At 36.1% G+C, this 144179-nt stretch overlaps 1 protein-coding gene across 3 annotated transcripts; it reads left to right on the top strand.

Moving 5' to 3' along the window:
* Nucleotides 1-45498: 45498 nt before the first annotated feature.
* PCDH10 (protocadherin 10) lies at nucleotides 45499-107902 on the top strand. 3 transcript variants are annotated; one of them, XM_027066110.2, is made up of 5 exons: nucleotides 45499-49055; nucleotides 50628-50686; nucleotides 51237-51343; nucleotides 59272-59577; nucleotides 107297-107902. In XM_027066110.2, the coding sequence occupies exons 1-5, from the start codon at nucleotides 46425-46427 to the stop codon at nucleotides 107362-107364; spliced, it is 3171 nt and encodes a 1056-aa protein (XP_026921911.2). In that variant the 5' UTR covers nucleotides 45499-46424; the 3' UTR covers nucleotides 107365-107902. The 3 variants fall into 3 exon arrangements, with proteins under 3 accessions (XP_026921911.2, XP_026921927.2, XP_026921919.2); XM_027066126.2 differs by lacking the exon at nucleotides 107297-107902 and adding an exon at nucleotides 85238-86768; XM_027066118.2 differs by lacking the exon at nucleotides 107297-107902 and adding an exon at nucleotides 65189-67518.
* Nucleotides 107903-144179: the final 36277 nt, after the last annotated feature.

Below are 144179 nucleotides of genomic sequence, written 5' to 3'. Positions count from 1 at the left end.
GTTTGTCAATTTTCACCATTTTTAGGTTACAACTCTTAGTTTGGTTAAGCTTTTGTTTTTCTGTTCTCTATTTCATTTATTTGTGCTCTAATATTTATCATTTCCTTCATCCTGATAACTTTCATGTCACATTGTTTTTAATTTTTCTAGTTCCTTAAGGTGTATGGTTAGACTGTTTATTTGGGACTGCTTTGCCTCTTTTTTATATTTTTTTTATTTTTTTTTTAAATTTACTTTAAGTTTCAAGGTTGTATTTAACTTCCACTTAGTTAACGTAGAGTGTAATATTAGTTTCAGTGTAGAATTTAGTGATTCATCACTTACATACAACACATAGTGCTCATATGGGTTCCTGCCTTAATACCCATCACCCATTTTCACCCTGCCCACCTCCCCTCCAACAACCCGGTTTGTTCTGTTTGGTTAAGAGACTGTTTTGTGGTTTGCCTTTCTCTTTTTTCCCCCCTGTTCATGTGTTTTATTTCTACATATGAGTGAAAATTCCACATATGAGTGAAATCACATGGTATTTGTCTTTCTGTGACTGACTTATTTCTCTTAGCAAATACTCTCTAGCTTCATCCACCTCATTAAAAACGCAACATTTCATTTGTTTGATGGCTGAGTAATATTCCATCATTTTGTGTACCACATTTTCTTTATCCATTAATCAGTCAATGGACATTTGGTCTCTTTCCATAGTTTGGCTATGGTTGATAATGCTACTAAAAACATCAGGGGGCATGTATCCTTTTAAATCATATTTGTATCCTTTGTGTAAATACCTACTAGTGCAATTGCTGGTTCTGTTTTTAACTTTCTGAGGAAATTCCATACTGTTTTACACAGTGTCTGCACCATTTTGGATTCCCACCAGCAGTATAAAAGTTTTTCCCTTTCTCCACATCCTCATCTATTGTTTCCTGCATTGTTAATTTTAGTCATTCTGACAGGTATGACATAGTTTCTTATCGTGGTTTTGATCTGTATTTCCCTGATGATGAGTGATGTTGAGCATCTTTTCCTATGTCTGTTGGCCATCTGTACATCTTCTTTGGAAAAATGTCTATTCATGTCTTCTGCCCATTTTTTAGTTGCATTATTTTCTTCTTGAGTGTTGAGTTTTATAAGTTTTTTATAGATTTTGAATGCAAACCGTTTATCAGATATGTCATTTGCAATTATCTTCTCCCATTCCATAGGCTGCCTTTTAGTTTTGTTGATTGTTTCCTTTGCTGTGCTAAGATTTTTTATCATGATGAAGTCCCAATAATTTATTTTGCTTTTGTTTCCTTTGCCTCAGGAGACATATCTAGTAAGAAGTTGCTATGGCCAATGTCAAAGGATTTTGATGGTTTCCTGTCTCAAATTAGGGCTTTCATCCATTTGGAATTTACTTTTGTGTATGGTGTAAGAAAATGGTCCAGTTTCATTATTCTGCATGTTGCTGTCCAGTTTTCCCAATGTCATTTCTTCAAGAGACTGTCTTTTTTCCATTCGAAATTCTTTCCTCCTTTGTTGAAGATTAGTTGACTATGGAGTTGTGGTTACATTTATGGGTTTTCTATTCTGTTCCATTGATCTATGTATCTGTTTCTGTGCCAGTACCATATTGTCTTGATGATTACAGCTTTGTAACACAGCTTAAAGTCTGGAATTATGATACTTCTAGCTTTGTTTTCTTGTTCAAGATTGTTTTGGGTATTTGGGGCTTTTGTTTTTTCCATTTATTTGTGTTATCTTCAATTTCTTTCATAAGTGTTTTATACTTTTCAGAGTATAGAACTTTTACTTCTTTGGTTAGGTTTATTTCTAGGTATCTTATGTTTTTTGTTGCAACATTGATTTTGTATCCTGAAACTTTGCTGAATTCATATATCAATTCTAGCCATTTTTTAAAATTTTTCTTTACATTTTATTTTTGATATATAGACAAGAGACAGGGCACAAGTGGGGGAAGGGCAGAGAGGGAGACACAGAATCCAAAGCAGGCTCCAGGCTCTGAGCTGTCAGCACAGAGCCCAATGCAGGGCTTCAACTCACAAACCGTGAGATCATGACCTGAGCTGAAGTCAGACGCTTAACTGAGTGAACCACCCAGGTGCCCCTATTCTAGCCATTTTTTGTTGACTCTTTGGGGTTTTCTACATAAAGTATCATGTCCTCTGCAATTAGTGAAAGTTTAATTTCTTCCTTTCCAATTTGGAAACATTTTATTTCTTTTTGATGTCTGCTGAGACTAGAGCTTCCAGTACTATGTTAAATAACAGTGGTGAGAGTGGACATCCCTGTCATGTTCTTTACTGTAGATAAAAAGCTCTTGGTTTGTCCATTGAGGATGATATTAGCTGTGGGTTTTTCATATACAGCCTTTGTGATGTTGAGGTATGTTCCCTCTTTCCTATCTTCCTGAGGGATTTTATCAAGAATGGATGCTGTACCTGTGGGGGGCCGGACCCCGGTGCCAGGCTGAGACCAGGTCGAGCAACGTTCCCTGTTGACTTAGCCAACCCGGTGGTTCCCCCTCCCATTCCCCCACTTTCAAGGGCATACGAAAGCCTTGTCAAGGCTGAGAAAGTTAATTCCTGAAGCCTGTGGTCTGCAGGTGTTGGCAGTAATGCTACCTCCCTTTTTCTACCCCGAGTCAGATAGAAACAAACATGGGAATTGTGTTTTGCTAGCAATCTTATCAACAAGGTTTTGTTTTGACCTGTCTAGAAAATGCACAAGAAACACAGAACTAAATGTTTTGGTTGGCAGCGATTATGTGAAACCTGTTTATTCTTAGAATGGCCTGACCCATAAGAGTCTGGATATAAAAGATTGTGTACAGCAACAATAAAGCCATCACTTGGGCCATCAGCCCAGGGGACCCTCCTGTTCCCAAACTTTCTTCTCTCTCTTTTTTCTTGCATTCCCCTACCCTCAAGACCCTGATCTCAGTGTTTGTTGTGCCAGTCGCAACACGTACCAAATAGAAATGCTTTTTTTTTTTTCATCTTTTCAGAGGATTATATGGTTCTCTTTTATTAATGTTGTGTATCATGTTGATTGATTTGTGAATATTGAACCACAATAGTGGTGAATGATTCTTTTAATGCACTGTTGGTTTTGATTTGCTAGTACTTTGTTGGGAATTTTTGCATCCATGTTCATCAGGGATATTGGCCTATAGTTCCCTTTTTGGTGGAGTCTTTGTCTGGTTTTGGAATCAGGATAATGCTGGCCTAGCAGAGTGAGTTTGGAAGTTTTCCTTCCATTCCTGTTCTTTTTCAAATAATTTGAGAAGAATAGGTATTAACATTTCTTTAAATGTCTGGTAGACTATGACCCAGCAATAGCACTGCTAGGAATTTACCCAAGGGATACAGGAGTACTGATGCATAGGGGCACTTGTACCCCAATGTTTATAGCAGCACTTTCAACAATAGCCAAATTATGGAAAGAGCCTAAATGTCCATTAACTGATGAATGGATAAAGAAGATGTGGTTTATGTATACAATGGAATACTACTTGGCAATGAGAAAGAATAAAATCTGGCCATTTGTAGCAACGTGGATGGAACTGGAGTGTGTTATGCTAAGTGAAATAAGTCAGGCGGAGAAAGACAGATACCATATGTTTTCACTCATATGTGGATCCTGAGAAACTTAACAGAAGACTGGGGGGAGGGGAAGGGGGGAAAAAGTTACAGAGAGGGAAGGAGGCAAACCATAAGAGAGTCTTAAATACTGTGAACAAACATTGGGTTGATGGGGGTGGGAGAGAGGGAAAAGTGGGTGATGGGCATTGAGAAGGGCACCTGTTGGGATGAGCACTGGGCATCATATGGAAACCAATTTGACAATAAATTATATTTTTTTAAAAAATGTCTGGTAGAATTCTCCTGTGAAGCCATCTGGCCCTGGTCTTTTGTTGGGAGATTTTTGATTACTGATTCAATTCCTTTGTGGACTGTTGGTCTGTTCAAGTTTTCTATTTTTTCTTGTTTTGGTTTTGGTAGTTTATATACCTCTAGGAATTTATCTATTTCTTCCAGATTGCCCATTTTGTTGTCATATAATATTTCCTAATATTCTCTTATAATTGTTTGTATTTCTGTGAGGTGGTTGTGATTTCTCTCACTAGTGATATTATTTATTTGGGTCCTTTCTCTTTCCTTTTTGATAAGCTTGGCTAGAGGTTTATCAATTTTATTAAGTTGTTCAAAGAGCTGGTTCTTTGGTTTCATACATCTATTTTACTTCTTTTTGTTTTTGTTTTTGTTTTTTGTCTATCATTTATTTCTACTCTCATCTTTATTATTTCCCTATTTCTGCTGACTTTCAGCTTTTTTTGCTGTTCTTTTTCTAGCTCCTTTAGGTGTAAGATTAGTTTGAAAATTTGAGTTTTCCTTGCTTCTTAAGGTAATCCTGTTTTGCTATATTCTTCCCTCTTATGACCACTTTTACTACACTCCAAAAGTTTTTGACCATCGTGATTTCACTGTCATTTATTTCCATGTATTTTTACATTTCTTCTTTAATTTCCTGGTCACCCATCAATTCATTAGTAGGATGTTCTTTAACCTCCATGTATTTGTGTTCTTTTCCAAATTTTTCCTGTGGTTGGCCTCAAGTTTCATAATGTTGTGGTCTGAAAATATGCATGGTATGATCTCAATATTTTTATACATGTTGAAGTCTGATATGTGGCCTAGTATGTCATCTATTCTTGAGAATGTCCCATGTGCAATAGAAAAGAATGTATATTCTGTTGCTATAGGATGAAATCTTCTGAATATATCTCGAGTCCATCTGGTCCAGTGTGTCATTCAAAGACATTGTTTCCCTATTGATTTTCTGCTTAGATGATGTGTCCATTGTTGTAACTGGCATGTTAAAGTCCCCTACTATTATTGTATTATTATCAATCAGTACCTTTATGTGTTTTTTTTTAATTAATTAATTTATTCTTGACAGACAGTGAGCACATGAGCAGGGGAAGGGAAGAGGAAGAGAGGAAGAGAAAGAATCCCAAGCAGACTTCTCACTGTTGGCGCAAAGCCTGATTCAGGGCTCGAACCTACGAACCGTGAGATCACGACCTGAGCCAAAATCGAGTCGGGTATTTAACCAACTAAGCCACCCAGGCGCCCCATGTTTTTTATTAATTGTTTTATATGTTTGAGTGTTTTCAAGTTGGGGGCATAAATATTTATAATTGATAGATCTTGATAGACTCCTTTATTATGATATAGTGCCTTACTTCATCTCTTGTTACTGTCTTTGGTTTACAATCTAGTTTATCTGATATCAGTATTGCTACTCCTTTTCATGTCCTTTTTCATGTTATTTTCTTTTCATATCCATTTTCCTGGTAATTGTTGTTCTATTCCCTCACTTCCAATCTGCAGCATATTCTAAAATGAGTCTCTCAGAGATTCAGCATATGAATAGGTCTTGTTTTTTTTATCCATGCTGACACTCTATGTCTTGATTGGAGCATTTAGTCCATTTATAGTCAGAGTAATTAGTAATAGATGTGAAGTTAGTGCTGTGTTATTACTTGTTTTATCATTGTTTCTAGAGATTTTCTCTATTTCTTTCTAGTATTTGTAACTTTTGGTCTTTATTTCCCACACAATGAGTCCCCTTTAATATTTCTTGCAGGGCTGGTTTAGTGGTCATGAACTCCTTTAGTTTTTGTTTGTCTGGGAAACTCTTTATCTCTCCTTCTATCCTGAATGGCAGTCTTGCTGGATAGAATATTCTTGGCTACAGATTTTTCCCATTCAGCATGGTGAATATATCATGCCACTCCCTTCTGCCCTGCCAAGTTTTGTGGAGAGATTTGCTGCTAATCTTATTTGTCTTCCCTTAGGGACTTCTTTTGTCTTGTTGCTTTTAAGATTTTTTCTTTATCTCTATATTTTGCAAATTTAACTGTTATACGTCTTGGTGTGGACCTGCTTTTGTTGATTTTGAGGGGAGTTCTCTGTGATTCTTGGATTTGGAAGTCTGTTTCCTTCCCCAGATTAAGAAAGTTTTCAGCTATAATTTCCTCAAATAAACCTCTGCCCCCCTCTCTCCCTCTTCTTCTGGGACTCTTATGGTATGAATGTTATTAAGCTTAACTGACAGAGCAACCCAGGCACCCCAAGCAACCGACTCTTGATTTTGGCTCAGGTTGTGATCTCACAGTCATGAGATCAATCCCTGCTTGGGATTCTCTCTCTCCCCTTCTCTCTTTGCCCCTCCCTCACTTGCACTCTTTCTCTCTCAAAATAAATAAATAAACTTAAAAAATCATGCATATTTCTTATGTCTGTTGTGGTTAGATCCCTGTTCATGACCTTTTCTTACTCTTTCTTTTGAGATGAATTCCTCTGTCTCTGCTTTTTGTCTAGGTGTCTCTCTTCTTCTCTGTGTTAGGAAAACCTGTTATGTTTCCTGCCCCGGAGAGTATGGCTTTATGAAAAACAGACCATATATTGTCCAGGGCCTGGAGCTTCAGGAAGTGTCTCTGTTGTATGCTGCATGCACTCTGCTGCTATGTTATGGCTGCTCTGTCCCTCAGGTCAATCCTCTGCAGAGTTTCTCCTTGCCTGCAGTGGGGAATGTTTAAACTTTGGCCAGAGGATGTAGGTTTTAACGAGGTGTGCTCTTGTCTGCTTTTTAAAAGAGACCCGATGCGGGGTGCCTGGGTGGCTCAGTCAGTTAAGCGTCCGACTTCGGCTCAGGTCAGGATCTCACCGTTTGTGAGTTCGAGCTCCACATCAGGCTCTGTGCTTTCAGTTCAGAGCCTGCAACTTGCTTCGTATTCTGTTTCTCCCTCTCTCTCTGCCCCTCCCCTACTCTTGCTCTGTCTTTCTCTGTCTCTCAAAAAATGAATAAACGTTAAAAAAAGTAAAAGAGACCTGATGCTATTTCCACTAGAGCTGAAGCTTTGTAGAACTCTATGGTCAGTATGGTCAGTAGCCATGGTGCATGGGAGGGGGGAGGGTGTGTGTGCTGCTCTTCCGGGAGAGGGGCCTGGGGTAGTGGTTCTCAGGCACACTTGCCTGAGAAAAGTAGTACCAGCAGAGCACTGTGGGGTGGGGCTTGGTGTAAGCAGATTAGGCAGCCAGTGTTGGCACAGTGCTGTTTACTGAAGTTAGTTTATGCCGAGGGATGGGGTAGGGAAATGGCACCAGCCAGCCCCTTTGTGCCTGGAGACGGGGATTTGTGCTTGCTGCTGTCAGGAAAGCCCTCCTGGAAGAGCAAACAAATACCCTTCGTGTGTCCTAGGTGTTCTTCAGATTGCTGTTTTCATAATGTCTGTGTCTGTGTCCAGGTTGCTTGCCTGCCTGGAACAGCACAGTGCGCTTTGGGCTCTCTCCCACCCAAGCCTGCTATCTTTTGTAACTTCAAACTTTAGGGACCTGGTGTGACAGGACCTGTGCTGGTCTTCTCGGGGAGTGACTCACCATGCTGGGATTGATGCAGGTTTGACCTAGAAGGGCAGTCACACTAGATAGCAGGAACGTGGGGGTTGGAGCAAAGCACACTAAAGAGCCAGTGTCCAGTTTAGCTGTCCTCAGCAGGTGTCTCTGTGCCTGTGATGAGGGGTGGGAGAGAGAAATGGTTCCTGTAGGCTCCTTTGTCCCCAGAGAGGCAATACTACCTCTGTCAGATGTGTTCCAGAAAGGGGGAACTGTCTCTCCCACTGCATCCGAAGTGATCCTGAGACAATGCCGCCTGTGCCCCACCCCCTGGGGTTACCTGTTTGCCTTCTCTACAGGAACATTGCAGTGCCCTCAGAGCTCTATACCAGCCATGCATCAGACCTCTAAAACTTTGAGCTCCACTGGTTGTAAAAACTCACAAAAATCAGCCTCTCCCCTTTACCCGGCCAATGGCTTCAGGAAAGTGTTTTCCTTGTGCAATTTCCTGTGTCCTTCTCTCTCTTCTCTTTCTCTCACTCTTTCTCATTGCCTCTCTCCCTGACCAGGGCTTGCTCTTCTCCATGGCACCCAAGATCCATTTTTCCCCATCTCTCTGCCTCTTACCTTCCATGACATGACCTTCTCTCTCCCTCTAGTTGTGCAGTTTGTTCTGTCAGTCCTCAGATCAATTTTTTGGGTATTCGGAATGATTTGATACTTACATAGGGATAAATATCCCTCAGGGGAAGGGCAAGCCGAAGGTCCTCCTACTACTCTGCCATCTTAGCTGCTCTTGACTCTTGATGTAGGCATTTATTCCTATAAACTTCCCTCTTAGAATTGTTTTTGCTTCTTTCCATAAGTTCTGCTATGTGGGGCTTCCATTTTCATTGGTCTCAAGAAACTATTTCACTTTTATTCTTTGATCCATCGGTTGTGCAGAGAGTGTTAATTTCAATGTGTTCATGAATTTTCCAGTTCTTCTCTCGCCATTCATTTCTAGATTTATGCCACTGTGTTCAGAGAAGATACTTGGGGTATAATTTCAATCTTATTGAATTTTATAAAAATTGTTGTGTGGCCTAATATGTGGTCTGTCTTGGAAAATGTTTCATGTGCACTTGAGAATGATGTGCATTTTGCTGTTGTTGGACAAAATGTTCTGTATGTGTCTGTGAGGTCCATTTGGTCTATAGTGTTCAAGTCTACTGTTTCCTTATTGATTCTGTCTGAATGATCTAGCCATTGTTGAGAATGGGTATCAAGGTCCCTCATTATTATTCCATTACTCTTTATTTCTCCTTTTACTTCTGTTAGTTTTTGTTTTACATATTTAAGTGCTCTAATTTTGGGTGCATAAATATTACAACTGTTAGATCATCTTGATGTACTGAACCTTTTATTATATAATGACCTTCTTTGCCTCTTTTTACCATTTTGTTTGAAATCTGTTTTGTCTGATATAAGTATAGTTTATAGTTTTATTATATAAATATACTTACATAAGTACAGGTATATTGCCTTTTTTTTGGTTACCATTTGGTTGAAATGTCTTTTTCCATCCCTTTACTCTCAGTCTATGAGTGTTTTAACATTAAAGTGAGTCTCTTATAGACAGCATATTATTGGACTTTGATATATTTTTTTTAGCCTATTTAACCATTCTATGTCTTTTGATTGGAGAATTTAATTGATTTAAGTTTAAAGTGATTATTGACAGGTAAGGACTTACCTATTGGTATGTTGTTGTTTTCTGGTTGTTATGTAGACCCATTGTTCCCTATTTCTGGTCCTGTGTTCTTCTTTGTGTTTTGATGTCTCTTAGTATCAGTACACTTTGACTATTTCCTTGTGTTCTGTTGTGTAATTACTACCAAAGTTTTAACCATTATTGTTTTAAATATACTTTCTGTTCCTTACTTTCTCTTCTTCTGGAATTCCCATAGTGTAAATATTATTTATTTTCATGGTGCCCTCAAGTCCTGTAGGCTGTCTTCCCTCTTTTTCCTTCTTGTTTTCTTTGTGTTTCTTTGACTAGTTAATTTCCAATATCCTATTTTCCAGGTTGCTGATTCTTTCTTCTGTATGACAGAAGTCTACTTTGAAAACTCACTATTGAATTCTACAGTTCAATTATCAGATTTTTCAAATCTAGGATTTCTTTTTTGTTTTTGTTTTTGATGGTTGCTATTTCCTTGTCAAACTTCTTATTTTGTTCAGGCATTGTTTTCTAAATTTCTTAATTTATATATTCTTTGACAGTTCATAGATCTCCATTTCTTGAGGTTCAGTTAGTGAAGCTTTATTCATTTAGTTTGGTGGTATATTTACTTGATTTTGTGTGATCCCTGATCCCCTCCATTGGTATTTGTGCCTTTAAGTAATGGGACTCCTCTTCCAGACTTTACGGGTTTGCTTTGGCAGAGGCCATTCTTCACCAGTCAGTTCAATTTAGGTTTCTGAGTATGTCTGCTGATAATGCCCTTGGGCATCTGAGGCCTGCTGTCATGGGCTGTTTTGAAGCTAGGCAACTATTTGAGTTCTGAAGACAGGAATGGGGGGGGGGGACGGTCTCACTGACAGAATAGTTAGATTAACACTACTCACTACCCAAGTGAGGCTGTAGGATAGTCTCTACATTTGTGAATACTCTCATCAGACTTACTATATATTTGGGACTGAGTATTATATTTAGTAGTAGATAGGGTTATGGATTAGCTTCCTTGCTAAGATAGCAAACCAGGGCCTACAGCCTGTACAGCTTGCTTTGGGATGGGCCCAAATCAGGGCTGAATGTGCACTGAGTTCTTTGGTCAGATGAGGCCACAAGTTTTGTTCTGCAGAGAGGAGAAGACAGGCAACACTCTCTGTTCAAGGACCCCTGTACAGAGTCCCACTGTTGAATTAGCAATGCAGCTTCCTGTGTGCTCTTATTAAGTGCTCTCTTTGGACAGGCTGAAGGCTATATTTAACAATAAGCAGGGCTATGAACTAGATTCCCTAACAAGGTGCAGGCAAAATAGCTCTAAAACTGGTGAAACTCTTTGTTGTCTAAAGTTAAGCTGACCTGCACCCCAATGTCCCTGGTTATAAAAGGCCACTGGCTTTGCTCTACAAACTACTGGCTCAGTCTGCATTTCTCTTGGCTTGAACACCGAACTGCATATCTTTCAGGTGTTTTTGCCTGTTCTTCTGGCCAGAAGGGGCTGAAGACATTCTCCACAGCAGGTGGGACTATATATCAGTCTCCTTGTCTAGATGGGAGGGGAAGGAGCCATTCCAAGCTGCTCACCCAAACAGGCTTTCTGTTTGGTTGGGGCCAGGAGCAACGCTCAGCCTTCTATGCATTAATTCTCCTGCCTATTAATAGCACAGGAAGCTGCAACATTGGGTACAAGTTTTGCTCTAGGAAAAAACAATTCTTCTTGTCTGCCTGTCAGCTCAAGTGCCACTGGGCTGAACAGCTTCATGAGTTGTCATCAAGCCTACTGGTCGTATGGGCCTAGAAGGCATTCTCTGTAGTGGGTTGAGCTACAGCTCATCATCACCTTGCTTGACTGTAAGCATCTTGGGCTCTAGGCTAGCAAATGCCTCCTTTGATGACCTGAATCAGGCAGATCTGCACCCCCCCAAGGTCTCTGGTCAGAGGGCACCCCTGACTAGGTTCTGCAAATGAACAGATGTGTTATCTGGGATTACTACTTGGACACTACAGGTATAAGCTCAGTCTGCCAAGATCTATGTGCTGGTTGTTGTAAGCCCCTCCCCACCTTCTCTATAGCAATAGAGAAGATTCTCAGAGATGGCCCTGCAGATTCCCTTGCAATCTCCATGATGCAAGAGCAGAATGAGGGCTCCCACAAAGCAACCTACAATGCTGCGGAAGGCTGGTTGACCTCCTTGTTGTCTTTTCCTACTGGAATAAACAGAGGTTCAAGGGAAAGCTATTTGTATGGTGTTCTGGTATCCTGGGGAAGGGGCAAATGTGGTCAACGTGTGGCTGTTTCCATTACCCTTCTAATGTAGTTTGCCTTGGTCTCTAAAGTGCAAGGATACGCTTCGGCCTCACTGCCATGTTCTAGAATTCTCTCAATGATATCTTGTTCTTGAATAGCTGTCAATTGTTCTTCTTGTGATGGGGGATCAAAATCAAGAATGACCTGTGTTGGTATATTGGTGATGGCATTCTCTTAAGCACGTAACTCAATACACATTCTCAGTAGCTGTAGTTTCAGTGCTGAAATATACTGTTTTCAAAATAATTAAATGAAGAGGCACCTTATGAGCTTACTATTAATTGACAATATAGTGAGTATAATAAAATTACACTACTAAACTATCAACCTTGAATAATGTGCCAGGAACTTGCATTCTGCAAGAAGAGGAGACTTAGCCCTTACCTACCAAAGATGAGTTTAAGGTTTCTAATTCCTTAAAAATGTTCTAGAAAATTAAGTACTAGCCCACCCTCTATGTGAATTCTCAGAGCAATTCCTCAGGATTTCATTTGGAAAATAAGGCCTTAAATCAATTCAAATTATGCTAGTTGGGACCACACTAAAGGAGGTTTCTGTTTTTTTATGTAACACTGTGTGAACACAAAAATATCACATATAATTGATGGCAAAGAGATGTATACATATACATCTACCTTGTACAGAAACACATACATATGTGTATGTGTCATGTTTACAATGCTAAAAAATATTTTACAGCAGTGGTAAGCTAAAGTTTAAAAGACAACTAAACGTAGAAATAATTACAAATATGTGTCTGAACAATTAAATATGCAGTGTAAAAAGAAAAACAAATGGTTCATTTGAAACATCAATATCAACAAAATTCTGAAGGAAGCCAAAATAATATAAATATTTAAAGAAAAAGATTCTTAAAAGGTTCAAGAGGTCTTCCTCATTTTGATCTCATTATTTAGAAAACTCAGTCCTAAATAAGACAACAGTAGAGGCCAGGAGACTAGGTTCTAATCAACATTTTACCATTATTTCTCTTTGCCACTTAAAACAAATCAATTAGGCCTATCTGAATCTTAGCTACCTCCCCCTTAAGATTAGGAAATAGATTAGATGATTTCTTTTCTTTTCTTTTTTATTTTTTCAATATATGAAGTTTATTGTCAAATTGGTCTCCATACAACACCCAGTGCTCATCCAAAAAGGTGCCCTCCTCAATACCCATCACCCACCCTTCCCTCCCTCCCATCCCCCATCAACCCTCAGTTTGTTCTCAGTTTTTAAGAGTCTCTTATGCTTTGGCTCTCTCCCACTCTAACCTCCTTTTTTTTTTTTTTCCTTCCCCTCCCCCATGGGTTTCTGTTAAGTTTCTCAGGATCCACCTAAGAGTGAAAACATATGGTATCTGTCTTTCTCTGTATGGCTTATTTCACTTAGCATAACACTCTCCAGTTCCATCCATGTTGCTACAAAGGGCCATATTTCATGATTTCTATAGTTGCCTCTTGTTTTAGCAGTCTATGATCCCAATTACATCCTGACTTGAGACCAAAAATCTTTAGAGCAAGATAAAGGCTACCAGTTAATGATGATGTGTCCTTTATAAATGATATTCCCACAAACATAAGAGGGGCAAAATCTTGAAGGTAATAGAATGAAAGACTTATACTTTCCCAGAGAGCTACATGATTCATTTCCTCACTTCATTCAGGGTTGGCTGAAATACCCTTCAACAAAAAGACCTTACCTGAACACCCCATGTAAACACTCACCTATTGTTCACTGAACACTACCATTTTTATTTTTCTTCCTCGTGCCCCTTATCATGGCATATTTTACATTTTTAATATTTTGGATGTTTATAATTTCCCCACTAATATAAACTCCATGAGAGAAGTCTTTTTTTGTCTTGTTTTAATTCATAGTAGTGCTGCCAATATAATGATGGCTAGTATACCAAAGGACCTCAATGAAAGTTTGTAGATTGGATGGTTGATGCTTTCAACAATAAGTAGACCCATATGACTGGATCATTGAGGTGTGCTGACACTGTAGAAGAAAATAAGGCTGAAAGGTAAGCTAGAACATGTTATGGAAGGGTTTGTACAACATTCTAAGACAGAGTTGTTCAATAACAATTTCTGTGAGGACAGAAATATTCTAAATCAAGTAGATAACTCTAAATATTAGAATAGAATATTCTAAATATTCTAAATGCTAACCAATTCAGTAGTCAGTAGCCACAGTGGCTTTTGCGTACATGAAATGAAGTTGTGATTGATGAACTTAATTTCTTTTACTTACATTTAATTAAGTTTACATTTAAATGTGAAGGCCTGCACGTGGCTGTGGCTACTGTCTTGAGCTGAGAAGTTTCTAAGGCATTTGAAACTTATTCCAAAATCAAAGATCTATGGAAGATTTGTAGCAGGGAAAATAATGGGATAAAAGCTATATTTTTGAAAAATAATAGTGAAAGTAATGTTTAGAATGAATTGGATAGAGAGAAATGGAAAAGTAAAATAGACAGAAACTGCAAAAAACTGAATGTTAGCAACTGAGGACCCAAATGAGAGTGGTGAGAGGATGAATGGAGGGGGAATAAATGATTGGGAAACATTGAAGAGACAAAATAAACAGGATTTTGAGGTTTGTTTTGTTTTGTTTTGTTTTATGTCTGCATCTCAAAAAAGGTTGAGAGAGAGAATATCCATCATGATTTATGTTCAGGATGGAGATTTCTAGGAAGCCCTCTCAAGCTCACTCCTGCCATTCATGGGCAGTAGGGATGTTAGGATCTCCTAAGTGTTCTCTTCTTGTCTTCCCAAAGTGAGTGTGTAAAACAATTCACATCTTTCAACATCTCAAACCCCTCTTCACCAACATTTTGGTGTCCTTCCTCTATCAATGGAAAAAATAGCTTCCCCATTCCTTTTCTGTTGGGTTTTGAGACTTTAGAGGTCTCTTCCAGTAAAAGTACCATAACTCCTACAGCACAGGGAAAGGATGAAATAATAGCAACAAACAGCCTCAGAAAACAAAGGGGAGGGGAGTGTGGAGAAGCAGGAAGACTGGCCTTTTATCAAACTATGCTGAAGCATGTGCATTTCAGCTCATCCATAGTCTGCTTCTGTAATGGCTCAGGGATCAGGATTGTCATGATTCTCCCCAGGATTCGACTTTCATACTTTGGAGCAAATGATGGATGTCCTTCCTATCATTCTTCTAGACCTCACCCATGAGCTATCTTCTGCCACTGCAGCACCATTCTAGCACCATTGGGACTTCCCTTTTCAGTCATGCCTGCTGAGTCTTGGCTTCGCCAACTCCCAGCGTCTTGGGCAGGGAAGCTGTGAGCCAGGATTTTGATGTTTTTAACTGTGACCCCATGTTTGCTGCTATAGGTGATTAGAATAACAACACGACTAACAAAAGAACACAGGTAGTAAAGAAAAAACATACTAATGTCAAGAAACATTCACTGATAAAAATTCAGATCACTTTGAATAGTTTTTAAATCCACATGCCAAAGTATCAGTCACAGTCCAAAAAACAAATCCATAAATTATAAAAAAAAAAAATCGCTTGCTTGCCTAGTTGGTCAAAAAACAAGTCCAAATAAATTCTGTATCCAATTTAAAGTTGACATTAAATTAAGACTGTTTCTAACATTAGATATATATCTACATGTGTGTATACACACATACGCACACACACGTATATATACATATGTTCATTTAAAATATGTTTGTAAGCACATACACATATAAGTTGAAAAGTAATTTAAGATTTAAGTTGTTATCAAATAAATCTTTGTTCCTAATTCCTGTAGAAAGCCATCTGGGACAAGCAGGCACATGCTTTTTTTTTTTTTAAACGGAGGGATACATTTTTCTTTTAAGCTCACATCTAAACAGTGAAACCCTTTCTATCACAACACAAGGAAGACTTCTCCCATATTGGCAACTGTTTTTATACGGTTGGCAGGTTTCAATGGGTCTGAACTCATATGAATAAATTCCAGCTACTCCACTGGGTGAAAGGCTCTCACACTTCCTCTTTTAAAGATGAAGTAGAAAATAACTGTCAGATGTAAGAAGACCAAAGAGTGATTTAATATTTCATCAACAAAGAAGGCTTGACCCTTATTTGCATTATTAAAATCTTAATCTAACAAAGTCATATAATGGGACAGTGAGACTTTAGGAGCAAATAAAATTCCTTGGCAGACCAAGAATTCTTGCCACCTGTATCTGAAAGCGGAAGAGAGCATACTCTGCGTTCAGGCTCTATAATAAGTACATTAAAGTCAAAGGTGCATCTATATATCCCAAGCTAAGTAAAAATGAAAAGAAATGCCTGAGGGCTCATGTTCTCAATAAAGCTGTCTATATTTTGAGAAATTTCACTTTCTATGGACTTCTAATGATTACAACAGCAGGAGATTGAACCAAAGAGACTCAAAGGAAATTGAAAAGCATGATTTTAAGGGGAAACCCTAACACCCAGTAGAATGATAATATAGATTACTCAGATTTCAATCTATATCAACTAGTAATACAATGTATTTGTATTTAGACAACAGCAGCATGATAGAATATAATCCATCTGAGAGACTAGCATATAATAGCCAACTTTTCTATTGTTCTTTTTCTGAAAGAGATGTAATTATAATTACAAAGTACAAGTAATTTTTGAAAGAAGTATATATATTCTAAGATTTCAAACCTAGGAACTACAAAAGATTTTTCAAAATGAGAAATCATACTAAAAAGCAACCATAGGTAGGAGCATGGGCAGAAGACAGCTTACCATTTAGTGGCTAATACTGGTCTAGGTTCAGTCTTATTTTAAATAACTAAATTATCATTAGAATTCAGCATTGTATGAATAATATGATGATTTCTAAGAATTAATTACACAATAAATTATGCATAGCCTTATTGCTAGAAGACAAATGGGGATTAGAAAATCTCACAAATTGAGCACATTTATCTGAAGATACTCCATTAAACTAGATACTACACTTTAAATTTTTTCTCAACATTTATCAGTTAATTATTATATTTTCATCTCTTTGTGTTAATAGATTCAAAAGAGAGATATTCCCACTTCATTTTACCACTTCCCTTGTCTATCCCATAACTTCAGACATGTAGCCTTCACCATTGGTTTGGAATTAGTAGAAGCATTTAGAATTACTGAATCTGTTTTTGAAGAATAATTCCTGAGATATAAGAATGGAACTCATCCCCTTACAAATCTATAAATATGATTTTCAAGGTTTTAAAGCAAATAAAACTTATGTATTCTAAAACTGTAATAACTTAACTGTAAATAAATATCTTCTTAGGAATAAACTTTCCAAACAGCAACCGTAGTCAAAAATCTACTGCAGACAAATGGTAAGTGAACTTCTCTAACTGGATCTTTTTTCTGGCCTTGACCATCTTGCCTTTTTTTCTCTTATCTAAAATACTTGCTAAAAAGTATTGAACAAGGGAGAAAGTTTATTTGCTAAGCAAATTGTCCTCGAAAGACTCCCTATGACTCACCCCAAAATTCCTCAAAGAAAAAGAAAATACATTACATTAACTAACATGAAAAACAACAGGAATAACATTCAAAAGGATTATAAATGTAAATAATTTTATTTGAATATGGATAAGGCAAGAATGCTCATAGGGAGAAATTTGGAAGTAGTTTAAATTAGAGCAGGGTTCTTTCACTTATTTTTAAATTGGCTATGTCATTTAAAATACGTGAATCTGTAACTTTAAAGTTTGAAATTGCATTTAAAGAGAGACATCGAAGGAGTCTGAAAAAAATGAAGCTTGAGTACATATTTTTAATTTGTAACTTCCTCATTTGTGCTTGAGTATATTAGTTAATGTCGTCACTCAATCTCGTAATCTCCATCAATAATATGCTAATTATTATATATATTAATAACTTTTATGATATATAATTGAAATATCACATGTCAAATATTTGGTAAAGGTAAATTTTCCATGAAGTCAGATACCTAATATGAAGTATGACCGACACTGAAATCAGTTGGGGAGATTCTTTATACAAAAAGCAGAGTAAAACCAATTTTAAAGCCAACCCACTTTTATCCATACTTACTGGATAGCTAAGGCCCACTGTAAACAAATTCCCCAAGAAGAGTAAAATGAGCAAATTAAGACTGGCCTCTAAGTTAGCCTAGAAAAATCAACAAACTAAATGTACAACACACCTGAAAATGAAAGAATTGCTTCTGATAAGCAAGGCTTGTTTAAAGTCGAAATATACCATGTCTAAAAAAGAATATGTCAGTCAGAAAAGGATTTGGTTGTTTAAAGAAACAAACAAACAAACAAACAAAAAAGGATTGCAAACAGAAACATTGGTAGAAAATAATAGAAAAAAAAAGTGTAAAGCCCTAATCATAAAGAAAAAGATGGATTCAAATGACTACATTAAAAAAGAACTTCTGTTCATCAAAACATACACTAAAAGAGAACAAAAACAACTATTATATGGTAGAAAAATATTTACATCACATGTAATAAAAATGGGCTCCTATCCAGAATTATAAGAAAAAAGAAATAATAAGGAAAGACAAATTGGAAATGGGAAAAAGAAATGACTGTCAGTTCACAAAAGTACAAATCCAGTAAATTTATGATACTCATTGGTAACTAGGGATGTTTATGTGAAAACTGTCATGGAATTTGGCTGCACACTTATGAAATTATCAGATAACTAAAATTTCAGCTGATGCCATGGGTTATTATGAGCAATAGGAACTCACATAAACTGCTGATAGGTAAATTGCTACAACTGCTTTGAAAATATGTTCTCAGGGGTGCCTGGGTGGCTCAGTTGGTTCAGTTTCTGACTCTTGATTTCAGCTCAAGTCATGATCCCAAAGTGGTCGTATGGAGCCCTGCGTTGGGTTCTGTGCTGAGTATGGAGCCTGCTTAAGATTCTCTTTCTCCCTCTGCCCCTCCCCCAGCACACTCTCTCTCTATAAAAATAAAAATAAATAAAAAAGAAAATATGTTATCATCTACTAAGCATATATCTCACATAAAATTGTGCAACTATATGAGGATAAATATAATAAAAATGTTCATAACAATAGTGTTTGTGATAGCCCAAAAAAGAGAATTTAACATATGCAACAAAAATAAAATGTATAAGTTGTAAAGAAAGTAAATTAACTATAGCCACCCTCAATGATATATATGATTCCTATAAATGCAGTATTATTTTAAAAGAGCAGAACACTTGGGGCGCCTGGGTGGCTCAGTTGGTTAAGTGTCCGACTTCGGCTCACGTCATGATCTCGAGGTTTGTGAGTTTGAGCCCAGCGTCGGGCTCTGTGCTAACAGCTCAGAGCCTGGATCCTGCTTCGGATTCTGTGTCTCCCTCTCTCTCTGCCCCTCCCCAGCTCATGCTCTGGCTCTCTCTGTCTCTCAATAATAAATAAACATTTTAAAAAATTTTTGAAGAGCAGAACACAAAATAAAATATGTAGTCATGTTTCATTCATATAAAATTCAAACATGTATAAAACTATTATTTTGCTACATGAATAGCAAACATTTTTTTTTAAAAAGTAAGGAAATTATTGCCATAAAATCAAAACAGTTCTAATGAACACAGATGGGGAGATAATCATTAAAGGAAACAGTATATTTTCAGATTGCTGGGAAAGTTCTATGTCTTATTGTGGGTGGTGGCTACTCAGGTGATCACTTTATTATTATTAATTATATTGTATATGATGCATTATATTTTTTCTGTCCTTTTGCTATGTTTTACAATGTTTAAATTTTTTTTAATGTTTTATTTATTTTTTGAGAGCGAGAGACAGAGTGTGAGTGGGGGAGGGACAGAGAGAGAGGGAGACACAGAATTCGAAGCAGGCTCCAGGCTCTGAGCTGTCAGCACAGAGCCCAATGCAGGGCTCGAACCCACGAACTGTGCGAACATGACCTGAGCTGAAGTCTGACGCTTCACTGACGAGCCACCCAGGCACCCCATCTTACAATTTTTAAATGTTTTCAAAATTGTGGCCATGTCCATTGTACTGGGTTGAAAAGTGATCTCCTAAAAAGGTAGGTCTACCTGGAACTTCAGAATGTGACCATATTTGGAATAAGGGTTTTTGCAAATGGAGTTAAGATCAGAATCCCTAGAGATCATCCTGGATTAAGGTGGGTCCTAAATCCAATAACAAATTTCCTTGCAAGACACAGAAAAGAGGAGACACAGAGATACAAGGAAGGCAGCCATGAAAAAATGGAGGAGGAAACTGGAGTTACATGGGTGTAGGCCAAAGAAAACCGTGAGCCCACAGAAGCTGGAAAAGGCAAAGTAGAATTCATCCCTAGAGTCCTTGTGGGAAGCCAACACCTTGATTTTGGACTTCTCGCCTCCACACCTTTGAGAGAACAAATTTCTGTCATTTTAAGCCACTAAGTGGGTGACAATTTGTTACAGCGTTCTGAAGAATCTGATAAACGCATGCTATAGGAATATTGTACACCGAGTCCTTTCCATTTCGTGTTATGGAATTGGCCTTGGTGACAATTCTGAGTCAATCATTTACAACCCTTGAACGATTCATAATGTTTCTTTAACCTCAGTTTTATCATCTGTCAAATGAGAATAACATTATCCATCTGAAAAGGTTGCAATAAAGGGAAAACAAAAGGATTAAAAAGACCTCAGTACACTGGTACATGTTAAGGGCCCGGATAATTATACACATTTATATCCTCTCTTCACAATGCACCACAAATAATGGACTTTTCTTCAGAAAACGCCATCATATGAGAGATGAATGAATTGACTAGTTTTAATAATACTGTAAAATTAAATTAGCTTGCCTTAGTCTCATTTCAGAAACACCTAGCAACTGGTCCCAGCAGAGGCTTAACCACATGAAGTAAAGGAGCTTTTCTAGTAACACAGCTCTGCTCTCTATTAAATTACTTATAATTGGGTTTAAATACATCTCCTAGTGTACATCCATCTTTCACTGTTAGTCAATAAGAAATGATACCAGAGAAACAGACATAATATATTCAAAGAATCACATTCTTCAGCAACTTTGAAAAGTCCACCTAAATGAAAACTTTTTAGGAAATAAACTATCGGCCCTTCTCCAACGAGAAAGCACACCCTTTTCCTATTCTGTGCACTTATTTGAACCTCTAGTGTAAAGCATGGTTCTAAAGAATAAAATCATCTGAAAATGTTGTCACCGACTACATAGACATCCATGGTATCATTTTCACATAAACAAAATTAACTGTAATTATAACATTATCATAGTTATTAAGTTGTGCTGGAGTGAAAATTTTAAATGATGAGAGATCAAACAAAAATAAAAAAATAATGAAATGTAAAACACAAATACTAATTCACTCTTTTAAGGCAGTATTTATAGTTCAAAGAGGATTGAGCATTAATTTAATTTAACATGTGATGATCAGTTTCTGCTTTGGAAACACAACTAGAACATGTACCTTTGGCACCTAATCTAGGTTCCTGGTAAAATTGTTTCGAAATTTGTCATCATTAGGAAGGCTTTTTCCACCAAAAGCTTGCTCATGCATTGTCCTTTCTGACTAAGATTGTCCATTCACCTGAGCTCTTTAACTTCCTAACTAAAAACAAAGGTAATTAAGTTGGATGGTCGTTAAGAGGAGAGATCCTGTTCAAGTAAGAAGAAATAGGTAGATTGTAATTATGAATGGACAAAGGGTCCCTTAGGTGTAAAAATTCTTAGCGCTAGTATTTAGCAACTCTGGGTCTCAATTTAAGTCATTTAATCTTTCGGGCCTAAGCTTATTTGCTTATAAAATGGGGATGATAGATGCAAGGAGTTGGTGCATATAAAAGCATTCAATACAGCACCAATACATAGCATCACTTAATACATATTAATTGGTCATCAGCCTTACCACACCCTGCATTCTTGATTCACCACATTCTGAGTTCACTTCATTCTCCACAAATCCTAAATGTTTGGACTACTGTCCTCTCTCCCCCGTCTTTCATCCAAGCCTTTTGAAGGATTTGTCTGTTTCTCTTTAGTTCCTCATCTGCCATTCGCTGCTCAATCCACAGAAATCTGACTTCAAAATAAGGTTTTTAATATACACGCTGTGATTCATACATATCCACATTTCAAAATGCAATCTATATGCCAGTGACTTAATACAGGACTGCGACATGCATACTCCATTTACCATTCCCTTATTTCTATTTAAATATAAAACACCAATTTTTTTTAGCCTTCCATGTTACCATACAGAATAAAATATAATATTCAGGGCTTCCTGGTAGTTTGGTGAGATATGACTAAATTCTCATAAAAGAGATATAAGCAGAATGGGGTGAAAGTCTGGCTAAGTCTCTTTAAAGGGAGGAGCTCTGCCTTCTTACATTTTGCTACTGGAGACACCACTGTGATGAAGCATTTACACCAGAGACTTTGGAGTAGAAGGAGTGCCACACTTTCAAATGGCAGAATAGAGATCTGAAATAAGTCTCGATGAATTTTTAGTGCTCACCTCAGCCCTAGTTGCCTTCCACTATGCTTCTTCCACAAGAGTGGAATAATTCTCTGTCTTGTTTACGCACCTGTGATGTGGGCATATTCCTGTTCGCTGTAGCTTAGCTAACTGGATCAATTCTATATATTTACACCAGACCTTTCTGATGAGTTCCCATCCTACATTACAGATTATTTAACATTTCAAAAGATCCTCAAGGCTAATCCATCTGAAACCAAAACATCTGTCTCCCACAAACTTCTTTCCTGTATACATCATGCCTCAATTAATCGTACCAGTATCTGCCTCCTTATTCAAAACCTACATTTCCTAGGAAGCTTCCTCTTATTTGTAATACAGAATAGTCAATGACACCACCTTGAATTGACTTGACGTCATCTCATTTTTGAGTTTGCCCCTATTTCAATAGTATGTTCTTATCTCTACCTCAATTACAGAAATTTAATGTGACATGTCAGTATGCTTACTGAATTCTATACATTTGAGTAGGACATTTTATGATATCGGCCAATAATATTTTTATAAGCATTAGCAAGGCCTAAAATGCAACAACATTGCATTTTACAACAACAGTGGCAATTATTCTATCAACAGGCTAAACACAGATACCAATACTACGATAGGACATCTCATCCATACATTTTTAACATTTGAAACCGAGTACTATAGAAAATCAAATGAACGCTCTGGTATGATCAGTGATGCACTTTTACTGATGAAGGGATTCAATCAGTATATAAATATATGTATTTTTTTTCAACGTTTATCTATTTTTGGGACAGAGAGAGACAGAGCATGAACGGGGGAGGGGCAGAGAGAGAGGGAGACACAGAATCAGAAACAGGCTCCAGGCTCTGAGCCGAGCAAGGCCTAAAATGCAACAACATTGCATTTTACAACAACAGTGGCAATTATTCTATCAACAGGCTAAACACAGATACCAATACTACCATAGGACATCTCATCCATACATTTTTAACATTTGAAACCGAGTACTATAGAAAATCAAATGAACGCTCTGGTATGATCAGTGATGCACTTTTACTGATGAAGGGATTCAATCAGTATATAAATATATGTATTTTTTTTTCAACGTTTATCTATTTTTGGGACAGAGAGAGACAGAGCATGAACGGGGGAGGGGCAGAGAGAGAGGGAGACACAGAATCAGAAACAGGCTCCAGGCTCTGAGCCATCAGCCCAGAGCCTGACGCGGGGCTCGAACTCCCAGACCGCGAGATCGTGACCTGGCTGAAGTCGGACGCTTAACCGACTGCGCCACCCAGGCGCCCCTAAATATATGTATTTTTAAATCATCTTTATTCTAGCAGAGAAAAGATCAGATGTGAATACTGTAGTCAGCGGGTAATAATTTTTCACGAGAACATTTTGCCACTCATCTAATGTAACCGGTCATTAGTGTGAATTCACTAAAATAAAATAATAAAAATTCTGAACTGCCAGTTTTACAAATTGAAGTTATATTATGTGACTTCCGGCTGAACATGGTTTTTCCTCTGTTGCCTCTTAAAACTATTAAAGTGACAAGTAAAAAGGGACGCTTAGGTAGCTCAGTGGGTTAAGAGTCTGACTCTCGATTTCGGCTCAGGTCGTGATCTCACAGTTGTTGGAATTGAGCTCCGTGTTGGCTCTGTGCTGACAGTGTGGGGCCGGCTTGAGATTCTCTCTCTCCCTTCCTCCCTCTCAAAATAAATAAATAAACATTTAAAAATAAATAAAAAATAAAGTGACAAGTAAATGAATAAAAAAAATGCATATACATAAGAGAAAGAGAAGAAACAGCAGATGAGAAACGTCAGGAAATTCTTTTGGCAAAGGTGAAGAAGGTGGATACATGATAACTGACATAGGACAGCAAAGAAAGCCAATGCTGAAGTGCCCTCACAGGAAGAAAGTCATGTCCCACTTCAAAAGGCCACTGAATTTTTCAGGAATTGAATTTACCAGTAGTAAAGCATATAGGATAAAACTGAAAACAGAGAGATTTGTCAAAAGATGGACTAGATCACTTCTCAGATCTTTCTAACCTTCCCACCAGTCCTAAAAGTATCCCTACCTCTTCTTAACACGCATTAACTTTATGGAGATGGTAAACACAAAATACTTTATTGGGGTGCTTGGGTGGCTCAGTTGGTGTCTGGTTCTTGATCTGGGCTCAGGTGATGATCTCACGGTTCGCTGAGTTTGAGCCCTGCGTCTGGCTCTGCATTGACAGTGCAGAGCCTGCTTGGGATTCTGTCTCTCCCTCTCTCTGCCCCTTCCCTGCTTGTACTCTCTCTCTCTCTCTTTTTCTCAAAATAAATAAACCTAAAAAGAAAAAGGCTTTTGTCTCTGGGTCACCAAAGGTGACAGAGGTGAAGGTGAGGTACCCCCCAAAAACCAAAAGGTTTAACATGAAAGTCCGCATAGTCAAAAGTTGCATTCCCCAGCCCATTTCATATTTATCTGGAAGAGATTAGAAGATTCTGTTTTATGCAGATTAGTTGAGGATAAATGATCCCTCAACATTGATATTTAAAAATCCCTGATTAAATGGCTCTCCCTACTGCAAGGGACAGGTACCATTCTCAAACTGACCCTTGTACGCTGAGCATATAATGAACTCTTTTATTCTGATCATTTAAAGCAACATTTTAGTTCTGTTTTTAAAACTGAATGGATGGTCAATGGCCATCACACGAAAAAGAATACTGTAAATGAAAAACAGTGAACAAATTCAATAAACAGAAAATAGGATCAGAGAAGAAAGAGAATAAATAAAGGTGAAGGATAATAATTCAAAAGAGGGGTGCCTGGGTGGCTCAGTCAGTCGAGCGTCCGACTTCAGCTCAGGTCGTGAACTCGGTTTGTGAGTTGCAGCCCCAAATCAGGTCCTGTGCTCTCAGTGCAGAGCCCACTTCAGATCCCCGTCCCCTCCTCCTCTGCATGTCCCCTGCTCATTCTCAAACAAATAAAACATTGAAAAAAATTCAAAAGAAAATATTTTTTCAGATACTAAAAAGGTACATTCAGAGTAAAACACGTCTTATAAATTAAATATATGATAACAGAAATGAAAATACCCAGGTGACGACTTGGAAGACCAAATTGAAAAAAAAGTTTAGACAGCAGGAAAAAAATCACAAAGACATGGATAATAGGAAAATGTAATAAAATTAAGGCACCGATTTAATTAAGTTTCAAGAAAAAGGAGTGTGGGACCCAAGGAATTTAACAAAAATCCCCTACCCCTGGACAAGCAGAATAAGACTAACTCCATTTTGTGCTACCCCCACCATCTCATGTATAACCCCCACATGACCTGCTTATTGCTTAAGACACTCCCCCACCCTAGTCAAGCCTCGGAGCACACCCTTACTGGAAACCGGCTCATATAGGAATGCGGAACCCCTAACCGCCAAAGAATGTAAACCCCGCCTTTTGCCCGCCAAACTTGTGCGCTAGTTCTTAAACCCCGCCTTTTGCCTGCCAAACTTGCGCGCCAATTCTGACCAGAGTGATAGGCTAGTTCAAACAGTTACTATAGGGTAAATTGTAATTCAATTGGCCACCTGTGTGTGGACTGACATGACTGTGCAACTTTCTGTGTGTGTTACAATCTCATTGGCCACTGGCCCCTATAAAACTGCTAGGACTCTTAACCTAGGGGTCCAAGTCCCTGCTCCGCTGTGTCGGGTATACTTGGGCCTAAGCTTGAGCTTGCAAATAAACCCTCGTGCGTTTGCATCCGTATCGGCTCCTTGGTGGTCTCTCGGATTCGAAATCGGGGGCATTACAGGAGAACGACAAAATAGAAGAAAATAAATTTAAGAAATACTATCAAAATATTTCCCCAAACTGAAAGATTGTATGTGTGTGTATAAATATATATATATATGTATGAATATATATAAATATATGTATTTTTAAGCACACACACACACATTTTACAATGCAAAATGGTCTAGTGAGTCCTGAGCCCAATGAAATGTCGTATTTTGTGTGGAGCAACACACAGGTTGTATCATCTTAAAATGTCAGAATACCAAAGATAAAGAGAAAATCCCAAAATCTTCTGGAGACATAAATAAGCACAATAGGTCCCATCACAAAGAGCTAGATTTAGAATCAGAATGTCAGTAAGATTTTTCAAGAGCAACTCTGGAAGGGGGAAGAAATGGAATCTTCAACATTTGGAAAAATATACATTTTTAAACTAGAATTATATTTTCAGTCAAATACAGTGTTCCATAATGCTTTTTAGAATTGTAGGCTCTCAAAAATGTTAACTCCCAAGATCCCTTTCTCATATGTTTCTGGAGGACATATTCACCTAAAATTAAGGGATAACCCGGAAGGAGAATAAAAATAAACCGAACACAAGAGCTACACACAGGAAATATTGGGATGATGGTGAAGGAAGTCCTGGATTGATAGCGGTATCACTGACCTACAGCTCAGAAGCTGCAGAATAAAATAAGAAGCTGGCAGTGAAAAAAAAAAAAAATCTAGAAGATTATCTGATGTGTATGTACTGAGAGAATTTCATAGTGTATCTGGAGAATTTGGAATGATAGGTACATACAAATTAAAGACATAATTTATCATCAACTCCAGAAAAAAAAAAAAACAGTTGCAGAAGAAAGCAATTATTTTCCTAGTGTATGGCATTTAACTCAGATATAAAAACATTTACATACTTGTAATAATGTAAACACCAAGTAATGTTTTAACCAAAAATTATAATAAGACTCTAGTGGGATAATGGAAGCCATAGGAGCGTGTTTTTATATGTATACCCAGATTGTTAAAAGAGCTTCTACTCTGGGACATTAATAGCTAGAAGCAGCCTAAAATTGAGAGGTCAATAAATCTAAATATCAATGAGATGTTTAGATATGTAACTAAAACTATCAAAAAAAAAAAAAAAGCTTTTAACGTGCAAATACTTGCCTTCAGTGACTGGGTACTTTGGATGGGGAGATGGGGAGGGTGGGAGCAGAAGATCTCTGTATTTTATACACTGAACTATTTAGTTAAAATGTATACAAATCTTGATTTTGACTCAGGTCATGATCTCATGGTTCCTGGGATCGAGCCCCACTTCGGGTTCTGTGCTGACAGCACAGAGGCTGCTTGGAATTCTCAGTCTCCCTCTCTTCCCCTCCCCTGCTCACCTCTCTCTCTCTCTCTCTCTCTCTCTCTCTCTCTCTCTCTCTCTCAAAATAAATAAAGAAAAAAAGAAACATTAAAAAACTTAAATTAAAAATTAGTTATTTTTAAGAAACTGTAACTTGAAATATGTTAAAACCTAAAACAAGGCAATGTTTCTTAGGAACATCAATACTATAATTAATAAGCAAGTTGAAACTGTCATGTCAAAATGATTGAAAAATAATGCTTTGAAAATTTTCAGCTATATTTAAAACTTTGAAAACTGCTTGATCTCCAAGTATATATACTTTTCCTATGTAATTTTTTACGCTATTTATTTGTTTAGCGTAGTCTTTTCCACTGTATCAAAAAAGTCCAATACTACACTGAAATTTTCAGAAATTCTACAGTAATCGAGTGTGAATTAACATATGATAGATGCTAGACAGCAAAATCCCAAATGCTGGCATAAATTCTGCCTTTGAATCAACCTCAACTAAAAAGTAGCAAAACTGAAAACCATCTCCATAAAAATCCAATATGGTGCAACATAAAAAAAATCACTCCTAAGAAAAAAGGAAGCAGTCTTCATCATCTGCCTGAGGTTGAGGTAGGAAACACGCAAACAAAATGCTACTCATTCTATTACTCCTGCCTTCAATTCTGCAATTTACACCCCCCCCCCACCCCGTCTTATGTTCATTTTAAGAAAAGTTATTCTTTGCTTTTTTATTAAAGCGAGAGGGAAATGAAAACATTAATGAGATTGGCCTGGTATAATGCATTTGCAAAAGTGAAACCTTAAAGTGAAATCGAGTGGGGCACAGGAAATCAAATGAGCTTAAGGACTTCACCATAACCAGGGAATAAAAGGTTATTCACTTTTGCAAAATCAAAGCGGTTTCTGACAAGTCTAATTAATGCATAAAATTATTGTTTTTTACAATAGACCTTTAAACTATTTCTACTCAGCAGTCTCCAAGTGGTTTCACTCGGAGCTACTGGAGTTACCGAGCTGAAGTGGCAGCTGCTGTTTTCCTTAGTTTCCTTCATTCCGTAAAAGGAGTGGTAACTTCTATTTGGCTTCAAAACACTTTTCCACTGACAACTCCCTGTGCTTTGTTTCTCCCCGAAAAGTTTAATCTAATTTAGGGTATTCAAAGGGGAAGGAATCAGGTTCTTTTTAAAAAGTAATTAAAAGCATGATGCCTTTAGATTCACTTGCTTCTAAATTAGGACTGCCCTTTCAAAGAAATATTAAGCTGAAACAGATAAAGTTCATCTCCGTAAATACTACAATTATCTGGGGATAGAAGGATCTATATGTAAGCCAAGTTCTCCACACCTGTGGTTTAGCAATATCCACTCGAAAGAAAGATTAAGCAGCAATCAAAGTGCATTTTGAACTATTCATTAGATGTCAAAACATTAAATCCCTTACTCTTAAAGATCGATGAACTCTATTTTCATATTTGAATACTTCTTTATCATAAAAACATATTCATGCCTTTTTGGTCACAAAATATGATTGAGATTGACCCTAGATTTGACCATAGAGAAGCTTCAACAAAATATTACTGAGACAAAAGTATACAGTCTGGAATTTTTCAGTGAGTCATTTAGAGTGAATAAAACTAAATAAAATGAATGGGGGGAAATGTAAAAAGGTAAAACATCCCCTGATTCAATTAACTAAAGGCAAGTTCCCTCTGACTTTTTACAACTAAACATTCTTCTGTGGATACAAGTTGGCTAATTAAATAGGAAGCTTCATGCTTCTTAATTAGTCACATTTCTCACAGAAAGATATTATGTGAAATTTAACAGTCATTCTATAGAAACTAAAGTGCACATTTCCAATTTCACATGATGAAATTGTTTGAAACAAGATGTCCACAAGTTAGTATGTACAAGATATGGTATACTGGACTGAGCTCCTTGTATGTAAATGAAAGAATGATTTAAACATGATTCTTTTAACATTTAGGGTTATAAATACATTCACTAATTGCACTGTAAATCCATAAAATATAGGAGAGTCTTTATAGAAATAATAGGCTTGCAGCAAAACAGGTATGGCAAATCAGTAAGCTAAATATTTATGGAGCATCTCTTTCAAAAAATAGATTAAATGCAATCTATAATGGCGTAATTTATTCATCAAATTATAAAAATAAAATAATCCACACAAAATAATTTTCTTTACAAAAGAACTGGAAAAATAGCTAATCAAAGGGGCTCCTGGTGGCTCAGTTAAGTGCCTGACTTTTCAGTTCAGGTCATGATCTCATGGTTCATGAGTTTGAGCCCTGTGTCGGGCTCTGCACTGGCAGCATGGAGCCTGCTTGGTATTGTCTCTCTCCTCTCTCTCCCTCTCTTTCTCTCTCTCTATCAAAATAAATAATTAAACATTTTTAAAAAAAATAGCTAATCAAGGACTTTATAAACTTCTTAAATATATAAAGGATCATTATCATTAATGTAATTTGTTATTAACTTTCTATAAATGTGGGCCACTGTATTGAAATCATTTTGAAATGTATTAAAAATGTCTCATTCTTATTAAACAACATTTAACTTTTTCTCTTTGTCTTCATTGTGTACACCATCACATATGTAGCACTTACTTGAATTCACCCAGATTTCTGGTTCTCTGCTTCCAAATCTAGTGATACTTCTGTGCACATCTTCCCTGCCATCAAATGGTTGACTCACAGCTGTATGTCATACAGCTGTAAACTAGAAAGTACTAACCAATGGCTCTTAAATCAGGCACTCAGACTAGGCATATCACCTTACCACCTTTCACAGGAATTTCTTTAACCAGAAAAAGGTTTTGTATGCACTTGTAGCACAATGTCCCAAACATAGAAGACTTCATTGCACATTTTTAAACAAGTGAGTAAATAAATATATGACATTAGCAGAAAATAAATAAGCTTGGGAGATACGCATTCTTCTAAAATAAAACTAGGAAAATTAGGCAGGAGAAAATCTTTCAGAGGATAAAACAAGAGTGAGCATTTTGTAATCACTGATTTTGCATTCACAGAAGACATTACTTGTTCTAAGACCACTGCTTGTGTAAGAATGGTATTTTTGCAAAGGGCAATGAAGGTGGACTCTTAGAGCAGTCAACTTTGACAAAGCTTTTTGTCATCAGTGTTCATGTGAAACTTACTTGCTCAAGTGACAATAACTACATTTTCTTTTTTGCCTGTATTTTTATTATTGTTTAGCTCTTCCCCATGGAAGATAAGGGTTTTGTTAATGTAACCAAGAAATTCTTCAAATGTCTCCTGCTGGGGACTCAACATCTTAAACCACAGTTTTGCCTCCACTGACATGTTCTTAAATCCTACCTTATGTTTCTGCCAAGAGAAAAAAAAAGAAAAAAGAAAAAGGGAACCTACTCTATATCCAGACTTCCCTTTACACCTTTACTTTAAAAGCCTTATTGCCATTAGAATGACAAAGTTATTTTAGTGGGTCTCCACTAATTTAGTGTTTGGGGCAAATTGCCTAGTGGGAAAACATTCAATTTAATGGCTAATGAGAAATCTACTTTAAAGCAACTCCTGAAGGAAATCTTTAAAAAGAACAGCTTAAGTTGTGTTTGTTTTCTCTTCCCATGGCAAAACAACCATAGTCATTTACTAATAACCCTCTGTATTTCATCTCTGAATTCCATAACCCTCACAAATTTCAGAGGTACTCAATTTAAATTAAAAGATCCTCTTAACCTATTCAAGGTTGCCTATTCTCCATAGCACTTTTCACCTTCTGAAAAGCTAGATGACTTATTTATTTAATACGTTCATTTGTTGTTGTCTGTACTTACACACACTTAAATGAAGACAAGAACATTTGTCTGTTTTGTTCGCTATTGTATCCTAAACACCTTGCTTGGCACAGATGTTGAATATGTATTTCCTGAATAAATAAATGAATTAGTCAACCAAAATTTCTTCCCATTTTTTTAATTTCAAGTTGAAGTTACATGAAGCATTACAAGTTATTAACTACTGGGGGGGGCTATATTTAATAAACTTGAGTTCATAAACTTGAAATCCAGATTATCACATAGGACCATGCAAGCACAACCTAAATAAATGATTTTTTCCTAGGCTCTAACCACACATGCAAAATAAGTCAGCTGCACTCATACTGCAATATCCATTGATGTTTGTTTACCTTTTTATTAAACATATGCATCAGTAGTGGGAAAGATTAAGATCTCAACTAATATAACAATGGAAAAATTCTTAGACATACTCCATAGGAATACGGTAGCTCCAAGCATATTTCTTTCAGGTGAAAAGATGCCCATTCTTAACATGCTATTTGATTCAAAAGCTATTCAAGAGTAAATTATTTAAAAATAAAGAGGCTACAACCTGGGGCCCATTGTATTTCTCTGACCCAAACAGGAGATTTGGGGTTGGTCTCCCAACATTTTCATGGCTTCAATTTATTTTTCAAATGAACTTAGCTCAATACATTTAGCTGATGTCTTCTTGTGTTTCTACAGGTTTATGCCTATTTTAAACTCCAAATGCTTAAGGATATTCATACTTCCAAATGATAGAGAACTACATCTTATCAAAAAACAATAAAATCCGTTGGCAAGTACTTAAGAAACATTCAAGTTTTGAGAACTTATCTTACTGACCTTGAAAGAGAAAAAAAAATGAACAGTTTCTCTCTGAATTTCTCTAAGTCTACTTATTTCTTATTAGAATTAATAATGCTTAAATATCAGCTTGAGAGAACCAAATGATCCTAAAACAATTGCCCAGCATTAACATGAACATTTGCAAGCAAGCATATCTATTTGAAAGTTACAAGCTACTATATAGGCCAAAATTTGCAAAGTAATTGGCTGCATTAAAATGAATAAACAAGTTATGGTGGGGAAAGTGACAAACAAAGCAAGTCAGCAAACAGACATAAAAAGCCACACTGGAGGGGCGTGTGGGTGGCTCAGTCGCTTAAGCATTGGACTCAGGTCATGTTGCAATTCCTGGGATCCAGACCTGCTTGGGATTCTCTCTCCCTCTTTCTCTCTCTCTCTCTCTCAAAATAAATAAATGAACGTAAAAAAAAAAAAAAGACTCTGGAGAAAACACATATACAAAGTAAATACCGCTTACTTGGTTAGCAGTACAGTGGTTAGTATTCATAATGTCAGCCCTACACTGCTAATTATTGACTTGACCCTTAGCAAGTGTCTGAATCTACTCCATTCTCAATTACCTGCTCTAAACATGAGTATTTTGAATTAGATAAGATGATTTTAGTTTAGAAGGGAAAGAGGTTAGTTTACAAAGTTCAATAGGTAAAACAAAACAACAGGAAAATTGCAGGGCACCAGAGTTTGACCTGCTTGCCTCTTTGGCTCTCACCTCCACTCTCTCTGCCCCATCTTCCAACCCCACGTGTCTCTCAGTAACCTTCCTAAAACCTCTGGATTCACTTGTGAAAAGTGCTGGAAGGCATGGTGTCAATAGACCACTTTACTGCCTAAGGTTCTTATTCTCCATGAGACGACACACTCTGGCTATTGATCATCAATTTAAAGTTTTCTCTTTCTCTATATCATGTATAATTTTATTATACTCATGGATATAATGCTTTTGGAGTGGATATGAGGCATAAAGAATAGCAATTTTGTACTTATTCTCAAAGATAGATATCACACCTCAAGATAGTAAATCAAGAAAGTATTGAATTTTTACAACTTAGCAGTCAAAACACATTTGCTTGTAACTTTTAAAACAGAAGAGGTAGAGACAGAATAAAAAATTCTCTTGTCACTGGCTTGATATGTAATTCTAAGAAGGCTTTAAGCTTTAAAATTCTGATGTTAATATTAAGTCAACTGGTCAGTGACTATTACACTCTGTAACGTATCTTTAATAACATTACAAAAAATACTTTGTATCTGTCAGAATAAACCTGAGATTTACAATACTTTCCAAGAGCATTCTCTTATTTGTGAGAGTTTATTTGATGTTCTTATATTAATAACAAAGAGGAAGGGGGACTTTAGAATGGGAGTTAAAATTGCAATAAGCTTAAATATGAAATTGCTAACCAACTGAGATATCTTCTATCTACCTGCAATAAAACATGGAATTTAGCTGTGTATACTGCCACCTATAATTCACTGAAATATAACACATTCTTCTCAGATAAAAAAAAAAAAAAAAGAAAATTTGCAAATGTTGCTGAACACAATATAAATCAGCAGGGACTCTGTGATCATCAGCAATTTAAGAGAACAGCACCATATTAAAAAGATATTCTTAAATGCTGTGACCTTTACTTTTTAATCCATTTTACCCACAATTATTAAAGTTGGAATAAAACTATAAAGTCAGTAACATTGCTGCCTTTACACCTAAAATTCTTCATATGTAAAATTTAAGTGCACAGAAATAAATTGTTCTTGTTAGACTCTCCAATCTATGAATCAGATCTCATGCTCTCGTGCATGTCCTTATTTTAAACATAAAAATGTTACATAAATTATGAGAAAACCAGCTAAATCCAAACTACTAATTTTAAGGGTGAGGAAGAAGGGAACTTTTTAAACAGGCATTTATTTTAAAATTGTAAATGAATTTTCCCATCCCAGATTAATTTGGGTGTGCTATTAAAAAGAATTATGACAAAGATCAATAGATTTTTAAGATAAATAAATCACATGCTCTTGGTTGATATTTACTCATTTTTTTTGCCTTTCAGAGATAAATATTATTTTATACATTTAATTCTAGAAAAATAGTTACTCAAATAAGGAATGCTATACTAAAACATAAATAACTGAAAAGCCAAAAACCTTTTAGACAAATATTAATATGAATTTCAGTAAGAACCATAAAACAACTAGTAACTTAGTTTTCCAATCAGAAGGCATTGTCAAAGCTCTTTATGCAGGTTAGAAATACTCTCCACTCGGAATGTGAAAAACGGGTTATTATCTCAGGACTTTCTAACTGAAACAAGCCTCTTAGAGTTTCTGGGATATCAACACTAAACATTGGGAAGTTTTAAAGTCCTGTTAATGAGGAAATTATTGAAAGGGTAACAATCTTAATTCCCATCTTCCCACATCAATGTCAAAAGGAACTCACCATGTAGGGGCACTTGGTTCAGTCAGTTAAAGGCAGACTGTTGATCTCTGCTCAGGTCGTAATCCCAGGGTTCATGAGTTGAGGTCCCATGTTGGGCTCTGTGCTGACAGAGACTCTCCCTCCTCTCTCTGGGTGTGCACATGCTAGCTCTCTTTCTAAATAGATAAATAAACAAACAAACAAACTTAAAAAAAAAAAAAAAAAAAAAAAACACCTCATACTGCAATTAAGAGAGGTCCATATAATTACAACCTTGATTTCCCCTTCCAGAACCTCCATCTGTTGCCACCATCAGTGGTTTCAGTCAACAGGGGCTCCTAGGAGTGAATGAGCAGGTCTCAGGAGAGGGCTCCTGCTCACCATTTGAGTGCCTCACTTCGTGGGAAGAGCAAAGTTTCTGCTGTCTCTCACATTTTTGTTTGGGAAATTCTCTTACTTGCCTTCAGGAGTGGACCTGAACAGCACAATGGTAAGCCCTGTAACAAGAACCTGGAGTGATGTAAATGTTCCACGTGTGAAAGGATTCCAGTTGAAAGCACCAATGGAGCCTCTGAAACAGAGCATCTGAAACGGAGCATCTCACCCATGCACTCTAAGGGACACACAACTGAAGAACTAGAAGCCTGCCCCCATAAATTCCCTATTTACAGAAGACCGAAACTTCTCTTCCAGCCAAGGAACATCTGCAAAGAAGCTATCCCCCCCCGCCCCTCCTCTCCGCCTTAAGCCAATAAACTCACTGCTTGGACTCTGGCTGGACTCCCTGCTCTCTGGGCTCCTCCCAGATAAATGCAGCCTCCCCAGGCGCTCAGACTTTGCAAAAGGTTCCTACCTTTTGCCTTCCCTGTGCAATTCTTCTGCTATTCCTGAATAAACTAAATTTCTGGTATTTGCACTTTCCTCCATTTACCTCCTTTTTTTTTTTCCACAGATGCTATCATAGATCTAGTTAGCCCATGGTTTTATATTTTTTTAATTAATGCTCAAATCCAGTGGGAATTCATCTTTGTATATCACGAAAGATGAAAAACTAAACCTTTCTTTTCACAACAGACACAAAATTTCTCCGTTTTAAACCAAGCAAATTTCTACATCACCTGAAGTTGTGTCATCTGCCCTGTTTCACTGATATGTTTTTATTTTCTTATACCAAAAAACATAGTTTTAACTACTATACCTTTTTTTTTTTTTTCCTACCGTGTGTACTTTACCTTTATACTTAAATCCTTTCACTCTGGTCAACTAATCCTGACTTTATTAGCCTGTGAAAAACCTCACAGGATTACTCTTAATCTTGCATGTGCAAAATAGTTGTGAGCCTAATTACAGAATTATATCCAAACTCCATAATATCTAAACCATAATATAAGTGTCAAATATGGAATGAAGAAGCTGGGGAATATGGAAATGCATATATATATATATATATATATATATATATATATGCAACTAATAGCCTTTTTTTTTTTTTTTGAAGTGACATAATTCCATTTCAGGAGATTGAAGAAATGAGAAGCTAGGAGCAAGACAGTGTCCCCTCTGGCTTGAAATTCAGTATATTGCTTTGAGTCCACAAAGTTAATCAACATTTCTTTTTAAATTAACCCTGAAATACTCTTCTAAATTATAGTATCTCCCGATTCTACCTAAGGCAGCAAATGTTCTCCCATCTCCCTCTCTGTTTACCCTTAACATCTAACATTCTAATCACGGAGGACTCCTTCTTACCTTATCATCATGACCTTATAAAAGAAATAAAACAATCCAGAATATTGGCTTTTTTGCTTACTCTATTCATATTCATACAGTCAATGCAGTAAATAGAAAATAAGATTAACATTAGACAACAAAGAAAATCATAATGATAGCAATTGGAGAGAGAAGACATGCATTTCATTAGCGGAAAGTAAGAGATAAAGTGTTTTTAACACACTCGTACCATGGGCTTTCTGTATTAGGTTTCTTAGCAATAATCTACTTGAAAAGACCTTTTTCAAATACAGATTATTAAAAACATATATTGTGGAATTGAGTGAAGTATCTTAGAAATATCTTTTAAAATGAATAATAGCAGAAAGTGAAAAGGTCAAGCATTCATGTGTTTAGCCAGCACATCTTTATTAAGTACTGGTTATGCAGCCAACAATTTCATCAAAAATGTGACCATTCAGCTGAACGTTTGTTAGGTTCCTTGGGCTTAAACAGTACTCTCTCTTATCCTGTTCAGCCAAATGACAATATGTTCTTGGTAAATTCGATACTTAGGTAGTCTGACTAGGCAAGGTTAAAAAATGGTTGGCGAAAATCAGCAATCAGCACTTCATCATTAGATTAGCAACAGCGGCCAAGATCCTCAAATATATATGCTAATGAACAAGCAATAATATTAGGTTTTATCATAATTCTAAGGCTAAAGTTGGCTATTGGCCCAAATCTTACCCAAAGCATTACTCAGGTATGAATGCTGAATGAAGATCTCACCCTTCTCTGCTGACCTTAAATTTGGTCAAGTTCTTGCACGTGGTGATGGGGAGGGGAAAATCTAATGAAATAAAATTAAGGCCTCCTGACATTGGAGATTTAAGTGAATCTCCAATGAGATTGAGTCCAAAGCCAGGATAAACTGAGTCCAAAGCCAGGATGTTGCCCCGTAATTGAAAAGATTAATTTGCTGTTTGATGATCTCTGTAAGAAAAGCTTTATGCTGTCACTGCCTTCACTTTCTCACTGTGCAAGTCCTTCTCACTTCAGATAGGTTTTTCTACTAACCAATATCACTGTTGTCTTTAAAGCAGTAACAAAACTGCCCTTTTCTAGAAATTTTTGCTTACCTAATTGGTGTTATTCTAGTCTTTTCTTTATTCTCCGTGCACTCAACATTTATAGTCATTATATGTTTTAACAGGTTTATTTTCATACTGTTCAATGTTCAGACCTGTTAATGTATATTCTTTATTTATCACATTGAGCGTGAATCCTTAAAAAAATATACCCATGATTTAAATTTTTTGCTTTTTTAATTGTTTTTAATGTTTATTTTTGAGAGAGAGACAGAGATAGAACGTGAGCAGGGGAGGGGCAGAGAGAGAGAGGGAGACACAGAACCTGAAGCAGGCTCCAGGCTCTGACCTGTCAGCACACACAGCTCAATGCGGGGCTCAAACCCACCAACCGCGAGATCATGACCTGAGCCCAAGCCAGATGTTTAACCGACTGAGCCACCCAGGCTCCCCCTACATTTTTTTTTCCTATTATTTCAGTATTCCTATGGCTGTGCTCCTATCATAACAGCACCAGTGCATGCTTTTGCTTCTAAACTTATAAGAAGCTACTGAAGAGAATACTAACAGCAAAACTAGGCAGAGAAATTGCAAGGAGGAGAATGCTAAAGAGAAAGTCAAATACAATTGAGGTTTGACACTCAGAATTGGTCATTCTAATAAACTCATTCTATTTTCAGTCACTGATTTTCACTAATTTGTTTTTAATTTTGAGAATTTTAGTACTCAATGGCATGGATAGAGTAGAAGGTATTAAGGCTTTACATCAAGGAACTGGAAGAAAGATAAGCGAATCTATCAAATAAGAGTACTTTAATACTAAAATTGCGACACATATAGAAGAAAAATATTTTTGCAACGAAAGAGCCATGTTCTTATCAAGATGATTTTAAAAATCTATCTACATATAGTATTATCATATAAATTAAAGCTTATAGAAAATGTAAACTTATCTGGAAAAAAGTAAATAAAAGTTTCAATATAAAACATGATTATGAAATAAAGGTCATTATTGATTTTTATGTCTTGGTGCCTAATTAAAATTTTGTTAGTTTAGTCTTCTTCATTCATTATTTGCATCCAATTTTTCAAAATTATATTATAATTTCCGTAAAATAGGAACAATGTTAAACTGTTTTTGCACCTCAAAGTAAATTCTTTAGTTTGTGTTTCATGAAGGAAATAAAACCACTAGGAAAATCAATGCCAATTATTCTCCATAATGATCTTATTTCAGGATACCTCATTGAAAACATCTGGCTATCAAAATATTTAACACTGACTGAGAGTCTACTACAGGCCAAGAATTTTACATATAACATTTCAGGTAAGCCTCACAATGACTCAACAAGGTCAATATATCATCATATTTTAACAGATGTTCAGCATGTTTGACACACTTTGACAGAGTTTCTAAGAAGTTAAGTAGTGTGCCCAAGTTCACATATTTTTGAGAGGCAGGGATTTGAGCCCAATTTGGCTTAATTCTCAAGTTTATGTTCTTCATAATTTACTGTATCATTGTCTGCCATAGTTGGGTGCCTTTAGAAATGAGTCCCATATAGAACCTACCCTGTAGGGCATCCAATACACATACCCTGAATTACCAAGTACCCTTCTAAAAGAAACGCAATATTGTTCCTCTGTCAGTACTTATTATCAAAATAATAATACATATTTTACTTGCAGTAGGTATATAAGATTCCAAATCATCTTCCTTTGATTATTTCTTTCTGCGTTTAAGAGCATTTTAAAGTTGTTTCTTTCCATTTTCTGCCGGCACAAGATGGTCAAATAAATTTGTTTAACTTTGAAATTTCAAATTAAAACAATCTTTTCTGAGCAACATTGAAGAAGTTAGTATCAAATGACAGTTGAAACAGAATTTCCCTTTTAAAGACCAGAAATATATACAAAATAAACACAGATATTTGCACTGTATAAAGTGATTACACTCCCCCCCCCCCCCCCCCCCAGCTTTTAACAAACTCTGAGAAATCAAGGCAATGCTTCTGGGACCGCTGATCAACATCCTATCTTTCAGGACTGAAGGAACTGGAGATGCATTTCTCTTGGGCACGTGCGTTCTATCAATTTCCATTTTCAATCATTAAAACCTACAATTTCCATTTCAGGCTGGACTGCATGAGAAAGAGATGGCTGCTTATAGTCTATTCACTCTAGTAAAAAAAAAAAAAAAAAAAACGAAACATATTCAAGTTTCGGTGTCCTGACAATGCCCTGTGCCCCCGCCCCACATGCACACACACAAAACACCTCTTTAAATACATTCCCATGGCTCAACTCAATGATGTACTAGCCATTTGACTATGATGAAAGCTGTATTCTTGTCAGTACAAAATCTGAATGAACCCCACTTCTAAATTAGTTCTTTTTTTTTTTTTTTTTTACTTTTTAAGTAAATCTAACTCGAACTAGAGAAACATCGTGTTGTAGAAAGATGAGCTTCAACATTAGCATCAAGAGGTCTGGATTTGAGTTTTGTATTGATTTGGTGAGTTACTTAAATTCTGAACATCCTTACTATCTTTACCTATGATATTGAAATGATAATACCTTTAGATATGGGAGGTTATGCTAACTTATGTAAGAATGCTTGGAATACATTGGCTCTTTAAAGTTAATTATCCAGTTTCACTTAAAAAAAATCAAAACTGTAATAAAATAAAGAATATTACAGTATAGTGTTCCCAGGCCCATTTAAATGAGGCATCATGAAAATCAAGTTTCTAACACAAAAAATTACACTAACTAGCCAGTCAAACTGAGATAGATAATTTTTTCATTGAAGTATCTATTTGTTCTGTTTACTATTATAATTCCAATTACTAATTACTAACATAATTCTCAAGTTATGTTTGATATTCTTTGCATGGTGACTGTCTCCAATAACATTTTCAAACTCTTCAGAAAATAATGCTGTGGTTTGTGGATTATCAATGTGGATGCTTGTGGATTATCAAAATTTGGATAATCTCATTCTGTATTTATAAACTCAAGGGGCTTCCCCTTAAGAAAACAATTTATACTTGCCAAATAAACACTAGTATTATGCTGACTGTATCACTGCCAGATAAGAAGCAAACACACTGGTGAAGAAAAAACACAGAATTCTAGATACCTTTTTTCTTACTCAGACAAATTTAATCAGGGCTTGCAATTAATTTTTGAAATTGTTCTGAACCGATCTAAATGTTCAAACCTTCATTTCTACCTCTGGACCCCATCAGTAAAACCCACACGGCATTCATGTTAGCAAAACAGCTTGCTTTTTAAATGTGATGTCTTGTAGTTCTTACTCACAACCCTAATAATATCATTGATTTCAGTAAACTTTCAGTAAGAGTGATATGAATGCTATCAAAAGCAGAAGCTGTGAATCATTTTTTTCTTCTTCTTTTTCTTTTTCTACCTGGACAATTAAGATTAGTCCTAACAATGTGACTGTAGAGGCCTCTGGGTAATTAGAAGTTTCCTGAGGTTAAATGTGTAATACAGCAAAGATACTATCTTCTCTTAAAATTCTACCCACACGCTAAAATACTTACATAAGACACAAATGGTTAAATACAAGTGCTGGGAGCAGTCACCCATCATAACATAGAGGTAACTAGATTTTTTTTTTTCCAGATTCAAAAAACAAGCATCACATAAAATTTTATCTGATTGATTTTTTTTTTCTTGTAATTTAAGATGGCCAAAAGAACTATTCTGTCTACTAAGGCCAAAATAAAACTAAGGCATATGACCTTTTTACTAATTCAGGTGTGTCTTTAACACACTAAGGAAGTAAACAATGTTCTGGAAAAATAGGATGAAACAAAGATGAAGAAGATAAGAGACATTTTTGAGAAATCAGATTTTTCAATATCCAAAGCAATGACAGAAAAAGGTAAGATGAGATTACACACTTTGATTTTCAGAGAAAGAGGTCATGACATAATAAGGATTGTCATTCTAAATTAGATCTATTTATTTGCATTCTGAAAGAATGTGTGGAACAAAACATTAGTTTCCCAAAGACTATTTATCACTCAGTGATACAGTATGTGAAGGAACTGACCAGAATGTTAGTATGTTAAATGTTCACCACCCACACTCGGGGAAAAAATATATATCTGGAACCCATATCGGACACCATTGCCTAATTTAAAAATATTCCTGGACCTCTTATTGATCAATATCTCTTATAGAAAGGATGAGAGTGTAGCATCTGAACTGAAACAGTATTATTAGAAAATGATATCGTGAGCATTAGGATGTATAATTCATGTTGCTTTCATTTGCTCAGACCATTGTAAAAATCCATAAATCATTTTCTTCTTCATGTATTGCTTAAGTGCAATTTGTCATTTTGCATTAGAGGGCTGCTTCAGCTCATCAGTGCTTTTAATTCACTGTTTAGAGTTTAACAAAATGCTGGCCCTGACTGATAACTGAAAAGACACTGAAATGTGAAGCCGTACCAATATTAACGAGGTTAAACAAAATGGAGAAGAACATTTCTACTTTGAATATCAAGTAATGCTTTAATGGAATATCTAGTATTCCCAGTCCCCAAAATATGTATTAGTTTGTTCTCTGTTGAGTTGAGAGCATTACAACACAGTAACTAAGGAGTTACCTAAATGCGTACAATATGCTATCAATCTTTTCTAGAAACTTAGTCAACATTGTCTCTATAACTAGATGAACAAAAATATCAGCGTCCCTGGCTTTGGCTCCAAAACTTTCCACCTCTAAAGTTAGGTTGCACTTCCACAAATAAACCTATTTCATAGCCATAAGAGATGCAACGCAGTCCAGGTCCTTTGTGATTGCTCTCTGCACTCTCCTTGCTGCGAATGGCAAATGCCAGGAACCATCTACCTCAATCCTGGCCAGGTCTGGTGTTTCAAAGACTTCTTATTGACAATTTAAATTTTTTTTCTTTCATTTCTTTAAAAAAAAAATCTTCTCTCAAAGCTCTGGGCACACTGCAATAATAAGAGGATTTAGAAACAAATTGCTTTCAAGTCAAGTTAAATCACTGCAAACACTCATTTATCCAACCGCTGGTTAACAAACTTGTTTCCCTCCCGCTTTTTTCACAAAGGGTAAGAAAGAAAGCAACCCTGTTACCTAGTTTCAAAGTTTCTAACTATGTATATAAAAAGCATTTGTGGGATCCTTTGCACCCCCCAATTTCTGCTGCACTTAGAGGCCAATGAAACACACGAATGTGCATTATCACTCTCATACACCAACCAGGACTTTTATGAAAATTGATTTTTATACACCTCTCGAAATAATAATTACTGCTTTCCCACTCTGATTTAGGATGCAATTTGTTTTAGCCCAGACGGTTGGCTCCCCTGGAGAAGGTGTTGGAGATAGGGGTAGGGAGGTGCTCCATAGGTATCACTGCTCCCTTCCGGGTCCAGTAATGGGGGAAGGGGGATAGAGGGATGCGGTTTATTACACGATGTTCCGCACTTCAAAGAGGTCGTGAACCCCACCACCGAGGCTCTTATTTACTTACTCATGGCTTCACTAAATTCTGGGGTCCACCGAAGGACACGTAAAAGAAAAATGAATTAAGAGGCATTTTTAAAAGGCTGTTGTTTTGTGGGTGACGGGGTGGGGCTGTTTTATGGTTCCAGGATAAAGAAGCTGAAAAGGCTATTAATGCCAGTATCTGAATCTTGTTCGGAACAAAATGCTCTGGCAGTTGTCTTTGGCTGGAGCTACCTAGAAGGAAGACAAGGCCGGGCTCGGGTCTGTTCCCCCTAGCAGAAGACCCCGCTGTCACCCTGAGTGTCCAGGGGAGCCTTAGAGACTAGAAGTTCGAGAGGCGAGACCTCTAGAGGGCCCGGGCCGGCGTCGCCTGCGCGGACACAGGCCTCTGTGACCCAAGAAATCCTGCAGAGCCCCCAACAGGCGAACCCTGCGGAATGGGAGCTCCAAAGCAAAATTCTCTGGCTTGCCCTATGCTGCTTTCGCCGCTAGGAGACGCCTGTAACCCACGTTTGCGAGAGAGTTCCCGGCTCAAACACAACAGCTCCAAAAAAAAAAAAAAAAAGAAAGAAAGAAAGAAAAAAAAAGCAGCTCAAGTGTTACAGTGGATGTAGTGATTATTTACAGGCAAATCTGGCCATCTCTCCACGTTCTCATCTCCACCTCTGGAAGCTCTTTGGCTCTCAGAAAACGCCTCAAGTCCGCCCCAAACTTCATCTACGTTTTGAAAACACAAACCCTCTTCCCCAAACAGTTTCAGATCTGCATTGTCATTCAGCCACATGTCTCTCACACGCAAACACGCGTGCACACGCGCGCGCACACACAAGTGTTTCCATATGTATAAATGAAAACATTAGAAAATTACCGTCATTTTAAAAAATGCTCCAGGATTCTGATGAGTCAGCTAGAAGAGCTCAAAATATTTCATTTCAGTCCTGCAGATCTAAAGAAAAAGGGGGGAAGGGTGGAAAGTACAGATGCAATGCCGTTATTAATATTCAGATATACTATAATCTCCTTTTCATTGATCCACAGGTCGTTTTTATAAACTGCCATTCCATTCTCAGCAGTAGACGTGATGCTAAAATCATTTTAACTGCAGCGGTTTTCTCTTGGCTATGGCCAGTAGTCAATTTACTGCAGCTGAAAAAGGATTAGCCATTTTTGCTGGCATCCTTTCCTCCCAACCGCTCAAAGGCACGACCCATCTCCATGAAGAGCCCGGGGCGGAGGGGGAGTGGTGGCGGATGGGGGGGGCAGGGTAGTAGACACGCACTCTCGGGACTCACAGAGGCATGCCTCCGTCTGCAATCACGCCCGTGGACACTTGCTCTGCTTAATTCCCTATCACGAAGGGATGAAAACGTACCTCGGGCTTGGGGAAATGGTCCGCCTTTTCTCGAAGGTTGTGTTGGTATTACCCTCGGGTCATTCATTACCAGGAAGCCGCGAGGGATCGTCCCATATTGTGGCATAAGAAGACTAAACTGGGGCAGCTTTAGTGAATAAACAACCCCCGTACAGCCCATTAATTAGTATAAAAACATGCTTTAAAAAATCTTTTTTTCTCGGAGAATGGACATTCATTCCACTCTCTAACAAGAGTTCGCGCTGTATTTTAACTTCACAAGAAGTGGATGCATGCATGCTCTGCTTTGCCCCCGCGCCACGGCAGTGGGCCCTCAGAGTTCGTCAAGCGCATCCTTCGAGATCCGGGTGGGGGGTTCGGGACTCCGCTGGGCTTTCACAGACCTGTGCTCCGGCATGGGGGAGGATGGATGCGAGCGCCGTCAGTGTGCGAGCGCCTTCGCTGATAACCGCAGAGGCACAGACTCGGGCCCCGCATGTGCTCAGCCCCTGCCCGCCTACCCACCCCCACCCCTGCGCATGTTCTCAGCAGCCCCGCCGTTTTCACCTAGCGGTCTTGCCCCAAACTGGGCAAGAATCGCTGCCCGGGTCTATAATGGGGGCGGGGAAGGGGATCTCCAAATGTCACAAAAAGCAGAAAATAGCCCGTGCGCGCCGCCGCAGCGAAGCACTTGGCAGGGCGAGGCGCAGGGATATCCGAGGTGCCTTTCAGCGCCCAGAGGCGATCGGTTGCCAGCGAGTCGGGCGTTAGGCTGGCGTGCTTGCAGGTAGTGCTCAAATGGAATTCCTCAGTCATTGATCAAAGCGCTCGTAGACCTAACTAGGTCCCCAGGGGAGATAATCTGTTTGGTAAGAATGTTACGGATATACACTGAAGAAGGGCAGAGGCACGTCTAACGCGTCTGCACATCTACAGTAGCTGCCAGCCCACATCTCCCGGCGTGAATTCCTCGGCTTTTCAGGACCCACCTCCGCCCTACGCCCCAACTGCCTCACTCCGCTGCATCCAGCCCCGATAGACCCTCCCGCTTAGTTTGACACAACCCATGTTATATCCTTTTTTTAAAATCGTACAGGCAGTCTCGGCCAGAGCCCCTTCGTTAGGTAACCCCTGTCAGTTAGCGGCCCCTCTGCAACTTTTCCCCTTCTCGGTGATTTATTTCCACGATCGGTAGTAAAGGAAAACACCTTAAAGGAAAAAGAATGTTAGCGTCATTGGAAACCCCGCTCCTGGGAGAGGATACCGCTGCTGTTGCTATTATGTTTTCGCATTTGCTGATGCAAACAGGGGAACCTCTCTATTCCCTCTCCATTACCTGCGGCTGGGGACTGGGAACTTTCCGCGGCAGAGTCCCCAGCCAGCGCCTCGGGACCTGCCGGGCTGTTCTCACTCTCACACTCACACTCACCCCGGCAGCCCGCCCGAACGCGGGTTCCATCCCGCCCCTCCCGGCTGCCGAGTGACGCTCATGATTGACAGCCAGATCTGCCAGTTAGCGGTGGCTCGGTGGGTGGTGCTCCTCAGCGATTGGTTGGCAGAATGAGGGCGCTGCGCAAAAACAGAAAAGCGGAGCGCTCGGAGCTCAGAAACTGCCAGCCGAGATCACAGTCTCTAGGACTGAAGCAGGAGGAGGGAAAGACTGGAAGGAAGAGAGACAGGTTAGAGGGAAAGAGGCTTGGGAAGAAAACAGCAGGAAAGAAGCCGCTCATCACACTTCTAGAGAGGCAAATGATGCTGGAGATGAGGACAGAGAAAGACAAAACTATGAGAGCCAAAAAATACAAATAAAACGAAAGAGGAGAAAATGCCAAGAAGAACATCCATCCGGAGAAATGAAGAGAATGAAAGTTTTATGCTGCAGAGCCGTTCTATGTTTTTCCGGCAAAAAATTCTCTTGCTGTTTTTAAGCCCTTTTGCATTTGCCAGCCGTTGACATTGAGGCATGTTCAGCGGTGCCAGCAGCGTCTCATCTTCCTTCTCCTCTTCCTCTTCATCTTCCTCCTCCTCATCTTCCTCCACCATCACCATCACCACCACCGCCACCACCACCACCTCCTCCTCCTCCTCCTCCCCCTCCTTCTTTTCCTCCTCCTCCTTCTCCTCCCATCAGCAAGAAGACAAACCGAGGACAGTCTTGAAATATCGAAATTTCCTCCTTGGGATTTGCCAGCGCCGCGTTGCGCCAAGACTGTCGGAATAAAGGACGCTGACTATTGTATTATTATTTTATTAATTGGTCAGTGGGAAGATTACCGATGAGGAAAGGGGACGCCTGTCACCCTTCCTGCGCTAAGATTGAAAAATGAGGCTGAGTTGGGGGAAGCCCTAAAATGAAGCAAGAGGAATAAGATTTTTCAGGACAGAAAGCCACAGGAGCCCCCCACACAGCGCACTTTTATTTGTTTTTTTTTTTTTTTTTAAGATTTTTTTTTTTTTTCTGTGGTGGTGGGGGAGGTGATTGGGTGGCTGACTGGCTGCGGGAAGCTGCTTCCTTTCCCTTTGGAGATGATTGTGCTATTATTCTTTGCCTTGCTCTGGATGGTGGAAGGAGTCTTTTCCCAGCTTCACTACACAGTGCAGGAGGAGCAGGAACATGGCACTTTCGTGGGGAATATCGCTGAAGATCTGGGCTTGGACATTACAAAACTTTCAGCTCGCAGGTTTCAAACGGTGCCCAACTCGCGGACCCCTTACTTGGACCTCAACCTGGAGACCGGGGTGCTGTACGTGAACGAGAAGATCGACCGCGAGCAAATCTGCAAGCAGAGCCCGTCCTGCGTCCTGCACCTGGAGGTCTTCCTGGAGAACCCCCTCGAGCTCTTCCGTGTGGAGATCGAAGTGCTGGACATCAATGACAACCCCCCCTCCTTCCCGGAGCCGGACCTGACTGTGGAGATCTCTGAGAGCGCCACGCCGGGCACCCGCTTCCCGCTGGAGAGCGCATTCGACCCAGACGTGGGCACCAACTCCTTGCGCGACTACGAGATCACCCCCAACAGCTACTTCTCCCTGGACGTGCAGACCCAGGGGGATGGCAACCGATTCGCCGAGCTGGTGCTGGAGAAGCCGCTGGACCGAGAGCAGCAAGCGGTGCACCGCTACGTGCTGACCGCGGTGGACGGGGGAGGAGGGGGAGGAGGAGGAGAAGGAGGGGGAGGCGGCGGGGGAGGCGGCCTGCCCCCCCAACAGCAGCGCACCGGCACTGCCCTACTCACCATCCGAGTGCTGGACTCCAACGACAACGTCCCCGCCTTCGACCAACCCGTCTACACTGTGTCTCTACCAGAGAACTCGCCGCCGGGCACGCTCGTAATCCAGCTCAACGCCACAGACCCAGATGAGGGCCAGAATGGCGAAGTCGTGTATTCCTTCAGCAGCCACATTTCGCCCCGGGCGCGGGAGCTCTTTGGACTCTCCCCGCGCACTGGCCGGCTGGAGGTGAGCGGAGAGCTAGACTATGAAGAGAGCCCGGTGTACCAAGTGTACGTACAAGCCAAGGACCTGGGCCCCAACGCGGTGCCCGCGCACTGCAAGGTGCTTGTGCGAGTACTGGATGCTAACGACAACGCTCCGGAGATCAGCTTCAGCACGGTGAAGGAGGCGGTGAGCGAGGGCGCGGCGCCCGGGACCGTGGTGGCCCTGTTCAGCGTGACCGACCGCGACTCCGAGGAGAATGGGCAGGTGCAGTGCGAGCTGCTGGGGGATGTGCCGTTCCGCCTCAAGTCTTCCTTCAAGAACTACTATACGATCGTGACCGAAGCCCCCCTGGACCGAGAGGCCGGGGACTCCTACACCCTGACCGTTGTGGCTCGGGACCGGGGCGAGCCGGCGCTCTCCACCAGTAAGTCGATCCAGGTGCAAGTGTCAGATGTGAACGACAACGCACCGCGGTTTAGCCAGCCGGTCTACGACGTGTATGTGACCGAGAACAACGTGCCCGGCGCCTATATCTACGCGGTAAGCGCCACAGACCGCGACGAGGGCGCCAACGCCCAGCTAGCCTACTCTATCCTCGAGTGCCAGATCCAGGGCATGAGCGTCTTCACTTACGTGTCCATCAACTCTGAGAACGGCTACTTGTACGCCCTGCGCTCCTTCGATTACGAGCAGCTCAAGGACTTCAGCTTCCAGGTGGAAGCTCGGGACGCCGGCAGCCCCCAGGCTCTGGCCGGTAACGCCACCGTCAACATCCTCATCGTGGACCAGAACGACAACGCCCCTGCCATCGTGGCGCCCCTGCCTGGGCGCAACGGGACTCCAGCGCGGGAGGTGCTGCCCCGGTCGGCGGAGCCAGGCTACCTGCTGACCCGCGTGGCCGCAGTGGACGCAGACGACGGCGAGAACGCCCGGCTCACCTACAGCATTGTGCGGGGCAACGAAATGAACCTCTTCCGCATGGACTGGCGCACCGGGGAACTCCGCACCGCGCGCCGGGTGCCGGCCAAGCGCGACCCCCAGCGGCCTTACGAGCTGGTGATCGAGGTGCGCGACCACGGGCAGCCGCCCCTGTCCTCCACTGCCACACTGGTGGTGCAGCTGGTGGATGGAGCCGTGGAGCCCCAGGGAGGGGGCGGGGGCGGTAGCGGGGGGTCAGGGGAGCATCAGCGCCCCAGCCGCTCCGGCGGCGCGGAGACCTCGCTGGACCTCACCCTCATCCTCATCATTGCGCTGGGCTCGGTGTCTTTCATATTCCTGCTAGCCATGATCGTGCTTGCCGTGCGTTGCCAAAAAGAGAAGAAGCTGAACATCTACACCTGTCTGGCCAGTGACTGCTGCCTCTGCTGCTGCTGCTGTGGCGGTGGGGGCTCGACCTGCTGCGGCCGCCAAGCCCGGGCGCGCAAGAAAAAACTCAGCAAGTCGGACATCATGCTTGTGCAAAGCTCCAACGTACCCAGTAACCCGGCCCAAGTGCCGGTGGAGGAGTCCGGGGGCTTTGGCTCCCACCACCACAACCAGAATTACTGCTACCAGGTCTGCCTGACCCCTGAGTCCGCCAAGACCGACCTGATGTTCCTTAAGCCCTGCAGCCCATCGCGGAGTACGGACACTGAGCACAACCCCTGCGGGGCCATCGTCACCGGCTACACAGACCAGCAGCCCGACATCATCTCCAACGGAAGCATTTTGTCCAACGAGGTAAGGCTGAAGCGAAAGGACCACCATCTCTCATCTCCTCCATCTGAAAGCCTCCTCTAGCCCGGCCCTTGTATCTCTGGTGCACTCTGTATTTATATTTAGGATATTAACTTCTTTGTATCTTTGTGGGGGCAGGAATTGGGCGGGGGAGGCTATCCCACCCCTTCGTATGTAACCTAAACTTCGTGTTGTCCCTAATTTTCTGCGCTCCACCCCTCCACATTTACTTTCATTTCCTCCCCTTGGTGCTTTGCCACCTTGAACCTTCCTTCTTCCCTCGGGCATCGTTCCTTTAAAATCCTAACCCCTTCTCAGTCCTTTCCCTTCTCAGTTTTCTGAGGGTAAAGGGAAAAGTAGGAGGGGGACCGAGGGAAATGTGATGGAGGGACTTTCTGGCACCGGCAAAGGTCTTTTTCTCTTTGCGTTTGTCCCAGGCGTTAATAAAGTTAATGCTGTTTGCTTTGTTTATCGATGCTTTCAGTCGCGTGTAAAAGTAAGCTATAGATTGTTTAACTTTGCACAGTCGTCTAAACTCGAATGCATGTTTTAGCGAATAACTTATCAGATCCTTGTCCCCTGAACTCGGGTTGCAGAAAAGCCTTCAGTTCTGCTCTGGACAGCATTTACAGACGCTCTTGAAACCCAAGGCCCACACAGTGTGAATTTGAATGAAGTTATTTTGGCACAAACCCCTGTAAGCGTAAACTAAAGAAAGGCTTAAACAATTGTTACCTTAAATATATCTCTTAACTAATAATCACCTCTTGCCACTGTTCTTGATAAATCACCACTGTTGGCTTTCTTCCTCAAAGAATTTGGCTTGTCAATTCCGATTTCTATTTAAAAGATGGAGAAGTGGCAAAGTTGGAAGGTGGGAGGGAGGGGGAGAACAGGGTTGATTTATGTACTAGAAAGTTTGGACCGGAAAAGGTGTGTGGATGCCGGAGGTGGGGGGAGGAGAATGCAGAGGGCGTTTGGAGGGGGAAAAGAATGGGGGGGGGGCTTTATGAATTCCTTTCTTGGCAGGTTATTTTATTTGAGTCTTAGATATTATTAATTGACTTTCATGAATATTTGTACAGTTCATTTGTATCTTAAGCACATTTTGAAAATAAACAACAAAATAATTCCATAAAATATCCAAACTTTTTGCTTATTGAGCGTGCTGTTTTTCTTGTGTCAACCAGTATGCACCTAAACACTGTTTTAGGCCACTGAAAGAAAGACTGTAGAGTTTACCTAGGTTGACTCTATTAGGGACAATAGTTTATGAGCCCTAGCTATGAGGTCATTTGCATTCTCTCCTTAAAAACACACATACACACGTTTAAAATTGGCTTTTTATTTTTGGAATTTTTTTTTTAACCTTTACTGAAAGTCTAGATTGAGTGTCTCTGCATATCCCCCCACCCCTTACCCAGCAGTCACTAGGGTGAGGTCTTAGAATAGCTTGAAAATTCATAAAAATGCACACAATTACTTAAACTAGACTCAGTTCCTTACCTCAAAAAAAGGACTGTTAGTTAAACCCTTAGCATTCAAATGCTCTTGATTTATTTATTTTTTTTCTAGACTAAACACCAGCGAGCAGAGCTCAGCTATCTAGTTGACAGACCTCGCCGAGTTAACAGGTATGGACTCTTTTTTTTTTTTTTCCTACCTTGGTGTGTGGACAATTTACAACCTACTAAAATTAGGAATTAGGGGTATTATTCAATATTAAAATATAAAATGTATAAAGCATTTCCAGTTAAGGCAGAACATACATGCTGATTATGTTGGGGTTCCTAGACAATACATTAAAATCTGGGCATATTTCATTTATATACAACTTACTGAATATATTTGAATATCTTATCAATTTACACGCCTACGCTGCTTCTGATAGTCTCCCTAACTGTTCCAGGTGGATACTCTCTTTTATGAAAATCATATAAACATATACATAACTCTAATCATAGAAAATGGCTAAACTAGATACACCTTAAGGGCTCAACCACCTGCTGTGCTCAGTTTTAAAGAGCTAAGTTTAAGGTGATGAAAACCAGCTTTATGCAGAAATAAAGGCAACTAAGAGGTCTATGAATCTGCAGCACCATTGTTGACCATGTGGTGGCAGAAGAATGTTTTCTGTGTTTCTTCACCTTTTTTATTCTAATATTCACGTTTTTGTACTTCTAGTTCTGCATTCCAGGAAGCCGACATAGTAAGCTCTAAGGACAGTGGTCATGGAGACAGTGAACAAGGAGATAGTGATCACGATGCCACCAACCGCGGCCAGTCAGCTGGTAAGTGTGTTCAAAGAGCAATGCTGACTTTTATGGTTTTTGTTGTTGTTGTTGTTGTTGTTGTTTTAAATAAATCTAGAAAGAATGATGTCCTAGGTAATTTTCTGTAAGTTTAATGTTGGTAAATCCACAGAAAAAATGGTGTCATGTTATGTTGATAAGCGTATATTCAAAAAGGATTATAAAAATTTGATGTTCCTTCAGAGAGGTAAAGCTAGAGATGTATTGTGAAATATGTTAGAATATGAGCTATTTCTTCCTTATGTAATGTTCTTTAGTGCAATTGTATTGCATACAAAGAGCTATAGATTTCTCACCTGGTCCAGTCCTCAGTGTTTAGTCAATTAAGGTATTATTAGACTTGTTTATGGATGAGGTAGCTGAAGATGAATGAAATTGATTGAACTGTACAAAGTCACAAGAGAATAATTGGATGATTGGGAACTAGAATCCAAATTTCTTGCTTTTGAGAGCAGTGCATCTTGTAAGCCACTGAGTATTGAATGGTAGAAGGAATGGTGATGAAAAGTCATGAATAGCCTGAAAGCAGGGTTTCCAATGCTGGGTTCTTAGGCTTCAGGACATTAGGAAACATTTGATAATGTGTATTTTCTCGAGCATCCTAGATTTCCTCATATTTTCAATAAGGCCCATGACCTGTCAAAAGTTGAACCCTGTGTGTATTTGTATACGAGTTTAATGATAGTCACTGATGGGGTTGCAATGTGACACAGATGTTTTACATTGTTTATTTGCTTTACTTTTGTCTATATAAATTTAACTGTTAAGTTTTATAGGATGCCGATAACTCTGCTTACTAATACTTAAAGAAGACACTTTAAAGATAAAATATGTCCCTTACAATGATGAAAATGATTTCATATTTGAGTTTGGATTAAATGAGGTTGGATTTTCCACCTCGTTGGCCTTTCAACCAAGAAGGGTAGGGTGATTGTTTTTTTTTTTTTTTTTAAATTTTTCTTTTTTGAGGTTTGTGGTTTTCTGACATGTGAAAAGAAATGGAAAGGCGAATGAATTAACTTTTGTGACTTGTAAAAATGTCCATCATTGGGCCATCTCTGGATTCAACTCTGGTCACATGCTTTTGAGCTCCATTTTGGTTAACAATGTAACCCTAGAGTGAGAGAGTCCTGATTCTCAAGGTAATATTGGTCCTAGAGAGCACACATTCCTTAACACACTCAGTGGACCTCTAAACCGTGCTGAGGCAGTGTGTCAAAGGGCAGCCCACACCCCACGGTCTCCTGGCAGCAGTGGTTACTGCAAGCCTCCCACTTGGCCAATGTGTGCTGTGTCTGAGGCTGACTTAGCCTTGGGAAACACAGGCAGGAGGAGGGGGGGAAAAGCTGCTCAAGGGTCTCTTTATATTGCTGCAAGTCATTAATATGCAGACCTAATGAGACTTGAGAACTGCCAAGAATCCCCGGAGGTCCCTGCCCCTTGCGGGCCTTCACGCTAAGTGAACAGAGCATCTATTTAGTGTCTGGGAACCTGACAACAAACCAGATCTTGCCAGAAGTTTATATTTGAGTACAAAGTCCCTTTCATTTTTGGCCTATATATGGCATATGATTTATTGTTATCTTTAAAAAGCTGTACATGTAGAATTGCTCATTCCTGTTCTTTTTCCAGGGTTTCTAATTTAAGTTAGCCTTTTTTAAACTTTTAAAACAAAATGTTTAATATTAAAACAGAGTATCTGGTGCATGTTTCCTTGGGTGCATTTTATTCTTTTCCCACTCCCCCACCCTCTGCTTTGTTTTGTTGTTGTTGTTGTTGTTGTTGTTGTTTTTCTGTAGCACTCCAATCTCAATGAACATTTCAATTAGTTTAGTCCCTCAGACATAATGAGCCATAATAACCTAACCAAAGAAAGAGAAATGAATAAACATCTGCAAAAAGTGCTAAATTTGGAAGATGGATGGGAATATATTCTTATCAATGCGTCTTCCCAGTAGCTGTTTTATTTCACAGGCACTCACTGTTACCATTTCGGTAATGTTTCTTTCAAATTATTTGAGATGTCAAAGCATTACAAGGAAAATTAAAATGCTACATTGTGTACTGGAAAAATTTCCAAAAAGCAAGGCAGTTTGTATTTTTCTTTATCAGTGGTAAAATTTGCCTGTGTCTTTACATTCTTAAACACGAAAAGTATCACAGAATTAACAATTTACTTTTGTATTTCCTTGGCAGTTACAAGGCAGGCACAACATACTGAGTGCGATAATTGCTCTTTTAGAATTGTAATGACACGCTTGTATTAAGAAGTAATCTCACCTTTGTGTGCTGAATTGCAATCAGATTTAATATGTCTAATTTTATGGTAAGAATGATTTTGAAGTGTTTTCTTTTTTTAAGTATGAAACCCTAAGTGCAGAGAATTGAAATCCATTTACTTAATGACTTTTTCCAGTCCCTACTGATGTTGTGTCCTATAAACTTCACACCAAGTGGCTACAATATTTCCTAAAAGTTAAGCCCATTTCAGGGAAATAAATACATCTGTTTTATTTTCTTGTAATGCCAGGTACTAATGATCTTCTAGTTGTGTAATATTTAGGAAATATTATTCATAGCACATCTATATCCAGGTTTAGGATATGAAAAAAAAAATTCATACACATCAGCAAATCTCACTGAGCTAGTTTTTAGGGGAAGAACACCAGATTGCCATGGAAAAATAACATTAGAAAGATACAGACTCTGAAATCTCTACTTCAGTGTGTACCTTCTTCCATATTTCATTATATACACTATTTAGCTCAGTGCTTCACCTGTTTAAACTTGCTAACTTTTTATTTATCCCTGATTTCTTTTTCTGTTAGCATTATTTTGTATTTATTTATTTCGATATGCCTTCTATTTATTCTACTATGAATAGTTTTCTTTTTTGTTCTTTCTCCACCCCCCCCCCCCCTTGCTTTTCTCCTTTCTAAGCCATTTGGAGTCACCAATCTTGTTCATAGAAGGGCTTTAAACACGGAGGCAGCTGCACAGAGAATCACATAAGCTTTTTCAGTTTTCTACTGCACCTGGCTCCATGTGTGAAATTCTTCGGCTTGACCACTGCTCTGTGGCATTTTCTTTCTATAGCCTTGTCAAGGTGCTTTCCGTTTTTTTCAGTGTGCTATTGATGTATTGGTTAGATATGGCAGAAGTCCAGGGAGATGTGGTAAATGTATGCATAAACCATCACAAGAGGAAAATCTGATTAATCACAGCTTAAATAGCCACAAATAAGTCAAAGTGTACTTAAAAGAAATATGGTTTCAATTTGGTTTATTATATCATGAGATTAAGATATCTTTTTCTGATTTGGAATACTGATACAAAAATTTTAGTTGCATATTCTTAAACATTTTAACATTATTACAGGCACATCTAAGGAGATATATTTAGTTATAAGAATTTTTTGCCTCACTTATTAAATATTTGTGATATGCACACTATTAGACTTATCAATTTATTTCTAATATCTGTGTCCTCTTAAAAAATATATTGAAAAGGACAACGTAATAAATGATTCTGTTAATGTTACGTGTTATAGTTTACCTGAAAATTGTCAAACCTCTCTTCCTTGTACGTTTGATCTTCAGTTACAAGGAAACTTAGATTAGGTGTGTTAATTTTAATTATTGAGATTGATGCAGGATATGCGGTCAAAATTTGGCTACATGTTAAAAAAACAAAGTGACTGGAGTTGCCAGTATTTCCAAACTTGTAAAGTATACCATGAAACATATTCAGCGATTGCACCATTCTTACAAGACCAACAAGACAATTTTTGATTTATCATCAATACAAATTTCCCTTTCCCAGCTCCACTCAGAATGTAGATACTGGCAGATTAGCATCTGGATTTGTAAATAAAGTGAATTTATATGATTGTTTGCAAAAGCTTATTCGTGTTACTGGTGAAAATCTGAACTGCCACTTGATGCTACAGAGAGATTTATAATTGGAAAAACGCATATGACAAAATATTAGAGAAAATGGAGAAAAATATCAACACACTGGAAGATTGATAAATGAGGAGAAACTTTGATGCACATGTTTTGATTTTTTCATGAGTGAATCATGTTAATAAATATCTGCGTCCAAGCTATCTTTTCCTAAAACTTATGCCAATTTTTGCGGTTATAATTAATATCTCTCCAATTTTTGTTGTTGGTAAGTGGTTAAAGGAAGACTGGAAATTTCCTCAAAAAATTAAGTATTGATTTTCTTTAAAATTAATTTATCGTGTTACGAAAAATTAAGCATTTTTATGAAGTCTTGGTGCATGAGAAATAAATGCACACATAACTTTATATTGTTACATTCATCAGAAAACACCACAAACTGAATACAATTATAGTATTTTTGAAATCATGATTTGTTCTCAATGGTAATAGCACTGCCTCTGACTATAAAGAACAAGTTACTTGCCAGTTCAAAAATATGTATTTTAAAATTTGTCTAAATATATCTTTGCATAACAAGCAGTCTATCACGTCAGCTGTCATGCCTTGTAGAACAGATTATTTCTGAGAAGTGGGAAAAATAAATAACTAGGAGAAGAAATTTCGAGTAATGTATATGTATGTGTGTATATGTGTATATATATATGTATGTATGTATATGTGTATATATGTATATACACATATACATGTATATACATATATGTGTATATGTGTATGTATATATGTGTGTGTGTGTGTGTATGTGTGTGTGTGTGTGTGTGTATATATATATACATATATATATATATGTTGAGATGATTCTTAGAAATTACCAAAACTTCAAAACTGAGGTTTGGCCTGTATTTTTCTGCTAAACAAATCTCACAGGTTCTATACTTAGGGGCATTCGAATGAGAAAATATAAAAATCACCTTAAATTTATTTTCTCTGGGGCCTTCACTTTGAGCTATTAAAAAATTCCAAGGGCAATGTGAAAAGCATACATTTTAATACATCACCTGTCCCGGAAGACCTGGCATCCCTGTATATCATGTAGTCATTTATCACAACAGAACTTAAACATACTTCTGCTTATTTGGCCATTAAACAGTATATTTAATGGGACTGGCGATAAATGAAAGAAGGTAAAAAAAGAAAAAAAAAAGAAAAGAATAGTTAGTCTTTCAGTGACTCCCTCAAGTAAGGAAGTAACAGGTATATTTACTTGGTTCTCAAATCATGTATCTAAAAGACAAATGATTTGACATGTATTGATGTAGTTTTTATGTTATTATTTTTTAATTTTGCTTCTGAGTCTGACATTTTCCTCCTGAGAAACTGGTACACTTGTTTCGTCAGTAAAACTGGTGGAGTATGTTCATGCACAATTTGTAGCACCTTATCTTTCATTCTGGTTACATATAGCTGTGTGGTATTACTGTGGGAATCACACTTTTAAAAGACTAGTTCATGAATTCAGTAAGAACATCATTTACAAGTGTTTTCTCTGTCAAGTAAAATTGTTCTTCCAGCATAAATCTTCATCCTATTTCTCATTTTTCTTGTTATGCACATGATATCATTTTTGTACGGGTTCTTGACTCGTGAGAACTTGATTACATCGTCTGAGAGAATTTTAACTAGTTTCTAATAATTAAAGAAGCTGAAGACCAGAAAACCAGACACTTCAAGAAAAGAAAATGGGCGCAACTGAGTATAAAGTATTTAATTAAACAAGTTCTACTAAAAGTACCTCCTAACACATACAACATCTTAATAATGTTGAGAGACTATTTTATTAAAATTTTTCTATAAGACAGATGATCACATTTAAAATTAGGAGAGTACTTGAGAGTATAGCTGCTCAAAAAGATGGGAAAGATTGTTAATGGTATCATGTATATTTAAAATGATATTCATCGGTCATGTGAGAAAAAACTGTATTCCAAATTTTGCATTAATACCCATTTTATTATGGTTTAATAATGTAGTATTATCCTAATATTTGTATTAATTCCACCAACTTCAAACTTAATTATGATTTGGATTTAATTTTAAAATAAATAATTGCTCACAATCATTTTACTTTGAACAGTAATTCCATCTATCAAAAAAATCTTTTTTTTTTTGCTCTATCATATTTCAAATAGGGAGTGTTTCTAGTACAGTATTCAAAATATAAATCTCTTTGGTTCTATAGCTTCTACCAACCTAGGATGTCAATGTGTATCAATTTCTTTCCTTTTTCTTTTTCTTTCTAAATATCTCTGTGAAGAAATAGGGGAAAAAAAAAAAAACCTCAGCTACCCTGGTGTCAAAAAAACACTGACATATTTTACATGCTTTCTTAACCTGGTTCCTTATCCAGGTTTCAGCTCACGTTTAAGTTCCTCAACAGTTCACTGATCAGTAATTTATTTCAAGGCTTATGCATGACAATTATCAATGGAACACTATAATCGAAGCCAGACTCGGCATTATACATAGTTTAATTTAAAATAAAAAAGTCATAAAGTGAGATTAATACATGATAAGAAGATTCATTTTATTTCTTTAAACATAATTTACATAATTAACTGTTCTTATCTCCAAAATACTTGTGGACAATCTAGAAGATTAATACTCTGAAAAAAATTATTTTCTATACTTTATATATACAGATGTTAATATATACACACACAAACACGTAAAGCAGTTTGTGACAAAAGGCCATTAGGAATTTAAAAACCAAAACTCAAGAGTTCAAAATCACTCCTGATATTTGTAAGAAGAAACAATCAGATGGGTTCATTAAATAAATATGACTCTGTTGATTAAAAAAGAAATTCATCGTTTTTCCAGACTGCTCATGCATTTGAGAGCTTCTTTTATGCAGAATAATCATACTTGAGTTATTTTAAATTGATCCTGTTTAAAAACATGCACAATAAATGTGTTAGTATGTTTAGAAAAATATTAAAATGTGATTATGGTTTATGTACTTGTTTTTCTGAATAGGGGTAGTTACCAAAATGAATGTCAAATAGTATTCTATAATGCTCAAAATTATTATGCTTTGCCTAAGAAACTGAGCTTTCTTGAGTCACAACTAGATAATATTTAATAGTCTTGTCAATCTGTGGGAGACGATGAAACTTGAAGGTGTCATTTGAAATCTTAGTATCCTAGGATTAGTAAGGAAACAGTTCTGTGTTCACTAGGACAAGTGTTTCCAGTGTGAAACAAGTAATAAGGTATTTGTCAATAGTATCTGCAGCTGACTCACATTACACTTGATTACCTTGGTTTCACTAATTATAGTCATTTGTTCTGGGTTTGTCTGCAGTGGCGAATAATAAGTAGTAATACGGGCTACCAGAATGTCATTGAGCTATACCTTTTAGGGTCATTTTCTGAGGTGCTAAGAAAGCATGCTCTTGGCCACTCACAAAATGTTGTTTCATTCTTGTTATTTATTGGTTTATCAATATGTGTGCCGTATTTCTCTTGGATTTCACTTTCTGTTTAATGTCTAGATTTCTTAATCTAAATATCATCATTTGTGCTTTACATATTTCTGATGTTTTTGTCTCTAAGGGAAAAATAAACATGTTGGATGCCTTATCATCATTAGAGATTATGGATTATAAAAGCTTTATACTTACATTTTTCTCTATTATGAATTTCACCAGAGATTTTTAAAAATATTCATTCTTTTTCTACTCACCATTCCCTAGGTTTTTTTTTTTTTTTTTCCCCACAGCTTTTTCCCAACTCTGAGAATTTTAGAAAGATCTATCTACCTTAAGGTCCTCTTTGCTAGAAGAGTCTAACCCTTTGCACAATAGTACAAAGACATTTTTGATGTCTATGAGGTTAAGGCAAGAAAAATTTGTTAAAACGCATTCACCCAGCACTCTTTATGCTACCTGTAATCTTTCACATTAGTGAAACCTGGATCCATAGTTTCCCTTTTGTTTACAGGCATGGATCTCTTCTCCAACTGTACTGAGGAATGTAAAGCGCTGGGCCATTCAGATCGGTGCTGGATGCCTTCTTTTGTCCCCGCGGATGGACGCCAGGCTGCGGATTATCGCAGCAATCTGCATGTTCCTGGCATGGACTCTGTTCCAGACACTGAGGTGTTTGAAACTCCAGAAGCCCAGCCTGGGGCGGAGAGGTCTTTCTCCACCTTTGGCAAAGAGAAGGCCCTTCACAGCACCCTGGAGAGGAAGGAGCTGGATGGACTGCTGTCTAATACACGAGCGCCTTACAAACCACCATATTTGAGTAAGTATTACATAAAAGCCTTTATCAAAGTATTCCCTTTGAGGGAATAAAGTTCAACATGCCATTCTTCTTAGTGAAAATAGAGCTCAGGTTGTTTTTCAGAAACAAAGATAAAAGTGACTCTTGGATGCAGGCAGTCCTTTACTATGGAAAAATGAATATCTTAACAGGAAGACAGGTTTCTGTGTTAGGACATGGTTATTGGCAACAATCAAACATAACTTTTGATGTTGAAAACATTTTTCAAATGCATTTCATATTTCCTTTGAATATTGCTCGCTTGCTTACTTGATTTCCATGTGTTTTGAAGGGCTTAATTAAGATGGAAAAACATCTCTTGACACTTGAGTCACTGGGAGATCTCATTTTTTTATTGATGCCAGCATTTTCACATAATCATCCTTTTCCCACAGTGACATTAAACATTTTAGGCTAAATTAAGAAATCAGCGCAGCTATCACTTTGACCATTCAACGTGATTTAGTAATATGTTCATATGGTCAGAATCAGACGAATTATGTGATGGAAACATACGAATAAAGCAATATTCTTCATTTACTTAAAATAATACATTCTTCTAACAATGGAGATGTTCAAAATTGTACTCCTCTCTTTCAATATTGGGACCATATTCTCTAAGTGGATTTTTTTATACAACCACAGTGAAAATAAAAATGCTTAGAGATTCTGTAGTATATTTCTTTGAGGGTCTTGGTAATGAAATTATCCTATTATTCTCTGCTACATAGGAATCTTTTTTTCTTTTAGTTAATCAGTAAATACCACTGACAATTCAATAGTTTGGTCAAACCACATAAACTAATACTTGATAAGGATGAAACTCACAAAGACTCAATCAAAAGATGACTTTTATTTTGTATTGCAAATCTAACGTACATGGTGTTTTTCTTACTTTCATCCCCTAGTACAAAAAAAAGAAAAAAAAGAAAAGAAAATCATGGGATCATAAGCTAGAAACAAAAATAAAACAGTTTGCAGATGTATCATTACTTTCATGACTTCAGGAATGGGAGGGAAATAGAAAAAAAATACCTAAAGGAAAGACAAACTAGAAGAACATATATTTTAACTCATGAATGTAAATATGAAAGGCATGAATTGAATACACCGAGGACAAGACTACTACTCTAGACATTGATAAAGGCATGGATCTGCCATTGGAAACATACATTGTGATGGCAACACCGATTAAACTGTTTTATGAAGGATTCAATTCAACTTTTCAGATTTCTTGGAAATACCATTACCCCATATCATTTCAGAACCAAATAACTACTCCTGTCTATAAACTATTGATATTTATTTTGCTTTATTTTTTGGCGTTATAAAATGCAAGGAGACCACATATACTTAGAAAGTATTGAAATGTCCAACATCATAACTGATGAAATTTGGATGCTAAAGTCCTAAAGTTTAGCTCACACATCTACACACATTAGTGATTTAAAATAACCTAAAGTAGTTATTATGTGTGTTGCTAGAAATCAAAGAATTCATATATCATTTAATTAAGAAAATTAAGATTTTTTTCCATATTACTCAGATATGGTAGAATAAATTAGTTCTAAAAAACTATTTTTTTTCTGTTTTAGCCAGCTCACACCACTCAAAATTTAGGGTTTGGGATGAAGCGTGCCCTAGGTGAAAAAGAAGCAAAAATATAAGTATTTTGTTGTTTTTACTTATACTCTCCTTAGCTATTTGTATGACTTCAACTTTTAGTGTTTAATATTAACTTAAAATTACATCATGAGCCCGATATTAATAGACATAGTCAATTTTATGGTTAATTTAATAGTATAAACTATAAATCAAAACCATGCCTGACCATTTTGCCCTCCAAATTCACATGGTGGTAGTCATTCATATTTGTATTATTTATCATCAGGAATGGAAGTATTCTCATCTTCTAAATTGAAAGCATGTCCCTTACGTAACTAAATTAAAATTTTGACATCTATAACTTATTTTGAATCAGAATGTTTAAATAATTATTGAGATAGAGTGTTATTTTGCTAAACATGCATTTAGTTCTTTAGTAAACATAACGTACATTTTGATGTTGAGAAAAACAACTGTATATTTGGTTATTTTTGTAGAGCTCTAAAAATAAAGCCTAATGAAGCTACCACTGCCATTTATAAAATGATGAGGAAATGCTAATATGCTTAATAATACAAATGAGATCATTGTCTGTGCCCAAGGACTTCCCGTTTCTATACTTGTGATTGCAAAATTTAAAATTTAAACTTGCAAGAAACCAACTTTTACATAAAAGTACGTGTATGCACATGTTAAAGAAAGTAGTTTCTGTGTTTCTTTTTTTAAAGAAATGCTCACATACAGCTACATTTTTTCTTTTTTTTTTCCAATGTGTAAGAAAAGATCTGTGAAGAATATACGTGATGCATTTAATGAAATGAAAGTTCGTTTTTAAATCAGGAGCGATTTTGAAAGTTTCTATTAATACTCGTTAGTCATGAACACCTTATGAGCTTGTTTGCTCTTATTTTTGTTACGATATTGTAGTTTGTTAAAACTCTGGTAAAAACCAAAGGGATACACTGAAGGACTGAAGAAATAAATGTAAATATGTAGAATATGGTCATATTCAAAACTCAGTGTTTAGATTTATCTTAAAATGCCGATGAATTTTAGCTTGGCTTTATCTTTTTTAGAATAATAAGAAATTCTAAAGTATCCCTTTAACTTTTAATAAAAGTTAATCATTGTTTTGAACACTTATTAAAATGAAACACAAAAAATATTACCTGGACTTTAAAAATAACATCACATTTTATAGTGAAGAATTCATGAAATTCTTTAGTATTATAGACACCTTATATACAATCAGTCTTTCAAATGACACATTCTGAATAATATCAGCAAATAAGGAGCATAAGAATAGTTTAAGTTCCAGAATAGTTGATAAAAGCTGTATTATCAAGGTAATTTAGAAAAACCCAGTAGTTAAAACAATTATGTTATTTTTGCAATCATTCTTGCTTATGATTTTGGCTACACATTTTGAACATCATCACTTAACGATTGATTTTGTCAGTGGATGAGACATATCTTTCGGTTCAAATAAGCCTAAATGAAACAAAGGATTTCAGGATTTCAGGATTCATTATTTGGAAATTTGATTTCTTGTTGATAAACATAATCAGTGCCTAAGAATTGGCAACAGTCAAAAGACAATAACCAATGAAATTTCATCTAAAATATATTTGTGAAAATCTTTTTTCATTAATTTGAAGGGTCATGAGATAATAAATTATGTTGAATGAAATGAAGAAATACAGTGACATAATTAATTTTTAAATACTGTATTCATGAAATATTCTAGGTTTCTAGAACTGTAAAGAACGATTTACTGAAGTGTCATGGTCCATGTGGCCTTCGTATTACACGTCATTTAGACCAGTCCATGCATGCCAAAAAATTACGAGCTGTCTCCTGACCTAATTTTAATTTTGCCTACTTTTTGAATCCCCTTCAAACTTCAATTCAATTTGCTCTTAACACAAGAAAAGGTGTCAGAACTTTTGAAACATTCCATTTGAAAAATTGCTGACACTTTACGTAGTCTTCTTTTCAGTAAACGTCATTTTGAGAAAATTCTTTTGGGCATCGATGTTATTTCTATGGTGCACTTCAAGTTTTCAGTTGATTAAAATTGTAGAGCATGTTTTGTTTAGTCACATTTCTTTCAATCCCTTCATTATCTCAATCTGCCTTCTGTGAGTTTTCTTAATCTGTTGAACTCAATAGTGTGGTAAGAGTGTACATAGGATTCAAAATAAACAACTTCTCTTATTGGCACACAGCACCCTCATATTTACATATCTTCATATAGTGTTTTCTCTGGGATTTGTATATTCCTATAATGTCATAAACATAGCATCACTTTTTCAAATATTAAAGTCCACAAATAAGCATTCTTGTATGTGGCCTTTTTAACATTCCTGTCTCCTAGCTCCATACATCACTAAATAGATGCACATCTTTTTCAGGATTATTTTTTTCCTAGTACTTATGTTAATTTCTGTTCCCTTTGTCTCCAGGTTGTGTTACTTTTTTATAATATCCTATTTCTGAGACTTTTGCTCCTCTCACTCTTCTCTATAAGAGTAGCTCTAGATTTGTGAGCCTAACTTTCTCACTTTTTTAGTTTATCCCTTTGTGACACATCTCTAGTCTTTGAATCACACCAGTCCTTCTATTTTTCATTAAATTCCTTTGTTTAGTGATTAAGAATTGATCTTTCATAATTGACATAATTTACGCACCTCAACTCCGTGAACAGGAAACAAATGATAACTCAATCCCAGTTCATATTCTCTGCATATCTATTGTTAGATTTAATGTTCACTGAATTTTATGATATTTTACTTCTTTGAAAAATGATCATCTGTTCACAACTGGTATCATTACTCCAGTTAGCTGATGCAGCAGCTGCCTGGAACTTTCTTGTACCTCCAGATAAATGAGATATTATAATATTATCTTATTTCTTCCTTCGTTAAGTAATGGTCTACCTCAATTAATATGATTTACATCGGAAGCTGTAAAAATCTTCTGAGGTGAACAGTTCATTTGTACATCTATACATATGGCAATTTCTGTAGGCAATTTGTTTTTACTTATTCAGACATCAGTGCTTCTCTGTGACTTATCACATGTCATTTAAAATGTGTGCCTTTGGGTGCATTGGAACTAGTTAGTATCCAATACTCTCTTGGCGTATTGAGACTCATTACCCGGCTATGCATATTATAAATGCTAAATAATTATGTGATGAAAAATGAATGACTGGCTGAATGAGTGTTTTTAAAGTATCCAAATAATCTTTAATGCTCTCATTATACTTTTCATTTACACACACGTCTGCAGTTGTTTTTAATCTCCAGGCAAACTTTCTTCTCTTCTAATTTTTAAAATATGTTTTAAATTAATTGTATTTCTCTGGTGCTATTACCTCCAAGTTTTTATAAGGGGAAGTAGATCGTGAACTCATTCAAAATATTGAAATGCACCCAACCAAGGTGCTTTGTTATGTATATAGGTGGAGTTTTTCTATGCTTTGAGGCTTCCCTTTGATTCATTCTAAGAACTTATATCCTAAAAAAGTGTTAAATTTGTTTCATACCTGTTAGTTCTCTTACAATTCTAAGTACTCTCCTTTCTTACCAGGTCATTGAGATAAGCTTTTTTGGACATATTTTATTTACTAACAGCTCTCATGGTTTCGGTCCCATCTTTCATTTCTTTGTAAAGTTAATAGATCCAAATTTTCCTCTGGTATCATCACTTGTTTTTCTTATATAATTCCCATGTAGGAATTACTTATTTGCATGTTATTAATTCTGTTTTTGAATTCACAGATATATACTTCAATAAAATATATATTTAAGGGTATATAGAAAAAAATTGCTAAAAGTAATTTATATCTTTATTCAGTATTTTACACTCCATGTGTGAGTGTCCATCAGTTATTTAAAGCAGTTTATTTGGTGCATACTTTGCATTTTATTGAGCAAACATTTAGCATATTAATATTATTTATATACCTGATTTTATATTACAGATCATTTCCATCCTCTTTCTTATTTTGTACATTGGAAATAAATCCATATAAGCATTTGTCTGCCATGTGAGCCTAACAAAGGAAGATTATCAATTAAAATATAAATAGAATTATTCAATGAAAAGGATTATCTACCTGGGATTTTTTTCCTGCCTCATCATACTGAAGATGTGTGGGTCAAAATTTAAATGCATTGAGTTATAAAGATATTGTAAAAAGTCTGGATTATATAAATTCGATTGCTTATAAATATCATTAAACATTATTCAACACTCAATGTGCCAGACTTTTTTTGGGTGAGTCTGCGTCTTCTGAAGTCCTTTTAATAGGAATCAGATAGTGTCATTTAGATAATAGAGCTTGGAAACTGTTTTGTACTCTGAGGTTTAGTGTTTAAGATTAAATAATACTCTCAAATCAAGACTGAACTTAACATAATGTGAGTCAATTTAATGTTTCCCAAAGTGTAATAAAATCCTGGAAGTTTTGTATCAAGGTTCATAAGACTTCCTAATTACTGCATTAGTGGCCCCTAATCACCTACATCAGTTTAGGTGGGGACAGTATAGATGATTTGGAAACACTGAATCCCGAAAATGTAATTACATACAAAAGGACACGGATGAAAACAAATTATAAGCTAGAAATTTTCACAGATAAAATTCAGGGGTTTATTTCTGATTCGTTAACTGATACATTGCATGAAATTATATTTGTACCTTATACCTAGGCACATACTGTATTCTTTCTCCTGGAGATAGATTTCTTTTAACTGTGAGGATTGAAAAGAGTATATGTGAACTTCATTTCAACAAATTTTTTATAATCTGGCCAGTAGAGTGTTATTAAATAATCAATGACAAAAAACCCAAAACCAAACCAAACCAAAACAAACCAAACCAAAACAAAACAAAACAAAAACTACCACTGACAGCTTTTAAGTTATTGAGCTCAACAATGAGCTTAACAAGTGATTGTAAATCCTTTTTCTGTGTTCTGTAGTCATGATTCTGTTATATGGATGCATTTATGCATATAGACATCCCATATAGAAGCATTATGTCTTTAATTTAATTTAATTTTTAATTATATCTATCAGTTACCAGAGAAAGAACAGAGCATGATTATTTAACTAATGGCTACTTCAGTATCAGAAACTGTTAAACATGAGAATTTGGCACTTTTTGAGAAACAGATAAGTGGCAATCGGTTTTGGTCCATTTCTTTATTTTTTAAGGTGCTTGTTGTACTTTTTGAGGACCAGTTCACATTGCACATTAAAGCAAAATTGACCTGTAGAGGAAATAGGTGTCTGTATTACGAGGAAAACATTATTTTTAGTGTTTGCAAAAATATTGTAATGAATAGGACTTTTTTTCCTCTTTTAATGTTGCTATCAGCCAGAATCCTGTACCAGATTCCAAGTTACCTGTGCTGGATATTTAATCATATATTTTATACTTCCTAGAAAAGTGACTTCGTTTGTTATCAAGTGTCCTAAGGTTTATATTTATGCCAGTCACTATATTTCAGCTGAAAGTTGGCCAATGACTGCATTATTCCATAAAAAGCATAGTTGTAAATGTGCTTTTGTTAAAATCTTCAAATAAGTGCCTTAAAGAAGATGAAAAGACCCAGGCCTAGGAGAAATACATAAATAAAGCCAGTATCAAATGTATATTTCTTGAGTTAAATTTTGAATCACCCAGGATAAAGAAGTAGCTATGGGGAAGGGTCTGTCTCATAGCTCACTGAACATATCATTGGGTTTTGTCTCAAAGTACAACACATGGTAGAAAGTTCGAGTCAACAACGGCAACAGTAGAATAAGCATACATGTTGTCTTGATGGTATATACCTGATGGTGTACATAAGATGAAATATCTCACTTGTAGGTTTAATCAAAATAGTTTTAGGAATAGGTCCATAGAAAGGAAGGTTGATGTTCTAGTTTGACAGTTGCTATCATTTTATTCTTAGAAAATGTATAGAAAATCTGGAGGCTAACCTGTAAAATTAGTATAAAATGATGGTACTTGTTTTCCCCACTGTTGATAAACCTTATACAAGAACTCGTCCCCTTGCCAGTTACTAATGGTGTGGGTTTAAGTTTTGTTTGCCAGAGAAATACTCCTCAGATGATTACACTGGAGAGCATGAAACCTAGTTTTGTTTTGGTAGATGTATCTTGATTCTTGATTTACCTCAAACGTTTTTTATGAGAACTATGGTAACAGAAAACAATACTGCTCGGAGCTCGTAGAGTTCCACTAAATTTTACTTTTAAACATTTTAAAAAATGATGGGTAATTTCAAGCATATAAAATAGAGAGAATAGTACTAAACTCTCCATGTTCTCCAGCCTAAACAATTATCAGGTTTTGGCCAAATTTATTTCATCCAAATGCTAACATACTGTCTTTTTCCTCACATTTTGAGAGCAAATCCAGGGTTCTGACTGCTTAATCCATTACTATTTCAGCGTATGTTTATTAAAGATGAAGTTTATTTTTAACATCACCACAAGAACCTATTCCTCTTCAACAAGAAAGTTTTTACTATCATTGATTGTCTAATTACTGTTCCCATCTCCATAATTTTCTCATAAATATTATTTACACTTACAATTAATTTGATTCATGCTTGAATAAGTTCCATACATGGCAACTCATTTTTATTTTTAAACTTTTTATTAAAGTATAATATGCATATAGAAAAATACAAAAACCACAGATGTATAACTCCAGTTTTTACAAAATGAGCTCACGTGTGTAATCAGTGGCCACATTAACTGGGTCGAGTAGCCAAAACATTACAAGTACCTAAAAAAGTCCTGTATTCTGTCTTCTTCCAGCTATGACCACCCCAGGGGGTGCCACTATCCTAGCCCCTAACCGAATTTAGTTTTTCTGGGTTTTCAGTTTTATATAATTTGAATAAGTGGAATAGTATAATGTATTTGTTTCACTAAAATGTAATAGCCAGTTCTTCTCTCTGTTAATACAGGGAAAGCAATCAGCAGAGCCTAAAATGTGTAAGCTAAAAAGACCAGTTAACATGTATTCTCCTTGAACATGATTTATCTTGCTATTTTTTGGAATTCTTGTCATATCTAGTCTTTCAGAAATGCTTGGTACCTGTCTTTATATCTTTATTTTTGATTGAAACATAATCTGTTAACTTAGAGGTGTTTTATAGAAACAAATATTTAAATATATTGATTTGAATACCAGATTAAAACAAGAGAGTAGAAAAATCGTAATGTCTGTATTTCACATTTCTTTGAGTCTAGGTTAGAGGACTGTGGCAAACTGGCACCCATGATGCTGAAGGGAGAGTTAATAAAATAAAGAGATTAACATTTTGGAAAATAGCATATCTGATTAGAGTTTAAAAGGATTGAGGGACTGTGAATTGAGAAGAAAGGGGAGAGGTGACTTAACAAATGTTAAGTGCTTAAACAAATACTACACAGATAAGATAGTGATCGGTTAATCTGTCTTTATTGAAAGCAGAAAAGAGAAAATGGATCTATATTGCATCCTGAGAGATGTAAATTGCACATTATGGGAAATATCCTGACCCTGACATTGGTATTTTCTCCTGAGAGATATGGAAACACTTTACCTAGAAAGCTTTACAAACTACAAACGTGGGCATATGTCAACTGTGATTTGGTAGAATGGCACTTTCTAGCCCTGTGATGTACTTCCTGCAAAACACTTTTCCCGGCATTGGGGCTGGTGAAGGAGTGAAAGGGATGAGGCTCAATTTTACTGGAGGACAAAGGAAAAGCAATTGAGGAAGCCTAGGTTTTTATCTATTTCCTTCCCTTCCTGTTTCTATATAGATGACTTCTTATTCTTTCTTAGAGATTCTGAAAGAGAAAAAAATTGGTTTCTTAAAGCCTTTGATTCCCTCTCACACAATGAATTGCAATTGATGATTGACTATCCAAGAACAGAAATTGAGAAATCATAGTTTTAGAAGGAAGTTTGGGGAAATGTGTAGAGGGCAAAAGCTAAGTGTAAAATGTTTATTAAATTATTGAATAATTATTTAATTATTGTTTATGTGAAATATATAACATAGATTGTGTCTATTAAAAGTATGCATTACAACTTAAAAAATGTGAAGCTTCACATTATATATGATAATAATTTATAAAAGGAAGACACATGACTATAGATTTTAAATAGCTTACTTTGTCAAATATTGAATCTTTATCAAGCTGACTTATTTCTCTTATAATAAGAATTTTCCCCTTTTGGTATCATATTATCTTCTGCTGAATTTTAAGGAAATCCCTGGTGTCAGTTACTGTGAAATGGCTCACAATTAAACAAAAAATGAAACAGCCGTTAAAAATGATTCACAGTCAAGTTGCCTACTCCTTAAACCTAGTAGTCATACAAGCTCTCTTAATTATATTGGAAGATATAGCAAGCTGACTATATGTGATCATTACATTTTGGGTTTTATTTTGGAAAGTAAATGGAGCGTTAGCTTGGTAACATGAAAGCAGGAGTTAATTCTGCACTTAAGAAAATAAAATGAGGGGCACCTGGGTGGCTCAGTTGGTTAGGCGTCTGACTCCTTCCTGCTCAGGTCATGATCTTATGGTTTTTGAGTTCAAGCCCCGCTGACAATGGGGAGCCTGGAGCCTGCTTCAGATTCTGTGTCTCTCTCTCTCTTTGCTCCTCCCCTGCTCACACTGTGTCTCTCTCTTTCTCTCTCAAAAATAAATAAACATTAAAAATAATTTAAAAAAAGAATAGAAAATGAAAAGAACAGTGTAACGGTAAATTATATTAGCTAAACATTAAGTCTAAATTTAATAACAGTACTAGCTACTACTGAGTGCCCATTTTGTAGGCACGAAAAGATGAAATAAGACACAATAAAGGCACTGATTTCGTAAATATACAACCAGTGCTGTAAGGAGATAGCTCTTTTTATCAATCAAGGGTCATGAAATAATTTTTGAATTAGATACATTCATATTTTATGATTATATAAATATACTTAATTTTATAGAGACAAAGGGATTGTTTGGTATTAGACAATGTAGAAATGGCTTTTGTTGATGGATTGGAGTGGATTCTAACTCCTTTGAACTTAAATTAAGCTAAGGATTTGGGAAAATGATATTTTTTAAATTATATAAGGAATGAAGACAATTATTTCTCAAATTATAAAAAGAAAATATTGACTCATTAAAATTACTAAGAAACTTATTTTTTTTTTAAATTCAGGCTTACTTAGAATTATTTTTAGGAAATACTTGACATTAAATAATTTAATTTTCATCTCTCACATTTAAAATTGAGCCTGGGATCTAGGGACATAATCCTTGAGAACTTCAATTGCTTGCTTTGTAGGAATTCTTCATAGAAATTATATTTTCATAATGCTAATAGAGAAAGTGTGCTGATATATCTAATATGGGGAAATGTTATCTTCCTCTTAAATAAAAACATTTAATGTAGTTTATGAAGGGCATATTATATTTCTTTGAAGTTAATTTTAATTCTATACCCTTCATTAATCTTTCAAAGTTTTTCATATTTCAATTACTTTCTAATGTCAGAGGATGTCAATAGGTCCTACTATTTGTAATACTATTATTTATTATAAAGTAGTGCCATGGCAGTTTAGAACTGTAAAAAAGTTTTTAACCAGCTGTTTTAGGCAGATCTTCCCAAGCTACTGACAAAAACAGTATGACACACATTCAAGAAAACTTACCGTTGAGCACCAGCTATGTTCTAGGCACAGTGATTTTCAGTTTTGTTTGCCCTAGAGCGTAGATCAACATACTCAGATCAGGTCATCTCAGTGTCACCTGCTCTGCACCATTCCAGAAATACGCAAAAGCATTTTTAATTATTGATATCCTCCCACGCTATACCTCATGCTAACTACCAGCCCTCTTTTGAGATAATTTTGAAAAAAACAAAAATGAATAACCAAAACTTGGCATTTTCCAACACTAGTGAAAAGTTCTCAATTTCCTTTAAAATGTACATGAAACACAGCCTACTTACCTAGTTGGATTGTGGTCTTAGCAAATACTTGGAAAATACTCTAGTCTTATTATTTTCAGGTAGGTTTTCCTAAGCATCACTAATTTTTTTCCCATTTTGTCTATATGGGAACATGGAATTTTTAACTCCAGCAAATATCACTTTCTGATTTTGTTCTTAAGGTATGTGCATACTTGCTTTGGACTCATAGCCTACTACATAATTACAAGAGTAGGTCTTTCTGTCTGTCCTCATATCAGAGATGTGATGTGGTATAATTAAGAGCTCTGGTTACAGGGCCAATCTACCCGGGGTTCCAATACTCATCCAGCCAGTTACTAGCTGTGTGACCTCTAGAATTCATTTAACCTTCCTGTAACTCATTTTCCTCATCTGTGACATAGATCCTCGAAAGCTCATTGTAGAGATTAAATTATTTATCATATCTAAAGCAGGGAGTGCCTGGCCCAAAGGAAGCACTCATTAAGTGTTCAAGGCAACCATATATTCAGTTAAAATTGGAACAATGACATCAGCCTGAGTATGGAGAAAATTAAAATTCTGGCTTAAATAGAACTAATTATGCTTTCTTTTACTCCCAGAGAAAAATCAGACTCCAAATGTTCTTTTCACGATATATCACTATGTTACATCTGCAGTATATATTCTTCCACATAATACGTATGTTTTCAAAGGACAGCATCCGTATTTTTCTTTTTCATCTGTAAAACCAATGAGACAGATTGAATAGAACCAAAGGTATGATGCCCACTAAAGACTGGGTTGTATTCATTTTGTGGTGATGTTAGTCACAGAGCATGATTATAATTTAAAAAAAAATTATATTCTCATTATTTTACTTAACTTGTGTATTTACAGTGAGTAAATATACTTGATCATGTACAACAAGCAGTTAAAATAATTTGACAAAGAATACACTTTTGAGACAACAGATTCTTATTTCGGTGTAAGAAGCAGCATATTATATTTGAAAAAAGAAACCTTACGTTTCTTGGGGCTCCCCGCCCCCCCTCCAAATTTTAAGTGGTACAAATAGATGCCCGTATCTAATTTGACATAATCTGCATTTCAACAATTATACTAGCTCATTAGAGTAAATTCTGGCCTTAGGACATTGTTACTCCAAAAAGTTCTGATATCTCTGTGTAGATGACACAGATGCCCCCAAATCATCACACAAAGTAAATGAGAACAGTCTGCTACTATGTGAAAATAGAGTCTTTCTAGAAGATATCCCAAAGACTCTGCCTGCCGTAAGTCAGTATTTGACATGCAGGAACTCCAATATTTCCCTGCCTCTTTTTCTGCCCTAAAATCCTATTATCTGATAAACCGAATTCTCTCACCCAGCATTATATTTATATTTTTGTAACTTTGTCTTTTAAAAATAACATAAGACTAGCAAATGATCTTACCTAGCCTTGTTTGGAGAAATTCTTAAAAGACTATCCAAACTTTACTTTCTGTTTATGGTTTATTCGTCGGGCTGTCTTACGTAACTCTCGTGATTTTATGTTTCTCTGTTTTCTGTCCTCTGCCTTCCTGTACATATATACTGCCTTATATGTACGTTGCTATTTTGCCTGAATAACAAGAGACCTAACAACTAAGTTTTAGTGCCCGATTACAATCCACCATTATATTTTCTTATGTCTTTTTATGTTCATGCCTCATATGCAAACAAAAATATCTCATTTTTTTAATAAAATGATGAAATTTCCTCCATTTAATAGTACTTTTGCCCAACTCTGGCAAAAATGAAATTTTAAAGCAGATTTAATTGTTTGTTTCATTTACATATCTGTGAATGAAATTGCAATGTCAACGGCAATTCAGCATTTCTCTCTTCTCAAAATGCAGTTTTTCGGTGATTGTACTTTAAGTTTCTTATCTCATTAACAGATAAATAAGATGGTTACTTTATTATAATAAATGTCTTTGGCTATCTTTGGAGAAGATCTCTTCGAGTATAACCAAGGAAGGATTTCTAGAGCTCCACTTTGGGGCCATTATTGGAGCACTATCTGAATGATTTTAACTGATAAAGAAAAAATGGCATTCTAGGAGGACAAAGTTGAATGAACAAAAATGTGGAACTAGACAGCAAATAAATATGAAGAAGTGAGTATTCTGAGTTGCCAAATCTATAAGATAAATCCAGAGGGAATAGTGGAAGTTAAAGTTTGAAAGTTATGTTTAGGATGGATGAAGACGTGTTTTGAATAATAATGCTAATAATGATAGTAGCGAAGAGTTGTTAAGAACTTGTCAGCCCAGCACTAGTGATGAACTAGTGATTGAAGCCTTACTCAATAAGCAAATGAAATAAGTTTTCTGTCTCCATTTACAGATGATAAAATTAAGAAAAAGGGATGTCCAGTAACTTGTCCATGGTCTGAGAGCTAGGCTTTTTATTTGGAAACACCTGATTCTAGAGTAAGCATTTACTTGTAACCAATTCACTACTTGAATCCCAGGCTTAAGAAATTGGACACTATTCAGAGAGAAGTCAGGAAGGATGTATTGTACGGTATTGTTTTGCATTTTGTTTTATCAGCAGAGTGTATTCCAGTCGTCAAGCTTCGTAGCAATAAGACCCCGGAAGAGAATGACAACTGAAGGTTACCTTAAGAGAAATTAAAAAAAAAAAAAAAAAAAAAAAAAAAGGGAAGTATTAGAATTCTAAATGTAGCAATAAAGGATAAAGAAAATAGTTATAAAGGAAGGTTGTAAAATCTTCTGACTGAATGTTTGGGAAAAGGTTGCATCCCTCTTATATACAACCACTGAAGGAAAGGGAATACATTTTGATTGAAAAACTAATAACCAGCTAGGAACACCCTTGAAAGGACAGTTCAATCAAATGGAAAAAGATGAAAAATTATGTATCAAAAGCAAAATATATATCAAAAGTATGAAATTTTTCACACAGTGTCACAGGTAATTGTGAGACTGTAAAAAATCTGTACTTTTTGTATCAAGATTCTTGGAAGTGAAAAGTAGATACAAGGTAAGGTGATAACTGAAAATTCTAGTAGGCAGAGATATGACAGGGGTTAATTTTGGATAGGAAAGATATGATCAAATGCACGTGACCTTTAATCACTTAAAATATATTATTTGAAATGCAACAATTAAAATTGTTCCTGTGTCTTCACTATTTCTGTGAATTGTGGACCCAGATGTTCTTAGGGTGAGCATTACTTGTGAGTGTCTCTTTGAAAGAATAAACTCAGGAGCCATATTTTATTTACAAAATTTCGGTTTCATGGTTATAAAGTAAATTTAATGTTAGGCTATGAGCATCATCTGCCTTAATTTTTCTTTGTTAAAATGTGTGTGAAAAACATCCCACGCTTTTCTCTAGGCGCCTAGTTTTATTGCTGCTGACACTACCCGAGGCTTGAGATTTGGGACAGAATCACTTCTTTGAGCAGGTCCTTTCACCAATTTTTGTCTTTCATAATTATCTTTAATATTGAATTATCAGCTCCAAAACACCCAGGCAGTCATTTGATTGCAAAATAATTTATTACATTTGGGAGATTTAGGGTGGAATGCAAATTATTTCCAGATATGTAAAGTATAAACCTCTCTGCTGGGCTCTGTGAGGAGACGCAGGTATACTTTCTTTTGCATTCTCCAAGCCCGGTCCTATGTGCTTAGTTCACCAAAATTAATGAAGATCCCTCTGTTTTTCCATCTGGCTTCTACTGTTAAGTAGAGTATTAATTTATATTTATAGACATTTGACTTCGATAGTCCTCTAAAATTTTTGAGAAGCTCCCTGTTGTGACCACAATAATGTTCAGTAGCTTTATAAGCTTTTTATGTTTAAACCCTGCCTGTAGTTTTGCTGTATGTCATTCAGTGATTGTCAGCTTCTTGTGATTTGACACATTCTATTCTCTTTTTGGAATGCTCTCTCACCTACAAAACCACTCCTCACCACATCTGTTTGGCCATCTCATACTCGTCAATTAAGATTCAACTCATTTTACTTTTTATTTTTTAATTTTTTTTAAGTTTATTTATTCTTGAGAGATAGAGACAGAGCATGAGCAGAGGAAGGGAAGAGGGAGGGGGAGACACAGAATTCGAAGCAGGCTCCAGGCTCTGAGCTGTCAGCACAGAGCCCAGTGCAGGGCTCGAACCCACGAACTGTGAGATCATGACCTGAGCCAAAACTGGATGCTTAACCCACTGAGCTACCCAGGCGTCCCTAATTTTACTTTTAATAATGAAGCCTGTCCAAAAAGAGATATGCATTCTTCTTGTAACTTCTTCTAGATTTTTATACATGATTGTTATTTTTAAAATATCTTGTAAAATATTGTTTTTACCACTGAATCGTTAACTCTTTTGGAACAGAATCCATGTGTATTCATTTTAGAGTCTCAAATCCCAGAATGATGTCTACAGCAAAGTAAACACCCATAAATGCTTATAGACTACATCAATGAATCAATAAATGAAACACCTTGAAACTAAGAGAGAACTTTTTTTTTTTCCTGCTTGGTTATCTAGGCATCTTCCCGACTTATGCAAATTAATAGAATTGTGATAATCTCTTAATGCCAAAACAAACAAACAATCCTCCAAACCTAACCATTTCTATTCCTAACATACTCTCCCCTGGGTTTCATCAATTTTTAACCTTCCATAATTTCTTTGTCTTTTTTATTCTGGCCTTAACTGTATTAGTCTTTTTATTCTTTTTTTCTGATTGATTACTTTTTCTTTAAAAACTCCCTAAGCCTCATGTTTCACCATCACCAACTGCTCGTTTAACTAATATATTGTTTCAATGGTTTGTTGTATATAATTTACAAACATATTTGTAAAAATTAAGTCAATATATGATAATTAAATATGAACATAAAAGGAGATCCACTTTAAATACATGATTACGGGCAAGGGCAGGAACTTGTTAATAATACAGGATAACTATGGCTACAGGCAATTTAACTGACTTTCCTTTAGGTTTGGGGGGGTTTCCGTGTAACTAACAGTTTTTAAGTCTTTGTTATCTTTACTCATCATCATTATTGCAAAAGTTATTTTCAAATTGTTTTCTTAGACAACTCTTTTTCTATGGCCTTGTGGCAACTGACTATCTCATACTTCTTTTTTCATAAGGTAGAATTTTGATTTTTTTGTGTGAGAACTTTATCGTAAGATATGTAGGTAGGTTTGTACATTTGTCATGTTTTAATAATGATATAGATATCTTATATATAAACATACACTGCCAATACTATTTAACCAGAATCTGTTGCTGCCCCAGCAAAGATCGATTATTTAAAATTTGAATTATTTTCTAGATTTATTGTGGTATTTTTCATAACTACTAAGTGTCTAACATGACTTTTACTTTTATTTATTATGTGGTTAAATATTTACAGTAATTAAGGTTAATCCTATTTAAACAAAAGTGTAAAGTTATGAGATGTAACAACTATTTAAGGATCCAAATCTTGTCATTTAATTAGTACATAACTAAAATTATTTTAACCTTTAACAAGCATAATGTGATCTTGTTTCAACAATTCGCATGTTTGCGATTATTTTAAAGGTGAGTATAGTTCACTGCGTATCAGTTTTCAAATCTTTAATTATCTGATGATAGGTTAAATTGAAAGGGCAAGAGGGAGGTGGTTTAATGAGTTTCTAGGAAATAACTAAAATTAAAATGTATACATAGGCTTAGATTTTAGAATAAATGATTAAAAATTATGTTACTATGCAAAAAGAGAAAGAAGATGTGATCTAATATGCTATATCCACATCTCATAAAAACAAAGATTTCATTCAAAACCAAGGTTACAATTTAATCATGATACAAAGAAATAATTTAAATGACAATAAAGATTGCCTTCGTGTATGATATTAAATTCATTACATATGAATTTATATTGTAGATAACTGCATTTCATTTCTCTATCTTTTGAATTTTATTATTTTTATTTATTTATTTTCTTCTTTGAATTTTCAATCTTAAATTAAAAAAAATTGTTATCTTAATTGTAAATCATTGTAGACTGAAATACATATGAAATTTAGGAATTATAGTGTTATAAAATAATTAGAAAATGTAACGCAACATGTTTTTCTAGAAAACACTGTACCATTTACCTCGGTGGTAACTAGTGTCACCTGTGGTGTCATGAAACAGATGCTTTAGGATAGGGCTGCCAGGTTTAACAAATAAATGACATGACACCTAAATGTTGCATGGAGCTTATGTATACTAACAAATTATTCATTATTTACTTGAAATTCAAATGTAAGGGCATTCTGTATTTTATCTGGCAATCCTGCTCAAGGCGTTATGGAAGCCCATACGTAGTCTTGGAGTTTCTGACATGGTTGAGTGTGAGGGTTGTTTTCTGAATACAGAAAAAACAGTGGTCAGCTTTCACTTCTCAGTATGTCAGCATTTCAACCCCTATCTGAGCCTGCAAATTCCTCTTTTTAATCTGCTCTTTGTTTACACATAGAAGCAACTGAGTTATGTTAGGGGAAATCGGATCATTAAGTATATTAAATATACAGCCATATTTTTATACATAATTTCTAAGCTGTGTGTATCGTGTGTGTCTTTTTTGAAAATAAATTTGTGTGAATTGTGTCATAAGTATTTTATTTCCCAATCCTGAAGATTTTGCATTTATTTTCATGGCTTAATTATCTAAGGTTTTACTTACATTATTTTGAAATTGTATTTGGCTTAAGTAGGTTATTAGTGGTTAATAAATTAGATACCTAGCTATATATTTTTAAATGAAGGTTTTATGTATTTATTTTTAAAGTTTTTCCTATCTTTCATTGCTGGAATTTATGATTAGTTTTCATATAAAAGACAAAGGTGCACACATCACTAGTAATTGATCTAATATTGTGGTACAATGATGTTTGTTGCAGATAGGTCTATGTACATAAGACCCTTATACCTGTAGGAATGACAGATCCCATTCAGGCATTTTTCGTGTCTTCTGCTTTGAAAATTAATGCTAATTGCGACCTTACAGGGAAATAACTAATTTGATCGCCTTATAATGTTGTTTTGAAGAAAACTAGTTGAAATACAAGCATCTAAATGTCAGTAAATGTTGTTGCTCATAATTGTCAAAGAAAAAAGAAGAACCATTTATTCTGTAAAGGAGTATAAGGATATCCTCTTAGAATTTTAGATACATAAACTAATGGTATTTGTGTAACTTAAATGAAAGCATCCTTTGTCATTATTAAAGCAAGATAACTGAGTGGCTTGTCTTCAAGAGATATTTCAAGGGCACTTCTTTATTACCAACATAAAAAAAAATGTGGTTTTCAAATAACTCTGGAACAAGTCATAGTGTTCATATTTTAGTGGCTTATGATAAAGGATTCCAGAAAAATGTTAGATGATATTATAAACATAGAGGGCAATATATATTAGAGTTCCATTGCCTAACTATATGCTGATGTGGGATGGAAGTATTAAAAAACTAACTCAATCCCCAGCTTTGATTTTAAGATACCAATGATGCAAGGTGGTTTTATTCATCAAGAGAGCCTGACAGAGTGGCCAATGTGTGCTAGGTATTGTCGCCTTCTACTATTTTTCCCCTCTCAGGGAAAATTTCTTAAGCCTCTAAGGCATAATTTTCCACATTTCTAGATGATTCCTTCAATCTGTAACTTTTATGCAATACCTTGTCATATGGGTTTTTATTTTTTCATAAATAATTTAAAAGCTTAATGGTTTTAATATTTCAAGAACAGATATTTAGAATACTGACCACTCTTGTGTTTAGATGGAAAAATTATGCATGATTACTGTGTTTTTAGATATCTAGCTTGAATCAATTTAGATAATGATAATAATCAAAGTGTATTGTCTAATTAAAGGAGCTGATACTTGATCACTGGTTTTTGCTGTAGAGTTCAAAGCACTCTTAATTAATTTAGCTAATTAGAATTAAAGATTTTAAAAACGAAATTGAGTTACTATAATTGTACAGCTTTCCTGTTAAAAATAGTAGTGATAGTTGACATGGTCGCAGTAACCCACAGGGTAGATATTTTCTAGTGAACCAGTTGTAAATGTACCTTTGTGAGAAGGTCATTTTAAATAACACATACCCATATGCACATAAACACACGCAGGTATATAGAAATTTCTAAAAGCCCATGGATCCTCTATCTAGAAAGAACCCATGATGTTTCAGGAGACTCATGTCCTCATACAGAGTTGTGTGAGGGTCATGATATATGTCATAGTTGTGGACTGTACTTGTGGACAAATAGAAGCTCCTGTTTTGAAGGTTGTTAAATCTTTTAAATAACGATAAAGTTTGGCTTGAAAATAAATTTTGAGCAATGAATTCTGAAATTTTCCCTGGTAGTAAATTCAGGGCTTTGTACAGTACATCAACCTCTACTTGATATTGGGAGCACATTCCAGCTTATAAAATAAAGTATCTTTGTACATAACCATTCTTAGTGAGAATATGAGTCCTAATTCATTTTTAATCCATAGCCTCAAATTGGTATATAGTCTTTACCACAACTGAAATATAGCAGTATTTGTTACTTTGGATTTTTAGGGGAGATGGTGACTGTTGTTAAGTAACAGAAATCCAACCGAGTAAATTTTAAAGATCTAATTGGCTTTATTAAATGATTCACCAATTGGACAGCATCCGATCTGGCAAATACAGGGGGCCCCTGAGGAATTTTACAAAATGGAAGGTTTTTATAGAAGAAAGGTGGGGCAAGAAAGTTATTAGCAAAACGAAGGGAAGGAAGGAAAGGATTGTTCCAGGCAAGGCTGCTTTCCCATAGCGGGGGTAAGAAAGGGATTTATCATGCAAATTACCTCATCTTCCTTTGGGGAAGAGAGAGGGCCCTTGTGTCCCTAATTGCTAATCAAAAAGAAAAGTTTCTTCTGACTGACGATTAACACTGGATTTCTGGGAGGGAGAGGTTGAAACTGCAAATAGATTAGGTATGAGGCTCTTGTATAGGAATTTGGTCCAAGTGATGCCATTTTGAAAGATGAAAATGGCAGGCAATGGTTTTCTTTTTAATATTTCTGAAAAGAATATGCTCAACATGCTTGTTTTCTCTCAGAAATGATCCATTTTGCTCATTCTTGGTGTAAAATTCTATACCACAAAACTACGCTTGCCAATTACCTATCTCTGCGAACACCCATGAATTTAACTTTTAATAAACATTTATTAATTGTAAACTACATTGTAAGCATTACATAAATCTAAAGACTAAACTAAACACGTGGATTTAATACATATTTCTCGCATTGTTCTGAAGGCTTGTTTGAGTCACTCATTTTATAAATTTTTCTTTCTAAAAAACTAATCAAGTTTACATATGGGAACCACTTTCTCCAGATGAACTCTCGTTTTCTAAATGTATTCTATAATCTCTTAGCTCTGTCAACCTAAAATAAAGAGCATACTGTTTGATGAAAGGAAAAAAGGAAATTTAACATGAGGATGGTGTGAATATTACGAAATAAATGTAAGACCTCAAGATTATGCTGCACTAAGCTAGTACTATTAAACAAAAGACAATATATATTGTAATAACAGAAGGCTTTCAAGCTTTTTGTAATTCATATTAATTATGCCTTATATGGATCTTAAAATTTTAAACCTTTCTGTCATTTTTTTGTGAAAAGAAAAGCATTTACAATATGGACAATGTACGATTATATCTTAAAATATAAAAACAAATATAATACTGTTCAAGTGGGAAGATAAAAGACAAATCAAGCAGTGACCCACTTTTAATAGTAACCTCTACTCTGCTTATTTCTGGACTTTACTGTTAAACAGAAAAGAAAATACATTTTTAAAGAGAATCCTCAAAAATGTCTCAGGAATAAGATAGAGGAAAGTTAAATGAATTGATTATTCAGCTGGACAGATCTCTAATGGAGACTTCCTTTTAAACGATCTTTCAGTTTATGATATGCTTTTACTCAGGACACAGAGGGCAGGTGTTTCTGACTTCTAGAAGGGGTAATGGGCTTTAACTTGTCTCTGCTAGTTTCACTTTACTTATAAAGAAGTGTCCTGACCTTGAGGCTCATTAAACTTTTGAATGCGCTCTGGAGTAGGTTACTGATCTCAGTATCTGGAAGTTTTTCACTGCAGTGGAGTCTCAATCATTTGGGATATTTGAAGGCTGTTCTTTCTTTCAGTCACAGAAGTAGGTTAGATCACTTCACACGTTTATATATTTCTTTAGCTTCTGGGTTCATACTGTCATAAAGTATAAAGGATAATTTGCTTCCTGTTATGCAAATATAGAAATGTGAATATTCTAGTTATTTGATTTTCATTTTAATATATTATACTAAATTATTTTTCGGCAGGCAAATTATAATATTATCCATGGTATAAATAGGTTATCAGCACTTTTATTTTTACAATTATTTCTGCAGCATACAGGCTGATAGTTATTCTTCTTACGTCATTAATCAGAATTTGTAAATGTCCCAAAGTTTAATATACTTTACAGATGATCAAAGGCAATAACAGGATGACACAATATAAAGAAAAATATGCATCGGGGCGCCTGGGTGGCTCAGCCAGTTGAGCATCCGACTTCGGCCCAGGTCATGATCTCAGGGTTTGTGAGTTAGAGCCCCGCGTCAGGCTCTGTGCTGACAGCTCAGAGCCTGGAGCCTGCTTCGGATTCTGTGTCTCCCTCTCTCTCTCTGCCCCTTCCCAGGTCATGCTCGTACTCTGTTTCTGTCAAAAATAAATAAACTTAAAAAAATTACAAAGAAAAATATGTATCATAAAAGTGTCATTAAAACCTATATGTTAAATATATACATACCTATAATGTTAAATATATGCATACATACATGTATGCAAAATTATAAAAAAGGAGATATTTGAATATCTCTTTTCCATTAAGAGTAATTTTTTCATCCATAGTTCAGAAAATAATATAAAGGTCTTAAATGTAATATTTTTATGACTCACTTTGAAGAATAAATGAAGTGAATGAATAAATTGATATAAAAAGAATACCAACAGTCCTTTGCCTTTACTTTAGATTTGACTGAAAAGAAAATCTTTCATCTGTATCAAGTGACCAACTCCTTATGTATGCTGATGAATAACTAGGGGAAAAATGCATTTGTGAAGTGAAGAGAAAAAGCAAAAAAAAAAAAAAATCAAGTACGCTTTCATAATTCTAAAACATATATAGAATATATCATAAAGCATAGAGATTCAGCGTATTTGACCCATTCTCTCTAGCCTGAAATGTTTCAGCAAATGCATACCCATAATAGTTAACACTGCGGAATAACTGTCCTTGGCACTGACTCTAAAATGTAATAACATTGCTTTTATATATGTATATATATTTGTGTGCTGCATGTCCAACATTAACCCAGACAGCCCCCAAGGACAATGAATATTCAGTATTCAAAATCAGCTCTTAAAAGGCTTGAAACAAAATGTATGTGACTATAACTTTAGTAATAATATTTCATTTTCTCTAGTTTATCTGGTACTACTTCACATTTGGGAAATTTGATGCTGAAATAGAGGAGATCTTTCCTTCCCATCCTACTTGGTTCTGGCCTTCAACCTCAGCCTTTACGCTTGTCCTATTCAGATTTGCATTCCTGACTTAACAGATAGGTGGGAGGTGGTAATTTAATAAAAGGTGGTTATATTATTCATACAACTACTTGAAATAGGCGCACTTTAAATAAAAGCGGCACACAAGTAACCCTAAACAGTAACTAAAATATGCATTTTAAATTTATGTTGAGATTTAAGGTATCAAGTATAATGTGTACTAAACTTCTGTGTTCTTAAAATTCTGGACTGTTTCAGTAAAAACAATTTGTTTTTGTATTTTGACTACATGAAATAAACATGTAATATCCATACTAAAGGGCTTCTCCATAAGTATTTTATAACCTAATGAGAAACATTTTACTGATTTAAATATGTGTTAGGTTGACTAATTTCTGCATTATACTGCGATGTGCTTTTCGGTATATTAATTTTTACACATAATAAATTACTCTATAGGTTGTGGATAGGTCACTCGAGTTTGTTCTGTCCTCGAACTACTAGAAAGTTGTTTCTTATAAATCAGTAGTTTAAGAAAAAAAAAGTTTCATCCTGTAAGTAGTATCCCTTCCTTATTTTGAGAAAAGTGGTATTATTTGCAGAATGTTCGTGTGTCCTGAGTTATCCATAAAAGCACAAGATTATGTCCTGTGCTTCCTTTTACTCACACAATTATTTGGATTAGACAGTAAATTATTTGACCCCTGCAATTATTTGTTCAAATTCATTTTACAAACCTGAATTTCCATAGTGCTTAGTTATTGTAATTTACTGAGGCATTTTAAATTCTGATTGGTATAAACAAAATATATTTAAACTATATATATTCACGTTTAGCATGAAACAGGGAATTCGAATTCAAGAACACAGGAAAATAAGATTTGATTGCTTAAAAAGAGGAAAATTTCTATTTTCTTTAATAGAATATTCTCTATAGCATTATGAACAGGTAAGTTATAATAACTACCATATAATCCTGGGTTGTAGCTAACTTGTTTTATAATTCATGATATTATATTACAAAAATATATATATTTTGATTGCTCAATATGAGTTACCACCAGGGACATGTAAATATTCATTTTCACTTTATTTCTGTCAATTATGGTGCCTGACTTTTCCAATTTTAGTTGATGTGTCTGCTAAATGGTGACCTAGGGAAGAAATGTTTGGTGATTTGTTCAGAAACTGAATTTGTGAGGAAAAATAAATGTGAGAATTGGAGAAATAAATTAAGAAAAATATATTAACTAGATAATCTACTTGAAATAAATGGAAATACCACAGAAGAAAAATTATTCTGATCAGTACGTTCTTAGGTTTGTGTTAAAAGAAAACAAACAAAAGAAACAAAAAAGCCAACTATTTACCAGATTGAGACAATCCAGTTATGCCATTTAGTGTAATTCTTAATTTTTAATTATATTTTAATTTATATGTGTATATATATTATTATAATCGATTTTACACAACAGAATTGCTTTTTATCACAATTGAACACTATTTTCCGCACATTTTCATTATATATCTATTACGTGCCAGATGCTGACCTAGACAATGCAGTTTCTGCTCTCATTGTGCTCATTGCTTAATATAAAGATTATAGAAAGGTAGGAAGAAATATCCGTTATCATTATAAATAAATAAAATACTTAAAATCATAAAATCTAAATGATTGGATTTGGAAATTCTACCTCATAATTCAGTACATTTTATAAGACTGGACCAAATTCAATATCTTTTTTCCTGTCACCCTTTTATAAGAAAACGGATTCCTTTTAGGGAATAAATTTATTATTATTATTATTTTTGTACACATTAAAAGGTTTGGTTTTTACATAATATAAAGGATGAAGTAAATTAAACCAGAAAATGTGAAGCATTTTTTAACTTTTTAATTACATCAACATTTTCTAGTACAGGTTTCTGTATGATATGTTGATTTAATATATATAATTTGGAATTTTTTCAATTAAACATATAACCAGTTATTTGTAGATATTCTAATGACTCATTCTAGAATGTTTACAGGCCACACATTTTTTTCTATACTCTGATCGTGCATAAGTAATGAAGTGGGGATTGTTCTGTATGTAACTTCAAAAGTTTAATCTCCACATAATTGGTGCTTGATATATAAAACATACCTTTCCCACACAAAACTCATTTTCTAAAATACCAAAATTGACATTTTTAGAAACCCACGCAACGGATTGACTTGACAATTAGAAACCAAGGCTAACACTGAAATACTTTGACACGACGTGGGTCTGGTATAGGGAGACGACTTATTTCCAGTTGTATTTGTTTCTTTTCCAGTAACGTGCAATTCTAAACTCCCAAACGCAGGCTCCTTTTCTTAGAGTATTTTTCTTTCTTTTTCACAGCACGGAAAAGGATATGCTAGTCAATTCTACAGGATTTACCTGAAGCAGCATGATTTGCACAAAGTCGACCAACAAAAGCATCAACTTTTCAACTTCATTATCTTGGCCATCAGTTAGTTGTGTGTAACCGAGTACTAGATTGCCGGCGGAGTCATCGTGGCCAATTATAGGACCTAATTGCTCTCAGCAGGCCTGAGAAATGAGTTGAAATGTGCAGAACTGTAGAAACTTTAGAGGCAACTGCTTTTGCCTCTCCGATCAGTGTGTGCCTGTTTACAGCACTATATATCTTTCTCTCTCCAAATGTCACTGAGCCCTTTACATGTTTATATTCACCACGAGAAGCCAGTCATAAAGATAAAGGAAATTTGTGCATTATAAATGCAATATCACTGTTTTAAACTTGACTGTTTTATATTCTTTTTGTGTGATCAAGTGTTCCCCAAACTATTCCAACTTTACAAGACAGATTGTGATTATGTTCTTTTCACCTGTGGGTTATAAAAAATGTTGTATTCTGAAGACCCACAAAATATCAAAGACATTCTGTAGTTTATACACCGTGTTGCAAAGTGTTTACTGTACTATTTCAAAGCTTCTAAATAAATATAAAATATATATATTATATTATATAATTTTCCTAAAATGTGGTACAACTCAGTTGGTTTTTAAATGGATTCGTACAGTCCACATCATATAGTAAAGTGAAGGTAATTCAGGGTCCCAAAGATAAACTTACTAAGAAAAGAATAATCATTAATAGTTTCCTCCCAATTTTCATCTTATACAACCCTGTTTTTCCTTGTTTAAAAGAAAATGAAGCTCTAAGCTACACAATTTTGTCAAGAACTTGTACTGAATTTTCAATGCCAAAGATATAGCTGTCGATGTTATCAGAAGAGCACTGAATATGTAATATCAGAATATCTAACAATCTACATTCTTTCGATTCTATTTCTATGGCTTTGAATTTAGAATCATTTAAAGCTTTTATAAAGAATCTATAAATCCACCTGTATTTGTTGTTAGAAAAAAAAAACAAAAACAAACACTGGGTGTCTGTACATTTTGTGGTGTAAAATACGTAATTGAGATTACTATTTTAAGAAGTCCTCAACCGTATAACTCACACAGAATTTTATTTTACATAGTTTTACATAGTTTTGTGACTTACTAACACATGAATATAAAATCTATTTATAACTCTATATGAACATATAGAGATATATAAGTATCTGAACTGGTAAAGAGTAACTATAAGATATAAGTGATCTCTAAATTTAAAATAAGTTAAATAAATTTGGAGATAGAAATATGGTACATTATTGTTTCAGTATTATCTTACATGTGAAGATTTTATAGCTTAAATATAGTCAGTGTTTTATTAATGAGAAAATTCTTTGAGTCAGCCTTGAAAAGTTAAGCTTGCCTTTTATTTTCATGTCCACGAAGTTAATTATTAAATTCCTTTAGATGTATTTTCCTTTCTTTTACATAGTTTTCTTTTTACCAGCTGTTGTTTATTGCTTAATTAAGAGAGAAATTAAGAGAGAAAAATCAGAGGATGTGAGACAATCTTAGCAAAAAACAGAATTCTCAAAGCTCCCTCCTAAGAAAGCCTTCAACATTTCTAAATGTTTGCCCAATCCAAATTACAGATCAATTTTGACACATTTACCTTAACTGCTAACTGATCTTCTGGATTCAGTGATAGTTTGAGCTGTGCTATGTTATTAAAAAGCAGACTAAAGCTTAACACATAACAAATGTTTCCCACCTAGTTTTATGGTCATGTAAATGGGAACATTTTCCTTCGATTTAACAATAAAATGCATACATATTTTCAGAGGACCTTGATATGTAGATTTGAGTGATATCTTGGCATCACTCATTTGACTTATCAAATGACAGAGATTAATATGTCGTAATCCCAATCATTTTATCTGTTGAAGTATGTGTAATATTCCAGTCTTTTGGGGACCCTTTAAAAATACGTAAAACCAATCCATCGCATATGACACAAAAGCACATACGTTCACAAAAGTGCAGCAGTAACATTTCCTCAAACTTTTGGCGCTACTTCATTAAGATTTTGAATGATAGACTATTTTAATAAGGATATGTTTCTATATAATTTAGCTGGAAAAATATCTGTTTGTTGTAATTGCTTTTTAAACAAGAAAATGCTTTTCTTGTTGAATCACTGCTTTAATTAAAACCTTTCATTCATCATTTTCCAATTATGGCGGAAAACACACATCCATCTGCCTTATCACATGCATTAAAAGTAAGGTTATATTCATTTCATGTATTATGTTTGTATTCATTCATTCAATGTTAAGAAGGTTTCTTTAATTATTTAGACTTTTATGTCATCGTATATCATCTCCCTTGAACAAACTTCTTATGCCATATATTTGCGCATTCGTTTTTTATATATCATAGTAACAGTTATTCTAATTTACATTCTAATTATTAAATTATATCATTAATCAACAAAAACAAACAACAAAAACAAGAAAATTTTACCCAATTTGTGGGAAAGATAGAATTTGCTAAAATGCTAAACAGTTATTAATCATGTATTGTATCCAGAATAAATCAGAAGTTACCAGAGAGTAATGATATAATTTTAGCTAATTGGCTAGGATGTTTTCTACCAATGAGAGGGGGACTATAAAATAGAAAAATGCAACCAATCAATAATAAAGGTTTAAAAAAAAAATGTATTAGATAACAATGAAAAGGAATTTTAGAATAGTTTTTCTGTTTAATCCAGTCATCTTAATATCCAGTCTTACATAATTTCATACATATCAAAAAATACTATCTAAATTATTAGATGACATTTCATCAATAAATTACTTCAGAAACGAATGATCATGACATTTACTCCTTGATAAACACGGTTCGTTCTAAAGTAGTAAAAATGTCAAAATATTTTCCTGTGGAAACAGTGTCTTAATGTTTCAAAGGTATGTCAAACGACAATTTTTAGAAATATTTCCTCCACGTGTAAAATTCTAATTCTTATCTTGTAAACATAATTTTGTGAAATCATTTTAAATCAATATTTAAGTATCGTATCATAATTACTTTACAGATATAATGGTATCACTCTAAGTGTATCATCTTTCTTGGGAACTATTGAGAAATATGTATATTTTGGTTTTTGAAGATATTAAATGCAATGCCTTTATCAAACATTGCAAATTAAGTACTATAGTAGAGGATTTAAATATTTTAATTACTCCCGTTTCCTTTTAATTTCCTCCTGTTTCATTTCTTAATAGCGTTATAATTTGCCGCCGGATCTCCTGTACTGTAGAAACCTTCTTAGTTCTTCAATAAGAGGAAGAAAAAACATCCTCACAATTCTCAACATAAACTTTAATAACTGTCTATTAATTATGCCGTTTTAACTTTACAAAAATAGTTTACTGGAGTAAAATTAATATTTAATACGACTACTGACTCAGAATGTTGCAAATGTTAAGCAGCATAAAGAAAATTACTTACGGTGCTGACTGATCATAGCACTGTTATTTGTCATTACATGTGGTTTTCTTTCTCCCCCTCATATTTCTATGTGTGCTTTTAATACCCGAGGAACTCAAAAACATTTAAAATCTTGGTATACTTGATAATTTTTCTGAAAATCTTATATTTTTCATATTGCAATTTCTTGGGTTCTTTATCTTTTTCAAAACTCTAATTTTGTAGTGGTAAAGGCTTTGCACTTAACATCCTTTTTATGTTCCTTTTTAACAAGGAAAAACAGAAAATGACAAAATTCCATATTTTTTATGCCATGGAGTAGTAAAATTATTTTATATATATTGTTAGCACTTCAAGGACTATCCCTCTGCTAGGTCGAACAAAATCCTTATACAGTAATTTGTGAAGCTACTGTTCAATAGAATATTTTTGTTTCTTCTAAAACTTGGCATAGGTTTTAGATTATAGCATTCTATGAGAATGCTGGGAAGATGGGTGCCGCCAGAGTATTGCAGGCAATAATATGACTAAAATTCTAATACCTTTAGTGTGCATGCATGTATTTCTAACCACTGTTATTTTTTAAGTATTTGTAAAATTAGAAAAATGACTTTTATTTCTTGAAAACTTGTCACATGCTTAGTTTGAAGTTTTACACTTCAGACGTTTTTGAGTTGCGTGCAATTTTTGCAGTAATGATGCAAATATTAAAATCTCGCATGAAACTCAAAAACTTCTGAACGATAGAACTCAGACTTCCAATACATCCGTACATCATAGAGCTGAAAGTAAGCAGGGAATTTCAGCTCTAAACACATTTTCAAGACAGTTATCTGTAAGTGAAAACAGGGTATTATAACAAAAGATGAGTTTAAATCTTAACTATAGTGTTTGTTACTGTGAATGCTATAATAATACATAAGTAAAATGAGTGTAAATGTAATATATTATTTTATACTGCTGTATACACATGAAATAAATAAAACTAGGATACATATTATGCCATTTTTCCATGCATGGATCTTCCACTGACGCCCGTGGGAGCTTTGAATAAAAATCAGTGGCAAAATATGGCCCTAAGTTTAAAAACAACTAATGCTGATTTAGTAAATTCAGTCTTAATATAACAGGTCTAAGGGGACATCTGTTCAAAACTGAGTCTCATTCGAAGAAACATATGCTAGGTTTAAAGGATTTTGCGATATTTACACTTTTGAAAGTAGGCATTTAATTCTATATGATTCTCATGATACCCACAATGAATATTTTAAATGTATATATTTTTCCACCTATTGTTATATTTTCTTCTTAAGTTTTTTGATTTGTAGTAATACCAAGGGCCCACAAGGAATAATGTAGATGTTTGACACAGGATATGAGTGCCTTCGAGCAATAAAAGGAAAATATTTTATCTAAAATTTTAGACACAAATTATTTCATACTTAAAATCAATGGACACATAAGAAAAAAATAAAATTCATATGGGTATCATATTCCAAGAAGAAAATATAAATTAAGGTATAGTGTTTTTTAATAATGATACTAATCTGGACAAATCTTACAGAAATTTATATTCTGAAATAACTAAAAGGTAAAAGAAAAGTGTGCTTTGTAACCTAATGTGTGGTTGACGTAACCAATTTTCTTGAGTTCAAACTACACATACCTGGACAGAAGCTCATTTTATGAAGCAACAAGGGATAGGGATTGGACTAGGTGTTTCTCTTGCTCTTTATGTCTAATAAGGCCAGCCCTATGGTGGGAAAAAAACTAATAAAAATATACAGGAATGATTCTCAAGAGAATGTGAACAGCGATAGTTACAAGTTGCTTTGTTCCCCTAGACCTGTCCCAACTGTCCCTTACTTTTACCCTTTCTGGGAATCATATCATGGACTCTTCTATGTACCCAAGATTATGAATTTTCAGATGTAAAAATTAAATTTTATTAAATTACACACTTCTATTAAGGTCCAGCAATGAGGAGAGGTAGGAATGCATAGTAATATCTGCCTTCATGAAAAGTCTAGTTTGCTTTGAGAACCAAAGAAACTATAGGAAAATGTGAAATAATTCAACAGTCAAATAATTAAGTAATCAAATTTGTGGTCAAAACCCAATAGTGGGTCACAAGAGTAATTCAGTGTATTAAGACAATAACATAAAAATAAAACTAGAAGTAAATAGAATAGGAAAAAAAGTAGAGTAGAAGAGTATGAAAACACGTCACTCATGGTAAAGACAAATAGTTCTTTGTGAAACATTTTCTTTCCGATACATGTGTAAAATAGGTCACAATGTGAAATATATTTCTCGCTGTGAATCATTACCCAAATGTTTGAAAAGCACCGCATCGTATGATCACTATTTCAAATTTAAATTTCTTTAATGCTATAGAAAGTCAGGGGAGATCTTTTCAAAAAGTTATCTCACATCTGAATTTTGATCTTTACTTTTGTAAAATATGAAGTACACTTAGCTGTGAAATTCTTATGAGAATTAGGTGAACTGACATGTGTGAAATGCATAGCACAATGCCAACGCACATTAAGTGGTGTATTTAATTATTAATATTGCTTTTCATCACTTTGTCGCTATTCTTGATTCTCAAAAGTATGGAATACAGGCAACAAATGGAAATCATTCCTTTCTTAAAACTCTAGTCTGCTTCTGAGTTGTATTTAACCAGCGCTGATTGCAAAATTGCAAGATGAAAGTTAACTTGCCTTTGGTATCTACTCACCAGCTCAGTTCACCTTTGCCTCTCTATTTATTGGTGGTATGGAGTCCAGGAAGTAAAACTCACAGCTGCTGAGCTCCAGTTGTTTCCCTCGCCCCCCTTTGCAACTCTCAAATAGCCCTCTCTCCCTACTATTGAAAAATATATATGTATGATTGCACTAGGATATATTTACCTGATATTTTCCCCTTGACCCCCAATGTGCTTTTTGAATAACTTTCTATTTTCATGCAAATAAATGTTTGTTGGAGTTACTGAATAATTGACAGAATCATATTTTTTTGCATATGATATATCATAAAATGAATCTGGACAGTGTTAAATAACAAAAGTTCAATTGAGTAAATTTTAAAGTTCTAACTGGCTTTATCGAACAATTCAGAAATCTGACATCTCATCTAGCAAGTAGAAAAGAGCTCCAAAGGGCTACAGAAAGGGAAAGGTTTCATAAATCCAGAACAAGGGAATCATAAACCAAATAAAGGACTATTTCAGGCAAGATAGGCAAGATCGCCTCCCTTTGGGGGCTAACAGGGACTTATTACGTGGATTACTTCACTGGTGCTGAGCAGAGAATTCCAGAAAGATTGCATTTCTGGGGAAGGTTGAAACTACAATTAGGTTAGGAATAAAGCCCCTGTTTGGCAATGCGGGCCTAGCAGAAGCAACTCCATTTTGGATGTGTGGTTTCCTTTTCAACAATTCCTTCCTTTAGATCAGACTGTCAGCTTGACTGAGATATGTCATCAAAATTGAAGGCATTAGCACCCCTCTCGGCTACCACTCGCAGCTTTTGTTGTTTCTTTGTGTGGTTTCCATAGGTCACTGTTCCAGGTTCATAGTCCTTAGATTCATCATTCTCTTTGCTTCTTTTTTTGAAATCCAAGTCTTGGGGACATCATTTTCTTGGTGGCTAGCAGCTGTGAACATACATTTAAAGCTTTTGAGAGAATACAATGCACTAGGGAGATTATTATGATTATAATAGGCAGGATAGTTTTTAATGTGTGGCGTGCACTTTGGAGCCATGGTCCCCCAAACCCAAACCAATCAAAATCAAAAAAGTCAAAGAAAGACCCCCCTAAAAGAGTCACCTTTTTAAGCCAAGTGGCTTGCTCAATGATCTTATATAACCAGGTTTCAACTTCCACAGAAGTATTAATCCAGGTGCAGCACATTGGTGTTGGCCATAGTACTGATACCTTCTTGCTGAGCTTAAAGATAATCAAGGGCTGGGGCGCCTGGGTGGCTCAGTCGGTTGGGTGTCCCACTTCGGTTCAGGTCATGATCTCACAGTCTGTGAGTTCAAGCCCCGCGTCGGGCTCTGTGCTGATAGCTCAGATCCTGGAACCTGCTTCAGATTCTGTCTGTCTCCCTCCCTCTCTCTCTGCCTCTCCCCTGCTCATGCTGTGTCTCTCTATCTCGAAAATAAATAAAAAAAATTTTTTTTAATTAAAAAAAAAAAGATAATCAAGAGCAATCTTGTCCTTAAGAACTACCTTGGTCAGAAACATCTAAAAATTTTTCTTGGGTAGCTATTGTTTTAGCATCAGATTCTACAATATCTTCAAGAATTAGGGAGAGGTTTCCCATCATATTCTCATTTACATTTACTCCTGGCCAAGGAAGTATGGCCCTGCCAAAGGAAGCAAATCCTGAGTCACTAGTGGCTCCTGAGAGGTTCTTTCTAATTGGATGGTGTGAATTCAGGGGAGTCAATTCACGAAGTATCTTAGTTTGTGGAAAATTAGAGGCACAGTTGGATAACCCAAGAGGCATGGCCCAGTTAGGTACCAGCCATAACTAGGTATTCAGGTCCAAGAAGAATGAAAAGTATCATAGACAAAGACAAAGCCAATTAGGGCACAAACCATTCCCATTAAGGAGGTTCTGTTAATGGATTCGTTTACAGAGATTAATGCATTTACCCCATTCAACCCAGGGGTCAATGAGGTTCTCAGCACATTCAGAAAGTAAATCTCATTGTCTGAAATAAAAAGGCCTTGCAAAGATGGGTGCTGCTGAAGAGATCTCTTAGTGGGCAGATCTGATCCAGATGTTCATGGCAATGTGGGAGTGGGATTGTACAAAGATTTACATAGGTATATGGGTCTAACTGCTTAAATACAGCTATAATTGGAGAAAGGGGAAAAAAAAAAAAACAAGGCACTGGATATTCTGATCATAAAAGTGGAACTTGGTAAGAGACTTCCAAGATTGACGAGTTCACCCCCATTAGCATTGGTGTAGGAAATATGGATGGGGGTGTTGTGTATCTTTCCAGACCAATGTCAGAGTAAAGGAAAGAAAGAGAAGGAAAAAAAAAAAAAAGCTTTCATGTTCAGTTAAAGTATGAAATGTGGATCTGGTGTCCTGGGTAGAAGGAGCCTACACTCATGTCAGCTGCTTCTATTCTTCGTCAGTTTGATTTGGGGGTCTTCAGCGTCTGTACAGGCCAAGATGTCAGGTAAAGCCTTCTTTAGCTGTGAGATGTGTACCTTAGACTCAGTGTCTTCTAGATTTGCAGCAGTGTCAGTGGTCAAGAAGACTCAGTAATGTTCTTTCCGGTGGGGCTCAGGTTGATGTTTCCAGAATACCCAGTCACTAGGCTTCAGACAATGACCAACAAACAGAATCTTTTGAATTGAGATCTTGGATCCCAAGACTTGGAAGTCTTCTTTAATCTGTTGATACTTAGAAACGTTAAATAATGATCGTATATAAGACACTAAATAAGACATTATTGACATATTTATTAATATATATTAATATAAGACATTAAATACTTTTGGTAACGAGTCATACTATCGTGACAACAAGGGATCAGCAGAAAGTTGTATACCAATAGACATTGGTCTACTGGTGACTATCTCATGTAGAGTTTGTTTCCCGAAAGGGATCTGAGAGCAGTCAGCAAGGCCAGAGGCAATACCTTAGGTCAATGGAGTCCAGTAGTTCCAACAAGTTTAGAGATTTTGAGTTTGAGGATCCCATTAGTTTTCTCGACCTTGCCTGATGACTGAGGATGATAGGGACAGCAATCATTCCAAGAAGTCTGCAAGATTTTCATTAAGGCTCGTATGATTTATCCAGTGAGGTGGGTGCCTCGATCACTGGAGATTGTGGAAGGTATGCCCCAAGTGGGAAACACAGTCTCAAATAATCTCTTTGCCATGGCGAGAGCATCAGCATTGTGGCAGGGGGAGGCTCCAAACCATGTGGAAACATAAATAAAATGAGAAATACATATCAATAACCCATAATAAGTAGCAGTTGAATAAAGTTCAGCTGCCAGTGCTGAAAAGGACCAGAAGGATTAAGTCTGAGGCCTCTTGGGACAAAAATAGTTTTTCCAGTGTTATGGATCTGACAGGTTAGATGTTGGTAGTAAACTGTTTTCTCAATTGTATAGAAGTTGCTATACCAATGTCTATTCATAATTTGAGTCCTCTTAAACGCACCATGGCAGATAAAGGAGTGCAAAAACCCAAAGTTGGGGTTTACTAGGGAGCCAGGATAAACTATCATCTTCGGTCTCCCATAGCCCCAAACTGTTTGATTTAAACCACTGTTTGCCTATCTTATTATTATTATTATATTTTTCTGAATCAGGAACAGACAATTACTATGTGCCAAGAACATCAGGATGACAAAAAAGTCTGACAATGAGGGTTAATTTTTTGCCGAAGCAGAATAAAGTCCACCACCTGAGCCACAACTTTTAAGATTCTGTTGCTGCTGTCTGTGCAGGAAAGTCAGCTAGGGCATTTCCTTGAGATTCAGGTTCAGTCCTTTCAGTGTGGGCCTCAATATTGATGAGAGCAATTTCAGAAAGTAAAAGAATAGTTCATTTACTTCTCTGTTTTTGACTGGGGTCTCAGAGAGCATAAGAAAACCCCTTTGTTTCCATAACATCCCTCAAAACATACTGGCTGTTAGTATAAATATTAACAGTTTGTCCTTCTGATAACTGACATGGTCTGGTGAGGGCCTGGGATCTGCTTGTTGGTCTGACTTCACTTGTTGGGAAATTCCCCCTTTCAAATAGTCCTTATTGGAAAGCAAGCACCTGGCGAGCTTGGAAATGTCTTTCTTCATTTCTACAACATGACCTGTAAACATCAAGATTACATCAGGATTAGTTAAAGGGGTGCCCTGTAAATCTGCAGTACTTAGTATCTGCTCTATCAAATGGATTTTTTCACTGGTGGTTCTAACTGTAGACTTGTTGAACTTGTAATTTCTTAGCTCGGCAGACCCGGTTCTCTAGAGCTGTCCTCGGGTTGTTCAAAATTATTTTATTTTCCGCTTTTCTCTGTTAATCAATCGCAATTTTTATTTCCTTATTTTGAAAGCTAGGGTTTTAAACTTATCAAATAAAGCAGTTCATATTAATCTGTGACTAAATGTCTCAGAGGGAGCATTTCTATTTTAAAAGAAATGTATCAATCCATGTAAAAACTTCTATTGAGAATATTGTGTAATTGAAGACAGTTTTTGTTTTGTTTCATCTTACATATTTACTTTTCTTTGAGAGCAGTTGCTAATCATTGGGTCATTGCTCAACCAGTCTGCCTGGGCGTAAGAAACATTCAATGAATGTTGCAATTATCTAATTTGGAACACAGTCACCATCCTCTTTTTCCCTTTATCATTGTGAGTGACTCTTCTTTTAATCATGAAAAAAGCGAAGAAAACAAGCGTTGGTGTGGTGAATTGCATAAGCCTGAAACTGAATTGTATCCTCATAGTGTGAGAGTGTTTATATTCTTAGTTGTGTTTCCTAATTAACAATGGAGAGAATGGCCAACTTCAAGGTTTTCTGGCAATACATTTTTCTCAAAATTGATGTGTGTGTGTGTGTGTGTGTGTGTGTGTGTGTGTGAGAGAGAGAGAGATGGAGAGAGGTATTAAGCAACACAAAGGAGACTCATGGAGGAATACATGAAGGGAATCATCCTATATGCAAACACACACATTCTGTGCCCCTTTATTAATTAATATTTAGACTATCAGAAAACCTGGTTGATCTTCAACAAGCTACCATGGACTTTTCTGGTTTTATTTTTTTTTTGTTTTAATTTTTTTCTAATGTTTATTTATTTTTCGAGAGACAGAGAGAGAGAGGGAGAGAGAGAGAGAGACTATGAGCAGGGATGGGGCAAGAGAGAGGGAGACACAGAATCCAAAGCAGACTCCAGGCTCTGAACTGTCAGCACAGAGACCAATGCGGGGCTCGAACTCACGAACCTCAAGATCACGACTTGAGCCAAAGTCGGACACTCAACCGACTGAGCCACCCAGGCGCCCCTACCATGGGCTTTTCCACTGGTGGGCAATCAATAGTCAATTTCTTTTGACACTCTCTGATAAGAACCCTTATTTTATACTGGGTGACAAAGACCACAAAGAGACAACACAATGTTTATAATAAAATGTACCAAGTAAAGTTGAATTAGAGAGAGAAAGTAAGAAATGTGAGGCCAAAAAGAAGGAAAGAGAATATAACCATTGTCTTCCTTCATTCTCCAGTAAGTTTTAAAAGACTGAGAACCAGTTATGATTTTCAAAGTTCATGTGGTCATATACATATATAAGTTAAAACAAGGAGAAAAGTAATGAAAATAAAAGATGGTTGAGTATTTCTAGTTAAAATACAATAAAGAATGAGGTAAAGTGACCTGGTATACCCTAGAAAGGAGTAAAACATAGAAAGGATATATAAATTTTATTTTAAAATCTAAGAATACCAAGCTATCTCATTGGGATGCCTCTGTAGATGCTTGCTTTGTGTGCCTTGTTTCTCTGACAAGGATGTATGGATTTACATGACAATGTGTGCAAATATTACTGGGTTCAAAGGTGTCTCAATCATCTTAAGAAAATGCATTTGCAATTGTACGGACCAGTACAGGGGAGAAACTGGGAATACTGTGAACAGATCATGCAGAATCAGGTGACACTGGCATAACATTTCATAAAGCTACATGGCAAGTTTACAACACTGTGATTATTAGTCAAGAGTATTGCTGCTGAGGTGGGAAGAGTGTTTTCAATCGCACATCAGTTGGGTGAAGTGAACAAAGTATATTAGTATTTTTATTTAAAAAAAAATAACGTTTATTTTGAGAGAGAGAGACAGAGCATGAACGGGGGAGGGGCAGAGAGAGAGGGAGACACAGAATCGGAAGCAGGCTCCAGGCTCCGAGCCATAAGCCCAGAGCCCGATGCGGGGCTCCAACTCAGGGACCGCGAGATCGTGACCTGAGTCGAAGTCGGACGCTTAACTGACTGAGCCACCCAGGCACCCCTGTTAGTATTTTTAAAGTTTACATATGAAGCACAGTTTTAGTTTAAATGTAATACTTCCTTTGGCACTAGAGTTCCTTTGGCACTCTAGAAGAGTCTATTCCCGTATTAGATATAATAATAATGAAAAGATGAAAATAAATGCTGCACATAATGTAAAAGCATTACTAATTTAATGTTATGAGATGATTCATAACATTAAAAACAAGAAAAAAGGGGGGGGCAAGGGGGCCCAGTGAATTAAGCGACTGACTCCTGATTTTGGTTCAGGTCATGATCCCAGCGTCATAAGATTAAGCTCCACCTCCGGCTCTGTGCTGAGCATGGACCCTGCCTTAGATTCTCTCTCCCTGTGCCCCTTCCTTGTTCATGCAGCTCTCTCTCTCTCTCTCTCTTTCTCTCTCAAAATAAATTAAAAAAAAAAAACAGAAAAAAAAAGAAATTGGGATAACAGAGATTTATTGTAAATCTTTAGCTAAGAAGCAAGTGAGCACAATTAACTTTCAGTCTGGACTAGTAAAAATGGAAGAAGAAGGACACAACTGGGAGACATTTCAGAAAAGAGATTATACTTGCTCCTTGACTGATGAAGGAGAGGGAGAAGTAACTATGACGGGGGTTTTGTGTGCACCTGAGTGGATCATGCTGTACTTAAATAAGGCAACATAAAAGAAAGAAAAAAGCTTTGTGAGGAAGGTAATCTTATTTGTAGCAGGGTTTGCTAATTTCCTTTTATCATTCAATTTTTTGCTATGCTTGCTATCCAAGTGGAAATTGAACTGAGTTATATTTAAACATACCATAAAATTTTAGATTTTTATCCTTATATCAAAAGTAGTCTCTCTACTGTATTCTAGTTTATTCTCCATGTAGTAATATAACTAGAATCATTTAAATTATGTCTCTTAACCTGAATTTTTTCATTATGTTTATGTAGAAATAATTACATATGTAATATGTAATACATATGTAATATGTAAATTAGAAATATTTTTAAAGGTTTTCTTTTTTTCCCCTGTGCAACTTTGGCTAGTGTATATGCCAAAAGGGGTCTTGACTAATTTAAAAAGGATGCAGATTAAGTCAAAAACCCTCTCACTCTTTTTGCGACACATGCATGATACTACATAATGAAGAGGAAGATACATAAATAAAAATAAAGTTATAAGAATCGTAAAATCTATTTATTTATATTTCCTTTCCATCTAAGTTCAACTAACATTTTCAGCAGATTTTTTTTTTAAATCAAAACACCTTCATGGTTCTTGACCTTTATTCATCAACTACTATCAGCAATGAATGTCATTTTCTATGTTTTATTTCTTTTTAAGTGGGCCCCACAGAATAATAGGCTTTTAGTGAAGAGCAAGTCTTTGAAAATATTCTGGTCCTTAACCTACTTATGAAGAAAATGAGACCAATATAGACCAGATGATGGCAGAGCATAACCATGAACTTAACGCCTGAACCCTATCTCTTGACTGAATTCTTCACCTGTGCCAGGCTGCATTTCTAGTCCCTGTGTCTTCTTTTAACTTGAAATCCTAGAAGTAACTATATTTAAAAAATATAAAAATAAGTTATAGCATCTAGAACTCCACTTCATATTTTTAAATTTCAATGCTCCCCCTATGCCACATGCTCATTTCTAAGGATGGTTCACATGTATAAGGCACCATGAAATGTGGCCTAAGAAACTAGACAGTTTTGACTGTCCTTTTATGGTTTATATTTAGAATAAAATGTTGTTTTCACATATGCATTTTTATTCCTCTTAACAACATGCTATGTTGGCAGTGAATAAGCAAAACTAAAGTCAAACAAATATGAGTACATCTCCCAGAGAAATCCCATATAGCAACTGCCGCTTCACCAAGAATAGGTCTGAATAACTGGACTTTATAAAATCATCGTCAACTAACTTCAACTAATTTAGTGAAATACTGAAAGAAAAAGAAGTTAGGTAAAGGGTGGTTTTAGTCATCCACTATTCACCCTGTTGGAGAGGGAGAGATTTCCATCCTAGGGTTATGGGGATGGAGAACATACAATATCTGACACTGGACAGACAGATGAAATTGACAACAATTTATGAGTCATGTATTTTCACAGGCTGGGGAAGAAGGATATCACACGAAACACAGGGTGACACTACCAGGGGCCGTGAGAGGCAGGCTTTCTTTTGGTATCAAGAGGGAGGGATTCTCTCTGGTTCCTGCTGGAGGATGTGACCAGGGAGAATTCAGTGGAGCTAGCAGGGAAATGAAACCTCACTACTTAAGAATGAACTGGGCCTGGTCCCCCTGTCCAGCAGAGCTGTTCGGCTCTTTGGATCTCCCTTTCCAGAGGGGAATGAGGGAGGTAAGATTAGACCATTCAAGGCACTCTAAGATAGGTCAGATGTCAAGGCACCACATAATATTGAGCTTTAATTTTAGTCCTCATATCAAATTGACTCCCCAATGTCTTGACATCAATTTTTATCTTGGTGATGAACTGAGATTTCTAGGTAAGAGAAGTACCTCTCCAACACATGAAGTAGGCACTTGACCTGGAGGAAGAGGCAGTGTGATGAGAAAAACAACGATTTTGAGTTGCTGCCTAAGCATTCCACAGTATGATAACCCTGCATAGACTCAGAGTCTGGACATTTAGATAAGGACCTGAGCTTAGGATTCCCATCAAAAGTTCCTGCTTTGCTTTTCCCAGGACACCTTTTAGAATAACCACTTAGAATCAAGCCAGTGAAAAGTTAGTGATCTCCACCCCAACCACCTTATAGGTGCTTACTACCCTGCTCTCTGTCTCCTTACTCGTGGCCTGGGACAGGGGACTGCCCTTTCCCTGGCTCTTTGCCCCCCACCCTGAGATTTGTAACTAGTAAACCTTGTGATTTTATTTCCTTTGTGTGAGTGTATTGAAACTGTGTTATTGATCAAAATAATCCTGGGTTTTACTTCCCCAAAGTGGGAGCTCAGATGCTAAGGGAGCTATCTGCCAAACTTGTATGGGTGACTTATGCCTCCTCATTCAGCAGATCATAAACTGCATTTTTTTAATTTAATACATCAGCTACTCCCCCCCACCCCAACACAGAGGGCCACATAGTGAGGTGACCTTTGAAAACATGAACTTTAGAGGTCTTCCCTTTATGACCAGTAAAGGAAATAAAGGAAGCTGGTGGCATTAGTACAGGGACTGCATGTCCCCATGGCACATGGATTGAGACTAAACCATATCTGTGGCAACGACGGGGGGTTATTTGCTCTATTTGGAATTCTTTGAAGGGGACATTAGGTCTATAGAGGGCATGGAAGTTGTATTGAATGTCTTCTTCAAGAGTCCAACATTGTCTGTTTTGAGAAGTGAAATGAATGCCTTGGCCACTATCAATAATCTCTGAAATTCCAAAGGGGATGAAGAGTATACCGGCAAAGCCTTGAATTGTGGCTTTAGTACAGGTAGTGACATCGTTACCTTGATTTATATTTTGGGTCTCTGTTAGACAAGCGGTTCCCAGAGTGCTTTACCTCAAAGGAAGCAATTCTTATGTAATACACCAAGAGTTTATGAATATGTACGTATGGAGCCATTTTCTGGCCGGGGTATGTGGTGCTAAGATGACTACCTGATGTATGGCTGACACTTAGATCCTGTTGTTTTACAAGGACATCCTGAATAAAGAATGAAACCCAGAAACATTCCACCAAGTTCCATCATATATGAGAAGAGTGGCAATATGGCCCATAAAGTATATAAACTCCCTTTAATTTTTCACTCGGTTGCTCCTAAGGGGCTCTCCATGTGGCTAAGGGGTCTAGGAGAGGGTTGATCTTCTCTACCACCATGTCATGTGTCAAGGAACTGAGGAGAGGTGGGGCTACACCACCCTGCAGATGGGATATGTCAGAGGGTCAGATTTGACTCCAGCTTGTAGAACGGAAGGCTTGATAACTGTGCAAAGCTTGTGAGCCATGCAAAGCATGGAGCATGTTAGCTCCACGACCCAAGGCATAATGGTTAGCTTGGTATGGAGGAATAGATGTGCAGGGGCTGTGAGAGACTGTTTTCAGAAGAGCTCAGTGTGTGGCCAAGAACTACCACTCTAATGGTATATAGTGCAAGGCCAAGGAGAGCAGTTTCCTTTATCAGAAGTCCACAGGAAACTTACAACCTGGTACAGACCTTCTGCATAGGGGAGGAGAAAAACCTGGCAGCCCAGCAACTCCTATAGACAGCTATTTCCTTTTCCAGGGAAATAGCTTTCCTTTTCCTGTTCCCAAGGTCAGGGTTCACCGCTAGTAAAATCCTCCTGTCTATGGTGCTAGTCATGCAGTCAAGCCCTATGATTAGAAAGTTAGCCCTTTGGCATGCTAGTAGCCAGCAGCACTAAGACAAGCCCAGGCACATTGTCTATGGACTTTTATCTTTTTTTTTTTTTTAATTTTTAATGTTTATTTATTTTTGAAAGAGACAGAGCACAAACAGGGGAGGGGCAGAAAGTGAGGGAGACACAGAATCCAAAGCAGGCTCCAGGCTCTGAGCTATCAGCACAGACCCCAATGCCACAAACTGTGAGATCATGACCTGAGCCAAAGTCATATGCTTAACTAACTGAGCCACCCAGGCATCCCTGCTAGGGCCTTTTCATTGAGACGGCAGTTGTGTTACCTCCTCCATTGTTTGGGGAGGAACTGGTACCCAATGCTCTTTCCCCTTCCCCTTCTTCTTCTCCTTCCTCCCCTTCTTCTTCTTCTTCTTCTTCTTCTTCTTCTTCTTCTTCTTCTTCTTCTTTTTTTTCCCATCAGTGCCTGGTCCATGGGTTGCCAGACATGTATACCTACACTTGGAGATCAGGAAAATACTTGGGATAGCAGCACGGGAAACAGTAGCACAGGAAATGGGCAAGGTAGCTGCCATTGCCTGAACGACTCTTATTAAGTGACTTATTAAGTGACTTAGGTCCCATGATTAATCTTCTGTAGGGTAGTGATGTCCTTCTTTTCCACGAACCACATAATGAGCCATCCCTGGAATCCCTCTGATGGTGTGCAATCACAGTAATGTCCAGATGGCTGTCCAAGCAGCTAGTAATGATTCCCAAGTTAGATCCAGTGACCAGAGAGCTCTAGCTTATTCCTTGGTAAGTAGAGCTGAAGAACCAGAAGACCAGGTATGGTGCTGTGTTATCACTGCTTTTACAGGCAGAGGTCCTAGAGACACCTGCCAAATGTAGACTAAAACTGACAAAACATCATGCTGAGGTATAGGGAATTAACCACAATTCTCTTCTTTAGAACAAGAGCATTTTGGGGTGGAAAGGGAGGGAAATACCTGCTAAAGACAACACAGGGTCCAGTAGGCCGAAGTGCAAGTCCACCAGTAACAAGCAGTTTAGTCCCAGGCAGCCTTCCCTGTATCATGAAACCATTTAGTTATCCAAGAGCAGTTAATTCAAGCTGGCTGGGTCTCCTTGATCATTGTTGGATCATCTTGTTTAGGGTTGTTTAACTTGCCTCCTAATCACTCCATTGGTGAGGGGAAAATTTCTGCTCCAGATTAATGGAGTTGGAGACTATGTAGCATCTGACATAGGACAGAATAGACCAACAGCAATTTGTTAATCTCATATAATCACAACCCTGGGGTGGAAGGTGGCAGGAAGGATCCTGCACAAGGCCTCACAGGGCTGCACTCAGGAACAGAGTGAACAACCAGGGGTCATGGAGGCAGGTCTTTGTAGCATCAAGAGAGTGAGGTGCTCCCTGATTCTGATGAGATAGGATAGGCTTTTTGAATTGGCTTGTTTTGCAAGTTAGTAGGGAACTGACACCCACCTTCACCTGAGCCCTTTGGCCGGTAGGGTTGTCCTGCTAGGGAATATTATCTTTGGGAGCAGAATGGAGAGAGAAACTTGGAGTTAGGTTATTTCAAGTCTTCCTGGTTATGCCAGATGTAAAGACAAGACATATATTGGGCTTAATTTTGGTCATACTGCAAGAATGAACAGTAGGCTGTTTCAGAGGACCAAAATCCCTGAGACCCCTTGAATGATGTAGGTCTCGGTCACTAGATTCAAACCAAATTTGTGAGATATTAAGCTTTGATTCTTTGAAAGGTTTTCTATATTGTTTTTTAAAGTAGAACATTTTCCAAAGTAAAACTAAACTAAACTTTTTATGAACATAGGTCCCCCACCTCCTATGGGATTCTTATGGGAGGGTCTCTTTGTCATCAAGTTCTGAAATTTCATAATATCATGTAATTTGATGTGGATCTGTTTCCATCTGAATTGCAGACACTTATTAAGTTTCTTCAATCTTTAAACCCAAGCCTTTCAAGTTTTGGATTTTTTTTTAATTATTGCTTTCATCATTTCTTCCATTTTTTCATCTTTTTTATCCTTTATTATTTGAATATAGAACCTCCTTTACTGACCTACCAATATTCTTCATGTTTTCTTCCCTACTTTGTACAGTTTTTTAATCTACTTTGTCAGTGATTTTCTTATGTTTATCTTCCAACCTTCTATTGAGCTTTTAACTTCATTATTTTATTATTATTTTAAGTATAAAAGTTCTTCATGTTTTCCCAAAATTCTTTTTTAAAGTATTTTGAACTCTTTTAATGTATTCAATATTTTCTCTTATTCATCTGAAAATAGTGATGATAGTTTATATTGCATTTCATTTTTCCTGAATAATATCTCTTTCCAGGAATTATGGTAGGGGTTTTTTGCAGATGTCTAGTGACATTTACACTTAGCTGTGTACCCATAATTAAGAACAGTACTCTAGGGGCTCCTGGGTGGCTCAGTCTGTTGAGCTTCTGGTGATAATTTCACAGTCCTTGGGTTTGAGCCCCCCATGGGGCTTTCTGCCGTCAGCACAGAGCCCGCTTCAGATCCTTTGTCTCCCTCTCTCTCTGCCCCTCCCCTGCTCTCACTCACTCTCTTTCTCAAAAATAAATAAACTTAAAAAAAAAGAGCGGGAAGATAAGTTACAAACAGAGAGGGAGGCAAAACATAAGAGACTCTTAAATACAGAGAACAAACTGAGGGTGATGGGTGTTGGGGGAGAAAGGAAAGTGGTTGATGGGCATTGAGGAGGGCACTTGTTGGGATGAGCACTGGGTGTTGTACATAAGTGATGATTCACGGGAATCTACTCCTGAAGCCAAGACTATGCTGTATGTTAGCTAACTTGACAATAAATTATTAAAATAAAACAGTATTCAAAATTGCTGAAGGTAAAACTGTTTTGTGTGGAAAGCTTGTTGAATATGTTTGTCTATAGGGTGATCTTGCTGGATCATTTAGTTAAGGAAACCCCAGTGTAAATATGTTTAGTATATTTTTCTTCTTAGGCTAGTTAGAGACATTCAGGGAAGTATTTTTGGGTCTTCTGCCTGGGCACATGCATTCTGAAAGTTAATTGGGGAAAGATGTCTGGAATACTCAAAACCCTAAGTTTTCTGGGTATGATGATCTCACATTAAACTGTACCTGCTGTCTTCTGATGTAGGCACCTCTGTTTTAACCTCCTTCGAGAATAAATCTCCTGTCTTCTAACCAGAGGGGATAATTGATCACCTACTTATGCACAGTGGATGAGGGAAACCTGGGAGTCTAATTGCCTCTCGATGACATTTTTGATCCTTCTTTTTATTTTTATATTCACTCCCACTTCAGAACTAATTTGTTCTATTAATTCCTGAGACTTTGGAATATTCTGTGGGATAAATCAGATTTTTTTTCTTTAAACTCTTAACTTTCAGCTCAAAATTAAACACTTTCAAAACTAGTAAGTCGATAACATTTTGGTGGTCCACTTCCAAACTTCCAAAATATTGTTACAGTTGTTTTATCACTGTTGTTGTTGGTGGTGGGTGTTTTGTTTTATTTTGTTTTGTTTTTTGTCTTTTAATTGATCTTGTAGATTTTTCCATATAAAATGTTCTTTTCGTTTCTGTGAAGTTTTATAAAAAGTTAAGTTTCGTGCATGAATTCATCCCCTCTCTCTTTTCAACTGGAACCTTAAAAATAAGCTTTGCACATAATAGCAAAGTCTTAAACAGAAAGTGATGAAGAAATCTGCTCTTAGATTATTAAGAGATGGTGTAATTCTTGCTGGAAGTACATATTTATTGGTTGCTAGGATTATATAGATTTGCTTTACATTTGGTCACATTTAAATTAATATTTAAATTTTTTTAATGTTTATTTATTTTTGAGGGAGAGAGACAGAGTGAGAGTGGGGAGGGGCAGAGAGAGCGGGAGACGCAGAATCCGAAGCAGGCTCCAGCTCTGAGCTGTCAGCACAGAGCCCAACTTGAGGTTTGAACTCATGAACCGTGAGAACATTATCTGAGTCAAAGTCAGACGCTTAACCGATTGGGCCCCCCAGGCCCCCCTGGGAATTCATAATTTAAACATAAGATATAAATAATGCTCCCATTACATATCAATAAATGAGATTATAAACTATGATATGGAATTTCTATTTTCCCAAACGTGACTATTACAACAACTTAGTTTTCACTTTTGGCTTGTAACAACTTTATCATTATCTCAAGATCTAACAAAATTTTAGATCAATAATGTTAAAGCTAAACGTGTCCTATGTGTCGTTGTATGTAACAGAACAGTCGACTGTCTTTAAGGTTACAGTTACATATGAAAAAAAATAACTGGAAACCTCATAGTGCTTTTCTCTTATTACATTGGTTTATTCACCATATTATTCTACTTTGAATAGTGCCTGAAATTAGTGTCCAAATCGTATCAGGCAACTTGCGAGCTTTAGTACTTGAGGTCAATGTAATTACACTGTGCATGACAGAAACTAGGCCATTTGGGTATTGCCTTTGCCACCAGCAATTGACACCTGAGTGTTAATGAGCCGGTAATGAAGAGCTGGCACAGACAGACGCATTTTACTGTTTGGGACTAGGATAACCATATGCTCCACAACTTCGGTGCTAAGTATTTCGCTAGCTCCAGAATTTACAGAATTTTGTTTGGGAGGTTTTTTAAAAAAATTTTCCTTATGCTATGATAAAAAAAAAAAAAAGACCAAAAAAGGTCACTTTAAAGATTGAAGCAACTGTACTTGTGATTTTCAAGTTATGAAACATTTGAAAACTACTAAGATCATATTTGGAGAGCAAATATTTGGAAAAAATAAATTCGTGTAGTCACATTTACTTTCAGGTTAAAACCATACTCACAGGACTTCTATTTTGAAAAGTCTTTCGTAATATAAAAAAGTGCCCGAAGTTACTTCACATGGCTGTATATACACAGGGTAGGCAGCCCCTGGAATGGCCCATCGTGATTTCCATATCCTGGTATTGAACGCTTGAGTACCCCCCTTCCCTTGAAGCTTGTTGAGATACGGAGCCCACTTCTACGAAACAGAATGTGGTCCTGATGTTAAGTTATGAAAAGGTTATGTTTTCCATCTTGGGAAGCTTCTTATACACGCTCTCATTCTCTTTTGGATTGCTTGCAGAGATCTGGAGGCAGCTCTGTGGTGAGACCCACGCGGTGCGAGATCAAGGCCTCTCAACAAACACATGAGTGAGCCCTGAAGCAGACTCCCTTCCCCAGGCGGCATCTTCAAAGGAGACCAGAGCTTCTGCCAACATCTGGAGTGCAGTCCCAGAAGAGACCTTAGTCAGAGACACCCAGTTAAAGTGCACTAAGAATTTTGAATCATACGTATTTGAATTTGGAATATATTGTTATGCGGCAATAGATAACTAATACAATATGGAAGTGAGAATCCTATTGTCTGCCACAGCAATATGAATTCTTGATGTTTTCTGATGTGATGTGTATAATCGAACAATATGTATAATGTACATGCATCGTTTCTTTGCCTTCCTCTCCAATTTTCTGCTCTCCTTTCTTCCTCTTCTCCTCCCTACCTCACACAAAAGTCCCCATCACTTTCTTGATTAAACTTCTATTGGCTTAAAAAAAATAAAACTGTTCTCATCAGATGAAAAATGTATTAACTTTTGTGAATTTTAGTTGTGGGAATTACTTCTAATTTTCTTCTTTGAAAGAGTTTGCTTTTCCATCGAACCCTCTGTAGGACATAGAGCCTTTTATATGCAGATTGATATAATTATGCTTTGAAATAGCTTTGAATTCCCTGTAGCTTAAACTGAGAACATGAAAGGCCAAATGTTATATCGAACTGAAGGATATAAAAGTGCACGTACATCAATCCAAAATGAGATATAGAAATGAACAGCTCTTTACACAGTGATGTCAGTTTTTGACAGATTATTGAAGGATCTTTATAACTGCCAAGACTGCTTTGGGTAGCATGAAAACTCTGCCTGGGGATAGTCTTATCAGTTTGTATTTTTTATTCTTTCAATACCAAAAGGTGAGTAGATGTTAAGTGAAACAAGAGAAATACTCTCTGACAAAAGCTTTAACTCTCTTCCCCAAAGATGACATCTGGCCCCACATGGTAAAACATAGTGTGATGCGATGATGGAATCATCCACCCAATCTGTCACACTAGAGATGGCAGCCTAGATGAGGAGGTTACATTTTCGGAAGTCGACAGAAAACCCACTTGGCAATCTTCACCTCCGTAGAGATCCAGTGACAGACAAGGGTCTCTTCTGCACAGGAGGGGAGTTTATTGTGCCAGTGACAGACACATCAAGAAGATTTAAAGCGCCCACACTCTTCCTTACAGCTAGCAGGAAGATAAAAGCATAAAGGGAAACCAGTGCATTTTCTATGTTCCAAACCTGAAAATCAACACTATGTTTATTTACGAGGAGAATCTAAAAACCCTAACTTTATGTTGAAAGAGTACGCACTGCTCATTTTTAATATCCCAACCGCTTTGCGTTAAGTAAAAGTACATCTTAGAAGTGTTTTGTGGATCAGTCATGAATAAAGATTTTTTTTTTCTGTTTAAAGGGCACATTCTCTCTTGAAATTATAATCCAAACAGAAGAATGAAATATTCATCTCATCTGGTTTTGTCAGTAAAGGGAAATATGTCTTAAAATTGAAGATGAAAATCGCCTAAACTCTGGTGTTTCTAGCTTGTGCAGAGATACTAAGTAAGTATAATTGAAATCAGAACAAGAGGGGGGCAAAACTTCGGACAAAATAGACGCTTTGATACTAATACTGATTCAAGCAGAATTGAGTAGATGATGAATAGAGTATTTATGCGTTCAATACAGCTAGGGAATTGTACTGTGTTTGGCATTTTGCAAAGCTTACCACTTATTAATCTGCAAAATATATATGAAAGGAAATGATAACTCAAGCAGTAGTTGAGAAAAACATAATCATTAATTAGCTTTGGCGCTATAATTTAAAAATATATATATGTGTGTATATATATATATATGACATGTAACTTAATGTATATACTTAATGTATATATTAGATTAGTACCACTCTTAACTTTGATACTGTAGAAAATACACAGTGTGTAAGGAGCAGCAGGATACCTCTGAAATTATTTCAAACTGGATTCTGCTAGGTCTACTGCTGAAAATCATGTGACCTAGGTAAATTTCTGAAGTTGATCTGGAGACTCAAATCAGTTCTCATATCTAAATTAAGGTCATGAATCAAAGTTGAGTTGGGAATAATTTAAGAAAAAAACAATCCTGGGGTGCCTGGGTGGCTCAGTCCGTTAGGCGTCCTACTTCGGCTCAGGTTATGATCTCGCGGTTTGTGAGTTCAAGCCCCGCATCAGGCTCTGTGGTGACAGCTCAGAGCCTGGAGCCTGCTTTGGATTCTGTGTCTCCCTCTCTCTCTGCTCCTCTCCCGCTCCCTCAATCTCTCTCTCCTTCCCTTTCTCTCTGTCTCTCTCAAAAATAAAAATAAAAATAAACACTATTTTTTTTAAAGAAGAAAACAATCTTCATTTTCTAGAGAGAATCTTTTATGATCAGGGTGGGGGGCATACTCATTCCATAAATTCATGTGAAACTCCTTGCTCAGTGGAAGTTCTGGGTTAGCATAAAAAAACAAACTAAAAAACTCTGTCAATCCCGTGAAGGACCTACTAAAATGGTTCTAGTTATTAGTGATGGAGAATAGTTATATTCTAAGTTATATTGGTGGATGTTACAAATAATCTTTTCTTGATAAAGGTGATAAACTATCACTACCATGAATTTTTTTACAATTCCAAATTGTTGCACAAACCAAGGTCAACCTATAGGGCTCACATTAAAATCAAAACTATGATGCCTTTAAAGTTATAATGAAAACTAATATTTCTTAAATATTCCATCTGTGACAAGTACTGTGCTATTCATCACAACATTTATATGAAAAAGTGATATTTTTAATCAATTTACAGATGATGAAACTATGAGAAGCATGTAAACTTGATTATTTCTTAATTATAAGGCTAGTGAGTGTTGAAACTTAAAAGTAACTTCTGACATATGGACCCCTGCTATCAGCTACCTTAAATGATATGGAAAGAATGGGGCACCTGGGTGGCTGAGTTGGTTAAGTGTCTGACTTCAGATCAGGTCATGATCTCATGGTCTGTGAGTTCAAGCCCCGCATCGGGCTCTGTGCTAGCAACTCAGAGCCTAGAGCCTGCTTTAGATTCTGTATCTCCCTCCCTTTCTGCCTCTCCCCTGCTTGCTCTTTCTCTCTCAAAAATAATAAACATTTAAAAAAATTTAAAAAATAATATGGAAAGAAGAAAAAATAAAATAAGGCAATTTAGCATATTATGTTTCATTAGAAATGCCCCAAATAGATACGTGCCAAATTTTAAATATAAACCAAGATATATGTATTTCTCTCACATTTAAACCACATATCCTTGTGGTTTAAACAAAGCATGTATTACACGTATTAGAAATGAGGAAAAAGATGAGCAGATTTAAATTGTAGGTTGTATGCTTTTGCTACATCTTTAAATTACAATGCATACAGACTCTGTATGCGTGTGTGTGTGTGTGTGTGTGTGTGTGTGTGTGTGTAAAATGAGGTAGGAACTTCATGGTCACAATACTGGACATGAACAAAATAGTATAGAATAAAGTTCCATAGAATATGCTGCAGTAAAATGGGATTTAGAGATCTCCTTGTCTAAAATTTCCCAAAACGTGTTACATGAACTTCAGTTTCGCTTCATTGAAAGTGGGGGAAAAGGGAAAAGTATAGGAATCTTGGTTTTCATTTTTTATGATGGCAGAGAGATTCCAAGCAAGCCCTGCACTGTCAGCATGGAACCGGATGTGGGGCTTGAACTTACAAACCTGTAAGGTCATGACCTGAGCCAAAATCAAAAGTCAGATGCTTAACCCACTGAGCCACCCAGGAGCCCCAGGAATTTTCAAGTAGACATTGCATGCTGAAAGATTTATAATTCACCTTGCCATGTTAAAAGTCTCACAAGAGTCTTACAACTTAAAAAAATCATGTTTAATGCTTTTTAGCCAAGTATGTGCATATGTATGCACACACATATAAATACAGACCTGCATGTTATACAATATATAAAATGCAATAAACATTTTACCTGGTGATCTAAAAGTATATCATCCTTCAGAAATGCTGTGAAAAACAGTGTTTTTTGTTTAAAAACAAATTATTTGTAATTGATTTGCATGAAATCAAGGCTCATAAGGAACTTTTTAAGACACTGATAAATTGTATTCATTACTTATTCTTAATTAAAAGGAATCGAAAACACACTTTAATGGAGAGAGGGGAATTAATATAAGCATTGGAGGAAATGATAGTTTTTTTAGCCTTTCTAATGGGAAGCCTTTCTAATATGATTTGTCTAGTTAATGTTTGATGTGTGCAATTATCAGGAATACCAGATCATGTAACTACATTTTCAAGTTTGAATAGTTGATATAGGGTAAGGATACCTAGATTTCCAATTCAAAAACCAAGGGATATCAGAATTAACATAACATTTGATAAAAATGTGGGTTTTTTTTTCTGAAAAATGGTTCTTAGCAAATTGGATAATCTGACAATACTAACCAACTAATCTATAGTTAGTTAAATTTCCTGGAATCAGGCATCACACAGTCTAAGCTTTGCAATGCCATCTCATTTCATACTACTTTCTATTCCTTCCCTGCTCAATGTTAACCCATCACTACTCTACTCAAGCCTGAACCCTAAGCCTGTCTCACCCATACATTTCAGGGGTGAGCTTGCCTCCTAATTTAGAGAAACAGTTTGGCCATCAGAAAGGATCCTGTAACTTCTTCTAAACGTCTCATAGTCTCAACATCATCTGCATCCATCTTTACGTCTTAAAAGGGAAATTTTTGTCACTGTTTGTCTTTGTCAAGACTTGTAAGCGACAGAATGTCAACCTACACTGGCTTAAGAGGAAAGGAGTACTTTGGCTCAGGTAACTGAAAGGTGTATGCATGGGTGTATTCAAGGATCCAAGTGAGAAACAAGACTAAGTCTTAAATTTAAGGTTGATCCATTCCCTTGTGATTTTAATCCCATTTCTTCTTGCTTGCTCTTTGGACATCTTGCTCCATCAATTATCTCTTCCTTTCTTTCCTCCTCTCCAGTAACATTTCAGGTTTGTCCCTCAGTATGTAAACATGTCCAAGCTACCCTAACTTAAAAATACACACTTACACAACATCTGGATTGATATATGTGTGGTTTCTCACTTTCTCTCTGTATATCCTAGCTCAACCACTCAGATGTCCCTGCACCTCAAACCCTCATGTTTCTCACGCCGATTTCTCAGACTCAACACACCAGAAAATTAAAGCCTCACTGTGGACCCTACAGAATTTGTCCTGGTACTGCTGATTTACCTCTGCCACAAAAGTGATCAAGGTACTCTCCAAAGCTAGAGCCAAACACTATTTAGTCTCTGAGAATCCTTGCTTTTCAGCTCTTCTGTTCACACTTAACAGATTTTCTGGATTCACTTCCAACTTAAATGAGCCAAGGCCTCCTCTTACTAAAGGAATGACAGGCATAAGTTGCTTTATTGCCCTTCACAGATAAGTAAATTTTTTATAAATTGAAGATTTGTGGCAAAGGACTCCATCAAGTCTTGGGGTCCCATTTTTCTTATGGCTTTTATTCACTTCATGTCTTTGTGTCACATTTTAGTAATTCTCCCAATATTTCCAAATTTTTTATAGTTTCTATTTATTTTGGGAGAGAGAGTGCATGAGGATGGGGCAGAGAGAGAGAGAGAGAGAGAGAGAGGAAGAAAGAGAACCTCAAGTAGGCTCTGTTACTGTCAGCACAGCGCCCAATGCAGGGCACCATCTCTTGAACTGCGAGATCATGACCTGAGCAAAAATCAAGAGCCAGACGCTTAACTGACTGAGCCACCCAAGTGCCCTCCAAATATTTTTGTTATTATTATATTTGTCACGGTGATATGTAATCAGTGATTTTTCTGTGTGTGTGATCAGTAATTTTTGAGGCTACGATTTTGAGGCACTATTGACAGTACACAGATAAAACAGAAAATTGAGTCAATAAACATGTGTTCTCACTGACCTACCCACTGGTATTCCCCCACCCCTCTCCCTCTCCCTATTCCCTGAAATACTGAAATTAGGCCAATTATTAACCCTATAATAGTTGCTGAGTGTTCAAGTGAAAGGAAGAGTCACATGGTTTTCACGTTAAACCATAGCTAAAATGATTAAGTTTAGTGAGAAGGCCTATTGAAAGCGGAGATGGGCCAAAAGCTAAGCCTCCTGTGCCAAACGGTTACCCAAAATGTGAATACAAAGAAAAGGTTCCTGAAGGAAATTAAAAGTGCTTCTCCAATGAACGCGTGAATGATAAGAAAGCAAAACAGCCTTATTGCTGATTATGGAGAAAGTTTCAGCGGTCTGAATAGAAGATCAAACCAGCCACAACATTTCCTCTAACCAAAGCCTAATCCAGAGCAAGGCCCTAACTCTTTTAACTCTATGAAGGCTGAGAGGGGTGAGGAAGCTGCAGAAGAACAGTAGAAGCTAGTAGAGATTGGTTTATGAGGTGTAAGAAAAGAAGCTGTCTTCACAGCATAAAAGTGCGAGGTAAGCAGCTGATAGAGAAGCTACAGCAAGTTGTCTAGAAGATCTAGATAAGATAAATAAGAAGGATGACTAGTTAAACAACAGATTTTCTGTGTAGATGAAACATCCTTCTATTGGAAGAAGATACCACCTTGGACTTCATAGCTAGAAGGGATAAGTCAATACCTGGTTTCAAAGCATAAAGGATAGGGTGAGTCTCTTGCGAGGGGTTAATGCAGATGGTGTCTTAAATGGAAGCCAATACTCATTTATCATTCTGGAAATCCTAGTGCCCTTCAGAATTATGCTAAACCTACTCTGCCTGTGCTCTGTCAACGGAATAACAAAGCCTGGATGACAGCACATCTTTTTATAAGATGGTTTATGGAATATTTTCAGTCCCTGTTGAAATCTACTGCTCAGAAAAAAAAAAAAAAAAGATTCCTTTCAAAATATGACTGCTCATTGACAATGGGTCTGATTATCCAAGAGCTCTGATGGAGAGGTATATAACAAGATTCATGCAACACAACGTCTATTCTATAGCTCATGGACGAAGGAGTAATTTCTACTCTCAAGTCTTATGATTTAAAAAATATATTTCATTAGGACATAACTGCCAGAGATTGCAATTCCTTTGATGGATCTGGATGAAGTAAATCAAAAAAGTCTTCGAACAGGGATTCTAGATGCCACAAGGAACACTAATGATTCATGGGAAGAGGTCAAAATATCAATATCAACAGTTTGAAAGAAGTGGATTCTAGCCCTCATGGATGACGTTGAGGAGTTCGAGACTTCGGTGGGAAAAGTAAGAGCAGGTGTCGTGGAAATAGCAGAAGCACTAGAATCAGAAAGTGGTTCCTTGACGGAAACCACTAGTGGTGAAGATGATGTGAACGTTGTTGAAACGACAGCAAAGGATTTAGAATACTGTATAAACTTCACTGATAAAGCAACAGCAAGCTTTGAGAGGACTGACTGCAATTTTGAAGAAGTTTCTGCAGGTAAAATGCTATCAAATAGAAATCATTCATGAAAGGAAGAATCAGTAGATGCAGCAAACCTCACTGTTGTCTTATTTTCAGAAATTGCCACATTTTCAGAATTGCCAACCTTTCAGCAAGCACCATCCTGTTCCGTCAGCAGCCATCAACATCGAAGCAAGACCCTCCACCAACAGAAAGATTGTGGCTTGCTGAAAGCCCAGATGAGAGTAATTTTTTAGTGATAAAGTTTTCTTAAATTAAGGTAGGTACCTGTTTAGACATAATGCTATCATACACTTAATCGATTATAATACAGTGCAAACATAACTTTTTATATAGACTGGGAAAACAAAAAAATTCACTCGACCTGATTTATTTCAGTATTGGTTTTATTGCTATGGTCTGGAACTGAACCCACAGTATCTCTGAGGTATACCTGGAGCCTGCTTCTGCTTCTGTGTCTCCTTCTCTCTCTGCCCCTAACCCACAAACATTCTGTCTCTGTCTCTCTCAAAAATAAATAAACATTAAAAAAAAAGCTACAGCAAGTTATCCAGAAACTATTGGCAGTTCCCTTTTGTCTATTTTATGTTTAAGATACCAAAGAATATTTCAAAATATTTTTACCTCTAAAATATTTTAACACCATTGACTTACTGGATAAAACATAAACAACTTCAGTGCATATTCTGACCAGTGAGTCAACCTTTCTTTTCCCTAAGTTTGCGTCACATTTTTCAGTCTAGGAACCCTGAGTTGTATTTCTTAGTTGAACAAACCTCCCTCAATCTCTTTGCCCTGGGCATTTGATATTCATTTTGTGTGGAACAGTCTCAGTCACTTTTTCTAAGGAACCCCAATTCATTCTTCACTCCTTAATCATTCAAATGCTGATTATTCTGTGACATCTTTGCTCTAGATAAATGTCTACCCTTCTTTTACTTGATTCTGTTCCACTTCTCCCAGAAGTAACTTGAAAATAAAGAATGACTTCTGCCATTATGTTGTTTATAATCTAGATATATCTGAGAGTCACATGCAAAATGCTTAAGAATGAGGAAGACAATTTACAAGCATTGTCTAAGTAAGATATGTTATGAAGTGGGGCGCCTGGGTGGCTCAGTTGGTTAAGCATCCAATTTTGGCTCAGGTCATGATCTCACAGTTCGTGGGTTTGGGCCCCATGTTGGGCTCTGTGCTGACAGCTCATAGCCTGGAGCCTGCTTCAGATTCTGTTTCTCCCTCTTTCTCTGTCCCTCCCCTGCCCGCTCTCTGTCTCTCTCTCAAAATAAATAAACATTTAAAAAAAAAGATATGTTATGAAGTGAGAAATTATGGAGTAAGTCTATGTAGAGTTTATTGGGGATGATTTATTTATAGAGATTAGTTTTAGAGATTACAGAAAACAAAGGAAAGTATACTATGTGTGACTAGTTTATCTCTTTTATCACTTATTAGTAATAAGCTGTATGTATGCTTTTTATAAATCTTGTATTATGGTAAAGACCACTTTAATTAATTAATTAATTAATTAAATTATTTGAGAGAGAGAGAGCACAAGTGGGGGAAAGGGGCAGAGGGAGAGAGAGAGAGAGAGAGAGAGAGAGAAAGAGAGAGAACCTTAAGCAGGCTTCATGCTGAGCGTGGAGCCCAACGTGGGACTCAATCCTACGATCCTTGGATCATGATCTAAGCCGAAATCAGATCAGGTGCTCACCCGACTGAGCCACCCAAGTGCTCCAATTTTGTTAATGTAATGTTTATACATTAAAGCAATATGTTGAAAAAGTGACCAGTTTAATATAACAGCCATAGATTTTAAATTGTTTATGAATAGTTATTATTATTTTTGCTGTATATATAAGTTACCATCTTATCTGTACATTGTCATTCAAGTACAGCCTAGACTTTTTAGAACATTGAAATAAAAGGCATTTTGAGTTTTCTTAACCATGTTCATCAAAACTATTTGGGAAAGATTTTTCTATTTCCAGCGTTTGGCTTAGCGGTAATGATATCAATATCAGGAACTATAAAGAATTAATTTTTATCATCCTAGGAGTTTAGCACTTGTCCAATATTTAGTATACTTTAAATATTTATTCTGAGTTAAAAGCCTTTATGAATGAAGCAGTTCAATTCAGGTGATGATCTGCATTAATCTGAGAAGTAACGTGACTTTTTTCATAGAATGTTATAAAAGCAGAGAAAGTTTATTTTGGCAACAGAAGGGATATCTGGATAGGTTTCCAACTCTTTGAAACTGTATCTCCATGGTGTGACTTAATTGCCTTTAGCGAAATGATATGAGTTCTTTGAATAACTGTTTCCTTTAATTTTACAGACACAATTATATTTACAGTTGACCCTGAACAACTTGGGTTTGAACAGCAGGTCCACTTATACATGGATTTTTAAAAATAAACACAGTATAGTACTGTAAATGTGTTTTTTATTCTTTATGATTTTCTTAACATTTCTTGGTCTCCAGCTTACTTCATTATACGAATGCAGTATATAAAACATAAAACATACAAAATACGTGTTAATCAACTTTTTGTGTTATCAGTAAGGTTTCTGGCCAACAGTAGGCTATTAGTAGTTAAGTTTTTAGGGAGTCAAAAGTTGCATGTGGATTTTCAATTGTGTAAGAGTTCGGTCCCTCTACCCCCACGTTATTTAAAAGTCAATTGTCAACTGTACATATAATAGTTTTCAAAGAATGTCCATTATCCATTTTTATTTTTTTGTTTTATTTTAGTGTTTACAAAAACAAAATATATGAAATATTTGCCATTTTTTCTTATGGAATCTGTTTTATCATTTTAGTTTTATCTTTTTTTAAATTGTTTATTGTTTATTATTATTATTATTATTATTATTATTATTATTTTAGAGAGACATAGAGAGAGCAAGCAGGGAAGGGGCAGAGAGAGAGGGAGACACAGAATCGGAAGCAGGCTCCAGGCTCTGAGCCATCAGCCCAGAGCCCAATGCAGGGCTCGAACTCACAGACCACGAGATCATGACCTGAGCTGTAGTCAGCCGTCCAACTGACTGAGCCACCCAAGTGCCCCAGTTTTATCTTATTTTTTGACATTTATTTATTTAATACAATGTCATTTTTTTAATAAATACAATTATTTCATTTAATCATAGAGAAAAAAATGGCTTCAAGAAGGAATTCCTGTAGGTCTGTTTTTTTTTTTTTTTCTTTAAGGCAGAGGAGAAGCTTGAAGAGACACAATATCTTTAGCTGTAGAAGTAGAGGGGTCAGTAAATCCGCATTGTGTTCAGTTGATAAAAATGATAGTTGGGGAAGGCAAGTAGTAGCAACATCTCCGAATTGCCATGGGGGGAGGGAGAACGATATTTCATACTGAAGGATGTTTCTTTCATTCACTCACTGAGATCTTTTAGAAAAATCTCTGTTCAATGTTTGGTTCTGCCACTTTCTATTGGTGTAATAGTGGGTAATTTCAATGATTCTCAGAGCCTACTTGGGTAAATTTGAGTTTGTAATATCTTTCCCCAAACGCTGTTACATGGACAAACTATAAAGTGGCAGTAATTGGTAGATTTTTTTTGGTTGCTATGGTGTTAATGGTGACAAGGATAATTTTCAAGTGAGCCGCCCTACCAGCCCTGGGCTAAGATCGTGGGATTCATTGATGGGTGAGGCAGTTTTGGCGGTTCAGAACATCATATCCAAATGTTCCTTTGCTTGCACGAGTATTCCATGATCATGAAAAATACTATGATGCAAACTGGCTAAGCTTGTCCAAATTGTCTTCATCTGGTCTGAAGGTTTCACCTTCTCTTCATTTCAGATGGAGCAGAATAATATCCTTTTTTCCTAGAAATAAATACTTAGATAAGCTTAGAGGACATCCAAAGAGGAGTTGTATTCCTTCATTTGGTCTTCAAGTATATCTTACGTTCCAGACTCTGTTTAAAGGCAATCACAAATGAGGTTTACAGAGTCTCTGAACTGTAACTGAGGCAGAATGGCATCAAAATTTTCATCTATGAAGATAAGAATAAGGTAAACATCCCCAGGTTATTGTAAAGTAAATTGCAATTGACAATAAGAAAGATTGTAAAAGATAGCCAAAGGTATCTTAAAATTCCCAGGAATTTTCTTTGCCTTTAAACTTTGCTCAAAAGCTTGTTTAATCTACAACTAGTTAGCTATACCTTATAACTCATACATATTTAAGGACTCCTCAATAATCATGATACTGACATTTGTTGTACATTAACTATATCCCAGTCACTGTGTTAACCAATTTACATCACACTTAATTTTTGTACCACATACTATTGGTCAAAGTACATTAGAAAGAAAGAAATCCTCTCTAGCTATTTTAAGCAGGAGGGAATTTATTACAGATTGTTAAGTGTCTCACATAATCCTAAGTAGAGTTAAGGAAAAGAGATCTTTGGGTGAGAATTTAGGAACCCCTTTTAATGTGACATTGCAAGAGCAAGTTTGTAAGAGAAACACCGTCTTGTCCGTGATCAGCAGGTGTATCAATTCTGTCACTGCCATAGTCAGGAAAATGCCGTTATCAAGAAACCACCACTGCTTTGGAGTAGGAAGCTTTAATGAGCAAAAAGTTCTCTAAACTATATAAACGAATGAACATATCATTTTGTTTACAATATACATGTAAGCATACAGCCACTAGGAAGAATCTATCTTCTGTATAGTCAAGGATAGTGTGCTCAGTAGCATTATTTCCTAATAACTATGGAATATGTTTTTTGAGCATATTCTCTGGTTTGAGGTTTGCTGTGAGCTCCATAGTAGACAAACCATTCTTCAAGTCTGAAATCAAATCTGAAATGAAGCAAAACACGAGTACCCCAATGAAATTTTTATTAAATTATATGCGCTACAAATGCTGACTTTATTTTCCCATCAAAGCGAGTTAAATATCAATGGTAATTGATCTACGGACTTAAAATGCCAAAAGAAACCTCTGATAATGATAAATTCATTGATTCCTTTAATAGTTAACTCAGGTTGTTCAGAGGCAGATTTTTTTTTTTTGAGAATCTATTTGACTTTTATGTATTTGTATATTACAGATAACTTAAGCCATCAATGTCATTTGACTCACAGAATTTCAACAATACAACTTTGATATTTCATTACTTGCTATAAAAATATCCTGGGCCATCTAATGAATTGTAGACCAAATTATGTGTTTAATAAGGAAGACTACTGAAATCTTTTATGCAAATCTGGTATTATATTTGTCATTTCATCTCTTTTTTTTATTATCATACATTGCATTAGGCTACATGTTCTTGGCTAACAAATATGAAACATGATGGAATATATAATACAAGGCCAACCTGAATATGTACGAAGATTTAAGAAAGAAATAGAGCTGCCAAATGCAGATTGATAAAATTAATATTCTTCATTTAGTGAATATTATTAGAAAATTACCAAAGATTTTTGTAGGGGAAACATATTAAAATGTTTACATTATATAGTATGCTGGATTTCCTGTGAAATATATGTAAATATATCTCTATTATATAGCTCTCTACTCTGCCTTCCAGTCTTTCTGTCTCCTTTCATCCAGGGCCCACTCTTCTCTGTGAGTATACCTTTCCTGGATCTTTCTGATGAAGATACAGATTTAGTTTGTGATTTTCTGTGTCCTATTGTAATTAACTCTCTGTAGTAGGTTTTAGGATAGCAAGCTCTGCTTTCACTGCAACATTTTTTTTTTCCTTGTTAAAATTGTAAGAAAGTTTCAGAGGGTTAAGGTTAACATTTAAGAGTAAAGAATTGTATAATCCACAGCTTTAGAATTTCACCCATTTATGTTGCACAACTAATACACACACACACACACACACACACACACACATATATATATATACATACACATATATACCACACACATGCCTACATACCCTTCCTTTGCATCATACATAAAAATCAATTGTAGATTGATGTCATATTGTAGAAGAAAATATCATGCAGTATCTTTGTGACTTTGAAGTAGATAGGATTTTTTAAACAGACCTAATGAGAAGTGAAAATAATTTGGACTGCATTAAAAATAAGAACGTCTACCTTCAATTGACACTCGACACAGAGTGAAAAAACAACCCATACAACGGAGAAGATTTTACAGTACATGTATTCAAATAAAGACTTTTAAATAAGTTAAGAACTCTTACAAAGTTATAGTGAAAACACATAAATCCAGTGGAAATATGGGTAAAAGATTTCAACAGGTATTTAACAAAAGAAAAAATCCAAATAACCAAAATGCAGTGAACATACAAATGGTGCTAACTGTGTTGGTCATCAGACAAATGCAAATCAAGACCACAATGGGATACATTACACATTCACTGCAATGGCTAAAATGAAAAACAGATAATACAAATTTGGGGGCAAGAGTCAGGGCAATGGGGACTCTCATACAGTATGGAAATATGGGCAATATTTGCTAAAGAACATAAACATATTTTAAGATCCCGCTCTATCTGTAGTAAACATATACTCAGACATACAAATATACAATTAACACAAAAAACAAAACCTGGGGGAAAAAAAAGAAACAAACAGGTAACTCTCATAAAAGAAAACAGAAAGCAAACTAAAACTATTCAAATGGCTAACAAAAATAGATGGCTAAATAAATTTTAGTTATAGGTATACAATGAAATATTATATAGCAATGAGAATGAATAATCTATAATTACATATAATAATGTGATAAATGTCACAAACATAATGTTATGCTAATAAAATATGACACAAAAGAGTACACGTTGTAAAATTCTGTGTAGATAGGGTGCAAGAAAAGATCAAATGATATATGATGTTAGAATTCAGGGTTAATGGTTATAGTTTGTTCAGTAATATCTGAACAGGCATAAGGAAGGATTAGGATCTGGTACAATTCCAGGTCTTGCTTTAGGTGCTGATCATTCAGGGGCACTTTGTTTGTGAGCGACCCCATGACGTGCAGTTTTCTCAATGCACTTTAATTTCGGCAAAAATTCAAACATACCAAAGAACACAGTTATTCCAGAGACATACAAAAACAAGAAACCCCTTTTCAGAACTGTTGGAGAATTCTGTTGTGGGAATAAATGCAGAAACAGTTAGTAGCTAAGAGAATTTAAGGACAAAAAAAAAAAAAAGATGACAAAACTAAATCAGCGTTTGTGCATGAGTTGCCGTGTAACATGGAGGCACACATTCAGCTGTTACCATGTAAGTGTAAGTCAGAAATATCCCTCATTAAATAGAGGAGTCTTTTCTCTCATTGAGAGAATAGTGAGTGCTACTGTTCCCGACTCAGTAACATTTATTACCAGTTGTCATTTCGGATTTTAAAAATAACTGGAACTGGTAAGTTAAGGATAGATGGTTTGCTCCTGATGGAATTATATCCACTGACAAGATGTATTCTATTTATTGTGCACGAGGTAGTCATCTTTAGTCGTGTTGTTGATTTGTACCCCGTAGGCATACTATGCTGCAGAACATGTGTGTGCCAGCAGCAGCACATTTTACAATTTCCTAAATTAAATTGAATTTGGTTCTCCTATCACATTTACCACAGTCAGGAGATGTCCAACTAATGGAGATCCTTCCTCTTTTTCTGTTCCTCTTTTGACAAGAGCAGAGAGTTGTGCACGTATACTCATATCGGCAGAAAAAACTTTAAATGTAACAGAGAGTTTTCTAGTGCTCCAAGAGGAGAGATTCAAATATTTTCTCACCAGATGCCGACCTGTCCTTTTAATTGCATTCTGAAGAATTACTCTTTTCTGATTTTCTTAGGTTTTTTTTTTTTTTTTTAACTACAACTTTTCTCATTTTTCTTCCTCCTTTCCATCCAATATTGGTTTTCTCCAAAGTTCTCCTCTGGCCTTTCCATCGTCTCTTTCTACATGCTCTGCCTGAAAGGTATCTCTCCACGTCCACATTTTTAAACTCATACCTGTATGCATCTTCAGACGTGATGGTTTATCTTAGTTCCAATCCAGGTTAATTACCGCCTATTGATTATCATTACATCCTGGCACCTTACTGTTCTACAGGCACTTCAAAATCAAGATGAATAAAACCAATTTTATTGTTATACCTAATGTGTTCCTTCTTCTGAAATACCGATACGAAACTAACTTTTTCTTATAATTCATCACCAAAACATAGGTTCTAGCTCCAAGTCTCCTTAATACGCCTGTCCTCTTCCATCCCAGTATATTCAACCTGATTGAAGCTTCTTTGCATAACTCACTGTGGCAGAATTTTTTTCTTTTTTTTTTTTTTTTTACTGGTAGCAACTTCATTTCTTCCCTAAGACACAAGGCATCAAACTCACCTGTTGGAAAGGCATAACTATCGCATTCCTTGTTGACTCAATTCCATCAGAGAGTCCCCATGTTAGAGCAGGTGAGGGATAATCTCCTGCCCACGTGACATCTTTTACAACCTCATCTTGTACTATTTTCAATCACACTCTTCCACCCAGGAAGAACTGCTTGCCACTTCAAGTTTCCTTGTCTTTTCCCAAATTAGTTTGTCTTGCCTAGAATATTTCTCCTTTCCATGCACATGCACAATTTCTCCTCTGTCTCCTAGATTCGGGCAGTTTTCACCTGCCCCGTGTTGTCTCTCCAATAGGTTCAAGTGCTGACAATACAAAGGTACACAAAAAGACAAAGTCCCTGCCTTCGTAGAGATTCCATTCCATCCAGAGTTGGAGAGAGACAACAAACAAGTGAACACATAAAATAAACGAGAAAATCACATGTTATTATACACGCTTGGAAGTAAATAAAAAAGTTCAGGTACTTAAACATAACTAGTTGGGGAAGGAATTTTAGAGAACATCCTCTATGGTTTGAACAGAGAACTTGAACTGGGGCTTTGTACCAGTCAGTAATGGCATTTAACTATAGTAGCATAAAAATAAATAGATAGTTTTGCGGTGCCTGGGTGGCTGAGGCAGTTAAGTGTCCCACTCTTGATTTTGGCTCAGGTCATGATCTCATGGTTTGTGAGGTAGAGCCCCACATCAGGCTCAGTGCTGTCAGTGTAGAGCCTGCTTGGGATTCTCTCTCCTCCTCTCTCTCTGCGCCTCCCCTGCTCTCTCTCTCAAAAAAAAAAAAATTAAAAAAAATTTGTAAGGGCACCTGGGTGGCTCAGTCAGTTAAACATAGTGTGGAGCCTGCTTAGGATTCTCTCTCTCTCTCTCTCTCTCTCTCCCTCTCCTGCCTGGGCTGGCTCTCTCTTTCTCTCTCTCTCTCTCTCTCTCAAAATAAATAAATACACTTTAAAAAATAAAACAAATTTATTAAAAAAATAGGTAGTTTTTTTTTCCCATTGAGAAATCTAGAAGTAGTCCTTTGCTACAGTGGTTTAAGTGTTCAGTTATGCAACCAGCGACATACTTATTGTTAGCTTGTTGCTTTCTCCCTCCTGCTTGCTGCCTCATGGTTACCCAATAGCTTCTTCATTTCCATCTATCCCATCTCTTTTCAAAGCAGAAAGAAAGAAGGAGTAGTTACATTTGTTGTATGTTTTTAGAGAAACAACAGATTTCCCAGTGTAGTGTCCAACAGATTTTTGCCTACATTGTATTACAACTGGGGAATATATATGCCCTAATAGACAGGAAATTAAGAAAGCATACAGTTTTTATTATACTTGGCTTGGAATAAGCATCATCTTTTCCTCCATGTAAAATTTTAGGCAAAAAGACAGGAGATAAGCATACAGAGTTGGCAACTATTAGTGAATTCCTAAGACCTTAGTTTGGGAAATAGCTGGTCACATCGGGCACCCCAGGCAGATAGAAACTTCAGCACAAGCACCTGAGATGGAAAGTCTTTTGTGCATCTGAAAAATAAAGGCAGGCTATCAGTGGCTGGATAGAAGTGAGAAGGACAGGGTGTGGTAGTGACAGATTCAGAGGTACAAAGGCTACCTTGTAATACCTGCCTGCTGCACAGGATCCTCAGTTACTTTAAGATGAGGAAACCACTTTTTATACAATTCTTTATTCTAAGTACCTTTCACAGTTCTAGGGTAATAGTAAGTTTCTTTTTTTCTTTCCTATGAGTGAATTAAGGGTAACGCTTTATATAAATATATGAAAGAGCTCTGTGATTTTCTTATTTATAAATAACTTAACCTGAATTCACAGGAACTTATGTTAATAGGTCAAAGTCATCTCGTGACTGGTCTTCTTTATTTTCAGCATAGATTTCTCTAGAATTAATCATGCCATTTGAAACCACAGAAACCTAATTTTAATTGTCAATCGCTTCAATTCCATAATTCCTCTTTATGTATGTTGTCTCAGTTTGCTTTGATTTGGAAAAATAAGTCATATAAAAATATATATACAGCATGTCAGTTCTTAAGTTTCAAAATAATTTCATAAATTTTGTTTATTTTTAACTGTGGAGTTCTGGTCATATTTGATATTTCACAGCTGTGAAAAATTCACAAATAACTTTATTCAATAGTATTTGATTAAGAAATTACAGACTCTGATTTTTAAAAGTGGCCACTGAAATTTGAGTAAATGGCCTATTGAAACAAATGCTACACTGAATATGTGATGCATTAGCCCTAATTTGGGTGGTGTGCAATTTTTATCATACAAACTGAAAAGAAGTGATTGACCCTATTATTTTCAAAAGCAATATGCTAAATTGCAACTAGTGTTACACCTTACATCAAGTAGTATATTTTTTTCTTTGTAACTGTTCTTTTGAATTCTTTTCAAATATAAAGCACAAATTCCAATGAGGAAAATATTAGCAGTAATTTTTCTTAGAGTCAAAGTAGAGAACTAGTTGTGGAAAAGTTTATAATATGCTACAGTTGATTACATTCAGTACCATACTATGTGTTACAACATTCGTAAAGGATTTTTTTTGATATTTTAATAAATTCCGCAAAACCATTGAATGGTTTTCATTTTATGTTTCATTTAATTAAGACCAAAATATGCTTAAAGTGTGTGTGTGTATTTTATATACATGTATATACACACATATAATACACATATTATATACATATAATACACACATATAATACACGTGTGTGTATTATATGTATATAATACACACACATGTATACACACACATATATACACACTGTATAAACATACACATATATACACAGATACATATATACATATATTCATATATATATACATATATATACATATATATGTGTGTGTGTGTGTATATATATATATATATATATATATATGCTTTATTTAATTTTTTCCATGTGAGTCTTAATATAAAGTGTCCTTGGTAAATTTTTGTGTAATTAATAATAAATTACTTATAAAGCATGGAGTTATTTTCCAGGTTCCCATGTACCTTATACTGAAGTATTTTGAAAGTCTAATTCTTGTTTCTTGTGTTTCCCATCTGGTCTTCTTACATTATCATCCTATGATCTGTTTCCAAAATAATGCTGGGAAATGGAGTGTTGATTTCTTCTTTACTAAAATATATTTTCATTATTTTTGAAGTAATGAAAACATTTCTATTTTTATTCAGCTAGCTGACAACACCTTTTTCCATTATTTTATTTTTAGCTGGCTAAGTTTAAACTTGACTGTGTGCCTTTTAAAATTCAAAGTGAAATAATCAGACCATTTTACTTCCATTTGCCATCAGCTGAAGGATTAGTTACTTCAACTAGAGGACAATATAATCAATAATGGCTAAATTTATGCCCAAGATGACCATCCTTGAAGATATCCTTTTCTTTCTTGGAAGCATAGTAAAGTCTACCATAAATTTGGCCAGGAAAAAGACCCTCGATTCCTTTTAAGTGTCTGTCACTGTCTTACAGTCCATTTTTATGGAAGGGAGGTAAAATAATAAATCACCAACCATTAGTCATGAAAGGTCAATCATATATTCCTAAAATATACTATTATACCACTTAAGGTCTAAATAGTTTTCATATATATTCAAGAAGACTATTTCTTGTCATTTTCATATTAAAGAGATCACAAAAAAATACATATTAAAACTTGGAGTTATCAGGATAACTTAGATCTACATGAATTTTCTGGATTAAAAAACACAATTGATGAGGTTTATACTTTCTTTTGTCATGGAAGTATAATTTCAATCTTCATATGCTTTCAGAGTATGCAACTTTCAGTACCTAATAAAGATTAAATAATGATTCTAATATGTATAATATTTTCCAGGTTTGCAAGCAATTGGAAATGAAAAGCAAAAATTTACTGTGCTTATGATACTCATTCTAGAAACATTAAACTACATCAAATTTCAAGAAAAGATAAAAGTGACATAGTATATTCTCTTATAACTGGAAGCAAAACCTGTTTCATCTTCATGAAATGTTACATTAGGGTAGTCTGCAAAAACAAACAAACAAACAAAAAAACAAAACCCTAATGCATACTTATTAGTCTGAAAATAAAACTACTTCATTAAGACGTTATTTTCTTCTATTAAACATTGGCATTCCCTTTGGTACCATAATATGTATCTTTATAACTTTATGACTCCTACCTCTTCCAAAGCCAAACAAATTCAAATACATTTTTTTTTTTACTTCATTAGTCACAATCTTGTTCCTTTCTTCCAAATTAGAGTATGGCATTTCCCAGTGAAATATTATTCTGATATTAACTTCTTAATTTCCACAGGTATGTTCCAGAGAAGATCCCATGTAAGAGCCCTTCATATAAGTAAGGACTACTGGGAAAACTACATTAAATCCTATTTCCTATAGACTAAAGACCTCGGCTTTTTTAAAATCATCTGTTGCTGTGCCACATCTTGCAGTCTTTTAACTATCTTTCAAACTTTCCCCAAAGAATTTTCTTTGGAAGTACATTGTTCAAAAAAGCTACACATTCTCCTATGAAAACTTTGACCATTGTTCATGATGGCAGAAGAAATGCGCTATTGTTTTCCTCCATCTTGCATCATTATATCAAAATTTATTCCAATGTTTTGCATTTCAATTTTATGTTTGTGTCCTCTGGCATTATTAAGTCTCCACTGCTCATTACACACTGCTCTCTTGGTTTTCATGACATTGCATCCTATTACTTCTGTAGGTGTATTTCTGTCTATATCGACGCAGTTTCACACACACACACACACACACACACACACACACACCCTTTTTCCTTTATTTTTACATTTCTTTTCTTAGACTCTGCCTCTGGTAGAGGCTCTCTTTACTCTTGCTGTGTAAATATAGTCACACTTATGTCTTAAATGATCATTGATATAACTATTCACTATGGATTAAATTTCAGTGTTCCTCCAGACCTTCCTATCCTTCTAGACATCCCCACATGGATGTCTCAAGATCTCTCTCCTGTTTTTTCCTTAGCACCTTTAGATGATGGTATTAGCCAACCAAAATGTCAAAGTCTGAAATTTGGAAGCCATATTTTATCTAAAGTGTCATTGCCTTAGTTCAGAGAGTTCCCTTAGATTATTCAAATAGCTTTCTTATCCTTTTCCCTGTCTCTAGTTTCATACCTCCTTCTCTTCCTTTTACTGCTGACCTTTTCAGTTTATTGTTTAAAATATTGCCACAGTATTTTCTATAATATTCCAATTAGAAGATACACTGTACCCTTTGCCTGGACTACCCTTTCTAACTCTCTGTTACTAGTTTCATGTAAAATATTACAAAATGTTTCCTAACTCCCAGGAACTGTCTAGAACATCCCACGTCTTGTTTCCATTAGACCTATGAATACCATTCTCTTGGATGCAAGGTATTGATTGTAATTCTGGATTATGACTAGACCCCAGTGCCTAGACTCTAAGGCAGAGACATTATTCTTCCATATGACCACCTGAAATGCTTAGTGGAGAGCACGGAGCAATAAATATTTGTCAAAATCAGTGAAATAAATGAACATATAAATAAATACCTACGTTCTTCATAGACAGAGCTTGTCATGGTAAACAGCAATGACAAGACACGTAACACCCAGAACTTAAATTTTCTTAGTTATTCGGCGGTGTTATATGTTTGGTAAGTATTAACGCTATCTCAGTTTACATGAAATATTTCACTCTAAGAATTTATTCAAGGAGCTTTCTTTTCAGTGAGGGAAATGCTCAGATTTCTTATTTATGTCATCATTCATCCTCATAAGGTGTAAGCTTGAAGGATAATTAATAATAAATGAGTTAATTAGAAGACTATATGAAGAGTTAAGATTAAGAGTAAGGGAACTAGGTGTTGCATCATTTAGTCAACAAATACTCTGAGAGTACATACAATCGGTCAGGCACTGTTAGGTTACAGATAGATGCACAGCTGAGACAGTACAGACTTCCAGGTTTCCCTAAAGTTATAGATTTGACTATCAAACTTATTACTTACCATTTTCACTTGGAAGTCTAGTATGTAACTTAAATTTAATGTGTCTAGAACTAAGATCTGGAAATTTTTTTCCCAACCCTTGTCGCTATGCATATCTTTCTCATATCAGTTAATGAAACTATTGTCCACACGTTTTCACAAGTTAAATATCTGGAAGTCTTTCTTTATTAATTTTCTTAGAATTCTAGGAGCATCTGGCAGGCTCAGTGGGTTGAGCGTCCGACTTCGGCTCAGGTCATGATCTCAGAGTTCGTGGGTTCGAGCCCCACATCAGGCTCTGTGCTGACGGCTCAGAGCCTGGCGCCTGCTTCGGATTCTGTGTCTCCCTCTCTCTCTGCCCCTCCTCTGGTCTTGCTCTGTCTCCCCCTCTTTCTCAAAGATAAATACACATTAAGAATTTTCTAAACCCAATACAATATTCAATACATCAGATCTGCTTTCAAAATATATCTTTTGGGATGACTTCTTTGCCACACCAATTTACTCCCAGATTTCTGCAAAGTTATACTAATTTTTCTCCTGCTTCCATTGTTTACTATATTGCATCCTCCGCTTAGGCACTGGAAGTCTTTAGAATTTGATTTGGACCATATCACTACCTTCCAAACCTTATTTGTCCTAGCCTAACTTAAAATGTCCATTGGTTTGTCTTTGTATCCAAATTAAAATCAGTTTTTAAGTATAAAGGCCCTATTAATATAGCTTTTGATTGCCTAGCTATGTTTTCTAACACTGTCCTCTTTTTCACAGAGCAACAGCTACAGTGGTCTTTAAAACATCAAGCTTGACCCATTTCCAGGCTTTCAAGAATGTGAAAAAAAAAAAAAAAAGAGGGGCATCTGGGTGGCTCAGTCGGTTGAGCGTCAGCTCAGGTCATGATCTCACAGCTCGTGAGTTCCAGCCCCAGGTCGGGCTCTGTGCTGACAGCTCAGAACCTGGAATCTGCTTTGGATTCTGTGTCCTCTCTCGCTGTGCCCCTCCCTCACTCATGCTCTGTCTCTCTCTCTCTCTCTCTCAAGAATAAATAAAACATTAAAAAAATTAGAAAAAAAAGAATATAAGTAACATCTGTATAAAGTACACAGATATGTAGTTGGAAAAGGAAGGGGTATTTCAGATAATTGTAGGTATTTTCTCTGATACCAACCTGGACAGATGGTTGTTTCCACATGTGGCAATGTAGAATCTGAAGCCATATCAATAAACTTCTTCAAATTCTATTTTTATGAAAAGAGCATTGATACTGTGGACCCCATGAAAGTATCTCAGGGACTCTGGGAATTCCTGGACCATTCTTTGAGAATCACTGGCAGATAGAATCATGTAATTTTATTTATTTAAAAAAAATTATGTTTATTTGTTTCTGAGACAGAGAGAGACAGAGCATGAGTGGGGGAAGAGCAGAGAGAGAGAGAGGGAGACACAGAATCAGAAGCAGGCTCCAAGCTCTGAGCTGTCAGCACAGAGCCTGACACGGGGCTCGAACTCATAAACCGTGAGATCATGACCTGAGCCAAAGTCGGTCGCTCAACCGACTGAGCCACCCAGGCGCCCCAAGAATCATGTTATTTTAAAGCAGGTTATATTATGTACCGGGCACGGCATTAGGTGCTCTGGAAGATGACAATGAGGAAGGCTAGCTAGTTGAGAGACCACAACACTAAAGTAAGTGCAGGTTGGGGAGGTCAGGGGCTAACATAGTGAAGGCTGTGGAAGTGCTGGTTTCAGCGGTGTTTGACCCTGTTGGATTTAAGGAAGAAAACAAATTACCCTGAGCTCTCAAATTTCAACGTTTCATTACCTGAGACTTAGTTGCTGATTTTCGTAAAGGGATCCCTCATTTCCAAAACTGCTTCCTACGTGTCGCGTCCTCCAAACCTCTTACATGTTGGTCACACTTTTCCGGAGGAAACACTAACTTGATAATGTTGTAAATGCGGTCGGTCCTAAAGAACAAGAATCTCAAAGTGAGCGGATCAGTAAAGAGTAGCAGTATGTGAGATCATTAAATATGTGAAGAAACTTGAATTTATCATTGATTGGGAATAAATTATTAACCGGTGTCTTGAAATAAATAACTTATACCTGACTCCATTTTCTCATCAGTGAGATAAGTTGTATCTAGACATTACCTTTAGGTCCTTTCTGGTGTCTTCTTATAATTCTACAATGTAATGCTACCATACTATTAGTGTAACATGTTACTTAATATGTTTTAATAATTTGTTATATATCATGGGAAAACTAATTCGTTTAGCATTTTACTAAAGTTACAATAAGTATCATTTCCTGCCATCAATAATATATCAATTAGGTTGATTGTAATTCAGGCATTATTCCCTTAAACAAAATTGACTCTCAAAAATAGCTATGTATGAGGTCAAAAGGTTAAGACATACAATAATTAATTGGCATTCTTTCTAAAATATTCATCATTTATTCCATTCCTGATCAAGATGAACATTTATTTCAGTTTCAGTGACCTACGCAAGGTAAAAATAGAAATAACACATCTCGGGTGTTTTTTAAAGAATTATTAACCATACAGGCATTATTTTCCTAACTTCTAACTGCTTGAAGTCTTCCTTTAGCTCTTAGAACACTCATTCTATCTCTGTGTAAGTATTTTGAATGAGGGGCACTTCAGTGGCTCAGTGGGTTAAGCATCTGACTTCGGCTCAGGTCATGAGCTCACCACGGTTCATGGGTTCGAGCCCCACATCTGGCTCTGGGCTGACACCTCGGAGCCTGGAGTAGGCTTCAGATTCTCTGTCTCCCTCTGTCTGCCCCTCTGCTGCTTCTTCTTGCACTCTGTCTTGCACATTGTCTCAAAAATAAATAAACATTAAAAAATTAAAAGCAAAGTATTTTGAATGAGAGGTAGTTTGCAAGAGACCCTCATTTAATTTTTATTTGTCACGCTGCTAAAATTTATAGCTGGAGTCAACTTCAACCTATAAATGCGACTTGCATTTATTTCTTCTAGTGGCCTTTGGAACTGCAGTGAATATATTCTTCTAACAAAAGATTCTTCAACTATTTGTAGATATTTTTAAACTTTTATGCTTAGGGGCGCCTGGGTGGCTCAGTCGGTTAAGCGTCCGACTTCAGCTCAGGTCACGATCTCACGATCCGTGAGTTCAAGCCCCGCGTCGGGCTCTGGGCTGATGGCTCAGAGTCTGGAGCCTGCTTCGGATTCTGTGTCTCCCTCTCTCTCTGCCCCTCCCCCATTCATGCTCTGTCTCTCTCTGTCTCAAAAATAAAAATTTAAAAAGTTAAAAAAAAACTTTTCTGCTTAAAGATTCTAACATTTAGGAATTACTTTTTCTGTTCTTCAAATTTCTCACAGAATATGATTTTTAAACATTTTTTTTAAATCAGCAGCCTCCTCTGAATAAAATTAATTTACCCACATATCTCCTAAATCTTGGCCCTCTAAATTGCATGTACTACTTCAGACATGGCCTTGTATATACAAGGTATCATGGTTTGTACACCAAGAAGTTTTGAATTATAATGTTAAGGGAAATATTTTATTTCTTCATACACTTCTTAAACTTAATATTAAATTAATAAAATAATGTGGTAATCATAAACAGAAATGATAATTTTTTAAATGCTGTCATTTGCCAAATGTGTGTTTTTTAAAAGTGCTCGACTTGATTATTATGATTGCATATTATCATTTATCTAAAACAAAATAAAATTATAAGTACCTTTCACTATATGAAAAGTACATTAACTTTATATATCTCATAGAAGGCCAAATAGAAATTTTAAACACTTTAGATATGAAAGATGTAGTAGACTGTGCTTTTTATTTGTTTGTTCATTTTATCTGCTTAGCATGGTTTCCCACACATTTTTGGTCTAAAAACAAAAAACAAAAAACAAAAAAACCCACTATGCTTTCTTTAGAGAATTTCTCTCCCATCTCCTGTAGTGTTGGTGTGATTATCATTCACTGAACCTAGACTTGGGGTATAGGCTTTGGTCTAAAAGTAGGACAAATATCCCATTGTCTAGATTCTTCTGAACTGTCATTTAGGTAGTAGCTAGAGAAGGTAGTTTCCTTTTCTTTTAGGGTTTTACCTCACAAGGATGTTAAGACGGGGGCTGCTGGGAGTCTACCCTTCCCAGAAAATAGATGCAGAAGAAGAAAGGAATACAACCAAGAAATAAAGAATACCAAAGACAGGCAAAACTAGGCAAATGAGAGAAAAAGATATTTGATGTTATTAGTTCTTTGAATTTTAGAAGCAGCTGAGATAAATGATCCTTTGATCATGAATTATTTTACGATAGTATTCAATCTATTCTTTGCAACCAAATGCAACTTGATTAAAACTGAAGGTACTTGATCACTTTCCTTCAAGTGAAAATTGAATAAATTAAATCAAAATTATCTCTGGTAAATTGTTTTCTGTATAGAAGTTGAGTATCCAAGAAAGTAGTGGAGATAATGGAAGATAATCTGTGTTCCAATTCCATCTCTGTAACACTATAGAAAAGACTGTGTAATGACTCTTATAAGGTCATTGCTGTGCCTTTTCTTTAGAGAAGTGAAATAAGCTCTGTCATTTCATTCAATATTTGATTTATAGAGTTCCCTAAATGTATTTCATATTCCTTTTTCATGGAATAATTAACAGTAAGAGTGAGGAACAAATTTATATTGAGAGCTTATACATCACCCCTAAGTTTCTAAAAATATTCAATAGTTCGTCTCTGTTAAGATTTGGCCACAAAGCTGACAATTAGTTCCTTTCTTTTAAAAAATTGATTGCAGGGATAATGAGTACTTATCTTAAGTTTGGCAACTTTGCTTAGTGGTTAGTACTGAAAATGAAGATTTCTGAGTCTTTTGCATGTGTTCTGAAAGAGATTAGAAGCTCTTCTAAAATAGGTTTCTACGTAATGAGACATTAATGGGTGCCATTTAGCACACTATTGCTACAGTGAGCTAACTTACATGTGGCAGTAGCTTTTAAGAGTAAATGTGCCTTCTGAAGTGTCTGTATTTTTACCAGGCAGTGATTTAAGTTTCAGAGTGAGCAGACCACTCTATGAATTAATTTACATGTATATTTTAGGTTTTCTAATACAAGATGATGTTAAGGTAACATCACTTTGAAAAATCTTATGTCTATTTAGAAAATACTTCAGTGGGAAAAGAAGTTTCCAAAGACTGCTTCACTAACATTGCAAGGAAAAGTGCATTTTTTTAAATCAGAGGACCTATACTGTAATCAACATTTTTATGTATCATCCAACAGGAGGAAAAACTTATAGGTTAAGACTTTGTGTTTCACGACTCTCAATCTAATTTACAGTGGCTGGTAGAAAGACTTCATGCTTTGTTTTATATTACATGAAGTTAGAGATATGAACGTTCTTTTATTTGCACACTCTCTGATTTTAATTGTATTCTTTTCTTTTATAAATGCTTGAATATATAATATCTTATATGGTTTGCTTTACATTATTACTGCTACTAAAGTGATTATTTTTATAATTAAATCCAGTAGAATGTACAAAAATAATTGATCGGTTACTCAACATTGTACCGTACACCTGGGCTAGATCTTACTTGGTTGTTGTTACTGCCTACCAAAAAAGTTTACCAAGGTCTGTTTGACAGAGGTCACTCCCAATAGTTTTCCAACTGTTACTCTTCGACGTAAAAAAAAATAAATTATTACTATCTGATTCTTTAGATCCAGGATCTAGGTTTGCATGTCTGTATATATCTGTCTCTGCACAGGACTCTCACTTGTAACGGTTAGCACACTGCACCTCTCCAACGTACCCCACTAACATAGCCAAAACTGAAATTCCCTTCAAAGATGGAGAAAGCATAATTTACCCAAAATGAGTAGCAGACCTGGGTAGAGCATGCTACATTCTGTCTTATTCTTATACCTTTGCTTTCAGATGTGACTAGTCACCATTTTCTTATTTATAAAAAGTTGTGAAAGAAGATTTCACATATTTCTCCAGAGGTATGTATTGAAAAAAAACATTTTCCATCATGTTGCTTGTCTTGTCATTTTCTTTAAGGTGACTCTTGATGAGCAGAAGTTGTTACTTGTGATGTAGCCTAGCTTATCAATATTTTCTTTTGTAGTTACCCTGTTTCTCCATTGTGATATATTTTAGTAATTATAGTAACATTATTACTTAGTTTTTTTACATTTGTATCTAAAGTCTACTTGTATTTCATTTACATGAAATGTATTGTATGAGATATGTGCCAGGAATATATATATATACACACACACACACACACACACACACACACACTCACACACACACATATATATACATACATATAGTTTTTTTTTTTCTTACAGATAACCAGTTGACTCAACTGTATTTCTTGGGAAGACCATGTATTCTCCACTAAACTGGAGTTGCATCTTTAATACAAATTTGTTTTTCCTTGGGCAACTCTAATATGCCTTAATTACTATAATTTCATAATGTATCCTGAAAACTGGTAGTAATGCCCTTAATATTAGGTAAGTATTCTTAAAGATTATTTTGGCCATTCTTTTGTCCTTTGTCTTTCCACATACAATTTATTATTTTTTTTTAATTTTTCATATTTATTTATTTTTTAGAGAGACAGAGCATGAGGATAGGAGGGGCAGAGAGAGAGCGAGACACAGAATCCAAAGCAGGCCCCAGTCTCTGAGCTGCCAGGGAAGAGCCCGACGCTGGGCTCGAATTCAGAGACTTTGAAATCGTTACCTGAGCTGAAGTCAGAAGCTTAACCCACTGAGCCACCCAGGAGCCTCATTTCCACATACATTTTACAATAAAAATTTCAAATTCCAGAAAAAACAAAGACAGAAAACAATGCTGTAGGTTTGATTAGCTTTGCTTTGATTCCAGAAATCAGTATGTGGAAAAGTTTCATCCTTACAGTATAAAGTTTTCCAATTTATGAATACAGTATAACCCTTTTTAAAAATTTTTTAATGTGTATTTATTTTTGGGAGAGAGAGACGGAGACAGAGTGAGAGTGGGGGAAGAGCAGAGAGAGAGAGGGAGACACCGAATTCGAAGGAGGCTCCAGGCTCTGAGCTGTCAGCACAGAGCCTGCATTGGGGCTCAAACTCACGACCTGCAAGATCATGACCTGAGCTGAAGTTGGATGCTTAACCAACTCAGCCACCCAGGCGCCCCTAACCCTTTCTTTATTTAGGTCTTCTTCAGTAACATTCTATTGTTATATTCGTAGATACCTGTTCCTTAGATGTTTTCCTACTTAGGTGATGTTCTTCCTTGTTCCTATAAAGGGTAAATTTTTTAAATTAAACTTTTTATTTGGAAATAATTGTATATTCACATGCAGTTGTAAGAAATTATACAGGAATAGCCCATGGACTCTTTATTTAGTTTGCCCCAATGGAAACATCTTGCAAAATCATAGTACGATATCAAAGCCAGGGTATGTACATTGATAATCAAGATACAGAACATTTCCATCACTACAAAGATGTCTTATGTTGAATTTTTCTGGCCACATTCTCTTCTCTGTGTTTTGACTCTTTTCATCTTTTGGCCCCAGCCTATTACTAACTTGTTTTGTATTTCTGTAATTTTGTTATTTCAAGAATGTTGTGCAGATTTATATAGTATGGAGCCTTTTCGGATTGGCTTTTTTCACTAAGCATAATTCTCTGTAGATTCATCCATATAGTTAGAAGTATCATTAGAAGTATTATTTCTGAGAGTATCACATGGTGTGAATACACCACAGTTTGTTTAACCATTCACCCACTGAAAAGTACCTTGGTTGTTTCCAGTTTTGGGCAACATACATAAAGTTGTTATAAACATTCACGTGCAGGTGTTTGTGTGAACACAACTTTTTATTTATTTATTTTTCTGGCCTAAATTCCCAAGAGTGCAATGCCTGGTCTATATGGTAGTTGCAACTTCCGCTTTTTTTAGAAACTGCCAAACTCTTTTCCAGGGTGGTTCTACCATTTTATATTCCAAGCAGAAAAATATGAATGACACAATTTCTCTGTATCCACACTATCGTTTATTATTATTTTTTTTATTTTTGCTATTCTGAGAGATGTGTACTTTCGGTTTAAATTTCCACTTTCCTAATGGCTAATGGCATTGAATATCTTTTTATGCACTTATTTGGCAACTATATCTCCTCTTTAGTGAAATTCCTCTTCATGTCTCATGTCTAATTAATACTTTAAAAATATAACTTCTAATTAAATAGATTTTGTTTTTACTGTTGAATTTTGAGAGTGCTTTATATAATCTAGATATCTTTACTCAGCTATGTGGTATGCAAGTATTTAACCTTTCTTTCTTTCTCTTTCTTTCTTTCTTTCTCTCTTTCTTCTTTCTTTCTTTCTTTCATTCTTTTTTTCTTTCTCCCTTCTTTCCTAGTTTCTTTTCTTTCCTTTCCTTTCCTTTTTTCTTGTCTTGTCTTTTTTTCTTTTTTTGTTTTTCCTTCTCTTTTCCTTCCTTTCCTTTCCTTTCCTTTCCTTTCCTTTCCTTTCCTTTCCTTCCTTTCCTTCTCTTTTCACTTTTCTTCTCTTTTCACTTTTATTTTCTTTCTTTTCTCTTTCCCTTTTCTTATGTTTGCTGATATCAAATTTAGCAATTTTTGCTTTTATGGCTAGTGCTTTGGTGTTGAGCCTAAGACCTCTTTGTTTATCCCGAGATCCTGAAGTTTTTGTCTCTTTTACTTAAGTTTGCAGGTTTGCATTTTACTTTTAAGTACGTGGTCTATTATAAGTTAATTTTGGTATAAAGTAGGAGATTTAGTTCAATGTGTCTTTTTTCTTTTTTCTTGCCTGTGGATGTCTCTTTGCTCCAACACTACATGAAACATCCTTCTTTACCTTGTATAATTCGCATTAGTTTCAATGGTTAGTTTTTTATACAGTGTAACTTTCTTTCCTTCCACTTTTAGATTTAATGTTTATATTGTAATGTATAGATTTTGTAAACTACATATATTCAATATATTTGGATTTCTTTTTTTTAAAATTCTGACTTAGTTTGCAAATGCTGCCATAAAAATGTGCCAGAACCTGGGTGGCTTATATGACAGAAATTTATTGTTCATTACTCTTGAGGCTACAAGTCTGTGATCAATGTGTGAGCAGGACCATGCTCCCTCCTTCTGATGGCACTAGGGAAGACTCTGTTCCAGAGAACTCCTCGTATCTGGTAGTTGTTGACTTATGAGAATATGTCTCCAATTTTCAACCAGTTTTCTTTTAAGTATGTGTGTCTTTGTGTCCAATGAAGACATCAGTCATTGAACTAAGGGCACACCTTATTGAGTTTGAGTTTATCTTAATGTAATTAATTATATCTGCAAAGAGCTTATTTCAAAATAAGGTTACATTCTGAGATCCTGAAGGTTCAGACTTCAGTGTGAATTTTGGAAAGATACAGTTCAATCCATTATGGTGACTTTCTCTTTTAATTGGAATATGTAGCCCACTTTTTGCTCTTTTCAGAAAAGTCAAGTATTATTATTATTATTATTATTATTATTATTATTGTATTTTAGCTTGCTGATTATACTCTTTTAGTAGTTCTTTTTCAATATTGCTTCAAAGTCCACAAGTTGGCTCCTTACCTTATTAAAGGCTAATGTAAGAGCACTTTCTCTACTTCCCACACAATGCAAGCAACTTAGAACATTTTATTTACATTTAACTGTATAACTATATCCCTCATGCCATCTCTTGAGAGCTTAAAAGCGTGTATTGTGTTAGCATGTATAGCTGTGAATTTCAGCTAAGAAAACTGATGCTACACTCATTAACTTTGATAATCACTGAGGCAAAAGTTGTTCACCAATGTGGTATGTTGAGTGTTAGCCCATTAAATTTATTTCCACTTTTAATTCTATGTGTTATTTATTTCATATCCATAATAGCCTATTAGATTAAAAAAACACTAAAGTTGAAATACTACAATATTAAGAAACAGAGATCTTAAAATTTAAAAATTAGCCTCAAGGTAAACTTCAAAAGACCTCATTTTTATTCATATGATCAAACAAAAATATTTCTGTATGTCAAAAACTGGTATTATAAAGTAAGAGTAAAACGATGATTTCTGCTAAGTGGATTTTATTCACTGTGCATAAAATTGTAAAATATTTTTCAAAATTTGTTGAGGAAAAGAGTTAGCAAATAGCATCCTGAAGCCATTTTCTAATTTTTTTCAGTGGAAAATTATCTATATAATTATAAAAATAAATTAAGTTTTTATTTGTTAGGAAACAAGTAATTCAAAGCATAACAATGGTTTTTGTCTATTTTGATACCATGATGTAAAATTAAATTAACATGCAAACCTTTTTTTTCCACACAAAGGCAAAATACAAGAGAATGTACCATTTACAAACTTAATAATATATCTACACTTTAAATAAATTTAATTTAAATTTACATAAAAATTTGCCACTATTAAACATAAAAAATCACTATTGAAAGTGTATTATATTATGAATAATGTTACTTTACCAGAATGAACGTTATAATGCATTCTTTAACAAAAATTTACTATGAAATACATCTTATACTAAATACCCTGTGAGTAATTCTTTATAATTTTAATGGGATTATGTGTGACTTTGGAAGGGGCTTCTAGGTCCAAAAGAGAGTGAGAAATGTCCCTCTATGAAATAGGTGAGCAGGGTTAGAAACTATGTTTCAAGATTTATGTGACCCCTTCATACTAACAATTGAATATTTGGAAGTCCCTGAAAAATGAAAACAAAATAAGTGTATCCATCTATTTGCAAAGAGAGGGGTAAATGTATCTTTGACCATGAGGAAAAAAAAGAAAAATAACACCAGACTTGCTGAAAAGGAATCAGATGCAACCGAAAGCAAAGGTAGCTCAGAAGATGAGTTGTTAGCAGTAATGAAAAATACAGAGAATGACTAGAAGCCCTCAGTTAAGGGGTTACATGAAAAAAAAGTATAATATACTCTAAAGAAATAAGAAGAAGAAGAAGAAGAAGAAGAAGAAGAAGAAGAAGAAGAAGAAGGAGAAGAAAATGCATCTAACACTGATTAAGGAAAGAAGACTTGAACCTGACAAAAATATTCAAGGGAGAAACAAGTGGCACATGTATCAAAATGGTGGGGGGTGAGTACAAGTGCTGGATATCATTGAGATTTCAGAGCTAAGCCTTAACATATTTTTAAAATTTTTTAAAATGTTTATTTATTTTTGAGAGACAAAGAGAGAGAGAGAGAGAGAAAGAGTGCATGCTCGTGCTTGAGTGGGGGAGGGGCAGAGAGAAAGAGAGAGACAGAATCTGAAGCAGGCTCTAGACTCCGAGCTGTCAGCACAGAGCCAGATGCGGGGTTCGAACTCATGAACTGTGAGATCATAACCTGAGCTGTAGTCGGATGCTTAACTGACTGGCCACCAAGGCTCCCTTAACAGATATTGTTAATAAGAAACCAAAAAATTGTCAAAATCACAATATGTATGTTATATACATATATATGTGTGTGTGTGTGTGTGTGTGTGTGTATACAGACACATATGCATATACACAATACATATATATGCATACACATATGTACATATGTACATATTATGTATATACATAATACATATATATGCACATATATATATGTATATATATATATATATATATATATATATATATATAAACACACACACACACACACACACACACACTACTAACAATTAGAGCAGGAAAACAACACAATAAATAGAGATTACTTCACGAATGACTATAGGGCCATAATGATCCTCAAGTGGTATAAGTAGAATAAGGAGTGATACAACAAATATACACCTGCCCATGTGAGTCAATTGATAGTTGCCTACTTTCCCAAAGGAAAAAAGAGAAGTGACCTTCAATTCACACATAAATGTAGAATGCTTAGATTTATTTAATTAAATGTAATACCCTTCCCTTCCTGGGTAGTGCCGTGCATGTAGTTTATCATAGTAAAAACAATAACTATGAAAAATAAAAGAAACATTTTAGAAAGATAAGTCAGGATAAGACTGGAAAGGTGGTACTGTAAAAATACTGAAACATAGGTGAGGTGAACTAATAGAAAAGGACTTCAAGCAAGCCTGAAGCCTATTTGTCCTCCTCCAGATAAATTGCCTTCATTTCCTCCAGTGAAGGTAAACATAGAATGTGCTGGAGTTTAAGGGCTCTTGGGAAGGTTATCTGAAATGCAATGTACTGATCTGTCCTCTGCTTTCTCTGCATAGGTTCTTTTGTAGAGAAAGCTTAAAAAAAAAGAGTCTTTACATTAAAAGGACTTCCAACCTTTCATGGTTTTTGTTGGTTTTCTATAATCAAGTGCTGTCATTCCAATGACAAAATTACTATCAAGAAAATAAAACAGAACGACATTCTAATTAGTGACTGGCATTGCAAAAGGAGACAGTACTTTAGTTTGGAGAAGAAAAGAGAAGTTTCTCATAGGGAGTACATTGGAGCTAAGACACCCTATAGGCGAGAGTTCAAAAGTAAGTAAATACATAAAGTAAATAATACAGACTTTCATTCAGATAGTTTAAAAGGCAACAATAACAGCACTAAGATAAAGAATGACTGCTTCAATTTCCCTCATTGAATTAGAAGCCTGACTATATATTTTTAAAAACAAAGAGATGTAAAATTGTGTTTAAAACAATGTTCTTAGATAGCTAATATAGCTAAAATTGTAAATGACCTTCTGCATGAACTGTATTAGTTAAGTTTATCTCACAGTCATTTAGCTAAGTTGGGTGCACTGGTGAATGAACTTGTACTTTCTGAACGTAAGTGCCTTCCGATAACTTCCATTTATTTTTCTCTTTTCCTACAACTCCAGTCACAACTTTGTATTCTCTTTTCAAATCAATGTGAATTTCTGTACCTTCAATTTAATGAATGGTATAACTTTTGGCTTATTCTCAGGAAAAGTAAGAGATGTGGACTTAATGAGTATTTGTGAAAATCAAACATTATTTCTTATTGATGCTTTCAAGACTGACTTAATGTTCTAATTCAGTGTCTTTCAAATAATGAAAAAACTTCATAGGAAAAGCTATTTACACTGCAACCAAGTATACATAAAGGCATATATAGAGACACAGCAATAAACATAAATGAAGCAAGTTTCATAAAGCACTTCTTGGCTTTACTATAGTTGGTACACTCTGATATTTCTTGATGCATTTTCTGTTCTATAATTTTTTATGCTAGGGAAAAAACATAATATATGTCAGAGCCATAGCTTGAAAAATATGAATTTAATACATGTCAAAAATGAGAACACTTTTAAGCAAGATGGATTTATAAACTGCATTGCACGTTTATTATTAACCGTAATTGTTCATCCACAGGGCAGATAAATTGTTACTTCTTTGGAAGAAGTAGGTCTTCCTTCATGAAGCATAGCATGGTCTTCCTGAGGAAAATTGCACACTGGGCCTCGATTAATGAGTGGGCAATGGTTAAGTCTAATTCCTATACAAGGACTTTTGTCAGATTCATTTTTAAATAATAAACAAAAAATATACAGAAATATTTTGTATCCCCTTAAATAGCAACACCAAAAAAAAAAGATTATATATCAAATTGCAGAACATAGAAGGAAACCCTGCGTTATTACTCTAGAATCCCATCTTTGTCCACAATTAGAAGCCCCTTTTCAACTACTATAGTCACCTTATTCAACCCATTAAACTTTCAGTGATTTTTTTTTATCACGTTTAAATATCTAGTTGGATCTCCAAGGATGAGTTTTGCGGTGATTTGTATTTAACATTAAAGATGTTAAGAAAGAAACACTGTAGCCTTTCAAGTTAGGAAAAAAAAAATAGTCTTGAAAACGTTTAAATCAATTCAATAATATCAAATGCATTATCTTTCAAAGTGTTTAATGAAACATTATTTAGGTTTAAATACCACATGCTGATATTCATTATACTCGCTAAACATAAACACATATTGCAGCAAGCATTTCTTCTGTTCTATGATTTTTTTTGTGCTGTCGTTTGCTAGCAACTAGACCTGCATCTGGCATATACTATGTACTCAATAAATAGTTTTACTTCCACGAACTGAGCTATAATAGTCTTATATAGTCATATTTTCATAACTTATGACATATGTTAAATGTTATATTGACCAAGAGGAAATAGCCTTTCAGGAAAGTAAAAACTTTAAGAAAGAAACAGTGCTATTTTAATGAGTTATTGATGAATTGCTCCAGGATAGCAGAAAAGCATTTATATACTGTAGCTAGTTTAAAGACAGGTGACCTTTTAAGAGATTAGTTAACCTTTCAGCAATTTTGGAGAGTTACTGTTTTGAAAGATAAAGGTCAGGGTAGAATTCAGAAGGCAGTTATTGTCTTCTGTGTGTTTGTTGCTATGCCTTTAATTTCCAATAAATTATTTCAAACTAGAGTCTGCTCACAAATAGATTTATTTTTAAAATAAAAGGACAATACACATTGCAAGTCTTTTTCAGGTATTAGAGATGAATAATGAAGACATGAACCCGCAAGACCTTCATTTATTTGTAAATTTCACCTTTAATCTTATTTCACGCTAAGCGCTACTAAGACAAAAATGCTTTTGAAGAATGATGCGTGATGCTTGTGGTTACTTTTTTTTTCTCTTTAAGAAAAGTTCATGTATTTTTTTGTTTCACCCAACACATTGTTTTTTTTTTCTGACTTAGTCATTCTAATTCTCTCCATCTAAGCCCCTGTAGTCATAAACGCGGTGTTTATATATCTTCTTAGATGTGTGAACCCCAAAAGGAAAACTGGGCTGAGTGTTTAGAAAACAGTAGTTTAACATCACATTTCTGTGCAGGCTTTCCTATACTGGAAGTTGGTGCAGAGGAAATAACCTAAAATATATTTTACCATTTATAGATTTTGGTCAGGTTGT

Source organism: Acinonyx jubatus, chromosome B1 (genome assembly GCF_027475565.1).
Source record: "Acinonyx jubatus isolate Ajub_Pintada_27869175 chromosome B1, VMU_Ajub_asm_v1.0, whole genome shotgun sequence".
Classification (NCBI taxonomy): domain Eukaryota; kingdom Metazoa; phylum Chordata; class Mammalia; order Carnivora; family Felidae; genus Acinonyx; species Acinonyx jubatus.
This window is presented reverse-complemented; position numbering and strand designations above follow the sequence as displayed.

What these genes read in the sequence shown, in the direction of transcription:
- PCDH10 (XM_027066110.2), top strand. Translation starts at nt 46,425, where the DNA reads ATGATTGTGCTATTATTCTTTGCCTTGCTCTGGATGGTGGAAGGAGTC. An exon ending in AGACCTCGCCGAGTTAACAG is followed by an intron (nt 50,687 to 51,236) that starts GTATGGACTCTT and finishes TTGTACTTCTAG; the next exon opens with TTCTGCATTCCAGGAAGCCG. An exon ending in CAACCGCGGCCAGTCAGCTG is followed by an intron (nt 51,344 to 59,271) that starts GTAAGTGTGTTC and finishes TTTTGTTTACAG; the next exon opens with GCATGGATCTCTTCTCCAAC.